This window comes from Sorex araneus, chromosome 2 (assembly GCF_027595985.1).
Source record: "Sorex araneus isolate mSorAra2 chromosome 2, mSorAra2.pri, whole genome shotgun sequence".
NCBI classification, from domain to species: Eukaryota; Metazoa; Chordata; class Mammalia; order Eulipotyphla; family Soricidae; genus Sorex; species Sorex araneus.
Genome location: NC_073303.1, coordinates 205,664,329 through 205,775,255, shown reverse-complemented (window position 1 = coordinate 205,775,255; position 110,927 = coordinate 205,664,329). Strand labels below are relative to the sequence as shown.

At 62.5% G+C, this 110,927-nt stretch overlaps 6 protein-coding genes across 10 annotated transcripts; 3 read left to right on the top strand and 3 right to left on the bottom strand.

Moving 5' to 3' along the window:
- The first annotated feature begins 2,560 nt into the window (after window positions 1-2,560).
- On the top strand, window positions 2,561-15,776 carry MAML1 (mastermind like transcriptional coactivator 1). Its single transcript, XM_055124547.1, has 5 exons — window positions 2,561-2,939; window positions 9,545-10,807; window positions 12,122-12,328; window positions 12,446-12,542; window positions 13,229-15,776. Exons 1-5 carry the CDS (start codon window positions 2,649-2,651, stop codon window positions 14,062-14,064), a joined length of 2,694 nt encoding a protein of 897 aa, XP_054980522.1. The 5' UTR covers window positions 2,561-2,648; the 3' UTR covers window positions 14,065-15,776.
- Window positions 15,777-31,657: 15,881 nt separating this feature from the next.
- LTC4S (leukotriene C4 synthase) lies at window positions 31,658-35,452 on the top strand. The gene is made up of 5 exons (XM_004615354.2): window positions 31,658-32,144; window positions 34,185-34,284; window positions 34,357-34,427; window positions 34,506-34,587; window positions 35,259-35,452. The coding sequence occupies exons 1-5, from the start codon at window positions 32,084-32,086 to the stop codon at window positions 35,398-35,400; spliced, it is 456 nt and encodes a 151-aa protein (XP_004615411.2). The 5' UTR covers window positions 31,658-32,083; the 3' UTR covers window positions 35,401-35,452.
- A 675-nt stretch (window positions 35,453-36,127) lies between these two features.
- Window positions 36,128-47,645, bottom strand: MGAT4B (alpha-1,3-mannosyl-glycoprotein 4-beta-N-acetylglucosaminyltransferase B). Its single transcript, XM_055128702.1, has 15 exons — window positions 47,453-47,645; window positions 42,234-42,416; window positions 42,015-42,155; window positions 41,670-41,803; window positions 41,015-41,061; window positions 40,803-40,916; window positions 40,579-40,654; window positions 40,348-40,462; window positions 39,107-39,237; window positions 38,906-39,013; window positions 38,620-38,813; window positions 37,232-37,310; window positions 36,896-36,980; window positions 36,704-36,816; window positions 36,128-36,605 (listed from the first exon to the last, which is right to left on the bottom strand). The coding sequence occupies exons 1-15, from the start codon at window positions 47,547-47,549 to the stop codon at window positions 36,582-36,584; spliced, it is 1,641 nt and encodes a 546-aa protein (XP_054984677.1). The 5' UTR covers window positions 47,550-47,645; the 3' UTR covers window positions 36,128-36,581.
- A 14,435-nt stretch (window positions 47,646-62,080) lies between these two features.
- Window positions 62,081-67,714, top strand: SQSTM1 (sequestosome 1). 3 transcript variants are annotated; one of them, XM_055128654.1, is made up of 8 exons: window positions 62,081-62,293; window positions 63,142-63,237; window positions 63,535-63,764; window positions 64,125-64,275; window positions 64,445-64,528; window positions 65,889-66,100; window positions 66,303-66,384; window positions 67,411-67,714. In XM_055128654.1, the coding sequence occupies exons 1-8, from the start codon at window positions 62,098-62,100 to the stop codon at window positions 67,563-67,565; spliced, it is 1,206 nt and encodes a 401-aa protein (XP_054984629.1). In that variant the 5' UTR covers window positions 62,081-62,097; the 3' UTR covers window positions 67,566-67,714. The 3 variants fall into 3 exon arrangements, with proteins under 3 accessions (XP_054984629.1, XP_054984628.1, XP_054984630.1); XM_055128653.1 differs by having other exon boundaries at window positions 66,303-66,498; XM_055128655.1 differs by lacking the exon at window positions 62,081-62,293 and adding an exon at window positions 62,364-62,388 and having other exon boundaries at window positions 66,303-66,498.
- A 146-nt stretch (window positions 67,715-67,860) lies between these two features.
- MRNIP (MRN complex interacting protein) lies at window positions 67,861-76,101 on the bottom strand. 2 transcript variants are annotated; one of them, XM_055128656.1, is made up of 6 exons: window positions 75,990-76,101; window positions 74,363-74,422; window positions 73,500-73,588; window positions 71,770-71,827; window positions 70,414-70,532; window positions 67,861-68,524 (listed from the first exon to the last, which is right to left on the bottom strand). In XM_055128656.1, the coding sequence occupies exons 1-6, from the start codon at window positions 76,047-76,049 to the stop codon at window positions 68,314-68,316; spliced, it is 597 nt and encodes a 198-aa protein (XP_054984631.1). In that variant the 5' UTR covers window positions 76,050-76,101; the 3' UTR covers window positions 67,861-68,313. The 2 variants fall into 2 exon arrangements, with proteins under 2 accessions (XP_054984631.1, XP_054984632.1); XM_055128657.1 differs by having other exon boundaries at window positions 67,861-68,407.
- A 5,215-nt stretch (window positions 76,102-81,316) lies between these two features.
- TBC1D9B (TBC1 domain family member 9B) lies at window positions 81,317-110,179 on the bottom strand. Of its 2 annotated transcripts, XM_055126868.1 has the most exons (21): window positions 110,000-110,179; window positions 107,481-107,591; window positions 104,056-104,174; window positions 98,488-98,716; window positions 97,277-97,535; window positions 96,052-96,259; window positions 94,602-94,808; window positions 92,831-92,983; window positions 91,994-92,144; window positions 91,298-91,512; window positions 89,974-90,091; window positions 89,029-89,314; window positions 88,500-88,629; window positions 88,325-88,423; window positions 87,924-87,992; window positions 87,473-87,716; window positions 87,115-87,180; window positions 86,325-86,396; window positions 85,734-85,826; window positions 84,547-84,653; window positions 81,317-84,077 (listed from the first exon to the last, which is right to left on the bottom strand). In XM_055126868.1, exons 1-21 carry the CDS (start codon window positions 110,115-110,117, stop codon window positions 83,238-83,240), a joined length of 3,894 nt encoding a protein of 1,297 aa, XP_054982843.1. In that variant the 5' UTR covers window positions 110,118-110,179; the 3' UTR covers window positions 81,317-83,237. The 2 variants fall into 2 exon arrangements, with proteins under 2 accessions (XP_054982843.1, XP_054982845.1); XM_055126870.1 differs by lacking the exon at window positions 86,325-86,396.
- Window positions 110,180-110,927: the final 748 nt, after the last annotated feature.

The window sequence follows — 110,927 nt, the reverse complement described above, 5'->3', positions numbered from 1 at the left end:
GAAGTCAGCTTGTCTTTCGCCCACTCACGTGCTCTCTGCTTGTCCCACACTCGTCTCTGCCCCGGCCCAGACCCTCTGGTGTGTCCTTGAGCCTCTCTGCCGGCGGGGTCGCCAGCCCGGGAGGCGGGGCAGCTGCTAAGCCCGGCCGGGTCCGCCACGGGGGCCAGTGGGAAGTGGCCACCCGGAGCAGCCCGGTTCCGGGATAATACGGGGTGGTTTGCGTGTGGGCTCATTTTAGTGTTTATTATTATTTTTGTAATCTTGAAGTGATTTGAGAGGTTTTTGTTGGTGTGTGCCCCCGCCCACACACACCGTGTGATCCAGATGGGTGCTACAGCTGAGGTGTACCGCTGGCCGCACCCTGGCACCGCGCAGGCCAGCCCGTCTCCAAGGACCGAGAGCTGCCTTTGCACTGAGTACAGAAACACTCCCCGGCGGGGGGCAGGGAGACACGGGCACACGCGAGGCTGCACCTGTTCTGTTCTGTTTTCCCTTGGTTTTCACTGGCTCTTACAAATCCCAGTTGTGTTTTTTGGGTTTTTTCCTCCCCCCTTGCTCTTCCATGCTTTTTCTTCATTTCAGTCGCATGGTCGCCCCAACCCGTAATTTCCCCAAGTGGATCGCGTGCAAGTCCACTCCCAGCCCTTCCTCTCTCCCCGTCTGCCCTCACCCAGTCTGCTTCCCCAGGCTGCACCCTGCAAACTGGGACCTTCAGCTGCAGCTTGGTCAGCTGGCCAGGGTGGGCCCACAGAGAAAGCCCCAAGCAGAATGACTTGGGGCCATTTGTTCTTTCCCCGCGGTCCCCCCCACCCCCATCACTTTCTTTGAAGGTGCCAGCTTTCTGAAGAGACACCAGGCCTGGGCAGTGTTACCCTCACCCCGCCCCCTCCCCACCACGGCACTTAACTCGAAACTCTTGACGGGTTGACTACCCGGGCAGTCTGTTCCGTTGTCGTGAAATGCTACCGTCCCACTGTGTTCCTCAGTTCTCAGCCACAGAGTGCTCCCGACCTTTCTCAAGATTGTCTCGTTCCTAAATGGTATTACATTAAAGTCCTGTGTTTAAACGTCTGCTCACGACTGACCTTGGGGCTGGGGGGGGCGGAGGGCGGGTTCACCTTTCCCAGGGGATGTGGGCCTGAAATCAAATTTGGTGAAAACGGAACTTATCCTACCTCGTGGATCAGATCCATGAGTTTGGGGTATAATACTCAGTTCAGAAAAGGGGGTTAGGGGCCGGAGCGATAGCACAGCGGGTAGGGCGTTTGCCTTGCACGCGGCCGACCCGGGTTCAATCCCCGGCATCCCATATGGTCCCCCAAGCACTGCCAGGAGTAATTCCTGAGTGCAAAGCCAGGAATAACCCCTGAGCATCGCTGGGTGTGACCCAAAAAGCAAAAAAAGAAAAGGAGGTTAGATACTTGAACGGTAATGGGGAGGGGTCTCTGGATTTGGGAGTGTGGTAGGAAAAGGTTTCAGTATGGACCCCACATTCACTCCAGGGGCTTCGTTCCTGGGTCTGTGCCTCAGGATCACGGCCCAGAGGGGTTTCAGGAGTCCATGCAAAGGCAAGCAAAGTTCTTTCCCCCGTCCTGTTCCAGCCTGGAGAAGGGGGTGGCAACACTTCCTGGGGAGTTTAGGGTGCTATGAACCTAGTTTCCTAGTGCACGCTGAGGTGCTCTGGGCTTGGTTAAAGAGACATTCTGTGATGCATCTCTGCTGGCACCTTCTACTGTACTTCTTAGTGATCAGCCCCAGGGAGGGCTTTGGGGGCTCTTTGATCGCTATCTGGGGGGCCCACAGTATGGCCAGCAGGGCGCTTGCCTTGCCGAGCTGGATAGATCTGCTCCCCAGCCTTCCGTCGGTCCCCGGAGCATGTGAAGAGTTGCTCCTGGGTCCAGGGCCAGGAGCCACCCTGAGCACTGCCCAGTGAGGCCGCCCCACACCAATATATTTTCAGTGCAATTATGGCTCCTTTTTTTTAAAACCTCCCAGCTGCCGTCAGCCTATTAGAATGACTATTAGAGTGAGTTGCTGGTTTCAATTTTTACAAGGCTGGCTCCGTTCCTTGGACGCCTCGCAGAGACCCGCGCGTGCCCAGGGGTGCCTGTCCCTGCCGGCCCCGGACCCTGCTCGGGTCCCGCGGGGCGGGGATGGGGTGGCGTGACAGCTGCGGTCGTCCGGACGGCGGCCAGGGGGGCCTGGGGACCGCTCCCCCGACTAGGCAATGCCGCGGCGCGGGAGTGAAGGAAGGAAGGACCTAGGACGGCGGCTGCTCCTGGCCGTGCGGGACGCGCGGGGCGGGGCGCGCGCGGGACCCGGAAGGGCGCAGGGGCGGGGCCTCCCGCCCGGGCCGCTGGGCCGTCGCCCCGCCCCGCGCGTTCCCTTTAAATCCTCTCGGCGCGCCGGGCCCGCCCCCCGGGCGGCCGCTCCGCCGCGCGCCATTGGCCGCCGCCGCGCCCGTCACGGGGACGCCCCGCGCGGGCCCGCCCACTTCCGAGGGCCCCGACAACAATTTTAAGATGGCGGCCGCGGCGGCGCGCAAAACAATGGGGCCCGGCGGGCGGGCCGAGGCGCGGGCCTGAGCGCCGCGGGGCCGCCATGGCGCGGCCGTGAGCCCCGCGCCGCGCCGCGCCGGGCCGCGGCCCATGGTGCTGCCCGCCGGCCCCATGGCGGAGTTCGCGCTGCCGCGGCACAGCGCCGTCATGGAGCGGCTCCGCCGGCGCATCGAGCTGTGCCGACGCCACCACAGCGCGTGCGAGGCGCGCTACGAGGCCGTGTCGCCCGAGCGCCTGGAGCTGGAGCGCCAGCACACCTTCGCGCTGCACCAGCGCTGCGTGCAGGCCAAGGCCAAGCGCGCCGGCAAGCACCGCCCGCCCGCCGCGCCCGCCGCGCGCCCCGACGCCGCCGACGGCCCCGAGCCCGCACGCGCCGGCGCGGTGAGTGCGCGGGGGGCGGGGGCGGGGGCGCCGCGATCCCCCCGCCGCGACCTCCCGCCGCGACCTCCCCGCCGCGCCCACGGCCGGGCCCCGCGGAACCCATGGCGCTGGCCCCTGGGCCGCGGGACAGCGGGCCCCCCTTGTGCCGCGCTCCCGGGACCCCAGACCCCGCCAGCCCCCCCCCCCCCCGCCACCCGGGCCGGCTCCTCCAGGGCCCCCCGAGACCCCCGGGCTGGGCTCCGGGTGCCGGCGCCTCCCCGCGCCCGCCCGTGCCCGGGTCGGAGACTCGGAAACTATTGTCTGCGCGTTATTTTTAGCGCGCGGCCCGGCCCGGGGTCCGGGGCACCCGGGGGCCACCCCGACGGCGCCCGGCAGCGGCTCCCTCCGGCGGACCTCAGCGCCGCCGCCGCCGCCCGGGGCTCCTCGGACCCGGGTCGGGCCGCTCTGGCCCCTGCCTTGCGCCCTCGCGCGCGGCGGGGTGGTCGCGGGGCGCGGTCCCTGGGCCTAGGCAGTGGCCGGTGTCACTTGCGCCGGTCAGTCGCGGTCAGTCCCGGAACAGCCCCTGCGGGAGAGGGTCCCTGCCTGGGCCGGTGGCCCTCCGCAAGGGACCGGCCACCCAGCGGGCAGCAGGGTCCCGAGATGATTCTCGGGGCCCCCTCGGGCTCGGGGCGCGGGGACCCCGGCTGGGCACGGGCCGGCCGTGGCCGTGATGGGGACCTGGACCGGACCCGGCTCTGTGTTTGGTTTGGGGGGGTGAGCGCTGGCCCTCCTGTATGCGTGATGTGTGGCCAGTGAGGGCGACCACCGGCCCTTTGCACCGCCGCAGAAAGGCCCCAGAGGCTGAGGAAGCGTCTTGTGCGGGTCCGCACATCCCCTCTGCCCACTTTGCCAAGCACTGTCCCCTCTGGCTCCAGGGCAGCTCCGTGGCCTTTGGGGACTGCGCCTGCCTGTCAGACGAGCAGCGGGGAGAGTGCGGCTGACCGGGGTTTGGTCACTGAGCACAGGGCCAGGAGCAGCCCCGGAGCAGCCCCAGAGCGCCGGAGAGCCAGGCCCCCTAGTCTCCCTGCCCTGTTCCAGACACGGGGTCGCTTCTGACGGTGGCTGTGACAGCTGGCTGTTAAGCCTGTCGGGTCGTAGAGAATCTGCCCTCCGCTTCTGCTTCTTTTTTCCGCAGGGTGGGAGGTGGTGCTCGGGGCCTGCCCCTGACAGTGCTCAGGAGCCCGCCCTGTGGTGCCCCAGGCTGTGCTTGGCTGGGCTCGGGAGTCGCTTCTGGGGCTGCTCTGGGGACCCTGTGAGGTGCCAGTGGGTCCGGAGTCGGTTGTGTACAAGGTCAGCGCCACCCCCCCCCGGACCTCCTCCTGGACCCCCTCCCTCCCTCCCTCCCATCCTCGCTCTCATGCACAGCAGGGTCCCTAAACTGGAGTGAGAAACAGGCGATTAGCACAGCAGGGAGGGCGTGTGCCTCGCACGAGGCCACCCCAGGTCGGGTCCCTGGTGTCCCACAGGGTCGCCTGGACCACCTCACGTCCCCTGAGCACTGCCAGAGTGAGCCCTGAGCATCCCCTGCCCAGAAATAAGCCAAGCGAGAGGCCGGTGACTGGCCAGAGCGGCGGCACAGCTGCGAGGACGCCTGCTGGCCTTGCACGGGTCCGACCCAGACCCAGTCCCGGCTGCAGGGTCCCGTGGGAGTAGCCCAAGGCATGACTCAAACCCAAAAGAAAGAGGTGATAGTGACAATTAGGTGGGTGAGTTCCTCTCAGAAGGTGAGACTGTCCTGGTGGACACTGCGCTGGAGAAAACGGCCCACTTGGCACTCCTAGCTCCGCTCTGGAAAGCAGCTGAACGGTGAGGGAGTGCTAGGCCGGGAGTGCTCGGCCGGGAGTGCTCGGGGACCTGCCCAGGGCGCCCTCGACAGAGCATGCGCTTCCAGTCGAGCTCACTCACTTCTCTGTTACGGCTTCTGGACGCCGCCAGTGCTCAGGGTCTGCGCTCAGAGCCCTCCTGAAGGTGGAGACGCCAGGGGCCGGCCGTGTCCCGGGGGTTACTGCGGCCCTGGTTTTCCGGTCTGAACACAAGGACAGTCTCGGTGACCTCCTTTCCCTGGGCTCCGCTTCCGCCTGGGTCCTGGGCGGATTGTCTCCTCTCCTCCTCACTCTCGAGTACTTTCGCACCCTTTCCCCTTCCTGCCCTCTGCCCTGTGCTGGGCCTGCCCCCGGCTCCTTAGCCATTGTCACCCTGCCGCGCCGGCTCCTCCCCGCCCCTGCAGGAGCGACCAGCAGGGCTGGAATTGCAAAATCCTGCCGGCTTAGTCATCCTGAGCCCCACTTCCTCCCGCTCGGCCCGCGCCTCTGCCCCGCGGATTTTCCCCCAAAAAACCACGTTGTTTTTCCACTGCCCTCTCCCCCTCTCCCCCCCAGCTGCCCTCCTCGGGCGAGGCCAGGCCGAGACTCAAGCAGCCGGGAAAGGTGCTGACCGTAGCACAGTCGGCCCGCCCCCCCCGCCCCCCAACTCGCGGCCCACCAGGCCCACCCTGGACGCAGCGCCAGGAGCAGCCCTCAGAGACCCAGGAAAGAAAAGCAGCGAAGGGAGAAGCAGTGACTCCCAGCCTTGTCCAGGCATTTGTCTCGCTTGTTCGGGGGCTGACAGCTGGCCCGGGTCTGTGTTCAGGGGTCACTCCGGGTGGCCCGGGAGGCCGTCTGGGGTGCCAGGGATTGAACCCGGGCCGGTCCCCCCTGCAGGCGGTGTAAGGGCTGGGGCAGGCACTGTGTAGGACCACTGCTGGCTCCGCGGGGTCCGGCGAGTGACCCCAATCCAATCCTCCCTGTGAACAGCAGGACGCCAGGCAGGGCTCGGGGCTGGGGGCTCTGCCGGGCGTCCCATGGGCTGGGGGCTACACCGAGCGGGGAGTGGGAAAGGAGGAGCCGGATTCTCGGAGGACCAAGCTGAAGGGCAGGAGGAAGTGGGGGGCCGGTGTCTCAGGTGTGGTTGCTCGGCAGGGTTTGGGGGTTCCCCTGAGCACTGTGGGAAGTGCCCCCCGCCCCCCCTAAACACACACACAGCTGGCCGGGTCCCAAGTGAGCAGACGTACCCTGTTCCCAGAGTCTGGGGATCACCGCCTCCCTCTCCCCCACCCGGCGCCCTGCGGGGTCTCTGCCACCCACGCTGCTCAGGGCCAAGACCTGCGTTTTGTTTGGGCGGGGTGGGTGCACGCGGGGCTTCACCCTCTGTGCCCTGCAGCTCTGTGCTCAGGAGCGCCCCCCGGTGGTGCTCAGGGGATTAGCACCGGCGAGGCCAGGGTCAGCCCTGGTGAGCTCTCCCGGGCTGGGGAGACCCACTGGGATAGGCCAGCGGGGAGGGCTTTCGGCGTGACCCCGGCACCTGCATAGCCTCCAGAGCACCCCTGCGTGTGGTGCTCCCAACAGTAAAGATGTGAGCTCTCAGCTGTCTCCGGCGATGTGGACCAGCAGCTTTTCCCAAAGGGTGTTTCCTTAGAACACGAAATTCAGTGACCGTTCAGAGGCGCCAAAGGTGCACAGGGTTGGCGGGCACCGGGGGAAACCCGTTGGCACTGGCTCTCCTTTCTGTGCCACCGGGAACTCGAGCTCTGGCCACAGGGCAGAGTCTTAAGAGGGTTTTTTTTTTTTTCTTTTTGGGTCACACCTGGCAATGCACTCAGGAATCACCCCTGGCGGTGCTCAGGGGACCATATGGGATGCTGGGAATCGAACCCGGGTCAGCCGCGTGCAAGGCAAACGCCCTACCCGCTGTGCTATCGCTCCAGCCCCCTTAAGAGGGTTTTGACCCCTTTGCGAAACAAAGCAAAAGTCTGAGATCACGACAGCCGAGCAGCCATGTTTTGAGGTGGGCTGCAGGGTGGGCACCTGGCCTTGGCAGCCGGGCGCTGCGGGGCTCAGAGGCGGCCCGACCTGTCATCGGGCAAACACGTCTGCGCCCCTGTTGCCCGGAGTAACCTGGAGATGCTCTGAGCTCCCCGCAGCAACGGGTTTCTGTTCTGTTTTATCCTCGTGTCTGAAACTTGGCAGCCTGGGGTCTAGGAGGGCCGTACGGCAGGGAGGGCGTCTCACTCTGTGCCGCCAGCCGGGGTCTGATCCCTGGAGCCCACGCGCCCCCCTGAGCACCTCTGAGTGTAGCCGCAAGCAGCAGAGCAGCCCCAGCCTCCGTAAGCTCGGTTAGGAATCGCTGCAGGGCTCTGCTCGTTAGTCCCCGCCTGACCGACTTCAATTAGGCGAAAGGAAAATCAGGGGCTGAACAGCGGTCAGGAGCTCATCCTCCACGCGGCCGGCCCAGGGTTGTTTCCTCAGCATCACATGGTCCCCGAGCGGAGCCAGTGAGGGAGAGAGAGAATTCCTTTTTCCCTTGGGGGGCACACCCAGCAGTGCTCAGGGGTCTTTCCTGGCCACGATCAGGGGTCCTGTGTGGTGCTGAGGATGGAGCCTGGGCTGCGTGAAGAGCAGATGCCTTCACCTCCGCCCTTATCTGTAAGCCTCAGTGACCAACTCTTACTCTCCCTGGACTTTCCCTTTCCCCGGGGGCCACCCCTGACTCGACTCTCTGGTCACATCACGCTTTATGTCTAATCAAAGAAACTGACCCGGGCCCGGGAGCGAATCCAGGACCGAGCCACTGCCACGGGACACGGGACACTGTGCCGTCATCTCTCTCTCTCTCTCTCTCTCTCTCTCTCCTGGCCCACGAATCTCCTCTTTTCAGAAAAGAAAAGGCAGAAAAGGCTATTTATAGTTGCAGAGGGGAACAGTTCCAGGGAATTCTAAATATTGACATTTAAAAATAAAGCAGTTGCATCCCTCCAGCAGTGGAACCTCTTCTGGGGTGTTACTCTATTGTTTTGTTTTTGGCCTTGGGGCCCACAAGGCCAGCTCCCGGCTGCACCCTGCACCCACTCGGGGCCGCTGCACGCCAGCAGGTCCGTTCACCCCTGCTGTCTCCCGGCCCCGGCCCCTGCCCTCGGCAAGCAGTCGGTAACCAGCCATTTTCAGGGGGTTTTTACTTGTTTTGGCTTTTTGCTCTGGGGCAGCCCCCTGCCGTGCTCAGGGCTTCCTCCCACCCCTGCGGGCTCAGGAGCTGTACCGGGTGCTGGGGACCGAACCCGGGTGGCCTGGCCTCGCAGGCAGTGCCCCGGGTTAGGGGACAGGCCGCGTGGCAGCACTCGCCAAGCCGGTCAGATGGTCCAGGGGCTGTGCCCGCTGGGCAGGCCCCCCCCGCCCCCGTCTTTCAGACCTGCCCTCCTGCCCTGGGACCTCTCAGACGTGCCCTTTGCTCATTCCAGCTGGCATCAGGGCCAAGTTTCCGCCTTGTCACGGGAGTATTGGCCACCACAGAACAAGCTCGTGAATCTGGAAATGAGGGCAGGGAGTCCTGCCCTGGCAGAGCCTTCCCTTGTGTGCGTGACACCCAGAGTCAAGTTCCTGGCACCATCCCACTCCCCGAAACGCTGTAGATTTGACCCTGATGCTTTCCGCATGTTTCCCTCCTTTGATTGTTTCAGGAGGGCCGTACCTGGTGGTGCTCAGGGCTCATTCTTGGCTCTGCACTTAGGGATCTGCTCCACGTGAGGCTTGGGGACCCTGTGGGTGCCAGAGATCGAACCCTGGTTTGGCTGCGTACAAGTCAAGTACCTGTCCGCTGTACTGTCCCTCGGCCCTGTGTTTATTTTTATCCTGGTGCCCTACCCTGTAGTGCTCGGGCTTACTCTGACTCTGCATTCAGGAATCACTCCTGGCGTGCTCGGGGGCCAGATGGGCGCCAGAGATCGAGCCCCATGGCCGTGCGAGGCAAGCCCTCGGCCCGCTAGGCTATTGCTCAGCCCTGTTTTTTGAGGCTACCCCCAGCAGTACTGGGGGTACTCCTGGCTCTGTGCTCGGGAGCGCCCCCTGGTGGCGCACAGGCAGGCTGCAGTCTCACGCCACCTGGGAGCGACCCCCTCGTGTCAGGGGCCCCGCGTGTCAGGGTCCCACGGGCGCCCGACCGGCCCGGGTGGGCTGGAAGGAACGTGGGCTGCGTCTGAGCGCCGTGCAGGGGGGCCGGTGGTGAGGCCCGCGAGGGGCACTGGGCCAGCTTTGGTCTTTCGCTTGCGGCTTGGGCCACGCCCGGCCGTGCGCAGGGTGGACTCGGGAGCGACCCCGGGCTGCGGGGGCCCGCGGGGTGCCAGGCTTGCACCCAGGTCAGCGCGTGCAGTGCGAGTCCCTCCCCGCCGTGCCGCGGCTCCGGCGCACCCGAGACGGGCACCCGAGTGCTCCTCCACGCCCGCAGGTGCTCCCGGGCCGCCCTGCGGGGTGGGCCTGCAGCCGCCGGCGGGGGGCGGGGGGTCGTGGGTGCTGCGGTTCGCATCAGCTCGGGGTCCAGTGGGGCGGGCCGGGCCGGGGGCCGTCCTGGGGTCGCCCGTGCACGGGGCACCATGGGGGAAGGGTCCCAGGCGGTGGGGCGGGGAGGGCAGCAGTCCGCCGGGGGCCTTTGGGTGCCCCCTGCAGGGCCTGCACCCTTCGCCGTTGGTGGGGGGGGGGCCGGGTCCTCTCGCCCACCCCCTGGCGGGGGCCCTAAGTGACCCATGTGGCTCGCGCCCGCAGCACCTCCACGACGCGGTGAAGCGCAACCTGGATAGCTCGGGCGCGGCGCAGAACGGGGACCCCCAGAACGGCTACAGCGACCTCTTCGCCGCCGCTGCCGCCGCCGCCGCCGCCGCTGCCGCCGCCGCCGCCGCCGCCGCCGCCTCCTCCTCCTCCTCCGCGCCGCCCGCCGGGGCCGGCCCCAAGAAGACCCGGCGCGAGGCGCCCGCCGCCGCCTCCCCGCGCGGGGCCGCCGCCGAGCCCGCGGCCGAGGCGGCGCCGGGCCGGGCGGGGGGCGCGGAGCCTGCGCTGGCCCCCCGCGACCTGAAGCAGGAGCCGGCCGACGAGCTGCCGTGCGTGCTGGCGGGCGCAGGCTGCTCGCTGCAGGGCAACCTCATGCCCGACCTTAACCTCAACGAGCAGGAGTGGCGCGAGCTCATTGAGGAGCTCAACCGCTCGGTGCCCGACGAGGACATGAAGGACCTGTTCGCCGACGACTTCGACGACAAGAAGGAGCCCGAGCCGCCGCCCGCACCCCCCGCGCCGCCCGCGCCCCCCGCGCCCGACGTGCGCGTCAAGAGCGAGTTCGAGGCCGAGCGCCGGGCCCGCGGCTCCCCCGGCTTCCTGGCGCCCGACGGCGCCAACCCGCAGCCCCTCTTCCACGTGGCCGAGCTGCCCGCGCCTGGGCTGCTGCCGCCCGCCCTGCCCGAGCCGGGCCAGGCCGCCGCCTCCGAGCTGTCCTCCGCGCACCAGCTGCAGCAGATGGCGGCCAAGCAGAAGCTGCTGCAGAACCCGCCCCCCGCCACGCCGGCGCCCGGCGCCCTGGTGGGCTCCTGGCCGGCCGCGGCGGCCCACGGGGCCTTTGGGGGGGCCTACCCCCTGGACAAGGCCGCCAGCCCGCCCGGCTACAGCAAGGCTGACTTCGGGAGCTCCGCGCTGCTGCTGGGGCCCGGCGGGAACCAGGGCTCCCCGCGGCCCCCCAACGCCGGCGGCCCCTACCTCCAGCCCGGCCACCACCACGGCGCCCTCCTGGGCCACGCGCCCGGTGCCGGGACCCCCAGCGCAGCGCCCGCGCCGGCCTCGGTGCTGGACTACGGCAACACCAAGCCCCTGTCGCACTACAAGGCCGACTGCGGGCAGGCGGGCGCGGGCGCGGGCAAGGCCGCCCTGATGGCCTCGTACCTGCAGCAGGCGCTGCCGCCGCTGGGCACCGAGCAGAGCTCGCTCTTCCTGCTGAAGCCCAAGGCGGGCGCCGGGCCCTTCCGCAACCTTCCTGCCAGCCAGGTGAGCCCGCGCGGCCGCTGCCCTTCCTGCTGACTCATTTTCCCGCCCCTGAGCCTCCCTCCGGGTCCAGCCTCCGCCCACTGACCTGGTGTCTCACCCTCGTCCTCTCACCTCCCTCCCCATAGCGCATCCTGCCTCCTCACTCCCTCTCCGCGGGGGGCGCGGGGCTCCCGGGATGGGGGGGAGGGGCCTGGGCGCCCCACGCCTGCCCGGGGGGTGGGAAGTGGCTGTTTGAGGGGCAGGACCAAAGCCTAGGGATTTTTGGGATTTGACTTAAGTTCGGTCTGGTTTTGGTACTCGAGCCTCACTCGGCAGTGCTCAGGGATGAAGCACCCACGGGCAGCCTGACCCTGGCAGTGTTCTGGGGACCCGAGAGGGTGCCGGGGGCGGAGCCCAGGTCGGCCGCGTGCCACGTCACTTGGTTTTGAAGGCTGAACCCTGGGCCATGAGTAGCCTGACTGTCACTTAAGTTGTCACTGAATTGTGGGTGGGCTTTTGTTGTTTTCCCCGTGACTTGGGCCGGGCTCCGAAGCCCCTCCCCACTCTGTTCAGGAGTGATTTGGGGCCGTGAGGTGCCAGGGGATCGCGCCCGGGGCTCCAGGGTGCGTTCAGGCCCTTTGAGCGGTTCCCGACCTCTAAACATCAAAATTGGGGGCGGGGGTTTGGGGGTCAGACCGAGCAGTACTCACCCCCAACTCTCTCTGACCCCTTCTTGATTTTGGTCTCATCTGTCAGACCAGGGCGCTCACATCTCCGTCCGGAGTTTTGGTTGTTGACTTAGAAAACTTTTCTTCATTTGATTATCTTGGGTTAGGGGCTGGGGGCTCTGCCGAACAGTGCTCAGGATGAACCCGGCAGCCCCAAACTGCCCTCAGCACTGACTCCGCCCCAGCCCCTCTGAAGGGACTGCCCGAGGGGACGCTCCAGTGCACGGTGACAGCCCAGCAGCGGAGGCACTGGCCTTGCACATGGCCACCCGGGGTTTGATCCCCGGCGCCCCGTAGGGTCCCCAGAGCCTCGCTAGGAGTGGGCCGTGTGCAGAGGGTCGCCGCAGGCGCCCGTCCTGAGCACCGAGCTGGGAATCAGCCTCGAGTACTGGCCGGGCGTGGCCACCAGCAAAGCCGCTCGGGTCCCGAGCACGGTCCCGAGCAGAGCTTCCCGGCGGTCGGGGAGGGGGCGTCCCCGTGCCAGAGACTGGGGGTGTCCAGGGTCGCAGAGGGAGGGCGCACGCTTGCCAGCTGGGCCCGAGAGGTTCGCGCCGCCCGTCCTGACCGGGCCTCGCCGCGCGCCCGCCCCCGCTTGTGTCGCCGCCAGGAGCAGACGCCCCCCAGCGTGCCCGTGGCCGGGGCGGCCGGCGGCGTGGGCGGGGGCCCGGCGGCGGGGGCGCACGGCGCGCCCTACCTGGGCGGCGCGCAGCAGGCGGCCGTGCTCAAGCAGCAGCAGATGCTCCTGGACCAGCAGAAGCAGCGCGAGCAGCAGCACCACTTCCTGCAGAGGCAGCAGCAGCTGCTGGCCGAGCAGGTGAGGGGCGGCCACCCCGCCCTGTGCAGGAGACCCTCCCCTTTGGCTCCGGTGGCTGCGCCGTGGCGGGAGGGAGGCGTAGGGGAGGGCGGCTCAGGCCCTTCTGGCATTTTCTAGGAGAAGCAGCAGTTCCAGCGCCATCTGACACGCCCACCTCCCCAGTACCAAGACCCGAATCAGAGCAGCTTCCCCCAGCAGGTCGGCGCGTTCCCAGGTGCGAGACTGCGGAGGGGTGGGGGGCCCCGGGGACAGAAGGGCAGAGCTAGGGGAGGGCGGGCGGGACAGGAGTGGCACAGCATGAGGGGGGTGGGGCGTGCCCCCTGCCCACCCTCATTTCCAAAGCCACCATTCCCCAGGCAGGACCCCCCAGGCAGGACCCAGGGCGGATGGAGCTCCCGTCCCGCCCCCCGGGGTGCCGCCTCAAAGGCTCCCGTTGGCCCCGCGGAAACCCGCGCCCTGGGACCAGCTCCCCCCCCAGCACCCAGCACCCAGAACCCTTAGAGGTACAGGGGGCCTCCACTCGGCTGGAGAGTGCCCGGCGCTGCCAGCCGCCGTGTGCAGTACAGCGGGTAGAGAGTGCCTGGCACGCGGCCAGCTCGCCCTCGAACCCTGGCAGCCCTAGGTTGGGGCCCCTGAGCCTGCGCGTCCGGGTCCGAGTGCAGGGCCCCGAGAAAGCCCCGAGCACCGCAAAAAAAAAAAAAAAAAAAAACAAACCCACAACCATTTGGGTTCAGGGCTTGCATGGGGGAGCCCGAGGTTTGACACCCGCGTGCGCCCCGCCCACCAAGTATCCCAGGCACCCGCAGCTGGGTAGACCCCAGCCCCTCTGGTCCCCAGAGCCCGGACCAGTTCGGGGCAGACCCCGCGCCCGTCCTCACCCTCCCTCTCTCCGGCCCCCAGGCTCCTCCGCGGCCGTCCCCGGCATGAGCAGCTGCCCGCGCGCCTTCGCCCAGCCCGGGACCCTCCTGTCGCTCGGCGCCGGACTCGCCCCCGCAGGCTCGGGCCCGCAGGAGCGCGCGGTGCCGCCCTTCTCCGCGGGGCCGCCCACCCTGCCGCAGCAGCCGCAGCCCGGGGGGCTGTACAGCCTGAGCCCCGCCCTGGCTCCGCCCCCGGCCGCCAACGGCCATGCCCACCTGCCCCGCCCCGGGGGCGGCGCGGGGGGCGGCGCCTACGGGCAGAACTCGCTGGGCGGCGCGGGCCTGGCGCCGCCGCACGCCAAGGGGAACCTGGCGAAGCCCCCCGCGCCGCGGGTGTCGGCCGCGCTGGGGGCGCAGGCGCCCGCCTGGCAGCACCAGGGGCTGGCGCCCGGCCTGAGCGCCCAGAGCCCAGGCGGGGCGGGCGCGGGACCCCAGTTCCCCGCCGCGGCGCCCGCCTTCCACCTGCCGTCGCCACAGGCCCACCTGAAGGTGAGCGGCCCCCCGTTCCCGCAGCCCCTGCCCAGCCGGCCGCTGGCGCCCCCCGGGAGCGCGCCGCCGCCGCGGACCGGCGCGCCCGCCGCGGGCGCCCCCCAGCAGGGCCTGCCGGAGCTGGGGGGCTTCAGCCAGAGCCCCGGGCCCGCGCTGGGCGGCCGCGGGGGGCTGCCGTGCCCCCAGGCCTACCCGGTGCGGACGACGGGCGCAGCGGCCGAGCTGCCCTGCCCCTTCGCGGGCGACGGCGACCTCATAGACTCGCTGCTGAAGAGCCGGACCTCGGAGGAGTGGATGCGGGACCTGGACGACCTCCTGGGGCCCCAGTGACCGCCGCGGGGCGGGGACAGCAGCGACCGGACCAAAAAGCCCTGCCGGGGGCCGGGCGCCCCCTGCGCCGTCCGGGTGGGCCCCCAGCCGCGGGGCCCGAGGGCTCCCGCCCTCCGGACCAAAAGCCGGGCAGCGCGCCCAGGGCCCGGGCCGGGGTCCCGCCGCGCAGGCCCGGGGAGGCTGGGCGGAGCAGGACCTTGGCAAGTGGTAGCTGAGAAAAGATGAGTTTTCCTGTTTTTTTCCAACTTGTGAGGTTAAAAGGTGGGGGTGCAGGTGGCCACGCGGGGCACCCCGTTCGTTGCTGCCTTGTAAGGCCCAGCCTTGTGACTGCCGCCTCCCCGGCACGGGGGTCGTGCCCGGAGTGGAGGGAGGCCGCCCTCAGCTGGCAGCGCTGGTCCGCGCCGTGGCCACCCCCGGGGGCCCCCCCGACGGGGAGGCCGAGCTCCAGAGTCGGGGTCCCTCAGTCTGCCGAGGGGCGCGGGAGGGCGGGGTGCAGAGTCCCCGACACGGGCCCCCCGCCCCGCCCCGCTGCTCGCTCCTGGCGCCAGCAAACCCCCACCAGGTCGGGTCAGCCCATCCGGGGCCGGTCCGGAGGCTGTGCGCCCCGCGTGTCGGGGAGGCCGCCCCACCTTGCACTTTTCCGAGAATCGCTTTATAACACTAATCCAGCGCCCCGGGGATAGGTGAGTCGACTCACTCCTGGGTCCGAGGCCGCCCCCGGGTGCGCTGCGGCTTGGCTTGGAGGGGGCAGTTGCATCCAGAGTGTCCGGCCGGGGGGTGGGGCAGGAGGCGTACTGCGGGGTCCCAGAGAGCCACACACAGCCATCGCCCTTTCGGCGCGGGAGAGAAGGGTCCCAGGAGCCCCTTACCCACATCCCGCGCCTGCGCGCCCGCACCCGGGTCGTTATAACGCACCAGCAGTGCCTTGCCAGGGGGTCCTGGAACTCCCAATCCTCTTTAATAGCCATTAGCTGCCGCCGGTAGGGGGCGCCCTCCCCGTTCCCCCCACCCCAGGCTGAATTTCATTTCCCCGGACGGGAAGAAGCAATCAGGCCAATGGACACCCACCCTGGGGGTGGGGGTGCGGGGGGACGGTGGTCCCCCAGTCCGCCGGAGGAAGAGGGTGATTTCAGCGGGTTTTCTACCAAAAATAACGGGCTGAAGGCTGGTGACCTCCCCTAGCTCTTGCCCCTCCCCCCACCCCGGGGAGGTGAGCGGGACCACCCTGCCTTAGTCCGGGGCCGCCAGGTCAAAGCAATACAATGTGATGTTGGGGGTCCCTCCCCCGGAGCTGCCCGTGGCTTTATTTATGAACCTGGTGTGTCGGGTGGCCAGGGGGACGCACGATGCCCCACCTTCCAGGAGCCAAGACTCAAAGGGTGCTCGGACTTTTGTTATACACACTTGCTTTGTGTAAATAAATGTTTACAATTTTATATTAAAGATGGAATAAGCGTTAGAGCTTCGGACTATATTTTTTACTTTTATAGATTTTTAAGAACTATGACCCTTTCTATGTCTGGGGAGCGGGGGATCGCGGCTCTGATACGTTTTCTGCCAGCGGTTGGTATTGTTGATTTCATATTGTCGGTAAAGTGCAGATCTGCTTGTCCCCCACGGGCTGCCCTGAACTCTGCTCTCCATCCCCAAACACGGTCTCTACTTTTTTCCTTGTTTTCTTATTCTGAAATAATAAAAGTATTTTGCTAGTACGTAACCTCCCGTGTACTGGACATGCAGTGGCTGTGCTGGATCGGGAGAGGGGGTCAAGGCAAGGCATCCCGATTTGGTGCTAACTTTCTAGGGTCCCCAGTACCCCCACTCACAGCCCTTGGCGTGGCTCTTCGGGTGTACCAATCAGAGCGCTGTCCAGTGAGATGCCCCGCCCCGCCGCTCTTCGAACCAACCAGAGTGCTGTCTGGTGACTTGCTCCGCCCCAGCTCTCTTCGAACCAACCAATCAGTGCTGTCTGGTGACTTGCTCCGCCCCGCCTCTCCGAACCAACCAGAGCACTGTCTGGTGAATTGCTCCACCCCCACCTCTTCAAACCAACCAATCAGAGCATTGCTCCTCCTCGCCACCTTTTAGCCTAGCCATTCAGAGCGATGTCTGGTGAATTACGCCTTCCCGAGCCTCCCTTTAGGTTTTGGTCTTCAGGTGTGGCCCCTAAAGCAAGGGTCTGAGCCAGGTTCAATCTCCAGCATCTTAGATGATCTCCTGAGCACCACCAGTAGTGAACGATGAGCATCAACAGGTGTGGCCCAAAAACCAAAAATTAAAGGCGTTGGTCGGCTGCCAAAAATCTTTAAGGAAAGACATTACAAAGCATAGACTGAGTGATCTTCCGTAAATCTATCGAGACAGGGCCTGATAGTTCATTCCTCGGCATTTTATATGGTCCCCTGAGCCCTGCTAGTAGTAAACCCTGAGCACTAGAGAGCATACCATCCCCCCCACACACACAAAATAAAAGCCAACAACAGGGGCTGGAGTGATAGCCCAGCGGGTAGGGCATTTGCCTTGTATGTGGCCGACCCGTGTTCTATTCCCAGCATCCCATGTCGTCTCCTGAGCACCACCAGGAGTAATTCCTGAGTGCAGAGCCAGGAGTGACCCCCATGCATCGCCAGGTGTGACCCATAAAGAAAAAAAAAGAGCCAACAACATTGAAAATACGCTCGGCCACCCACCAAAAACCGACTGAGCAGAGAATAGGATTGAGCCCCAAATTCTGTGTTCCACGCAAGTACTGAACTTTTTTGAAAACTATTTTCGTTTTGGGGGCACACCCAGATTACTTGTGACTCTGCACAATCTCAGGGACCATACTGAGATGCTGGAGATTGAACCCAGGTTTGTCCCATGCAAGGCAAGTACCCACCCACTGTACAATCATTGCAGCCCCCAGTACTGAATAAATTTTCCCTTTTTGGAGGAGGTGACTCTTGGATCACACCTGGTGGTGCTCATTACTGACTCCTGTAGTGTTCTGGGAACCCTCAGCGGTTCCAGAAGTAGAACTGTGCTCCCGCATACAAGGCAAAACCTTACACCCTGTGTTATCTCCGGCCCACGAAGTCCATTTTCAACCCATCATATATCAAGATCATTCCTTCAGAGGCTCAGGAATGACTCCAGGTTCTGCTCACGAGCTCCCTCTGGTGGTGCTTCAGGACCATTCCGGACTCTGCTCCGGAGCGCCCCCTACCGGTGCTTAGGGACCATATGCGGTGCCGGGACTGGCATAGGGTCCCACCTTCTCGCAAGACCAGTTCCTTCACTCCAGTGCTGCTGCCTGTTTGCACCCACTGTGCCCCCTTACCTCCTGCTGGAAACTGTCCGAACTTCTGCTCTGACCCTTGAGGTCCAGCCTAGAGGCCACGCCCATCAATCAATACTTTTGTTTGTTTGGGGGCTACGCCTAGCAGTGCTCAGGGCTCCCTGCTGGCTCTGCCCTCAGGGCTCACTCCTGGTGTTTCTTGGGGTACTGTATGGCATGTCCGGGGCCAAATCCGAGCTGGCCGCATGCCAGGCCAGCACCCTACCCACTTAATATCTCTCCGGCGAACCGCCCGGCAATCTTGAAGGAAGTGGGCTCACTCCCAGGTCCCTCCCGGGGAAGGACAGGCCGGGCGTGTGCCAAGCCAGCGGGCAACAGCCTGGGCACGGGCCCAGATCAGGGAACAGGGCTGGAAGGGACAAGCAGGAAGTTGGCTCCGGGAGGATGCTCAAATGGCAGAGACCAGGCAGGGCTCTCCCAAAGCCCTTGCTCGCGTCACCGGCTTGGCTCGTGGAAGCTCCCAGGAACCGGGCTCGGGCCAAGAAAGCCCTGAGCAGCTGCTCCCTCAAGCCATGAAGAGGGCAGGGGGGAGCCAGGCGGGCAGAGGCTGCTCCCCGCAGGAGGGCCTGGTAGGAATCGGGGGAGCAGCCAGGCTGGAGGACCCGGTCCCCAGAGCAGGAGACGGGAGGGTTGCCGGCTGCAAGGCCCACAAGGCAGAACGCGTCCAGGCGGGGGGCTGAGGGCAGCCCACCCCTGGCCCACGTCATCCCAGCGAACCCCCTAAGTGGTGGGTGCGGTAGGTGCTCAGTTCTGGCCTCGCACTAGGAATTCTCAGACCTGAAACTCCAAGTTGCTCACAGAAACGCCATAAACCCAACAGACACCTGGTGCTTACACATTTTTTTTGGGGGGGGGGTTGTTTGCTTTCGTGTCATTCTCAGTGGTGCTCAAGGGCACTCCTGTCTCTCAGGAATCACTCCTGACCGTACTCACAGGGGGCCCATATAGATGCCAGGGGTCAACCCTGGGTTGGTCCTGACACTGGAATGTCAGGGAAAGCCTCACGAAGACCCCAAAGTGAACCGAAATACCAGTTCAGGCCCAAGAAGGATCCCAGTGGCCCCGCCTCCCCACGGCAAGCTCCAGACCCAACAAAGTGTAGGAGAGACGGTGACGCGGGAGCGGCAGGCAGACCCCGGGAAATGAGCCTCTGGAAAGAACCGCAGAGTGGGGGCACGGGAGGGGCTTCTGCAGCCGGGAAATGATGGGCCTCGCTGGCTTGAACCCTTAGCCACAGCAGGCAGGACCCTGGTCTTGCACGAGACTAACCCAGGTCTGATCCCCAGCACCCCAGGGTTTCCTGAGCACAACCAGGAGTGTTCCCTGATCTCAGATCTACAAGTCCCAACCTCCTGACCGAAGAAACGTCCTTGACAGGGCATGCCTGGGGGTGGGGGTCCCGAGGAGATGGTACAAAGGGCTGGAGCATCTGCGCTGCAGGGGGAAACCTGGGTTCCCTGCCGGGCAAAGTATAGTGCCCTGAGCCCGGCTGGGTACTCCAAAACCAAAGCCAGGGGCCAGAGTACAGCAAGGAAGGTGCTTGCCTTGTTTCCGGCCGACCGAGTCTCATCCCTGGCATTGTAAATGGCCCTGTGAGCACTGCCAGGAGTGATCCCTGAGCATCGAGCCGAGTCAGTCCTGAGCACAGGGCCAGGAGTAAACCCTGAACACCAATGTATGTGGTTCCCCAATATAAAATCCTGAAGAGTTGAGGAGTCTGACCTCATCTCGAATGAGACCATTGACTCGAGAAACAACATGTGACTTAGACAAACTAACTTGCCAGCCTGCAAGCGCCTGGTACTAAGTTCAAATCCCCAGCACCCTACATGTCCAAGGTGGAGTTCTGGCCACTTTGTTGGCTACGACTCCAGCCAGGGCAGTGATTCCCAGACGCACAACCACAATAGAGGGCGTGACACCTGCCCTAGCAACTCAAGAGGTGTTCATGAAAAAGAATTAGAGGCAAAAACGTTACTTAATAAAATTAGGGATGTAATAAAATTAGGTAATAAGAGTAAATGACAAAATACACAATTGAGGCCGGAGAGTTAGCCCAGAGGCTAGCGGGGTCACTGCCTTGCCCATGGCCAAGGCGTTTTCCAGCCCTGGCCCTGTGTGAGGCTCCCCGAGTATTGCCAGAAGTGAGCCCTGAGCACCACAGCCCCTGCCCCGCCCCACCATATTGGGGTCCCAGCAGCTGGCCTGAGGCCCTGGCCAACCCCTGCCCTCGGAAGCAGGAGCCTCTTCGCAGGGGCCTGGGGCCCGTGCCAGTGCTCCCCCCAGAAAGGCGCCCTGGTGGAGGAGAGAGTGGGCTGACACCTGACAGTCAGCCCTTGTCTGCGGGAACACACCGGCCTTGAGAGCGGGAAACATGCGCCATGAGCTGCGTCTGCAAAGGCCCAGCAGAGTGGACATGAGGAGCCTGACAGCCAGGCTCACAAGCACCTCAGCCACCTGGAATTGTGTCTGAGTATCCCGTGTGGGAGCTAATAAAATGAGAGCTGCTTGACCTCCACCTCCCCCCCACCCCCGTGTGGTTCTTTCTCGGGGCAGCAGTGGGGTGGCCACGTGCGCAGAGGGGCAGGGCAGAGCTTCTCCCCCTCCCCCCCTCCCCCTAGGGAGTAAGTCCGGCGGCTGGGGGGGTCATACCCCAGTTTGCCAGGTCGACTGGCCAGGACCCTGACATCTGGCGCCCGGAGCAGGGACAGCGTGGATGTGGACAGCACGGATGTCGTTGGAGTAAGGTATGACCCCTGACCCCCGAATCCATGCAGTGAAATAGGCGACTGCATTGGAGACACCAGCCTGTAATTCAGGAAGGGGAATGAACTGGAGCTCGAGCCCTGTCCCTGATAGTAAGGCAGGCTGTGAGAGCCCTCGACAGTAAGGCTGCCCTGACAGTAGGGCAGGCTGTGAGAGCCCTCGACAGTAAGGCTGCCCTGACAGTAGGGCAGGCTGTGAGAGCCCTCGACAGTAAGGCTGCCCTGACAGTAGGGCAGGCTGTGAGAGCCCTCGACAGTAAGGCTGCCCTGACAGTAGGGCAGGCTGTGAGAGCCCTCGACAGTAAGGCAGGCTGTCGGAGGCATCTCCTCGGGACAGGACTGTTTCGGTCAATTCTCACCCGCAGGACTCCGGCATCTTTATCATCCTTTTTTTTTTTTTTTTTTTTGGCGTATTGCTCATTCTTGCTGTGTGTATTGTGTATTTTCGAACGTTGCTTCCGTTAGGCCAGCAGCAACCGCCTTTCTCCCCTCGGGCATGGGTCAAGCACTTAAATGCCTCTAGGGTGCTCACCGCTTGAAGACTGCCATGACAGGATTAGGGGGTCACAGCCACGAGTCCCAGATAAACTCGCGTCCCCCACAGAAGAAAAATTGTGCAACTGGCAAGAACTCGTTAACAAGCATCCACCCGTCACCATTTGTTACGGGCACTGCTGAGCCTTTCCTTCATGTTCTTTCCTCTGCCTCGGTGGGTGGTCTCCTAGTGCTAGTGGGACCATCCTCTATCCTGACCTTTTTTTTTTTTTTTGCTTTTTAGGTCACACCGGGCGATGCTCAGGGGTTACTCCTGGCTCTGCACTCAGGAATCACCCCTGGTGGTGCTCAGGGGACCATATGGGATGCTGGGAATCGAACCTGGGTCAGCCACGTACGTGCAAGGCAAACACCCTCCCCACTGTGCTATCACTCCAGCCCCTATCCTGACCTTGACCCTACTAGATTCCCTAACATCATGGCAACCCCACTCAGAAGGTGCATCGCCCGGCTCTGGAAGCCCTACGCTATCTGGAGACAGGGCAGCTAAGATCTGGGGTGCTATCCTTGAGATGGCTCCGTGGGTTCCCACTGGGGGCCTCTTCTCCTGGGACACCTGGATCAGGTAGAAAAGCTTGTCAGGGGACAGACAGAAAAAAACAGGCAAAAGTCCCCCACCAGGCTTTCGTGCAACAGTAGCAGCTCTAAAGCAAAGAGAGAGGCCTCCCCGGATACAGTGTCGCAGGGCCGCCCCAAGATCAGGACATAGAAGATGAGATAGCCGAAGAGATTCTGGGGGGAGATAGGCCCGAGCCTGTTCGCCCCACTGCCCCTCCGGAAGGAGCCTCTGCTCCCTTTTCTGATCCGAAACTGGAGAAGGACCATTGGAAACCCCTCGGGGCCTCCGGTTAATCCCACCTGGGGGAGGGGGGCGGGGACCCCGGCCTGCAGTTTGGTATCCATGGGAACCTGGGGACTTGAAAGAGCTAAAAAAGGCAGTGGTTGAGGATGGGCCAACTCCCCGTGGGCTGACACCCTCCTCCAGGGCTACCCCACCAGCCCTGCCCTCCTGCCGCTGGAGAGCTCGGTGCCGGCAGTGCTCCCCTGCACCCAGTTCATAAGGTGGGGGCTTTCCTTAAGGAAGAATGCCCCTCTCGGGCAGACCGCAAGGCTGCTGCCCGACCCCCCCCACTCCCCCTACCCCCGTCCCCGTAACACATGGGCAGCTGTCAGGGACAGCACAGCACAGGACCCTTATCAAGATCAGGTTCTCCCTTGGCATTATCAGCCTGGAGGCGGCTTGACGAAGGCCCCACGGAGGCTCCCCGGGTAGAATTCAACAAACTACAGAGCCTAGGGCCTGAAAGCCAGCCCCATAGATAACTGGGTATGTGCTACCCAAGGTTCAGGGTCCTCTACGCAGACCCGGGTTCTAGCCGCAGCCTTACAGAATCAGAATAAACTGCAGAAGGGGCAACCCCCAGGCCCGTCAATAAAAGGGAGAAAATGGGGGCTGGAGTGATAGCATAGCGGGGAGGGTGTTTGCCTTGCACGTGGCCGACCCAGGTTCGATTCCCAGCATCCCATATGGTCCCCTGAGCACCGCCAGGGGTGATTCCTGAGTGCAGGAGCCAGGAGGGACCCCTGTGCATCGCCGGGGGTGACCCAAAAAGCAAAAAATAAAATAAAATAAAATAAAAATAAATAAATAAAAGGGGGGAAAGAGACCAATGAGCACTGGAGCATCCCCATTGTCAGCGGGGCACCACAAAAGATACGGCAAGGAGTTCAGGGACAGCTAGACTCAGCCGCAGACAGGACTATGATTAGGACTGAGGAGGCCCTCCCAGAATGGGATCTAAGGACAGGACCAGGGGCCAGGGGGATAGGAGGAGGACAGCGGACCCTCAAGACCACTGACCTGGCCCAGTGGGTAGGCCCCGCTGGGAACACGGGGTTCATCCGCCCACAAATTGCCAGAGGATTAGAGGCTAATCTCATAGGCCTTGCCATCTTGACCGGTGCCCGGGTTATCCGATCTCCATCAACACCCCCAATTCTAAAGGCCGCTGCTCCCTGGGTCCCGAAAATTACATGGCTCCCAGGACCCCCAGTATGGGCAGAACAGTGGCCGCTAAGTTTAGAAAAGCTAAAGGCTCTAAGGGAGCTTATTAATGAACAACTAACCCAGGGGCGTCTCAGGCAGTCGGCTAGCCCCTGGAAAACCGCTGTGCTCGTGATCCAAAAAGCTGCAGGGAAGTGGAAAATGCAAGATCACATGATTAACTGATATCAGAAAGAAAGAGGTGTGTCACCAAGGCAGCCTGTGCCCATGTCTGATGAGAAGATACCAGCCCCGGCCTCAGAACTAGCCTTGACCAAGAAAGGAAAGTGCTAGCATCTGACCACTTTAGGTTTCAACAACTTTGAAAAAGTTTTACGGCTTATATCAACAAAAGCGCTCTCTTGATCCATTTCTAACAAGCAGGGGGCTGGAGCAATAGCACAGCGGGTAGGGCGTTTGCCTTGCACGCGGCCGACCCGGGTTCAATTCCCAGCATCCCATATGGTCCCCTGAGCACCGCCAGGGGTGACTCCTGAGTGCAGAGCCAGGAGTAACCCCTGTGCATCGCCCGGTGTGACCCAAAAACAAAAAACAAAAAACAAAACCAAAAACATTTCTAACAAGCAGGAAACTGGCTGATCAGGCTGAGAAACAGGGGAGCAATGTTCCCAACCGGCCGACAGGGCTCACTTTGCCCTGGGGACTGCCCCCTCCTTTCTCAGTCTATCAGTTTTCTCCCTGACATTTTTGAAGGGTCAGATCGATCGATCAACTGCAGATGTGTGCACATGTACATGTGGTGTTTTTAGTCAGTTTATTGTCTGTCTGTCTGTCTGTGTGGAACACTGGAATGTTAGAGCCGGTTTAAAGTCTTTAAATTCTTTATTTATTTATTTATTTATTTATTTATTTATTTTTGCTTTTTGGGTCACACCTGGCAATGCTCAGGGGTTACTTCTGGCTTTGCACTCAGGAATTACTCCTGGCGGTGCTCAGGGGACCATATGGTATGCTGGGAATCGAACCCGGGTCGGCCACGTGCAAGGCAAACGCCCTACCCGCTGTGCTATTGCTCCAGCCCCTAAAGTCTTTAAATTCTTAAACCTGGGCAAACAAAATCAAGAGGGGTCAGAGTGATATAAAGATTTATATCTTTTAGTAATTTAGAAGGTCTAGGTATTTTTATAACTTGTTAGATCAGATTTAAACAAAGATTTCTAATCAGAATGTGGCGCCTACAGAGAAATTGAAATTTCAATCTAAATTTCTTATTGGAGGAATATTAATAGTTATTAACAGTTAAAATTCTTTTGAATTCCAGTATCTGTACTATCTAGGAAAAGCTACAGAACTAGAGCCAGAAACTAATGTGAAATAAAAGTTCAGAGAATGCAAGGCTTTATCCTAAAAGCCTCAGCCAATTTTTTTTTAAGCCTCAGCCAATTTTAATGAAAAAAAATAGGCCATTTTACAGACAATAGAAGTACAGAGCCATTAAAATAAAGTTTGCTCATGTTTCCATAAACAGTGGCAGTTCAAGTAATTTCTTTTTTTTAATTTTTTTGCTTTTTGGGTCACACCCAGCGATGCTCAGGGGTTACTCCTGGCTCTGCACTCAGGAATTACTCCTGGCGGTGCTTGGGGGACCATATGGGATGCCGGGGATCGAACCCTGGTCGGCCGCGTGCAAGGCAAACGCCCTACCCACTGTGCTATCGCTCCGGCCCCTAGTTCAAGTAATTTCTTACGCCAATACCAAGTATTTTCTTACGCCAATACCAAAGTTTGGTAAGAACCAAAGGCCTTTTTCTATGTCTGAAAGCATGTTTGTATTCTCGTGGAATTGTTAAAGTACCTGGTGTAGAAAGCTCATGATTTGAAATAACTAAGGTAGAAGAACGATTGTCTAAATGTGTATATTTGTTTACATCTGTATTGGATTGTTAGAATGTCTGACCTAGAGAATCTTGTGAGTTGAAATAATTATGGTACATGAAAACAGGTTTAGCTTAAAACATGAGTTTCTGAGCTATAGAATTGGTTGCAAACCTTATCCTACCAGTGTTTTATTTGGTCTCTCAGACTTCTGGAACTAATTTTTTTTTTTTTTTGCTTTTTTGGGTCACACCTGGTGATGCACAGGGGTCACTCTTGGCTCTGCACTCAGGAATCACCCCTGGTGGTGCTCAGGGGACCATATGGAATGCTGGGAATTGAACCTGGGTCGTCCGCATGCAAGGCAAACGCCCTACCCACTGTGCTATCTCTCCAGCCCCTGGAACTAAAATTTTTAGAGCTACTTAGCAAAGGGCTATAAGGGGTTAATCTCAGATGTCAGCCCTATAGTCTGAAGCCGCAGCACTGTGCCTTCCCAGCTCAGCCTGCCCTGCCTCAGCTAGAGACTGTATTTCAGACCCTCCCTAACCTCAACAGTGAATTCTAACCACACTTCTGCCCAGCAGATAAGACTTGCTAATTTAGTTTGTTAACTCTTCCAGGTATCTGGTACTTGCAACTTTGTAAATGAGAAAGGACTTGGGAAACAATTGATTCTTATATTTGCATTAAAAATTGGGAAAAAAAAGAAATGGGAAACCTCCTTGTAGGAGGAAAAGTCTATGCTTATATTTTAACAGATGACACCTACTAATGTACTCTGGGTCCTGCTACGGCCTCATCTGGAGTAAACTTCATCCTCCTGGTTCAGACCCCAGACCGCCTGAGACTCCACAACCCTCCAAACTTCAGCCCCAAACAGATCTCAGCTGCAAGTCACAAGGAAATCTGAGGAAGAATCAGCGACACACAGACCCCATGGGGAAGGACAGGCTGAATTGGCCTGAGGACTTAGTCTGGGATTTACGGTACCAACCTAATCCTGACCCTCAGATAACTTTGTACACAAGTGTGAAATCCTTACTGTTTCACGGTAATCTATGAGTGTTTTAATTCTTAAAAAGTGTTTTCCTAGAAACCAGAATTCTAAAGATGTCTCCTGGTTACTTCCTAATGTAAAGTGAACTTTTGCCCAGTGAATATGTGTTATAAGAACTTTAGTTGTGAGCATCTTTAGAACTTTTTGAAAATCTATAGACCTGATGTAATGCTTGTGAAATGGTACTGCAGAATAGTCTTGCCATGTTAAATAAGATGATTGTTAACTTGTGTCCAAACTTGTGAGATCATGTTGTACCAATTTCAGTGAGTTTATAAACTTGTGGGATGACTACAGATGTATGTCTTAAGTCTTAAGTCAGAAAGATAACGTATAGAGATATCATCAGTGAGAAGTAGAAAAGCAAAGTGTAGTTGGTTCTGAAGTGGAAAAGTTACAGGACATAATGGATGTAAAGGAAGTTTGAGGTTGTGTTTTGAGGAAAAGAAACTGTAATCAATCTATCACTATCATTGTCATCCTGTTATTCATCGATTTGCTTGAGCGGGCGCCAGTAACATCTCCATTAGTCCCTGTTGCATGCTAGTGTAGCCAATGGTGTCTGCTCACTCCAGGAACATGAAGAGCCTCAAACCGTTCATTCAGGGCCCCAGTGAAGAAGTCTGACCAGCTTGTAGGTAGGCGGCCATGCGGTTTTTTGACATCCCGTGGAATCCAGTCGGTAACAGCTCTAGCCCAGCGGTTGTCTCTGAGTCTCATTGTGTGTCCCGCCCATCTGATTTTACGCCTTGGCAAACGAGACAGTGTCCCTGATTTTTTATTGTCGACGGAGGTCGGAACTCCAGATTCTTTCTCTTACTTGGGTGGAACGTGATACTCCTAGCATAGCTCTTTCAATTCCTCTTTGGGATACCCGAATAGTGTTCTCATCCTGTTTTCATAGGGCCCAGGTCTCTGAGGCGTATGTTAGTGTAGGGAGAACAGTGGAGTCAAAAAGATGTGCCTGGAGCCAGAGGTTCTTTGTCCTTTTTTCTTCGATGCTCTTGAAGGCGTTCCACGCTGCTCTCTTCCTCCTACGCATTTTGGCGCCAAGTCATTCCTCAGGTTGATTTCTTGACCCAGGTACACATAGCTGCTGCATTTGGAGATGTTCGTTCCATTGAGAGCAAACAGAACGTCACGGACTAGTTTGTGTTTCATAAACATTGTTTTGTTGAGATTCAGCTGCAGTCCGACCTTTCCACACTCGCGATTGAAGTCGGCCAGCATTTGTGCCGCTTGGCTAATGTTTGGTGTTATTAGAACAATGTCATCAGTGAAGCGGAGGTGGTGTAGTTGCCGACCGCCTATCTTCACTCCCATTCCTTCCCATTCTAGTTGTTACGTGCCGTTCTCGTGGGTGGCACTGAAAAGTTTCGGTGAAATGGTATCGCCCTGTCGAACCCCTCTCTTTATGTTGATGAACACTTTTTTGTAGAATGGTGAGATCCTGGTGGTGAATCCATAATACAGCTCGAGGAGGATCTTGATGTACTGAGTTTGAACGCCCTGTTTGGCTAGAGCTCCGATGACTGCCTCAGTCTCAATAGAATCAAAGGCTTTCTTCAAATCAATGAACATTAGACAGAGTGGCATCTTGAACTCTCTCGAAACTTGGTCACTGTGTGGATGTGGTTGATCGTGCTGAATCCTTTTCGGAACCCGGCTTGCTCACATGGTTGTCCTTCATCTAGTGTTCTGTCAGTTCTATTCAGGATGACTCGAGTGAACAACTTGTAGACAACAGAGAACAGGCAGATTGGGCGATAGTTGCCGATGTCGTGAATGTCTCCCTTCTTGTACAACAGAACGGTCCTGCTAGTTTTCCACTGAGATGGACCCTTGCATTCAGACAGGTAGCATGTGAAGAGCCGAGCCAGTGTATTGACGAGTGCTGGCGGCAGATTCTTCAGGTGTTCGGGTCTGACCTTGTCTGGACCAGGTGCTGTACTCGTCTTTACCAACGAAATGGCGTGTTGGATTTCGGAAGGGAGAATGCTGGGAATGACATAACCTTCCTGTGGAATTTGGTATGTGGGCAGGTGGATGTGGCTGTCAAAGAGATTTGAGTAGAAGTCATGAATAACCTTTTCCATTGCTCCTCTGGAAGATGTGATAGATCCGTCAGGACGTCGGAGGGCAGTCACCTTGGTCTTGTAGTTGGTGAAGGACAGGCGGGTGGGTGCTGCAAATACTTTTTCCAGCTTCTGCTGCATCAGCCAACACTGCTGCTCTTCTCTCCTTGAGGTCCCCCCTTATCGCTTCTCTGCACAGTTTTGCGAGCTCGGACGTTAGCTTGTGATTGCCTGAGGCTCGCACCAGACCATGTTGGCGACCCAGGGGTCACACACATAAGACCCACCCTGCTGGTGCCAGATAAATTCCTCATCAATAATAATTTAAATCAATAATAAATTCCAATCAATCTATATTGTCGTAAAAACTCTTTAAAGTATATCTGCAGAATTGTTCTAGTACCCAGACTCCTGTCACAGTGCTCTTGGATCATTGAAAATCAATATTTTCAGCATGGAACTAAATGAATTTTGTGTGATGGTCACTGTGCTTTCCTGAATCCTCTACTATGGAGGAGACTCTTTACCCCCACAGGTAACCCATCAGCCCTTTCGGAAGAGGGAGGTGATATCCACTCTAACCATAGCCACGCTGTTTGGAATTGGACTGGCAGGAGCTGGGACCGGTATCGCTTCACTCGCGGCCCAGCAGAGCGGATTCTCATCCCTCCGAGCGGCCGTGGATGAGGATGGGACAGGATCGAGACCTCCATCAGTCATCTTGAGAAATCCCTGCCATCCCTGTCAGAAGTGGTGTTGCGGAACAGGAGAGGACTGGATTATTAACGTTGCAGCAGGGGGGGTTGTGTGCCACGTTAGGGGAAGAGTGTTGTCTTTATGCTGACCACACTGGGGTTGTCCGTGATTCTGTGGCTAAGCTGAGAGATGGGTTAGCTAAGCGAAGGAGGGAGCGTGAGGTGCAAGAAGGATGGTCGAGAGATGGTTTAGCACGTCACCCTGGCTTACCACACTGGGGTCTGCCCTGCTTGGGCCGGTCATTTCACTATTGCTACTCGTGACACTTGGGCCACGTATTGTAAACCGCCTTGTTCAGATGATAAGAACCCGATTCAGGGCTGTGGTGATGCTCAGCCATGCAACAGATAGACTTGCAGACCCTCGACCAGGATGCATGTGGCCATGGAAGGAGTGCGAGAGTGTGCCACATAGCCACCATGCGGGGAACAACGCTGGGTCAGAGAGCCACAGGCGGGGAAGACCTCAGAGGAGGCAGCCTAAGGCAGGCCCGACCCCTAAGGCCCCAGCGTGAGGCTGTGGGGTGGCCCCCAGCAGCTGGCTTTTTTTTTTTTTTTCTTTTTGGGTCACACCCAGCAATGCACAGGGGTTACTCCTGGCTCTGCACTCAGGAATCACTCCTGGCGGTGCTCAGGGGACCGTATGGGATGCTGGGAATCAAACCCAGGTCGGCCGCGTACAAGGCAAACGCCCTACCCGCTGTGCTATCGCTCCAGCCCCCTATTTATTTATTTTTGAAGTAAAACAGCTTTTATCTGTAGGGTTTTGAAGGTGTGGAAGGAGGGAGGGAGAGAGAGAGAGAGAGACAGAGACAGAGACAGAGAGAGAGTAGCGTGTTCAGGAGAGACCCCGGGCTTCCCCAAGGGCAGCGAGAGCCCCACACAGACCCCAGCACTAGACAGGAAAGCATGAAAGGCCACATCTCAAGAGGGGAGATGCGGGTGACCCATGTCCTCGGGCGACACATGCACTCGGCCACGCGGGCACATGCAGCCCCGGGCTCCGGCCGCCCTTGCGCCCACACCGCAGCCTCCGAGTCTGTCATGGCCCCGACAGGCCGCACACTCATAAGCGCCCAGGCGGCCAGTCAGGGCTCTCTGCCTGTGCCCTTGACTGTGCCCAGGCGAGTGACAGGAGAACCACCAACGCTGGGCCGTGTGTCTGAAGCAGCTGCCGCAGCACCACACCCCATCACTCCTGGCGGGGGGGAGCACTGGGGAAACCTCCCCGAGCCCGGCTGCCCGGGGGGGCAGGGCCCACGCCAACTTCTTAGCCTGGAGACTTGGTTGATGCTTTCATCTCATTAGTTTAAAAATCTAAGGGGGCCCGGGAGAGTCCAGGGCTTAGAGACATCGCGGTGGACACATCCCACCCCGGCTGGAACCCTGTGCACCCAGAGGGCTCTCACAGTCCCACCGGGAGGGGTCCTGAGCCCCAGTCAGAGCAAGCCCTGCATAGCACCAGCTGTGGCTCATAAAACAAAAGTAAATAAAAGCAATAGGGCGTGGGGCTAGAGTGATAGCACAGCGGGGAGGGCGTCTGCCTTGCACGTGGCCGGCCTATCCGGGTTCGATCCCCAGCATCCTGTATGGTCCCCTGAGCACCGCCAGGAGTAACTCCTGTGTGCAGAGCCGGGAGTAACCCTTGTGCATCGCCGGGTGTGACCCAAAAGGATAAATAAATAAATGAATAAATAGATAGATAAAATAACAGGGCGAGCCTTCCAGCATCGCGCAGGCCCAGTCCTGACTGCCCGGCCACGGAGGCGAGACAGCCTGATGCTCCTTCACACTCGGGTCCTTGCCTGAGACGGGAGCCACGTAGATGATGCACTTGCAGCTACTGCAGGCAGAGGTTCCGGGGCGACACGGGGCTTACTCCGGGCTCTGTGCTCCCTGGCGGGGCTGCTTCCCAGGCCCATCATTACTTCATGTCATTGTGACGTTCCACCCTAAGCTTCCTACGGGAGTTGTCTCTGGCTCGCCCCGGTTTGGGGCCCCGACCTCGCAATTCCATCTGTCCTGTCCCTCCCTGAGATCGGGCTGTGCTGAGCTTCTAGAAGATTCCTTAGGCCCCCGGCCATAGGGCGTGTGTTGGCTCTGGGAGGAGTGTTTTTAGCTCCCTACCCGCTGCGGGCCCCCGTTTATGGGCTGGGGGGGGCAGCCCGCATGCCCAGGCAGCCGGACCCCGCCCCCGGGACTCCCAGCGACTTCCTCAAAAACTGCCGAGGATTTCTCTCCGCTTCCTGCCGCCGGGCCAGGGGCGTCCAAGGCTCCGGAGTGCGGAGGGCATGCCCGGCCCCCCGCCCCTCTGCGTGTCCCCCGGCCGGGACACGTGGTCTTCCTGGGGACATCTGCTGTGTGTCTCCAGCTCTCACTGGGGTCCCCAGGAAGCTCAGAGGAGTGTTCCAGTCAGGTGGAAGGGTGGGGGTGGCCGAGACAGGGCTTCTGGAAGCTTCCAGGACCACCGTGGGCTGCCACGGCTTCTACACCGTGAATCACGGTGGCCATGGCCAGTTTCTATGGGAGTCACAGAAGCCACGAGGCTGGAAGGGTCCTGCCTTGAGGGACCCGCAGCTGGCATGCACCCCCGCACACACACACACCGCCATGCGGAGTGGCGGGAGCAAGGGCTCGGGGGCCCTGGACGAGGTACAGCCCGGTGACCACCAGCCCGGCCAGCAGGAGCCAGAAGGAGAAGTGGCTCCCTCGGCCCCCAGAAAACTTGTTTTGTTTCTTCGTATTGGCTTTGAGGCCACCTCAGGGCTAATTCTGGCTCTGTGCTCAGGGACGCTCGTGCCGTGGCTTGGGGGGCCCTGTGGGTTGCCAGGGACAGAAGCCGGGGTGGACACAGAGCAAGCACGCTTTCCTGCTGCTCGTCCCTCCTGCCACAATCAAGTGGAAAATCAGACCTAGAGGGGAGGGGGGCTTCCTGTCCAAGGGGGCGGTGAGAGGGAGGAAACTGGGGACCCCTCCTCTAGTCTGCCAGCACAAGGAAGTTCCTAAGAGCCCGACACCCCCTTACGTGCCCTTCTCAGGGCCTGGGGGTGGGGGTCAGCTGAGGGCGGATGCACCGGGGTTGAAGGGAGGGGTTTCCTCGGAATGGGTGGAGGGGCCAGATTTGGAAACGGTCACCGGGGCCAAAGGGTGACCAGGGCTGACTCAGGGGGCAGAGGGGCCGTGACGTGCGCCCGCCCTGAGGTGCAGCCCAGTACAGCCCCTGGACACGACTGACCCCAGCAGCATGTGTCTCGGGGCTGCCCGCGGTCTGGGAGTCACTGGGGCACCCTCCCCCGAATTACAATAGTGACCGGAGAGAGAAGCGACGGGCAGCCTGGCCTTGCGTGCGCTAGCCGGTGCTCTGTCCCTGGCGTGCGCAGGGTCCCCGGCCCGGCCAGGGTTGGTCCCTGACCACTGAGACGGAGCAGAGAGGAAGTGGCCAGCTCTAGGCTCCGGGCCAGCTGCCCCTCAGTCCCGCCCCCAGCCTCGCCCTGCTGCATATCCAAGAAGGGGCCGGGCCGTCAGTGACCGTCCACTCCCCGCGTCCTGCTGATAAACGCGCCTGCACCGTCCTGCCCGCCCCGCAGCCATGGACCGCGACGACATCGCCCTTCTGGCCACTGTCACCGTCCTGGGCGTCCTGCTACAGGGTGAGCCGGGCTCCTGCTCAGAGAGGTGGGGACGGGGATGCACAGAGGCCAGGCGGCGTGGCCAGGGCCAACTCGCTCTGCTCCAGGGGACAGACGGGCCTGTGGAGGAAGGTCTGTGGGGTGACCAGCAGGACCCGGGTGTGGGCTGGGGCCTGTGACGCCACCGAGAGCCACCAAGGTGCCATTCCTGCAGCTCACGGCGGGTTTGCCCTGAGCCTCCAACAGACCTTGAGGAAGGGCCGGGCAGGCCCCGGGAGCGGAGATGTCCAGGTCCCCGGGGCTTCAGGCCCCTCCCCCACCAACACCTGTATCACTGCCTGCCCCCCGGGCGGGCTCCTGCCCTGTGCGTGGCGACCAGGGCTCGATCCCCAGCACCCCAGTGTCCCCCAAACACTGCCAGGAGTAATCCCTGAACGCACAGCCAGGTGTAACCTGAGTATCGCAGAGTGTGGTACCTCCCCAAAAAAACAGAAAAGGGAAAAAGGGGAGCAGAGACTGGACTGGGGTGAGGGGGATCTTGCTCCAGATGCAGCACCCCCAGTTTACTTATTTTTATTTAGTTAGTTTTTTGCTTTTTGGGTCACACCCGGTGATGCACAGGGGTTCCTCCTGGCTCTGCACTCAGGAATCACTCCTGGTGGTGCTCAGGGGACCCTATGGGATGCTGGGAATCGAACCCGGGTCGGCCGCGTGCAAGGCAAACGCCCTCCCCGCCGTGCTATCACTCCAGCCCCGGCACCCCCAGTTTAATACCTGGCACTGCCGAGGGTGCCCCAAGTCCTGCCAAGACGAATCCTGAGCAGAGCCAGGAGGAAAACCTGCGGGCTGGGGCAGGGGTGCAGAGGGACTGGTCAGTGCGTGCAGAAGATCTGACCACAAGATTCCCTGAGCACTGAATTGGGAGTAGTACCTGAGTGCCACCGACTGTGGCCCAATCCGAAGTGATGGGGGAACAGAGGACCTGCGGGTAAAGGGGCTTGCCCTGCATTCCACTGACCCTGCTTCCAGCCCCCGCCCCACTGGGTCCTCCAAGCACTGCCAGGAGTGATCCCTGAGCACAGAGCCAGGAGTCAGCCCTGAGCACTGCCAGAGGGGGCTGGCCCAAGGGGATTCACCAGGAGCATAACCAAAAAGGGTGATGTCCAACTTTTTTGCCACCCCCCAGATCCCACACTGCTGATCCCCTGAAGGATCCCCTGGGTGGAGTGAGACCCAACTGCAAAAGTGCTCTATACCTAGGACCCCAGGGTTTGTGAGAACAAAGCTGAAGACCCCCCACACTGGGGCTGCAGCCCAGGAGGGTAGCGGGGCGCAGGGCCCCTGTGCGCCCAGACCCTCTAAATCCAGCCCTCTCTAAGCTCACCCCAGGGAAGGGGGCGTGTCAGTCTTTAGGGGTGCACACGGTTGGATTTGGAACCCTAGCTGGAAGGAATCATCAGTGCGGGCATGGGATGGATTCTGACCAAGGTCTAGAACCCTGAGCTGGGAAACTGAGGCAGGAGCAGCACCCCTGGTGTTCTCCGTAGGGCATGCGGGGAGTTACTGGCTGCAGGTGCGCCCCCAACGGGCGGAGTCGGCCTCAGCATCGCAGGCCGGTTCTGCAGGGAGTACCAGGGCAAGGATCCATCAAGAGGGGTGCTGGAGACATTTGCGTGCGCTTTGCAAGTCAAAATTTCCGGGGGGAGGGGCTGGAGCGAGAGCACAGCGGGGAGGGCGTTTGCCTTGCACGCGGCCGCCCCGGGTTCGATTCCCAGCATCCCATAGGGTCCCCTGAGCACCGCCAGGGGTAGTTCCTGAGTGCAGAGCCAGGAGTAACCTCGGTGCATCGCCGGTGTGACCCCAAAAAGCAAAAAAAAAAAAGTTCCCGGGGTCCCTTCCTTGTCCGTTTCCTGCTCTGCGGGGCGCAGGGAGGAATGTGGGTTTCCTCCTGCAAGCGCCGCCGGATGCGGCCCCCGATAAAGGGGGCCGAGCTGAAGCAAGAGAAGGGAGGGGCCGGGCGAGGGCCGCTGCTGCGAGGCTGACCCCTCCCGTGGGCCCCAGCCTACTTCTCCCTGCAGGTGATCTCGGCCCGCAGGAGGTTCGGCGTGCAGCCCCCGCTGACCAGCGGCCCGCCCGAGTTCCAGCGCATCTTCAGGGCGCAGTGAGGCCGGCGGGCGCGCGGGGTGGGGTGCGGCGGGGCCGGGCGCGCGCTCAGCCCCGCCGCTCCCCGCAGGGTCAACTGCAGCGAGTACTTCCCGCTGTTCCTCGCCGTCCTCTGGGTCGCCGGCGTCTTCTTCCACCAAGGTGGGGGCGGGGCGGGCGCGGGAGCCCCGGGGAGCAGGGGACCCCCCCCCGCCGTCTCACCGCCTCGCGTCGCTCCAGGCGCGGCGGCGCTGTGCGGCCTCTGCTACCTGTTCCTGCGCCTCCGCTACTTCAATGGCTACGCGCGCTCAGAGCTGCAGAGGTGAGGGGCCAGAGACCACCCCAAGGCGGGCTGTCTGGGCGGGGCCGAAGGCGGGCTGGGCGGGATCTGAGGGGCTGTGGGCGGAGCCGGCTGGGTGGTGGGCGGGGCCGGAGGGGTCTGAGCGGGGCCGGTTGGGCTGTGGGTGGGGCCTGAGGTGCCTAGGCGGGGCCGGAGGGGCTGTGGGTGGGGCCTGAGGGGTCTGGGCGGGGCCGGAGGGGGCTGTGGGTGGGACCTGAGGGGTCTGGGCGGGGCCGGAGGGGCTGTGGGTGGGGCCTGAAAGGCCTGGGCGGACCGGAGGCAGGATGGGCGGGCCCGGAGGGGCTGAGGGCGGGGCCAGAGGGTTTGGGCGGGCCCGGAGGCGGGCTGTGGGCGGGCCCGGAGGGGGCTTGGGCGGGACGGAGGAGGAGGGCTGTGGGTGGGCGGGGCCGGAGGGGCTGTGGGGGTGGCCAGAGGGCATGGGCTGGCCCGGAGGCGGGCCGTGAGCATAGCCGAGGGGGTCTTGGGCGGGCCCGGAGGACTGTGGGCGGGGCTGTGGGCGGGCGGGGCCGGAGGCTCCGTGGGTGGGGCTGTGTGGGCGGGGCCGGAGGGTTCGTGGGCGGGGCTGTGGGTGGGCGGGGCCGGCCGGGGCTTCGGGCTGGGCCGGCCCCGAGCTCCGCTGAGCCCGCCCACAGGCTGCCCCCGCTGTACGCGAGCGCGCGCGCGCTCTGGCTGCTCGTGGCGCTGGCCGCACTGGGCCTGCTCGTCCACTTCCTGCCCACGGCCTGGCGCTCCGCGCTTCTCGGACGGCTCCACGTGCTGCTGCCTCGCGCCTGAGTTGAGGACGCCGGGTCGGCAGAGCTGGGAGAAGAGGGGACCCTCCCGAGGACTGCGGGAGGCGGGGGGGCGGCTTGCCTCCATTGATTAAATGTCTGAGTAAAGTGTCTTTAATGATTCAAGTGTCTGGACCCCAATACATTGTCTGATGGACTGCAGTAGCCTGGCCGTGCCGCTGGCGGGGGGGGCGGGGGGGTGCGCGGCGAGGCCCCGGGATGAGAAGCACCTTCTCTCCGATAGGGGTGTACCCACCACACCTCTCCCCTTCCCCTGCTCCTACAGAGGGGCACTGTGCTGACCCCTCAGACCTGCAGCTTCACTAAATCCTGCTCGCAACCTGCTCGCACAGCCATGTGGGGTCAGCGGTCAGTGGTGGGAGAGAGCACCTAGATGACCAGGCGCCCTGCAGACCACACCGGGGCTTCCGCCTTGCATGCAAGAGGCCTGGTTTGATTTCCGGCACTGCGAGATTCTAGGGCATGGAGCTGGGCGTAGACCCCAAGAGGAGAGCTCGAGTGTAACCCCCCCAAATAATCGGGGCCCTGTGGGTCCGAGTATGGCGAGGTGCTGGGAGGGTGACTTGGCAGGGGTTGGAGGCTGATGGGGCAGGGAGAGGAGAGGTTTCTCCCTGCGTGCGGAGCTGTGCCCAGGAAGTGGCGGTCAGCCCTTGGGGCACAGCCCAGCCCCCTCCCCCATGAGAGCGCTGAGCCAGGCCATGAGCCGTACACTTCATTAACCCTTTATTACAAGTCACGCTCTTATAGAAGTATATGTGGACTTACGTGAAAAAATCAAATGTATCCAAGAATAAAAAACACAGCACATAAAGTAGTATATGCATTCCAGTGTTCGCGCCAGGGACAGCCCGGGGAAGAAAGCTCTTCGGGAGAAACACCCGCCCTGCTCCAGCTGGCCCGCAGGGGCGAACGTTCCGGTTCAGTTCCGGTTCAGTTCCGGCAGCGCACGCCGGCCTCAGGCACAGTGTGGGGCCCGCGGCCCAGGGGGTCGGGCCAGCACCAGCTCCTTGGGGCCTCCGGGCCAGCGGTGACCCCAGGCCGGCCTTGGGGTGGGGCACCAGGCTGAACCCCAGTTGGCTGCGCCCCGCCCTCCAGGAGCGACTGGGACCAGTGCCCCAGGGGTGGTGGGTGGGAAACAGCCCACGCCCTCGGGTTCCCGGCTTCTTAGTTGGCCTTTTTCAGGAAGATCTGGAAGAGAGAGTGCTCCAAGTCAGCCGCGGTGCAGGCAGGCCCAGGGGTTCCGGTGACCCAGAACAGGGCCTGACCCCCCCCCCCCGCCCCCTCACCTCGCTCAGGATCACCCACACTGGGGAGTCGGTCTGGATGGACAGGCGCAGAGCTTCCAGGGGCCCAAAGGCGGGGTCCACCTCGCCCTCGGCCACCCCCTTGTAGAAGGAGCCTGGGGGAAGGCGGACAGCCCAGTTTGAGCCTCCCCGCTTCCCCCCTGTCCCTCCCCGCCCTCGCCCACCCCAACTCACCGATCTGGAGGTAGCCGTCGGGGCTCCGGGGGTACCGCAGGGCGGCCCGGCCCTCCTGCAGGGCCTCCTTCTCCGACTGGGGGCTCTGGGGACAACGGGGCGCTGAGAGGGGGCCATGGCAGCAAGCAGGGGGAGGGTGGGCTCGAGGGGCCACGGGAGGGGCCAGGGAAAGCCCGAGGTGGGGCCTTGGGGGTGGGATGAGGGGCTGCGGGTGGGGCCGGGAGGGCCCCTCTAAGGAGACACGGAGAAGCTAGGGGCAGACAGCAGGGCAGGCTCCGCGGCTGGGGAGGGTGGGCTCAGGGCAGGGGAGGGGCCAGGAGGGCCGGGGCCACTCACGTCGAAGGGCAGCACCTCCACCGAGGTGTTGAAGAGCTTGTCCTCTGGGTGCTCTATGTTCCCGCTGCGGAAGAAAAACCTGCGGCCAGACGGGCGGTTGCTGTTGTGGGCGGGGGTGCAAGGCAGAGCCGGCCCCCTCCTCCCTCCTCCAGCACCTGACGGGACCAACTGCATCTCACTTTTTTTTTTAACTGAATCACCATAGAACTGGAGCGACAGCACAGCGGGCTGGGCGTTTGCCTTGCATGTGGCCAAACCTGGGTTCTATTTCTCCACCTCTCTGAGAGCCCAGCAAGCTACCGAGAGTATCCTGCCCACACGGCAGAGCCTGGCAAGCTCCCCGCGGCATACTGGATATGCCAAAAACAGTAACGAGTCTCACGATGGAAACGTTACTGGTGCCCGCTCGAGCAAGTCCATGAACAATGGGACGACAGTGCCACAGGGCTAGAGACTCGCTGTGAGATACGGCTGCAAAGTTGTCCTGTGATTGGGCCTCAGCCATGGAATGATCCAGGACCCTCCCTTCACCAGTGTACACTTCCCACCACCTATGTCCCCAGTTTCCCTCCTTCTACTCTCCCCCACCCCCGCCTGCCTCTCCCTTCCTCCCTCTCTCCTCTGGGCGGATGAGCACTGCGCCTCAGCCCAGCAGCAGGGGGAGGGGCAGGGACTCAGGTTTGGGTTGGAGCCACATCCCGCAGTGCTGAGGCTTTCTCGGAACTCTGCTCGGGGGCATCGTGTGTCAGGCAAACGCCTCATCTGTCTCTGTCCCACTTCCTGTGGGTTTTTGTTTTTATTAAAAAAAAGAAAAAATTGGGGCTGGAGTGATAGCACAGCGGGAAGGGCGTTTGCCTTGCACGCGGCCGACCCGGGTTTGAATCCCAGCATCCCATATGGTCCCCTGAGCCCCGCCAGGGGTGGTTCCTGAGTGCAGAGCCAGGAGTAATCCCTGTGCATTGCCGGGTGTGACCCAAAAAGAAAAAATAAATAAATAAATAAATATATAAAAAATTAAGCCATACCCAGTGGTGCTCAGCATTGCGACCGTATGTGGTACCCGAAATCGAACCCGGGTTGGCCACATGCAAAGCAAGCGTCCCACCCGCTGTGTTTTACTGTTTTTCAGACTGAGGTTCCACCGGACTGAGCCTGAGCCGGAGACCTGGTGACGCTCGGGGGGGGGGGGGGGGGGGGGGGGGGGGGGGGGGGCGTCGGGCACATAGGTGGGGTCCACTGCCCGTTAGCAACCCGCCTGCCTGGACGTTCTCTCCAGGGGTCTGAGCGGGGGCAGGGAAGCGATGCAGTGGGCCATCTGTCGGCCTAGAAGCCTACTGTGGCCGGTACCCCGGCAAGGCCCTCCCTGCCCCTGGGGGGGGGGTACTGACCGCTCCAGGCGCAGAGGCTGGAAGAAGCGGAAGCGGATGAAATCCCCCGCGGCCGGGGTGAAGGCCCAGAAGAAGTCCTCGCGCAGGTACGCCTTCTCCAGGGTGAAGTGCTGGTACGTCTTGAGGCTGGTGCTGACCTCGGCGGGCGGGTTGACATGCTCCTTGCGCAGGGCCTGCTTCCCGAAGTCCTTGTCCTGGCAGCGGGCGAGGCAGGGACACCCAAGGCTCCAGGGCCCGCCCCCGCCCCCCACCTCAACACCTCTGCCCAGACCCCGGCCCCGCCCACCTTCAGTTTCTGGATCTTTCCGGCCAGGGAGGAGTGGGTGCCCACGTGCTGGAAGAGCGAGGGCTTGAAGCGGATCCGCAGGTTGGCTTTCTGCCGGTCACAGTGCTTCTGCGGGGGGCAGCGTTCCCGCAGGGTCTCAGCGCTCGCCCCAGGCTGGGGGCTCTCCACCCCGCCCCCCGCCCCAGGCCAGCCGCAGCTCACCGCGTCCTTCTCGGGGTTACAGACTTTCACCCACAAGATGTGGTCCAGGAGCCAGTCGATGGGCTTGTCCCGGTAGAACATGAGGATGAACTCGACGATCAGACTCAGGTCCAGGGACTTGAACATCTTCCCTGGGGGCGGGAGCGTGGGCATGGGGTGCCAGCCCGACCCTTCCGTGGGGGGTGAGGTGTTTGTCTGGGCTACCCCCTGCAGTGCTGAGAACTTAGTACTCGGGGTTCACCCCTGGGAGTGCTCGGGGGACCCTGTGCAGATCTGGGCATTCCACAGAGCTCAGGCTTGTACAGAGCAAGCACCCCAGTGTCCTGGTTTCACTCTGTCCCTCCACATCTGTGGGTGGACACAGCTGGCTAGTGCTCGGGACGGACTTCTCACCCTGAAACCAAGGACCACTCCTGGAGGGGCTCGGAAACCCTGTGTGCCACAGAAGCAACCCGGGTCCGTGGTGTGCCAGGCAAGGGTCTGCCTTACCGTACTATCTCTCCCACCCATCCCCAACATTTTTAGGGGGGCGGGAACTGGAGATGCTCAGTAGTTAAACTTGGCTCTCGCCCAGGCTTGGGGACCGAGCCCGGGTCTGCCCTGAGCAGGGCAAGTGCCGTGCCCGCTGCAACTATCGCTCTGCCCCACCATACCAACGTTCCCATCGTGTGGGTTTGGAGCTGCACCCAGCAGTGCTCAGAGATTACTTCTACACCTGCTGGTGCTCGAGGAACTGTATGGGAAGCAACGCTGGCCACACACAAGGCAAACACCCGCTGTACTGCGGCCCTGCCCCTCCCGCAAAGGCAAAACCCTTTCAAAGGAACCACCATTGCAGCAGCACGGTAAGGGCCCAAGAATCTGGTTCAGGGCTGAGGCTGGGCCTTTGGGTCCCCCTCATACTAGGCCTGTGCTCTGCAACTCGGGGTTACCCGACACCCCCTAACTTCTCTCCATCTTTCATCCGGGTGAGGGCTGGGTGCAGGGGCGGGTTCCACGGCAAACGCTGTGATCACTACAGGAGGTGCTAGTCTCAGCGGAAGAGTGAGCCTGACCCTGAAGGCCAGGCAACCAGACAGGACACTGGGGCGTGGCTTGCAGGGAATAGTGGGCGGGGCTTTCACAGGGTGATGGGCGTGGCTTGCAGTGGATAGTGGGAGTTGCTTCGCTGGGTGGTGGGCGGGGCTTGCAGGGAAGAGTGGGTGGGGCGCTGGGCCTGGTCCAGTAAGGCAGGTACACACCAATGAAGCCCAGCTGAGAGAACTCCAGGATCATCCACTCCTCCGAGGGCTGCTGCAGCGCGAAGTTCTTCATGGTGCTCAGGTAGTTGGGCTTGGCCACGATGTCATCCTCCAGCTGTGCAGTGGGGGCAGAAGGGCGGTGGGTGGCGCCAGTCGGTGGAGGGCTCAGCTCCCCCCAGGACTTGGGGTGGAGGTGGGGGATGGGAACCCCGCCCACGGCTCGGGGCTGACCTGCACGTAGTAAATGCCTTTGGACTGTGCGTACATCATGAGGAAGCAGTAATCCAGGTTCTGTTTGGTCCGCCACCTGCAGGGGGGAGGGGGCGTGTGCAGCTCTGCCCGTCCACTTCCAGGCCGCGTCCCGGCCCAGGAACTGCCTCCACCATCCAGGCAGGCTCCACTTCTAAGTGCCAGTCCCTGCAGCCCACACCTCCCAGAGGGGCTGGCGCCAGTACCTGACTCTCTCCTTGGGGTCCCCAAAAGACTCTCGGAGACGGGAGAAGTCAGGGTAGAAGTGGGGGGAAGGGGAGATGACCTCCAGGAGCCCGGAATGGATCTCTGAGGGGAACCTGGGCCGTGGGAAACCCAAAGATTATCCAACAGGAAGTGGGGGGTTGGGGAGGGGAAGTCCGCCCCTCCCCCCACCCTGGGGGGCCGCAGTACTCACAAGGCCTTGATGTTCTCGGTCACCATGGAGGTGTACTGAGGGTCTGTCTGTGGGGAGACCAAGGTCCCTTCCTAAGCCTGCTGCCACAACCCGGTGGCCTGGCAGGGGTTAGGCGTGGGGGAGGCTTCGGAAGGCACACACGAGGAAGCAGCCCCCGCTCTCCGGAGTTCTGAAGAGGGAGTCCCTCAATAAAAGTCCTCCGTTCGTTTGTTGGAGGGCTTGAGCTACCTGGCAGGGGTCTACAATACTTTTTCTTTTTTGTGGATGGGTAATTTAGGGGGTGGCTCCTAGTTCAGCACTGGCGGGTGCACGCAGCACAGGGATGAAAGCAGGTCGCTTGCTTTCCAGCTCTTGAGCTCTCTCACTGTCCCTTATTTCAGTTGGGAGGGGTGAGGGGAAGCCGCGCCGCCCCCCAATTAGAGGGCACTGCAGACCATCGGAGTATTCACGCCACACCTTCTGTTTCAGAGCTTTCCCCCCCCTTGCAAAACACGAAGGCACGAAAGGAGGCGTGAACGAATGGTTTTTGACCCTGGAAGGATGCTCTCGGCTTGGCTGTCATCGCTCCGAGGACTGGGTCCGGGGAAGGGAGCGGGGGCCTGTCCCGTGGGCGACCCATCCCCCACCGGCTCGCTCCCCACACTGGACCACTCGCCTCGGCGATCAGCACCACGATGACCGAGTCCTCCTTCTCCTGCGGGCTGAGCTCGGAGATGAGCGAGTGCAGCGTGTCGGTCAGGTAGGAGTGCACTTCGCGCCTCACGCTGGGGATCCCCATTACCACGGACACTGCGGGGAGCCCGATGGTCAGGTCCTTCCGGGACCCGGAGCCCCGCCCACCGGGGAACTGCGCTCTCATTGGGCCGCCTGCCGTAAACCCCGCCCCAATCATGCCCCGCCCACCTCAGACCACACCCCCGAACCGCTCGGGTCGGCAAATCCCAACCTTGTGGGGGCGGGCCCAAGGCCCGCCCCCAGGAGCCGCCCGGGCCCCGCCCACCTCCGGTGCGGCCCTGGCCCACGAGCACGGCGGGCTGCAGGCTGCTCTCCTTGGCCAGCAGGTGCGGCAGGTGGTGGAAGACGGTGGGCAGGTGCAACACGTGCTTGTGCGAGACGTTCCACGGCTTCAGTCGCGGGTCCTCTGGGGGGTGCAGAGGGGACGGTGAGGCTGCGCGCGGGCCCACAGGCCGGGAAGGGCGCGCAGGCTCGGGCAGCTCACCGGTGAGGCGGCCCCAGGTGCTGTTGTCGCTGTCCCGCAGCGCCTGCCGCTCAGACACGGCCCGCTTGATCTCGTCCAGCACCAGGTTGAGCTCCTTGGAGCGCTTGAGGCTCTCCTGCTCGGCCGCATGCAGCCGGTCCCGCAGCGCCAGGAACTCGCGCTGGTACACGTCCACCACGTCGCCTGCGGGCGCGGCACGCGGTCACCAGGGCCCGGGCTGCCTCTCCCTGCCCTGCTGTGCCGGCCACTGCCGCCACCGGCCCGTCCATAAGGGCTCAGAAGCGGCACCCACAGGTCTGCGGGCTGTGCACGCGCAAGGAGGCGGCTGGGGCCCCGGCTCCGCTGTCTACCCATCCCCCGAGGCAGGGCTGAAGGGGAGGGAGGCGCGGGGAGGGGCACTCCCAGCCGGCACCCTTGTCTCCCACCCCCTGTTGCAGTGCAGCCTCAGCTTCTCAACTCTTCCCACCCAGTGGGTCCCCACCGCCTCCTCTTGCAGCTTATCACAGGTCAGCACCCCAGAAGCCACGAGGACCCAACCCTTCCCCAAGTGGGTTTGTCTTTGTCTTGGTTTTGTGTGGGGGCCACACCCAGCCGTGCTCAGGGGTTACTCCTGGCGGTGCTGGGAGACTATCTGGGATGCCGGGGATCGAACCCAGGTGGGTCACGTGCAAGGCACGTGCCCGCTAACTATCACACCGGCCCCGAGTGACCACCTCACCTGGGGGGGCACACATCTGACTGTGCTCAGGGACTCCTGTTCAGGAATACTCCATGCGGTGCTCAGGGGTTATTTCTGGCTCCATATTCATGGCACCTCCCCCCCCCCCCCCCCCCCCCCGGTGCTTAGGGGCAATTCCTGGCTCTACGCTCAGGAGCACACATGGCAGAGTCCAGGGGACCCTGTGGGTCCGCCTTAACCCTGGACTACCTCAGTGGCCCTTCTCAGGTGGTCTGGAAGCCCCCGGCCTACCCCACTCGGCCCCTCTCTGTACTCTGGGTGTCTCCTCTGTGGAGCTGGCGGCCCTTCCCGACCCCTCCCCCAGAGGCGCAGAGCCCCGGACATCACTGACTGGCACCAGTGGCCCCTTCAGCACAGGATCAGCCCAGGAAAGGCCCCTCCGCACGGCCCCCTGCCCACACGATGCCCCCTTGAGCAAGTCAGGTGAGAACAGAACCCAGGGCCGGGGCCAGAGGACAGCAGGCAGGGTGCTTGCCGTGCCCGCGGCTGTGGAGGGTTGGATCCCAGCATCCCACAGGCTTCCCCGAGCACTGTTACTTCTGAGTGCAATGCCAGAGTAACCACCGAGCATCGCCAGATGTGGCCCCAAAGCCAAACCAACCGGAAAAAGAATTCAGGTCACCCCGGGTCAGAGCTGGGGGGAATCAGGTCTCCGGGGCATGTCCCAGCTGTGCTAATTCTGGCTGTGCCCCGCAAAGGCACCAGGAGGGGCGGCCTGGACTGGAACCCCCAGCTGCCTCCAGCTGCCGGCCAGTGGGGTGGGGAGACCAGCCACGGCAAGGGCCCGCAGGGAGAACTGACAGGGAGAAAGAAGATCAGCACAGCCAGACCCTGCCTGGTGGGCTGACACACTGCACTTTCTTCTGCGATTCCTTTTGGGAGTGGGGGCGGTCACACCCTGCCACTCAGGGCGGGCTCCATGCGAGGCGCAAGGGACCTTATGTGGTACCGAGCCCTGGTCAGCAGCATTTCAGGCCAGCATGCTACCCATGTCCTGTTACGCCAGCGCCCGTATCTCCATGGTGTTTTGTTTTGGGGTCACACCCGGCGATGCACAGGGGTCACCTGGCTCTGCACTCAGGAATTACTCCTGGAGGTGCTCAGGGGACCATATGGGATGCTGGGATTCGAACCCGGGTTGGCCGCGTGCCAGGCAAACGCCCTCCCCGCTGTGCTATCACTTCAGCCCCCACTCCACGTTTTAATTAATTAATTTAGTATGATTTGGGGGTCATGGCCAGTGCTGCTCAGGAATCACTCCTGGCGGTGCTCGCCGGGGATCAAACCCGGGTCAGCCGTGTGCGAGGCAACTGCCCTCCCCGCTCCACTATTTCTCCGGCCCCTCCCAGGATTTAAAGCCCAGGGTGATGGCCTGAGAGGCCGTGACACTGCGAGACGCCCGGCTCCAGCTCCGGCACCATCCACTGGCCCCACCAGGAGCCAGCCCTGAGCACTGTCCGTCCTGAGAGGGAGTGGGAGCCCCGGCCCCAGGGAAAATCTCAAACCCCAGATCTCCCAAGTCTTCCTCAGCTCCCAGCTCCGGGTCCGTCCCCAACTTCCCCGGCCCGGGCATGGGGTCAGACAGGCACCGAATACAGCAGGGAAGACAACACGAGCACTTCAGGACCCCGGGCCAGGGCTGACACCCAGAGAAGGGGGATCCTGAGACAGGGATGTGTGCGTGAACGAACACACACACACACACACACACAGGCCAGCACACAGAGGCCAACACACACACACACACACACACAAGCCAGCACACAGAGGCCCACACACACACACACACACACACACACACACACCACACACACACACACACAGAGGCCAGCCAAGGCTTTTCCAGCTTCCAGATTAGAACACACACACAGACACAGAGAGGCTGGCGCACACACACATACACACAGAGGCCAGCACACAAACACACACACACACGTCAGCACACAGAGGCCAGCACCCACAGACACACACAGGCACACGCCAGCCAAGGCTTTCCCAGCTTGCAGATGAGAAGAGCCCCCCACCCAGGGGAGGGGAGGGGAGGGATCACTGGGCCTGGTGCTCAGGTTACGGATCTGATCAGAGTATCTGCCTGGGAAAGCCAGGTTCCCTTGGAAACCGATCTCTCCCTCTCCCTCTCTCACACACACACACACACCCACACACACCCGTGTCCCCTTCCGGCCGGGGCAGTGTTGCGAGCAGGCTGGGGTATCCGGGAGCGCAGCGCCATGCAGACAACCCAGGGTGCCTGGCTAGACCCTGGGCCCACAAGCAGGGCCACCCCCTGCCCGCCAGGGGGCTGGGAGGCCCCCCCAGGGCCGGCTGCCTGTGGACCCCCGTCAGCCCCCGGGTGCAGGATGCCCCACGCCCGGCCCAGCTGGTTCCTCCTGGAGGGGAAGTCCATCAGGGTGGGCAGGGCTGGGCCCGCGGCCCTGGGCGGCAGTTCTGCTCTCCGGGAGGGGCCGTCTAGGCCTCTCCAGACCCCGGCCCTGGGGATAGGGGCTGCGGAGGACAGGGGTCTGGGGAGGGCCAGCAGACCCCCAGGTTCCAGCCCCTTGGGCAAGTCTCTTCCAAGTTGCAGCCCCCGCAACCAAAACACCAAAGAAGGCAGAGCCACGGGAGCGGGCCAACCGGGCGGGCCTCAGCTGAATTCCCAGCACCCCAGGAGGTATCCCTGAGCACAGAGCCAGGAGTAACCCCTGGGCTGCGCCAGCTGTGGCCCGAAATTCAGAAGAGAGAATAAAAAAGCCCAGCCCAGAGAGGCCTGGAGAAGCAGAGACCAGGGAACTGGCCCCGCGGGAGGGCACCTGCCTTGCACATGGCTCCCCAGTGTCCACCCCTACCCCCCGGGGCCCGCCTTGCCCGGAGTGACCCCGAGCACAGTGACAGGGGCAAGCTCCGGTGGGCGTGGTGAAGGGGGCCTGGGAGGGAGCCCAGCTAAGGCCCTGGCTTGGCACGCGGCCGCCCAGGGGTTGCGGCCGCCCAGGGGTTCCGTCCCCAGCACCCACATGGGCCCCTGCGCACCGCCAAGAAACGGACGGACGTGAGCCCACCAGTGTGTGGAGGCTTGGGTCCCTGCGGCCGGCTCAGCAACGCTGCTCCTGGCCCAGAGAGGGAGATGCACCCAGCGCCCCCCCCCCCCCCCCCCCCCCGCCTCTGGGGGCCCAGGTTCCAGCCCCAGCTGACAAGAGCAGGACCTTCCGGGAAGAAGGTCTGGGCTCTCTCTCGGCCACCCCCACCCCAGCGCCCGCGGAGGCCCGGCCAAAAGGAGGTGGGTGCGGGGTTCGTAGCCCACCCAGGCGTGGCGGGGTCACTCGCCTGCTCTGGCGGCCCCCCTCACTGTGGGGACCCCAGGACCCCGTGCTCCAGAGGGGGGCAGGCACTCTTGTTTGCTGCAAACTCAGGGCTGACTTGTGGCTCTGTGCTCAGGAGTCACTCCTGGCAGGGCTTGGGGTACCCCGGGGATGCTGGGGCTCAAACCCGGGTCTCCCTGCTGCACGGTCACTCTGGCCCCAGACACCGTGGCTGGTGGTGGGTGAGGGCACGGACAGAAGACATCACAGTGACACACGGACAACCATACCCCGGCATCCCGCTAGCATGCCCCACTGGTCCTGCGGCAGCGAGCTCTGCTGGACGCTGTCCCCAGACGTGTCCCGAATGCCCGGGGGACCCCAAGGGAAGCCACTTCCCCGGTGGATGGACAAAGGCCCGTACCCCAGCTTCACCGTCCTGGACCCACAGGACTTGGAGTGGTCCTTCGGCGTCCCCCGGGCCACCAGGAGACGGGAGGGGGCTGGGGGCGAACAGCTGGGGTGCAGGAGGGAGGGGGAGCAGGAGGCGGGCTGGGGGCGGGGCGCCCCCTCCCCCAGGTGCGGCGCGGAAGGCCCGGGCAGGAAAGGGCAGGAGGAAGGAAGGAGGCGGCCTCCGGCTTCCGCCCCAGATGGATGGAGGGCCTTGGGGGGTGATGGGTGGGGCGCGGGGGCCCCATCAGGCCCCCCAAAGTGAATTCCCCACGGTGGGGGGGCAAGACGGGCTGCCCAGGACGACCCTCCCCACCTGGTGGCCAGCGGCGGCCCCCAGCCCTGAGGATGACCACGAGAGGCGGGGCTCCAGCCCCTCCCTGGGGTTCCCGCGCCCGCCCCCGTCCCCCGCCCCCGTCCCCCGCCCCCTGCCTGGGGGCCCGGGTCTGCCCCCCACCTCCCCCGCCCCGGGGCGGCTGACCTTGTCTCTGCCCGACCCTCGCGCGCGTCTCCGGGGGGCCCGGGGGGCGGGGGCGGGCGCGGCGGCCCAGGCGCGCGCAGGTGCGGGCGGGCTCGGCCCGGCGCGGCCCGGTTCGGCCCGGTTCGGCCGGCCGGCTCAGCTCGCGGGCCGCCCGGCGCGGTGGCCCAGGTGCGCGCGGGCGGGGCGGGGCGCGGCGGGCCCGGCCCGGCTCTGCGCGGCCCGGCGCGGCCCGGTCCGGCCCGGTTCGGCTCACCTCGCGGGCCGCCCAGCGCGGCGTACCAGGACAGCGACAGCAGCGCGCCCAGCGACAGCAGCAGCAGCGTCAGGGCGGTGCCGTGGCGGCGCCTCATGGCTCCGGGAGCGCGGCGGGCGCCGGCGGGGCCGAGGCCGCATGGCCCGGGGTCGCGCGGGCCCGGGGGCGCTGGGGGCCCGGCCCCGGGGGGCGCGGGCGGCGGCCGGGCCCGGGGCGCGGGGCGCGGGCGCGGGCGGCGGCGGCGCGGCGGGATCCGGCGGCCGCGGAGTCGGCGGCGCGGGGCGGGGCGGCCCGGCTTAAAGGGGCCGCGCGCCGCCGGGGAGGCGGGCCGGGGGCCGCGCGGGACCCTCGGGGCCGGCAGGAGATCGGGACACCCTGGTGGGTGCCGGCGTGCCCCTGGCGTGCCGTCCAGTCCGGGGTCCGGGTGAGCGCGGGGGCTGGGGGGAGAGGTGCGGGGGGCACACGGGGGTGGAGGTCCACAGCCCCTTTTCGGGGGCCCTCCGTAACCAGTTTCCCACGGACAGTCACACCCAGCGGTTCCGGTCCGCCCCGGACCCCCGTTTCCTTGGGACCCCCAAGCCCCGCCCCCAGGGTCTGAGGCTGGAGGGGCGAGACGTGGGCGACAAGATAGACCCCGCCAGCTTGGCTGCAGTCGGTGCAGGGGGATCGCCCCTCACCCCCCCCCCGAGCCCCCCCAGCCAGCGTGCCCCCCACACCCGCGGTCACCTCCTCTCCCAGGCCCTCCCTCCTGCAGGGACAGAAGCCGGCGCAAGTGGGGGGCGCTGGGCCGTGCCAACATGCTCTCGGGTTGGGAGGGTCTCCGCAGCGTGGACCCGCAGGGGCTGTCGGGCCGGGGCTGTCGGGCCGGGGCTGCCGCGAGGGGCCGGGACCTGGAGGTCACACACGCAGACCCCCCAGCCTAACGCAAGGGCGCCCAGCCCGCTCTGCAGAGGGTCGGGGGGTGGCGGCGGCGACACCCCCGGTCTCTAATGCCACCGGCCCTGTCCCGCTGGGCGCTGCTGCTCATCCCTTGTCGAGGTCAGCTGTTCTAGAGCCACCCCTGGGGGTGCTCGGGGCCTCTCCCAGCGCTGTGCCCCAGGACCACTCCAGCGGGCTGGGGGTCCGCGATGGGGTGCCCAGGGTAACGGTGCTCCCGGCGTGCCTGCCCCCGCCCTGCCTCTGCGTTGCAGTTTCCCCATCCTTTCGTGCCCCAGGCCTCTTCTGGACCAGGGGGCAAGACCCGGCCTGTCTCCGGGAATCTGGGCGTTCACGCCCGCAGCCTGAACTCTGCCAGACCTGGGCGGGGATGGAGGGCACCGGGTGAGCCGGGCGCATCCCCACCCCGGGTCCCGGGTGGACTCCGACGCTGTCCCAAGTCGGCCTCCTCTGCTGCATGGTCAGTGTCTGGCGTCTCCCACTTCTTACAGCGAACTTAATGGACCGTTCAGAGCCATTTCTCCCAGCCTCTGGCTGGGCCCTTTGCCCTGGGCTCCTCATTCACGGGGCGGGAGGGGCCAGGGCTCTCATTAACTTAATTGGCCCCTTGAACTCTCCCGGCAGGGAAGGTCTCCAGGCAAAGTAGGTAACGGTGCAAGTGCAGGACATCAAAGGACATCCTTAGGTGGGTGGTCCCCCGCCTGCCCCCTCACCCGGCCAGCCCAGAGCTGGGGGGACTCGCCCACACTCTGGCCATGGCCGGAGCTAAGGAGAACCCAGGGGACAGGGAGTCTCTGAAGGTCACAGTTTAGAGTGGTAAACCCCAGCGAGGTGATACAGGTGACGGGGATCCAGCTTCTGTGCCTGATCGGGAGCATTCATACTGGATGAGCACACTGGATGCGGGCCAGCCTGCACTGGGGTGGACAGTGTAGCACGCACCAGGGCAGTGTAGCCCGCACCAGGACGGTGTAGACCGCACCAGGGCAGCGTAGACTGCACCAGGACAGTGTAGACCGCACCAGGACAGTGTAGACCACACCAGAGCGGTGTAGCGCACCAGGGCGGTGTAACCCGCACCAGGGCGATGTAGCGCACCAGGGCGGTGTAGCCCGCACCAGGCCCTGAGGGGAGCCACATCTCGGGGTAGCAGGAGAGCCTGAGCAGTGGGCAGGGACCAGATAACTCAGTTTACTTACATTATCAGTGAACTGCAACTTTTTTTTGCGGGGGGGAGTGTGGGGCCACATCCAGAAGTACTCAGGGTTACTCCTGGGTCTGTGCTCAGGAACACAGGGGAGGGGGGATGTGGGGTGCAGGATTGCACCCAGGCAGGCCTTGGGCAAGGCAAGTACCTTCCTCCTTGGTCTGTCTCATTCTCACTCTTTTTTGGTTGTCATTTTTTTTTGTTCTTGGGCCACACTCAGCGGTGCTCAGTGGTTACTCTTGGTTACTCTGCACTCAGGACTCACTCCTGGAAGTGCTCGGGGTACCATCTCGGGTGCCGGGGATCAAACCCAGGTGACTGCATCAAAGCAGGTGCCCTACCTGCGATACCCTCGCTCCGGCCCAGGAGTGTTCTGTTTATTTTGGGGCCACACCAGCGATGCTTAGGGGTCACTCCTGACTCTGAGCTCAGGAACCGTTCCTGAGGGTGCCCCGGGCACCGTTCAGAATGCCAGGCACTGAACCCGGTGAGCGCAGGGCGGTGCGCCCAGCCCACCCGCTGTATCTCCCTCTGAGCCCTGCACTTCCGTTTCCACTTCCCCTGGGAAGCCCAGTGTGTCATCCCCCCAGTGTGTCGTCCCCCCGGTGTGTCGTCCCCCCGGTGTGTTGTCTTCCCTGTTTCTGTCCTTCTGTCCTTCTTTTTTTTTTTTTTTTGCTTTTGGGTCACACCCAGCGATGCTCAGGGCTTACTCCTGGCTTTGCACTCAGGAATTACTCCTGGCGGTGCTTGGGGGACCATATGGGATGCCGGGGATCGAACCCTGGTCGGCCGCGTGCAAGGCAAACGCCCTACCCGCTGTGCTATCGCTCTGGCCCCTGTCTCTGTCCTTCTTTACAGAGATGGGATCTGGGCTATCGGGGAGCAGAGTTGGGGTTATTCCCAATTCTGTGCTCAGGAGTGCCCCCTGGTGGTGCTCAGGGGCTATTCCTAGTTCTGTGTTTTGGGGGGGGTGTGTTTGGAGGAACATTGTGTCTCCAGGAATAGGAGGGACCTGGGGGTGGCATGAGCGACGCGCTTTCCCTCTGTCCTGTCTCAAGGTCTTGTTTTGTCTTGGATTGGGGCCGTACCCAGCTGTGCTCAGGGCTTGCTTCTGGTTCTTCTCTCAAGAATCACTTGGGGGCCCATGAGGTGCTGGGGGCTGAAGCCGGGTCAGCTGCACCCCAGGAAGAGTCCCCCACTGTGCTCTCTCCCGCACTGTCTTGTCTCTGCCCACGCTTTCTTGTCTAGAAGTAAATGCAGGGAGTTCAGGGGGCCTTGCCAGCTCCCAGTCTGCGTGGACCCCTTAGAATTTTATGATTTGAGGTCACACCTGTCCCTCCAGATCAGGGGACCGTGTTGGGCCGAGGATTAACTCAGAGCTCACCTGCACAGCCGTGTTCAGCCCTTTGAACAACTGGAGTCTTTTCCTTCTTTTATTTTGGGCCACACTTGGTGGTATTGAAGGCTGACTCCTGGCTCTGTGCTCAGGGATCACTGCTGGCAGGGGTTAAGGGTCCCTGTAGTGCCAGGAACTGAACCTCATGCAGGCAAGTGTCTTAACACCCCTCATCCCCGATGTACACACCTCGACTCTCCAGTCCCAAAGTAGGTCTGAGGTCTTCTCTTTCTCTTTTTTTCTTCCTTCCTTCCTTCCTTCCTTCCTTCCTTCCTTCCTTCCTTTCTTTCTTTCTTTCTTTCTTTCTTTCTTTCTTTCTTTCTTTCTTTCTTTCTTTCTTTCTTTCTTCCTTTCTTTCTTTCTCTCCTACACCCAGCAAAACTCAGAGGTTACTCCTGTTGGTGCTTGGGGGACCATATGGAGTCCTGGGGTCCTGGAACTGAACCAGCAGGCAAGCATTCTACCAGCTGTATTATATCTCCAGCCTCAAGGTCTAATCATTTTGGACCATCTCTATTTTACTTTATTGGTTTTTGGGGATTTTTTTGTTTTTGTTTTTTGGGTCAGTCACACCCTGCGATGCTCAGAAATTACTCCTGGCTCTGCACTCAGGAATTACCCCTGGCAGTGCTCAGGGGGCCATATGGGATGCTGGGAATTGAACCCTGGTCGGCCGCATGCAAGGCAAACGCCCTCCCTGCTGTGCTATTGTTCCAGCCCCTGGGTTTTTTTGGGGGGCTTATTTTTTTGGGGGGGAGGGTCACACCTGGCAATGCCAGTGGTTACTCCTGTCTCTGCACTCAGGAATTATTCCTGGCAAAGCTCAGTGGACCATATGGGGTTTCAGGGATCAGACCCCAGTTGCCTGAATACAAGGCAAGTGCCTACCTGCTGTCCTATTGCTCCAGCCCTGGGACCAGCTGTTGAATGTGCATCTGGTTGTTACAACTAATTAGATTATTCCTGTGCTGTCCCTGGCACTGCAGCCTCATCCATTCTTAAACTATTTTGTAATCCCAGCTCACCACCACCCCTGTCTGGAAACCCCCGAGTCTATCTTTGTCTCTGCTTTGTTTATCTGGTAGTTGAATTTCTTTGGGTTTTGTGGGTTGAACACTGCCCTGAAATCCAGATGGATTTTGTTTCTCTCGAGCTGTTGAGTTGTGGAAGCGAGCAAGTTCCCTGAAACTAAGACGGTAACCTGAGTCCCAAACAAGGGGCAGGCGAGCTCCGGGAGATCCGGGCAGAACTGAACAGAGACGAGGCCTGAGGCGTAGTGAAGTGGCAATGCCCATTGCCGGGAACGACCCGGACTGAACCCTCAGCACCACACAGGGCCCCCTGAGCCCTACAGGCAGAGACCCCTGGTGAAGAGCCATGAGTGAGCCCTGAGCACCGCTGGACGTGGGCCAAACTAACTCCCCTTGCAAGGTAATAAAACAGGAGAGAAATGAAGGGAAGGCCAGAGACTGTACACTGGGTTAGGTGCTTGCGTGGCACTTGTGTGGCCTGAGTCCAATCTGCAGCATCCCATAAGGTCCCCGAACATCGAGGACAAGAGCCAGGAGAAGGCCCTGAGCACCACTGGCAGTGGCCCAATTGGGGGAGTGGAAATGTCAAGGGCCCTGACTGGTATTACAGTGAGTAGGGTGCCTGCCTGGAGTGTGGCTGACTCATGTTCAATCCCATGAGCCAGCCAGGGGCAAACAGGGAGCCCAGGGCTGTGTGCCAGCAAAGACAAGAAGAGCAACGAATGGAGGGACGCTCACGCAGAGGGGCTTGGCACTGATGACGAGCCATATATTTTTTCATATATGAACCATATGAAAATCCAACTTACCTTAGGGAGGCCGCACCCCTCCCTCCCCTGGCATTGAGGGGGGCACCTGTCCTAGACACAGCTGACTCGGGTCCAATCCCTGGCCCTGAGCCCCGAGCAAAGTCCCAGAAACAAGTCCTGAGTTCCAACTCTAGAGTCAGCCAGTGTGACCCTCAAAAAAACAAAAACAGAAAGGTCGACATGAGAGTCACGCAGTCCACTGTTCTGTTAAGATGAGTGATGTGATTCCTGCACTTTACTGCCTTCTAGCTCTGACCTCCTGAGGAGGTTGCAGGCCCACAGGAAATGGACTCTTGTATGCCGGCTACCCCAGCCCATCAATGTCTGCTATGACCACAAACAGGGGGAAGTGCTCTCTACTTTTACAGGGCTGCGTGGTATTCCACATGTCTGCATATGGTCCCATTCCACAGACCCAGGCCAGGGAACTCGAGATCTTTCTTCTCTGGTGCTTCTGCTCCTCAGAGAGAATAGTCACAGAAACCTACGGGGTGAGGAGTGGGACACATTTCAACTGTTCTGCTCCTCGCCTGGAGGCCTTTGGGAAGCGAGTCAGCGCTGAACCAAATAGTGGAAAGTACCTTCACAGTGATGGAGGCTCAGTGTGGGTTTCAGGACCAGGGAGACTCTCAAAGGGCGGGGCATGCGCTTGGCATACAGGGGCCCGGGCTGCCCCCCCTGCACTGCCTGGTCCTCCAAGCGGCTCTGGTCAAGTCCCTGAACACAGGGCCAGGAATATCTCCTGGTCATCACAAGGGGGCACTAGTGGGCATAAACCAGGAGTAATCCCTGAGCGTCCTCCGTGGGCACGGAGCACAGAGCCCGGCATAGCCCCCGGGTACCAGCAGGGGGCGCCCTGAGCACGTAGCCAGGAATAGCCCCAGCACATTTCTGGGTGTGTGGCCCAACCCTCGCTCCCCACCGGGGGTTACTTACTGCAGCGAGGGCAGCTGGGTGGGAGATCTGACTGCAGCCTGGGTGAGCTAAAGGCTCCAGGAAATCAGGGGCCCCGTCTGGACCTGAGGTCCCAAGAGTGAGCTGGGTGGCTCGGAATAGCTCCATGGGGGGAGGGGCTGGGACATTTACCTTGCACACGGCTGACCCAGATTCAGTTCCCAGCATCCCATACGGTCCCCCGAGCACTGCCAGGAGTAATTTCTGAGTGCAAAGTCAGGAGTGACTCCTGTGCATCGCCGGGTGTGACCCAAAAAGAGAAAAAAAAAAATCAGTGGGGCTGGAGAGAGTACAGCAACGGGAAGGGTATTTGCCTTGTACACGACGGCTGCCCCAGGTTTGATCCCCAACACCTCACATGGTCCTTTGAGCACTGCCAAGAATGAGTCCTGAGAGCCCTGGCAACACTGAGCAGCAACTAACACGGCTCTGGCTTGCGGGACTGGAAAACATCTGAAAACATACAATATTTTAATGGAACACCAATTATCAAATGCTTCCTTAGTAGGGCTGTCTTTCTTGGGGGGAAACTCCAACAACAATAGTGAGTTTTGGGGCCGGAGCGATAGCACAGCGGGTAGGGCGTTTGCCTTGCACGCGGCTGACCCGGGTTCGATCCTCGGCATCCCATATGGTCCCCCAAGCACCGCCAGGAGTAATTCCTGAGTGCAAAGCCAGGAGTAACCCCTGAGCATCGCTGGGTGTGACCCAAAAAGCAAAAAAAAAAAAAAAAAAAAAAAAAAATAGTGAGTTTTGCTTTGCAATATGGAACGTAATCAAGGTAAAGAGAAAATGAAGTGAAATTCATCAGTTATACAGTTGGGGGTGGGGGGGCGGGGGCGGGGGTATACTGGGGATTTTGGTGGTGGAATATGGGCACCGGTGAAGGGGTGGTGTTTGAATATTGCTATAACTGAGACATAAGCCTGAAAACTTTGTAACTTTCCACATGGTGATATAATAAAAATTAAAAAAAAAAAAAAAGAATGAGTCCTGAGTACAGAGCCGGGAGTAACCCCTGAGCATTGCTGGATGCCAAGTCTCAGACACAGGAGAGAGAGTCCACGGTTCAAAACACTTGCTCTCGTATGGCACATCTGGGTTGACCCCGGGGGCCCTCTAGGGCCCCCAGAGCCCTGCCAGGAGAGATCCCTGAGCAGAGCCAGAGTAACCCCTGCGGTCCTCTGGGTGTGGTTTGAAAAAAAAATGAAAGGAGAAAGTCAAGCCCGTCCGGTGTGAAACTCCAGGGTCCAGCGCTGGTCCCCGGGGGTGTGGGTAGGTCTGAGAATCACCGGGTATGGCTCCCCCGTGACCCTGCCACAAAGAGAGAAAGAAACAAGGAAGGGAGGGAGGGAGGGAGGCGGGGATGGAGGGAGGGAGGAGCAGATATGCTGTTCGCCTTGCACGTGCCGACTCTGGTCCTATCCCTGGCACCTCATACGGCCCCCTGAGCCTGCCAGGAGTGATCCCCGAGCACAGACCCAGAGTAGCACTGAGGACTGCCAGCTGTGAGCCAAAGCCAAAAGCAAAGAAAGAGAGAACGTGAGAAAAATAAAGAAGAAAAGACAAAAAAGTGAGAGAAGGGGAGAGAGGAGGAAAGAGAGAGGGAGAGAGAGGGAGGGAGAGCTTGTACTAAAATTTAAATTCTTTAATACTTTACTGGCTTTAAAATTTTAAATCCTGGGGCTGGAGTGATAATACAGCGGGGAGGGCGTTTGCCTGGCACGCGGCCAGCCCGGGTTTGATTCCCAGCATCCCATATGGTCCCCTGAGCACCGCCAGGAGTAATTCCTGAGTGCAGAGCCAGGAGTGACCCCTGTGCATCGCCAGGTGTACCCAAAAATAAAAAAAAAAATTTAAATCCTGGCTTTGGGCCAGAGAGAAGACAGGGAAGGACTGGCCTTGCCGCTGCAGCCCAGGCTCTCTCTGCCCAGGGACCCTGGAGCTCCCCCACCCCCCACGAATGGCCCAAGAATGCAGACCCAGGAGTCAGTCCTGAGTACTGCTGAACATGACCCCCAAAACAAACGCACAAAAAAAATGTTGCCAAGGTACCAGGAAGACAGAAAGAGAGCAGAGCAGGCCAGGTGCTTGCCTTAAACCTGGTCCGCCGGGGTTCAACCCCCAACGCCCCTGAGAGCCGCCAGGAGGGAGGGCCCCAAACAAACCAACCCAAGAGACCTTCTGTCAGACTCAGCAGTTGTGCCCTTTGAGGCTACAGACCAGCTCTAGGTCTGATCTCCAGTTGCTGAGTGTGGGGGTGGGGCGCAATAATCGGGGGGGGGGGGCTGGGGGGAGCAGGATGATACCACAGTTCCCCGTTTCTTCTTTGTTCGGGCCCACACCGTGTTTCGGAGGGGGAAACCAGAGAATTCGAATTTGGGTGGGGCTAGTGTCCCTGCCCCCCCCCCCCCCCTCCCGTCCCTGTGAGGGCTAAGATCACTTCTCAAGGCCCCAGCGCTTCCCTGGCCAGTCTGTGCCTGCGGGGACCAAGGCCCCTACGCAGACCGTCCCTTCGGGCGTCACCAGCCTTTCTGGCCAGAGCTGGGGCGGAGAGATGGACAGTGGGCAGGGAGCTGCTCACGCACGGAGGACTGGGCTTTTGTGGTGGATTTTCTTTCCCTTTTTGGGCCACGCCCAGCTGTGCCCAGGGCCTGCTCAACACTCCGTGCTCGGGGGTCACTCCTGGCAGGCTCTGGGGCCCCTATAGAGTGTCAGGGGCCAAATCTGGGTCAGCCGCCTGCAAGGGAAACACCTTCCCGCTGCACTCTTGTTCTGGCCCCTGCTAACCTGGGTGTGATCCCTGGACCCCCCAGGGCCCCCCAAAGGACCACCAAGAGAGATTCCCAAGCTCAAAGCTAGGAGTCAGGGGCTGGAGCGGTAGGACAGCAAGTAGGGGGTCTGCCTTGCGCAGGGCCGACCTGGGTTTGAACCCCCCCATCCCACGTGACCCCCAGCACCGCCAGGAGTAATTCCTGAGTGCAGAACCGAAAAGCAAAATAATAATAATAATAATAATAATAATAATGAAATCAGAAGTCAGTCCTGAATGCTGCCAGGTGTGGCCCCGAGGCAGAAACGAGAACAAAGGAAAGTGAGTTCTCAGAGCTCCGTTCCTGGCAGAGGAACCCGCCGGCCTGTAAATGATCCACAGCGCTGTAGACTCCAATTTCCTCCTCCCGGCCAGCGCGGGCCAGGGGCTGTGGCCACAGGGTACTCAGGATGCGGGGCGCAGGGCAGGACCGCCTCCTGCATAGCCCAGCGCCCTCCGCTTCCCCCCTGCTTCTGCACTGGCACCAACCACACAGCCAGCTGGACCTCATCCCTAGCCCCGTAGGGCCCCCTGGACCTGGCCACGGGGGGGGGGGGGGGGGGGGGGGTGTTCCTGGGCCAGGACTCAGCCCTGAGCACTGCTGGATTTGGCCCCCAGACCAGAGCAACAGTGTAACGCAAAGGCCCAGAGGGGCCTTGGCCACAGTCCAGTGACGAGGGGGGTTGTCATGCATGCGCAGACCTGAGTTCAGCTCCAGGCTCCCCTGAGCTCAGCCAAGCGTGAACCCCGAGAGCAGGATGCACCCCCCAAGAAAAGAAAGGGAAGGAGAGATAACAGACACAGGGAGAGTGGCCAAGCGGGGCGCGACCGGGCACCCTCAGGCTCCTCTGAGCCCTGTCGGGAGGGGTCCCCGAATGCAGAGCCCCTTTAGGGTGTGACCCCCAAGCCTACACCAAAGAGAAAATGGGCTGAGCGCAGGCTTCGTTGCTGGCAGGGTTCACTCCCGCGTCAGGAGAGAGGGGCTGTCCCTGGGTCCTCTTAGCAGGCCCCCTAGGTAGGAGGTGAGAAAGGGGGCAGCCAATCAGACCCAGGGCCCCCAGGACTTCCTCTCGGGGGCCTGAGGGACGGTAACATTTTGGTTTTTTGTTTTTTGGGTCACACCCATGATGCACAGGGGTCACTCCTGACTTTACACTCAGGAATCACCCCTGGCAGTGCTCAGGGGACCATATGGGATGCTGGGAATTGAACCCGGGTCAGCCGCATACAAGGCAAACGCCCTCCCCCTACCTGCTGTGCTATCGCTCCCGCCCCCAAATCTTCCATGTTTATAAAGAAATTCAGGGACCAGCCCCCAGGGCTGACCCGGGTGGGATCAATTCAGATTCTGCGCCTGGCTTGCTATGCTGTTTCTCCAGCTCTATAGACAGCTTTTAATTTAATTTTTTTTTATTTATTTTCTGGGTTTTTAAAATTTATTTATTTATCTATCTATTTATTTATTTATTTTTGGTTACACCGGCGCTGCTCTGGAGTTACTCCTGGCTCTGAGCTCGGGAATTACTCCTGGTGGTCCTTGAGGGGTCCTACGGGGCATGCAAGGCAAGCCCCCTACCCGCTGGGCCAGCCCTCCGGTCCTTATTACTTTGTATCCATATAATTTCACTTGACACTGTGGGCGAGCACCTAAACAGCGCTCCTGGGGCGCGGGGGTCACTCTGGTTCACTCTTGGAGCCCTGGCCCGTGAGATCCCGCCCGGGGCACCGGCCCCCCACGGAGGCGGTGGCGTCCGAGGGCCAAGCATTTTAGTAACATTGAAACAATTTTAATCTCCTGGCCTTGGCGCGGGGCCTCCCGGGGCTGGGAGAGTCGCTGGGCACCGGCTCCCGATGCGGGATGCGGGGGTGGGTGGTGAGGGGCCTGCAAAGCGCTGCCCTCACCCCCCCCAACAGGATGTGGCCCGGAGCGGCAGGGTGAAGGCCCTGCAGGCTGGACAGGACCCCCGACTCCCGCCCTCCCTCCCCAGCTGGCAACAGAAACCGCGCCCTTCTCGCGTGGCGATTCCTCCCTACCCCTGGAGCCCCACCCTGTGCTCTGGCAAGACGGGCTCTTTATTTTTTATTTTCTTAAATTTTTTATTTATTTATTTTTTCTTTTTTGGTCACACCCAGCGATGCACAAGGGTTACTCCTGGTTCATGCACGCAGGAATCACTCCTGGCAGTGCTTGGGGGACCCTATGGGATGCTGGGAATCGAACCCGGGTCAGGCCGCGTGCAAGGCAAACACCCTCCCCGCTGTGCTATGGCCCCAGCCCCAGGACGGGCTCTTTAGAAGGAGGCAACGTCCAGGTCCTGGGGAGCCGAGGGAGGGGGCTACAACTAGGTGGGGTGGGGGCTTCGGCTGCAAGGGGACGGAAGTGCCAGGGGTAAGGGGCGGAGCTTGAGAGCCCAGCAGGTGGCCCAGGCTGGCTGTCGGGAACCAGATGAGGTATGTCCCTGATCTGGTCTCAGGGCACCCCCACAACACACACACTTTTTTCCCTCTGGACATTCAAGCTCATGGGGGTGTCAGGAGTAGCTAAGGCCCTGGGGCTAGCACTAAAACCAGGGAGGGGGCCCTCCAGTCCACTTCACAGACAGGTAAACTGAGGCCTGGGTCTTTGCACTGGTAACGGGTGGGGGAGGGGAGGGTGGTGTCCAGACCTGTGAGGGGAGGGCAGCAGGATGTCTTGCAGACAGGGGTGAGCCCTGTCTGGGCAGGTGTTTTGTGGGGGTGCCGGGGTTTGGGGGGGTCCCTCAGAGCCGCCCACGTCCCAAGGGGATTCTGGGTTTAGGGCAGCAGCTGGAGGCTGGGGGGGGCTGCCAGCTCCCTGCCCCCCTGATCTTTGCATGGGGGGGGTCTTTCAGCTCCCCGGCCCAGCTGAGACACTGCCCCCCCACTGAGCCCGGAGAAACCCCGTTTGGTGCCGGGTCATGGGACGCTGACTCACGCCTCGCATCACCTGACCGGGCTCTGCTGTCCAAGAGGGCCCTGCCAAGGGGGTTCCCCGCCACGCCTTGTTTACCTTCACCCTGCCCGGGACAGCCCTGCCCCGTGCCCAGCCTGCAGTCCGGGCGCAGGGGGCCCCCCAGGGAGCCTCCTCCCTCAGGCCTGGGCCCCCCCCCCCCGATCTGTCCCCCGGCTTTCCCCCGAGTCCTCACTCCTCCCTAGAAGGCGGAAACCCCCAGTACTCCCGGCAGCCCGAGTCTGCCTGGACAAAGGCTGGGGGAGCCTGGGCCAGGCCCACTGAGAACGGGGGCTGTGTCCCCCGCTGCGGCTGCTGAGTCACCGTGGCGGCTCCTCCCCAGGCTGCTCACGGAATGGGGGGGGCCCGCTGGACAGCCAGACTCCCCACTGTGCTCACTCCTGACTCAGTGCTCAGGACTCACTCCTGACTCAGTGCTGAAGGATTACTCCTATCTCTGTGCTCCCGGATCGTCTCTGGCCCTGTGCTATGGGTCACTCCTGGCAGGGCTTAAGGGACACTAGCGTACTGGGGGTCGAACCCGCATCGGCCGTGTGCAAGGCACGTGCCCTCCCTGCTGCCTGCCCTCCCCACCCCGTGCGACCTCGTGTTTGTACCTGCACCATGGTAAAGCATTTCAGAGGCCCGGTTCCAGGCCCTGCACCTCCAGTTCCCCTCGCACCCCTGCCCCTGGTCAGAGAGTAATCCTGCCAGGGCCTGGGGAGAGCACGTGGCGGAGCGTGGGAGCCCCCCGCTGGGCTCCCTCTCCTGGCTGCAGCCCGTCCCTGAACCCCTCTGACCGTCCCCCCGACTTACCAACCAACAAACGAGATACCAAGCCAATATTCAAGCAAGACAGCTGTCCTGGGCCTCAGGCCGCAACGTAAGCTAACTCTGTCCTCAGTTTACCCTGGCCTCAAAGCCTCCCCTTGACCTTGGTTTTAGGGGCCAGGGAACGTGCTTTAGAGGATTTGACTGTTCATTCCGGCAGCCCCTGGTGTGCAACTCACCCTTTCCAAAACGCTGTTTCTGAGAGCAGACAGATGGGGCGGGGCTCGCCTTGCGTTGGGTCCAACTGATGCCAGAGTTCCCCCCAGCCCTGCCAGGAGTGATCCCTGAGCACAGGGATAGGAGTCCGCCCTGATCACCATTAAGTGTGGTGTAAAAAAGCAACAGAAGCGGGCCTGGAGTGGTCTTATAGTGGGTAGGGCATTTGCACTGCACCAGGGTTGGGTCCCTGGCATCCCGCCTAGCCCCCGAGCCGAGAGTAACGATCAGGAGTAGCCCTGAGCATCACCGGTATGGTCCAAAGAGTCGGAGAGAAAAGGCAACAGAGACGACAAACTGCTTTACCTTCTGACAAATCCTGCGGGTGCATGAAGAGCTGGTGGTGGAACCCAGGCCTCCGACACGCAAAGCCTGAGCCCACCGCTCCCGAGCCTGGTATCTCCCACCCTGAGCGGGGGCTCTGGGCTCCGTGACAGGACCCGGCGTCTTGCAGACTGCCGGCGTGTTCCCATCAAGCTCAGTCTTTGATTTCGTTCTGGGGCCAACCCCCGTGATGCTCCGGGCTTCCTCTGGCTCTGCTCTCAGGGGTCGTGCCTGGTGGGCTCCGGAGGCCAGGGGGAGTCTCCCATCCGGAGGCCTGATGTCCTGGCGCTTAGAGCAGACACACCTTTGTTATTTACCTAGGTGTCTGGCCCTGGTCCAGGAGTGCCCAGGGCGAGTCCTGGCTCTGCACGCAGGAATTCCTCCTGGCAGTGCTTGGGGACCATCGGGCCGGCCCGGGCACTGCACGCACACGGGTACCGCGCCTTTGGCTACCAGCTCCCCAGAGGGGGAGTTAGTTGTTCCTGTGCATTTGTGGGAGCACACCCCAGCCCACACCAAACACATGTAAGGCAGAGTCCTTTCCTCCCCCGCGGAGGACGTGGGTTTCCCGCTCCAGCAGGCCTGGGTCCGCACCCCGGCCTTTGCCCCAGATGCCTCCGAGGGTCTGGGTCCCCCGGGAAGTTCTTTTTGGGTGGGTGGGACGTTTGCGGACCAGAAAAATGCATCTGGGTGTCCATCAGGTGGGTGCGGGTGGGGGACCCTGGCGCCGGGTGGGGGTCCGTTCCCCGGCCAGAGTGGCAGGTGTGGCAGCACGAGGGGGCGCGGGGTGGGCACCCGGGCGGCGCTGGCCTCTGGGCAGGAGCGCGCCGGGCAGCCCGGCTCGTGCTGAGTCACTGCCAGGGCCCGCGGGACGGCTGGGGGGGGGCTGCTGGGCCTCCCTCTAGGAGCACTGGGGTGGGGGTCGTCCCCGCTCTCCCTGAGGGTCTCGAGGCGGGAGAGGGGGCGGCGGAGGCTGGAGCTAAGCCAGCGGGAGGCGCGGGGGCGGGGGCGGCGGGCAGGGGCCCGGGCAGGGCGGCTCGCGCGCCCCGGCTCGGCTCGGCGGGGCGGGGCCAGGCCGTGGCCACGCCCCGCGGGCGCTGGGGGCGGGGCCGGCGGCGCTATAAAGGCGCGCGCCGCGGCGGCCGGCCACTAGCGAGCAGCATGGCGGCGCTGACGGTCAAGGCCTACCTGCTGGGCAAGGAGGACGCGGCCCGCGAGATCCGCCGCTTCAGCTTCTGCGTCGCGCCCGAGGCCGAGGCCGAGGCGGGGGGCGGCCGGGCCTGCGAGCGGCTGCTGGGCCGGGTGGCCGCGCTCTTCCCCGCGCTGCGGCCGGGGGGCTTCCAGGCGCACTACCGCGGTGAGGGCGGGGGTCGGGGGTTGGGGGGCTTTCAGGCGCACCGCCGCGGTGAGCGCCGGGTCCGGGTCCGGGGGGCTTCCAGGCGCACTACCGCGGTGAGGGCGGGGGTCGGGGGGTTTTCAGGCGCACCGCTGCGGTGAGGGCGGGGGTCGGGGCTGGGGTCGTGGTCGTGGGTCGGGGGGCTTCCAGGCACACTACCGCGGTGAGGGCGGGGGTCGGGGGTCGGGGTCGTGGGTCGGGGGGCTTTCAGGCGCACTTCCGCGGTGAGGGCGGGGGTCGGGATCGGGGGTCGGGGGGCTTCCAGGCGCACCGCCGCGGTGAGCGCCGGGTCCGGGGATCGGGGGTCGGGGGGCTTCCAGGCGCACCGCCGCACCGGTGAGCGCCGGGTCCGGGGGTCAGGGTCTTCCAGGAGCACCGCCGCGGCGAGCTGCGGGGGCGGGAGCGGGGGCGCGGGGAGGGCCGGACGTCCGGCCACGCACGGCGAGTCGGGGTCGGACTGGAGGCAGCGGGACGCGGGTCTGGGGTGCAGGTGGGTCCGCGGGGAGAGCTGGGGGTGGGGGACGCTCCGGGAACGCCCCTGGGGGCGGGGACCGGGCGCACCACCGCTGCGTCCTGCTGCGCCGGGAAGGGGCGGGCCGGGGCGGGCACCGAGGACGCCGGACAGGCGCGCTGGACAGGCCCGCTGGACAGCCGCCCGCCCTGCCGGCCTCCTCGCCCGCTGCCCTTTGCGCCTGTCACCGCGCCACCGCGCCTGGGTCTCCCTGAGGGTGGAGGGTCCGAGCGTGGGCACCTTTGTTCCTCCGACTGGACCCCCGGTCCCCGCCGCTCACACGCGTGTCCACTCCCAGATGAGGACGGGGACTTGGTGGCCTTCTCCAGCGACGAGGAGCTGAACATGGCCCTGGCCTACGTGAAGGACGACCTCTTCCGCGTGTACATCAAAGGTGTGCAGGGGGCGGGGCGGGGCGGCCGCGCACACGCACAGGAGAGGGACACACACACACAGGAGGACACACGCATGTACATGTGCACACGCCCCACCCAGGAGGGGGACACACACTCGCACACACTGCGCCCGACCTGCGGGGCGCACGCGGTGGGAGGTGCGCGTGCGGGTGCACTGGGGTGCCGAGAGGGGCCTCCCGTGCCCTCCGACGCCCTCTCTCTGCGCCCCGGGGTGGCGGGGGCCCTCCTGGGCCGGGCCGGGCAGGCCGGTCACGCCGAGCCCGCCGTCCCTGCAGAGAGGAAGGAGTGCCGGCGGGAGCACCGCGCCTCCTGCCAGGACGGGGCGCCCCGCCCCCTGGTGCACCCCAACGTCATCTGCGACGGCTGCAACGGGCCGGTGGTGGGCACGCGGTACAAGTGCAGCGTCTGCCCCGACTACGACCTGTGCGCCGCCTGCGAGGGCAAGGGCCTGCACCGCGAGCACGCCAAGCTGGCCTTCCCGGGGCTGCTGGGCCACCTCCCGGAGGTGAGCGCCCCGCGCCCGCCCCCGCCCCCGGTGGGCCCCTGGGCCCCAGCCCTACCCCTTACAAAGCCCCGCCCCGGGTGGGCCCCCTGAGCCCCCCTAGCTCTGCCCATTATAAAGCCCCTCTCCGGTGGGCCCCCCTGAGCCCCCCCAGCTCTGCCCCTTATAAAGCCCTTCCCCGGTGGGCCCCCTGAGCCCCCTAGCTCTGCCCCTTACAAAGCCCCGCCCCGGTGGGCCCCCTGAGCCCCCTAGCTCTGCCCCTTACAAAGCCCCGCCCTGGTGGGCCCCCAGCCCGCCCTCGGCCCGGATTGCAAGGCCCCACCCCTCTGCGCCCCCTGAGCCCGCCCTCCGCCCCTCCCCCAGGGTTTCTCGCACAGCCGCTGGCTCCGCAAACTGAAGCACGGCCACTTCGGGTGGCCCAGCTGCGAGATGGGGCCCCCTGGCAACTGGAGCCCGCGCCCACCCAGGGCCGGGGATGCCCGGGCCAGCCCCACGGCGGCAGCTGCAGATGCAGGTGAGGGGACAGCCCAGCAGGAGGGCGGGGCCGGGTGCCAGACCCTGCAGTGCGCTGGCTCATCAGCCCTGACTGTGCCGGGGAGCGCTCCTGGCACAGTGCTCGTTCCCGCGGGCCTGCCTGGGGAACCCGGGCTGTCCTACCCTCACATCTTTCTCTCCTGTCCCAGCCGGCACGGGGCCCGCGGAGGACCCCAGTGTGAACTTCCTGAAGAACGTGGGGGAGAGCGTGGCTGCCGCCCTCAGTCCTCTGGGTAAGTGGCCGTCTGGCCCTGGGGGGTCCGCATGCACGCGGTGATCGGGCGGGCTGGGTCCCCCCTGAGGCCCCCACAGGGCCCGCTCTGCCTGCCAGGCCGCCATGGTGCTGGGATCAGCTGGTAGACTGGCGGGACAGCAGGGGGCTCCTCCACGGGGGGTTAGGGAGGGGATGGGGCAGGCCCCAGGCCTGTGGCCAGCAGGGCCACAGTGGAAGGGTCTCGCATCCAGGAGGTTCCAGTCCTCTGAGCTGCTTCTGACTCCTGGACAGTCTCTGGTCTTCTCTTGGACTGGTTTTTGTTTTTTGTTTTCTATTGCTTTTTCGATCCCACCCTGTGATGCTCAGGGGGTTACTCCTGGCTCTGCACTCAGGAATTACTCCTGGCGGTGCTCAGGCGACCCTATGGGATGCTGGGAATCGAACCCGGGTCAGCTGTGTGCAAGGCAAATGCCCTCCCTGCTGTGCTGTCGCTCCAGCCCCTCTTGGGCCGTTTTTGTTGGTTTGGGGGCTCCAGTTGGTAACATTCGGGGCTGACGTGTAGGTCTGTGCTCAGGGCTCTGTCCCGCAGAACGTGGGGGGCCCTGGAGTGCCAGGGTGGAGCTGGGCTGGACTTTGCCCACCTTCTCTGCATTCTGTTCTCGCCTTCGGCCTTGTCTCTGCTTCCTGTTGCTCTGGGTGGGAGAGGAGGTCAAACCCAGGGGTGCGCAGGGCTCACCCGGCTCTGTGCCAAGGCTCCACTCCTGGTGGAATTGGGGGCGCCTGGGGCACCCGCCTAGAACTGAGCGTGGCCGTGGGCCAGGCAGGCACTTTCCTTGCAGTTCTGTCTCTGGGGCCCCAAATCCATCTTCCTTAAGTGGAAAAAGGGGGCCCCCCAGTGGCATCCGAGGCTGAGACTGTGCCTGCCCCCAGCCCCCCATCCCGGCCACTGACCCACCAGGGGTAGTTCCTGAGTGCAGAGTCAGGAGTAACCCCCCGAGCATTGCCGGGTGTGACCCAAAAAGAAAAAAAAAAAAGCTGAAGGAAACAGTTTTGAAGGCGCCTCAGGGCGTGAGCTGGTCTTGGGGTGGGGGCCGTGGGGCGGGGTGTCGCGGGAAGGTGGTCCAGGGCCCTCGGGCGCGGGCAGGGCCGGCTTTGATGGCTGGGAGTCATCAGCGGGCGGGTGGCCCCCAGTCAGCTGAGGTTAGAGGTCAGAGGTCTGTAGGCCGAGGGCATCTCCTTTTGCTGTGCCCCTGGTCACGGTGACCTTGCTCTGGCCGGCGGCCAGCGCTGTCCAGCCCAGCACCCCCTGGCTGTGCAGGGGCGCCCCCGGTGGCCCCCATAGCAGCTGAGCGACACCGGGGTTCCGCGTGTGTCCGCAGGCATCGAGGTGGACATTGACGTGGAGCACGGCGGGAAGCGGAGCCGCCTGACGCCCGCGTCCCCGGGCGGCCCCGAAGACAAGGCGGGCCCGTCGTCCGGCGGCGGCTCCCCCAGCTGCAGCCAGCCCGGCGGGGACACCGTGGGCGGTGCCGCTCTGTCCCTGGCCGAGCAGATGAAGAAGATTGTCCTGGAGTCGGGACTGCAGCCCGAGGCAAGCCTCCCCCGCAGCCCTGCCCTCCCCCGCGCCCCACCAGCGGGGCCAGAGGGCCCCCCCCAGAGGCACAGTGCGGGGGGGGGGGGGGGGGGGGCAGCACTGGCCTGGGACAAGCCTGGGGGAGGGGGACGCCGCGGGGTGGGGCGGCACGGGGGGCGGGGCCGGGGCTCCCTGGGCCAGTGCTGCCACGTCCTTCCAGGGACAGCTGGAGTCGGACACCTGCTCGGGAGGCGACGATGACTGGACACACCTGTCCTCCAAGGAGGTGGACCCGTCCACAGGTGAGCTCCAGTCTCTGCAGCTGCCCGACTCGGCGGGCCCCAGCTCGCTGGACCCTTCCCCGGACGGCCCCACGGGGCTGAAGGAGGCGGCGGCTTACCCACATCTGCCACCAGGCAAGTGCCCGCCGCCTGCCCGCCTGCCCGCCTGCCGCTTGCACCCGAGCCCGCCCGCCCCGCCCCGCTTGCCGCCAGCCAGGCCCTTCGGGACAGAGGCAGGCGCTGTGGGGGCGGCCCTCCTGCCCGCCCATGGTCAGGCCGGGAGGCCGGAGGCGAGGTGGGCAGAGGAGGGTCACGGGGTCTCCCCTCCTTCGGCCCCCGGGCCCAGCCCCCATGCCCAGCACCGGGCGTCCCGAGACAGGAAGTCGGTGCCTTGCTTGTGGCCCAGGGGCCCCGGCTCTGCAGAGGGTCCCACAGCACCCCGAGCACACGGGGTCCAGCAGCCGCACTGGGGGTGGGCTGGAGGGGCTCACCCTGCCGAGAGTGCTCTGTGGGCAGCCGTGTTCCCGCAGGGCGTGCGCGGGGTGTCTTTGTGCCACGCGGTGGTGCCCTCCAGCCGCTGGCCTGTTCGAGTGTTTCTTTCTGGGGGGCATGGCCACAGCTGGCGGTGTTGGGGGGCCATTTGTGCAGTGGGGGTCAGCCCCGGGTTGGCACGTGCAAGGCAGGCGCCCCCCCGCACCCCCCCCCCGTGTGAGGTGCCCAGGCAGACCCAGGTCTGGGGCCTACGAGGCCGAGCCCTCCCCGCCGGCCGCTTTCCGTCCCCTTTGACTTGGGGGTGGGGCCGGGGGGCACATGGGCGTCCCCAGGCCTTTGAGCCGTTCTGAGCCGGTTCCCCACCGCCTGGGCTGCCCCCCCCCCCGCCCCCCCGGCCTCCGCCCTGCTCCGGCGCGGCTCCCCGCACTGTTGAGCCCAGAGAGTGACGGGTGGGGTGGGGCTGGGGGCGCCTGCTTGCCCCTCGGGCCTGTGCGGGGCGGCGGGGGGCTCCTCCTGCGCCCGGCCCGGCGCGCTCACGCCCATTCCCCCTCGCAGAGGCCGACCCGCGGCTGATCGAGTCGCTGTCGCAGATGCTGTCCATGGGCTTCTCGGACGAGGGCGGCTGGCTGACCCGCCTGCTGCAGACCAAGAACGACATCGGGGCGGCGCTGGACGCCATCCAGTACTCCAAGCATCCGCCGCCCCTGTGACGCGGCCGGGAGCCCCTCCCTGCGCCGCCCCCGCAGCACGCACTGGCACTGCTCGGCTCGCCCCCGCCCTGCTTCCCCGCTTCCCCGCGGGAGCCCGCGCTGGGAGCCCTTCTGACACTGCATTAAACAGGCACTTTATTCCCAATCCAGCGCGACAGTGCTCCTCGTTGCTATTTTGGGGTGGGGGGCAGGAATCATGATACTCCGGGGTTGCTCTGGGCTCTGCTCTCGGCTGACTCCTGGTTCTGTGCTCAAAGCTTCCTCCAACAGTGCGGGGATGGGAACTGCAAAGCTGGCACTTCAGCCAGCAGGGCTAGGCGCCAGGGTCTTGAAAGCTGGGCCCTGCCCCAGAGGGGGCACATGAGAGCCCTCCCTGCCCTGGCAGCGTGAGACACTCCCTCCCCGTCCTCCGGGAGCACCGCCTCTGACAGGGGTCCGACAGTAGGCACCAATCGTAGGGGGAAGTATATGTGCACACATACACACACTCAGACATGTACACGAAAACTCGCATTCAGCCTTCAGCACCGTGTCAGGGATACCCTAAAGGCCTCAGTGGCCCCTGCAAGCAGAACCACCTTCCGCTTCCTCAAGGCAGACCTCCTCTCTTGTAGCATGTTCAGTGGGTTAGTACCAGACAAGACAAGCTCGACTGTTCTGGTTGTGCTTTGGGCCTGGAAGGAGTCCTGGTGGCGTTTGGGTGTCAGGAAGCTGGGTCCGGGGGTGGGGGGCGGCTGCAGTCCTGGGGTCAGAGCAGGTCCTCGTCGAAGTCCTCCCCTGTCTGAAAGAGGCCGGCCAGCCTCTCCGGCCAGAGGCCCGCGGGGGTCTCCGTGCAGGGAGGGCTGGGCGTGGGCCGGGGGGGAAGCCGGGGCTCAGCCGCAGGGCCGTGTGTGGGCGGGGTCCTTGGAGCGGGCAGCTCCCCAGGAGGGCGGGGCCACTCGGTGCTGGGGCTCCTTTCCCTGGTGGCAAGAACCGCAGGTGGTGGGCCCGCCCAGCCCCCGCCACTGCCCAGCTACCCGGCAGGTTCTTCCCTCCAGACCCCGGGGTGTTTCTGGAGGGAGCGTGTGTGGGTGGTCTCCCCAGAGTGCTCGGGAGGCCTGGGGAGCCCCTCCTTGTGACCCCCAGTAGCTGGGCCAGGGCCCCAGGCTGCCCCCGCTGTGCTGGGGGTCCGGAAGGCCGTGCGGAGGGGCCCTGCGAGGTGCAGGGTGCAGGCAGACACCTTGACCCATTCTCTGTCCCCCGGTGTGTGTGTGTGGGGGGGGGTAGTGGGGTTGCGTGTCTGTGGCGTGGGGTATTCTGAGTGCACTCCTTCCCCTCAGAGCCACTTCACCCACCAGTAGAAAGCTCTGGCTGTTTGGTGTTTGGGCCACAGTTGGTGGTGCTCAGGGGCCATGACCTGGGGGGCTCAGGGAGCCCTCTGTGGGCTCTGGGATCGAACCCAGGCCAGCCAAGTGCAAAGCCTAGTACCTTCCCTGCTATCTCTCTGCACCCTCTAGAAAGTTCTTTTGTCTGCTGAACACACCCAGCGGTGCTCAGGGTTGACCCCAGGCTCTGCACTCAAGAATCACTCCTGGTAGCACATAGGGGACGCCACAGGGTGCTGGGTCTCGAACCTGGGTAGCTGCATGCAAGGCAAATGCCCTCCCTGCTGTACAAGGCCCTCTAGGAAGTTCTCACTGGGAGCTGGGCTGGTGCCTCAGAACACTCAGCAGGCCCTGGGGTGCAAGCATGACGGGTCTGAACACCCAGCAGGCCCTGGGGTGCAGGCGTGAGGGGCCTGAGCACCCAGCAGGCCCTGGGGTGCAGGCGTGACGGGTCTGAACACCCAGCAGGCCCTGGGGTGCAGGCATGAGGGGTCTGAGCACCCAGCAGGCCCTAGGGTGCAGGCGTGAGGGGTCTGAGCAATCGGAGGAGAAACCTCAACACTCCCAGCCCCAAGGAACGCTCAAGAACCCACAGCTGAGCACTGACGGCTGAGCACAGGCTCTGCAGGCCAGGAGTTCCACCCGGGCAAGCCCCAACCCTGTCCCCGACCACATACAGCAAAAAAAGAATTGAAACTCCCCTAGCAAACCCTCAGGCCAGGGAGCAGCTCAGGCAGGGGCCACATGCCAAGCAGCACGTGGCTCCCTTTTCCCCCAGGAGCTGCAAGCTTTTGGTCCAAGGGAGAGCGGTTCGACAGCCCGGGGAAGGCGCTGCCTTGCACTCCGCCATCTGGGATCTGGTGGCAGCGTCCCTCAGCATCCCTCGCGCACCGCCACAAGTGACCCCGAGCACTGCTGGATGGGACCCAAAAGCCAATCAAAAGAAAAAAAAAAGTGGGCTGGAGAGATAGCACAGCGGGTAGGGCGTTTGCCTTGCACGTGGCCGACCCGGGTTCGAATCCCAGCATCCCATATGGTCCCCTGAGCCCGCCAGGTGTGATTCCTGAGTGCAGGAGCCAGGAGTGACCTCTGTGCATCGCCGGGTGTGACCCAAAAAGCAAAAAAAAAAAAAAAAAAAGTTCGGGGCTGGAGCAATAGCACAGCGGGGAGGGTGTTTGCCTTGCACGCGGCCGACCCGGGTTCAATTCCCAGCATCCCGTATGGTCCCCCGAGCACCGCCAGGAGTAATTCCTGAGTGCAGAGCCAGGAGTGACCCCTGTGCATCGCTGGGTGTGACCCAAAAAGGAAAAAAAAAAAGTTCAAACAAGGAGCCAGAGAGAGAGGCAGAGGGGAGGGCTCCTGCAAGCACCTGCACTGTCACCAGAATCCCTGCCCCCAAGGGCCTGGGGCACTGCCTCAGCTCCCCCTCTGTGGAAGCTTCTGGAAGCCACCCAGCCACACCTGGGCATGGGGCTTGCAGGTACCTCTTGCGTGAAAACTCGGGGCAGGCGGCCCCCGGTTCCTGGCACATGCCCCCTGCCCACGTTTGTCCTTCAGAGTCTCCTTCCAGGTACTTCTGCCAGCGGCTCTGCGAGGCCTGGGGCTGCGGGGCAGACGAGAGTGGGGTGGGCACGGGGAGTCGCACCCGACACGCCCCCCAGGGGTACTCGGGGTGATGGCGGCCTGGCTGGTCCCAGGAGCCCAGACCAGAGATGGGGCACGTCTGGGAGGCCTCCAGTCCACTCCACCCCCAGACCCGTCTCCTGAGAGTCCCGCCAGGAGCGAGCCCCGAGGACAGAGCCCAGAGCGAGCCCTGAGCACAGAGCCAGGAGTCAGCCCTGAGCACAGAGCTAGGAGCCAGCCCCGAGCACAGAGCCAGGAGTCAGCCCTGAGCACAGGGCCAAGAGTGATCTCGAGCCCAGCCCAGAGTGAGCCCCGAGCACAAAGCCCGGAGTCAGCCCTGAGCACAGGGCCAAGAGTGACCTCAGAGCCCAGCCCAGAGTGAGCCCCGAGCACAGAGCCAGGCGTGATCTCGAGCCCAGCCCGGAGCGAGCCCCAAGCACAGAGCCAGGAGCGAGCCCCGAGCCCAGCTAGAATGAAACAGGCCCCGCGGGTTTGGGGGTACAGTGTACGGAGCCCAGGGCTACCCCCGATGTCTGTGTGTCCTCTGAGGTTGTGTGGAAAGCTGCTGAGGCAGGAGCCGCATCCCGTGAGGAGGGCGTTTGCCTGGCAGGCCGCCAACCTGGGTTCAAGACCCGGCGTCCCACAGGGTCCCCCGAGCCCTCCAGGAGGGATCCCTGAGCGCAGAGTCGGGAGGGCAGGCTCCGAGCACTGCCAGGTGAGGCGCAAAAAACAAAATAAGCAAAAACAATCTCACGCGAGCAGGAGAGGGTGAGATCGAGAGCAGGGAGCGGCGGGGAGCAGAAGGGAGCAGAAGGGAGCAGGGGGGATCCCCCGGCCCGGCCGGGCCTCTGAGGGGAGAGCACCACCACGAGGACGGAGCGGGAGGCAGAGGGTTGCAGCCCCGGTCGGGGGAGCCCCAGGAAGCAACTGCACCTCACGTGAGTGGGCACGTGAGCGCGCCACCCTGCGCCCAGGGCCACACGCTGGGGAACGGGGAACAGACGTGTGCTGGGGCTGGGAGGTGCCCCGAGTGGGGCGGAGGCTGAGGAAGGCCCAGGAGGGGGAGGGGCGAGCTGCCCCGAGCCCAGACACCCCCTTGCCGCCCTCCAGAGCCTCTTGTCCTGATGGCCAGGCTGTGCCGTGGGGGCTGGTCTGCCTGTGGCCCCTGGGGGTGCAGGGGCGCAGGACTGGGGGGGTGTGAAAGGCCAAGGACGCACCTGCAACCGCGAAGGCTGACCGCTGGCCGCCCCATCCGGGGCCCCGCCTTCCAGAGTCCTGCGGGGGGACAAAGAGGGCGGCAGGAAGTGAGGGGCATGGACAGACCCCGGGCCAGTGCCCCAGCCCGGACCCCGCCTCCGGACCCCGAGCCCGGAACAGAGGCAGCGGCAGCGGGCGGCAGGCCGCGTGTCTCCAACAATGCGAGGGGTGTCCTCAGCATGGCTGCAGGGGCCCCTCCCGGCAGTGCTGGGGAGGGAAGTGGAGCCTGGCACCCCACCCCCACCCCGGGGGGGAGATGACCAGCACGCAGGGCCAGAGCTCCCGTGACAGACGGTCATGTGTGATCTGGGGAGAGAGCCACACCACAGTTTCCTCCCCACTGCACAGCCCCCACTCCGAGTGAGGCTTGGGGGCAGGAGGCCAGAGTGAGGGCCTGAGAGAGCACCGTCCACCCCGCGGGGGACAGCCAGGCTCAGTCTCCCGTCTCCCCTCCTCCTCCCCCCCTCTCTCTCATGCGATGCTCAGGGCTACTCCTGGCTCTGTACTCAGGAATTGCTTGGGGGACCCTATGGGATGCCGGGGATTGAACCCAGGTCAGCCGAGTGCAAGGCAAACGCCCTTCCCGCTGTGCTATCGCTCCGGCCCGGAACATGGGAACAGTCTTTGGAGTGAGAGCGAGGGAGAGGGAACTGGGGCTCCAGCTATTCTGCATGCGGCCAACTGAGTTTTCAGCCTGGCAGCCCTGGAGACCCCCAGAGCATCACCAGGGGTTAGTCGTGAGCAGAGACTGGAGAGGCCCCGGAGAGCCACTAGGGAGCACGGTTAAGCAGAGCCAGGAATAGCCCCACCGCACCACCAGGGGGCAGTCCTGAGCACAGAGCTAGAAAAGCACAGGTGTGCTCCCGTCCTCCTCCACACCCCCAAAAGTGTGAGGCCCTGGGTTCAAGCTCCACTCCCCAAACTAAAGGACGTAAAGTTACAGGAGACTCCTCCGTCCCTGCCCAGGCCCCCCGGAAGTGCAGGTAAGCCCCCTCATGCACGGTGGGGTGCAGGGCTGCGGGGGGTTCCCGTGGGCCTCTGTCCAGGGAACTGACTCTTGGCTTCACCTCTGGTGGCCTGTGTCCCTGCTGTCTCTCCACAGGGCAGAGGCGGAGCCAAGAGCAGCTCTGCGCGCAGCTCACACCGGCAAAGGCGCTTTCTGGGTTTCTGCTCGATTAACTTAGGGTTTGGGATTTGGGCCATTCCTGGTGGTGCTCAGTGCTCACTCCTGGCTCAGTGCTCGGGGAGCCCTGTGGAGTACCAGGGCTCAGACCTGGGCTGGCTGCACGCCAGGCAAACACCCCCACTGTCCTTTCTCTTGGGGAGGGCCTGCTTCTCTCTGCCTCATTTCCGCCGTCAGATGTCTCTGTTCTCTGCCTCGGGCCCAGGGGCACCCGCTGTGTCAGAGCCAGAACATGCTGTTCCTCTGCACAGCTGGTGCCCAGGCTGCCCTCGGCTGCCTCTCGTGAGACCCGGACCCCTACGGGATCTCTGGAGGCCACGTCCCCACACTATGCACGCAGGGGATACCAGGCCAGGGGTGGGGCAGGCAGTGCACACGGGCCTTGCCTGCGGGGGCCTGGGGTCGTCCTGCACCAGTCCCAGGGGTCTGCCAGAATATGGTCCCCTCCACCCCCACCTCCCAGAATGGAGGACAGAGGGGGTGACCGCCACGGCTGGGGACTGGCACCTGAGGGACTCCTCGGAAAGCTGCCCCTGCAGCAGGTTCAGCTTCTGCACGTGGCGCCTGCAGTCAGCTCCGGAGCCCTCACCGTAGGCCTGAGACCCAAGAGAGACGGAGTCACGTCTGCGGGGGCAGAAACCGTGGGGAAGGTGCCCATCCTGCACGTGGCCCACCCAGGGACTGGCACAGCAGCTCCTAGGACCTCTACTCCCGCTCCCGGAGGCCCACCGGGAGTGATCCCTGAGCACAGAGCCAGGAGTCAGCTCTGAGCAGTCAGGAGTGATCCCGGAGCACAGAGCCAGGAGTGAGCCTTGGGCAGGGACCCAGAGTGATCCCCGAGCATAGAGCCAGGAGTCAGCTCTGAGCAGAGTCAGGAGTGACCCCTGAGCACAGAGCCAGGAGTTAGCTCTGAGCAGAGTCAGGAGTGATCCCGGAGCACAGAGCCAGGAGTCAGCTCTGAGCAGAGTCAGGAGTCAGCTCTGAACAGAGTCAGGAGTGACCCCGAGCACAGAGCCAGAAGTCAGCTCTGAGCACAGAGCCAGGAGTCAGCTCTGAGCAGTCAGGAGTGACCCTGAGCACAGAGCCAGGAGTCAGTTCTGAGCAGTCAGGAGTGATCCCCGAGCACTGCCAATGTGGGTCCCACCTCCCCCGCTGACAGGCAAGAACAGGAACCCAGCAGAGATGATGTCCACCACGGTGCTCCTCCATGGGGCCCGGGGTGCTTCACTCAGGGCTGGCACAGGACAGGAGGTACTGTGCGCAGGACTGAGGGGCACAGTCGGAGCCGGGCAGGAGGGGAGCCGTGGCCCGAGGAAGGCGGAAAGACAGAGGCACAGCAGGGCCCCCATGCCGGGCGCCCCAGGATTCACCCTCAGGAACGACTGCTTCTCCCCGCAGGCTCTGCACGTCCACTTCCGGCTCTTCGTCACCTGGAAGGACAGAGACACGCGGGCTCAGGCTGCTGCCCACCGCGGACAGGTCCGCAGGAAACACCGTAGGGGGCAGGGGCAACGTACAGGAGAGCCTTGTCCTACACATGGCCGACCCGGGCCCGAGTACCAACGCCCCAGGGTCTACCGAGCACTCCCTGTGATCCTGGACCAGAGAAAACCCTGAGCATGTGAGGTGAGGCCCCAAAACAGAAATAATAATAGTGACAATAATGATTATAATGATAATAAAAAGGTCGGGGCTGGAGCGATCGCGCAGCTGGGAGGGTATTTGCCTTGCACGCGGCCGACCCGGGTTCGATTCCCAGCGTCCCATATGGTCCCCTGAGCACCGCCAGGAGTGATTCCTCCATGGAGCCCAGGGCGCCTGGTGCATCGCCGGGTGTGACCCAAAGAGAAAAAAAAAATGCAAAGGTCTAAGAGAATGGTCTTAAGCCAACCCATTTATTCACTGATTTACTTCATCAGGCTCTGGGGCCGGGCTGGAGTGATAGCACAGTGGGGAGGGCGTTTGCCCTGCACGTGGCCAACCGGGTTCGATTCCCAGCATCCCATATGGTCCCCCGAGCATCACCAGGAGTAACCCCTGTGCCTCGCCAGGTGTCCAAATGGGTCGATGGTATCACACTTAAGGGCCGGAGAGAAAGCACACTTGCTGGGCTCACTGTCGACCCAGTTCGATCACTGGCAACACACAGGGTCCCCAGCCCACAGGGGTGGTCCTGAGCGCAGAGCCAGCAGTCAGCCTGTGACGGCCGGACGTGCCCCAAATCACCAAGAGTGGGCGGAGGGGCGAGAGCGCCCACCAGCGTGGGCTCGGGGCGGAACGCTGAGGCCTAACCACAGAGGAGCTGGGGGGGGGGGGGGGAGTCGTCGGACGTGGCTCCGGCAGGGCAGCGAGGGGGTCCTGCCTTGCAGGCGCCGACCCGGGTTTGGCCGAGCACCCCTAAGTGCCCAGGAGGAAGCCCCGGGCACCACTGGATGCGGCCCGGCGGCCCAGGGCGCTGCTGCCGGGCCCCTCCCCTCCCCAGCGCCGACCCCCACTGGCTGCCCTGGGCGGGGGGGCGGGAGGGGGAAACCCGGCCCCCGCGGGGCTCTCCAGGCCGGGGCCAGCCTGCGGCTCGGGGTCACCCCTGCCGGTCACCTCTGACCCGGCTCAGAGGGTCCCCAGTGTGACGGGGCGGGGTCGGGGCCTGTCTCCTCCCCAAGGCCCGAGTCTTTCCTCAGAACTGTCACTCCTGGGGCCGGGGAGCCCCACACGCCGGTTGGGTCCGGGCTCGCACCCCCGGGTTCCCTGCGCGCCGCGGGGCGAGCCCTGAGCAGGGCAGGGGCGAGCCCTGAGCACGGCGGGGAGAGTCCTGAGCAGGGCAGGGGCGAGCCGTGAGCACCGCAGGGCGAGCCCTGGGCGCCGCCGGGTGTGGCCCACTGACGCGCGGTTTCTCCTCTCCCGGCAGACCCCCGCCCGGCGGGCACCGGGCCCTAGACCGCGGCTCCCCACCCGCAGAGGAGCGGCGGGTCCCGGCTGCCCCCGCGCGGGGCCGCCCACCTGCTGCGCCTGGAAGAGGCGACACGAGCAGCAGCGCAGCACGCGCGCGCGCTGAGACATGGCGACCGCACCCCCAACGCCTGCGCAGTGCGCCCGGTCCCGCCCCGGAAGCACTCCGCCCGCCCCCGGAAGTGATCCTGCCCCGCCCGGAAGCGCGCGGGCTTTTTCGGGACGGAAAGCGCCTGGCGCGCGCAGGCGCTGTGAGCGATAATGGGCTCCGGACCATCCCATTTCCGCCTGGGAGCTGCAGAGTAGCGTTCAAAGCGTCTGGAGTGCGCATGCGCCCAGGCTCCGCCCCCGCGCTCGCATTGGTTCTCGCGGTCCGCGGAAGTATCTGGCTGCTTCCGGTCGTGTGGTCCGCTCCGCTTCTTGGGAGCTCTTTCCCGTAACTCTCGGCCCGCCGCCCTAAAAGCCTTGTGCGCCTGCGCCGTGGGGCCTTAGGGCCGCCCCAGCCCGGCCGGCGCCGGGCCCTGCCCGGTCCCAGCTGCGCAGCCGCAGTGCTTTGTTTTTAAATTTTTTTTTTTTTTTTTTTTTTTTTTTTTTGCTTTTTGGGTCACACCTGGCCATGCTCAGGGTTGCTCCTGGCTCTGCACTCAGGAATCTTTTCTGGCGGGCGTGGGGGACCCTATGGGGTCCCGGGGACGGAATGGTGCAAACTGGTTTGAAAATGCAAATTGTAACACCAGATCTTAACAATGTTACAGGATGCCTGCGGGGGTGGATATATACAGGTGACAGAGATATATATATATATATATATATATATATATATCTGTCATCCCGTTGCTCATCGATTTGTTCGACGGGCACCAGTAACGTCTCTCATTGAGAGACTTATTGTTACTGTTTTTGGCATATCCAATACACACGGGTAGCTTGCCAGGCTCTGCCGCACAGGCTCGATACTCTCGGGTAGCTTGCCAGGCTCTCCAAGAGGGGCGGAGGAATTGAATGCGGGTCGGCTGCATGAAAGGTGAACGCCCAACCGCTGTGCTATCGCTCCAGCGATATATATATATATATATATATATATATATATATACTTTTTTTTCCGTTTTTACTAAGGGAATAGCTGGTGTGACCAGGCTTATGATCTGTACAATGTTCATCACTGACTTTTCTCCTCGAACCCCCGAATCAATATCAGATTGGTGCTGGGTTGCCATTGGCCCTGCTGATGGCCTCTAGCTAATGACATTAAGCAAGGCGAGTATGTGGAGGGCCCCCGGGGGTCCACAATGGAGCCCACAAGAGGGGATTAAATCAAGCACGGAGGAAAAGGAAGCCCCAAGAAGTACCGGTCCCCGCCCCCCGCCGATACTTAAGCACAGTGGACTCACGTGCGCTCCCTTTTCGCCGCTGCTGCAGCTCCAGCATGACCAAGGAGCCCCAAAGAGCTACTCTGGACACCAGCAGCCCGATGAAATACTGCCAGAATGTGAACTGAGCGTCTACGCCAGGCTGCTACAGTGGGGGCCGGGTATTTCTCTCTAGGTTTTTCCATCTTATGAGCACCATAAAAGGGTAAAACTTTGTAGTGATATAATTTCTGGCAGAATTTTCCCTGGACTTTATACAGAAACCCAAAACCACACAGCCGCTGCTGCGGCCACGCAACCTAATGTCATCTAATCATCAGCAATATGAAATGGTTCCTTTGTAACGGGTCGGACTTTGGGGGGATAATCCTAACAAGAATAGTAAGTCTTTTGTTGAAATATTGAAGGCAATCAAAGTGGTAGCCATCTCTCTAGACTGAACTAAGCTATAACCCCACACCAGCTGAGGAGAAGGAATATTTCTTTCTCGGGAAGAAAGGCGGTGTGGCGTTAGCCATATTATGATGTCCATTAAGCAGACAGGTGGTGGTGTGGGAACGGGATATAAGGGAAAAAAAATTACTATGTACATGGAACAGCGGGACGCTGGTGGAGTCTCAAGCCGGGGCCGATACCAGTGCACTACTTTTGGTTCCAGAAACTGCTTGCAGGCTGCTTAGATTATCAACTAAGCTATAGCCCCATGCCGGCTGATGACAGGAAATAACCATCTTTCTCGGTTCTTTTCCCTTTGTCATGCAGCGTGGCGTCAATCATACTATGAGGATTACTAAGTAGGCATGAACTCAGTGGCGCGGGAAGGAGGAGGAAAAAAAAGTTATGTAACAAACAGCGGGACTTAATATCTCTACATTCTCAGCAATGGAAAACTATCAAATGCTCCCTTGGCAGTAGGACTGTCTTTTTTTTGGGGGGAACTCCAGCAACAATAGGGAGTTATGAGTTGAGACATGGAATGCAATCAAGATAAAGAGTAAACAAAGTGAAACTTATCACTTACAAGGGCAGGGACTGAGGGGGACTGGGGGGGGCAGGAGGTATACTGGTGTGGTTGGTGATGGAATATGGGCACTGGTGAAGGGAAGGGTGTTTGAGTATTGTATAACTGACATAACCCTGAGAACTATGTAACTTTCCACATGGTGATTCAATAAAAAATTTAAAAAAAGAAAAAAAAGAAAAGGAAGCCCCAAGAAAGCCCAGGTAGTTGATGCTGCTGTCAACTCTATCTCCTCCAGTCCCCCCCACCCCAATAACATTGGGGAAACAATGTATATAATTTTGAAAAGCGTCTTTAGCCCAGGCCTCCACCTGATAATCATATCCCATTCTACACCCTGGAATTTTTCCAGTTTTTTGGGGGGCCACACCGGTGGTATTCAGGACTCACTGGATCTGTGCTCAGGGATCACTCCTGGCAGGGTTCGAAGGACCAGAGAGGGTGTTCTGGGTCAGCCCAGAACAGTGTTCAGGTTTTTGTTTTGGGTCACACCCAGAAATGCTCCGGGGTTACTCCTGGCTCTGCCCTCAGAAATTAATCCTGGTGGTGCTCAGGAGACCATATGGGGTGCTGGGGATTGAACTCAGGCTAGCCTTGGGCAAGGCAAACGTCCTATCCGCTGTGCTATGGCTCAGGCCCCTAAGACGAACATGCTGTGTTAGGTTGCTGTGTCACCTGACAGGCCTGCTTATATAAGACCTAGTCAGGTGATCCATTGGACCGTCAGCCCAGATTTTGACCCTTTATCTCTTACTCTTCTCTGAGTACAAGCCCGGGGCAGAATTCATGATCTCGGAAAATAATGTTCTTCCTCCACCTCAGAGAGCCCATGAATTTCCAGGAACTAATTTAATATTAGTATTTATTTTTAACATGTGTTGGGTTTGGGGCCTCTGGTGGTGGTAAGGCCTCTGGCTTTGCACTCAGGGATCATTCCTGCAGTATACCACCACGGGGCTCCATGTGGTACCAGGGACTGTGTTGGCTACGGTGCAAGGCATGTCACCCCCACACTATCCAGTGCCACCTGCAGGCACGTCTATTTTATTGGATGATTTTATTTTGTTTTGTTTTCTGGCCACACTCAGGGTTCAGAGGCTGCTCTTGGCTAGGGGAGGGCTCAGGATGCCGGAAATCAAGCCCAGGCTGGTTGCATACGAGGCAAGCACCCTCCTTGCTGTGTTACGGCTCCGAGCCCTGCAGGTATGGTGAGTCTGTGTCAGTTCCAGGGGACAGTTCACTGCAGCTGTCATGGGGAAACTGAGTCTTCCTTTTTCGGGTTTTAGTTTGAGTTGGGAGGGGGGGTGGGAAATCACACCAGGGTGCTAAGGAGTTGGTCTTTTGGTCTTTGAGGTGCTTTGGGACCCTTTGAAGTTCCTGGGATTGAACCAATTTCCACCTTATGCAAGACAAGTGCCTTACCCTGTCACACCATCCATGCAGCCCAGCTATATTTCACCTGGGACGGAGTTTAAATGCCCTGAGATGTGTGTGTGTGCGCGTGTGTGTAAGAGGTGGGGTCAGCTAGGAGCACATAAGGCCATGCAGAAATCCCCAGGCCCACAGAGCTGCCTAACGGCCTTTCCCCAGTACAGCCTAAGGTGCCAGCCCCTCCCCCCCCAGACTCTCCATGTTCTCTACAGCAGGCTGGATCCTCATTCTTCAGACTTCCTGTGTCGTCCCCACAACCCCCAGTGGGGGGTTGGGCCACATTCAGTGGTGCTATTCCTAGCTCCATGCTCAGGTGCGCCCCCTGCAGGTGTTCGGGGATTATTCTTAGTTCCTGGCGGCATGGAAGGCCCTTGTGGAAGTTCCCAGAACCACAAAAGCGGCTAACGGCCTCTCCCGAAGCAGCATTTTAGACCCTCAACAGCTCGGGCCTGCACGTACCCCCATAGTCTCTATAGCAGACGTAGCCCTCATCATTTATGCTTTCTTCTTTTTTCTCAAGAGTGGAGTATTGGGGCCATGACCGGAGGTAATCGGGAGCTACTCCTGGCTGAGTGCTCAGCAGTGCCCCTGGCGGTGCTTGAGGGCTGTTGCTCAGGGGTGACCCTGTGGATCCCTGGGGGCATCTAGGTGGGGTGTCAGGGATTCACACCAGCAGGCAAGAGCCTTAATTCCCGTAGCGTCTCTCTGACGCCCGTGTTCCCTTTGTTTCACACTTGCCTCCACCTCAGGCTCAGCAGAGTGGGCCACAGATCTGAGGTTCTGTAGGTGTCTTTGTGACGGCAAAGCGGCAGCTGAATGTAATGGGAACTAGAAACGGCAACGTGATGAGAACTAAGACGCTAAAATCAACCCCAAGTCAGCCAGAGAAGGAAGAATTTTTGCTCTGTGTGACCCTAAGCAGGTAGGAAGAGGCCCTGCCAGAGGAATGGGAGGGCACGGGCCCCCCCAGACTTAGGGGATGCCTGGGAGATGCACCTGAAGCTCCTGGCAGAGACACTGGCACAGACGTTTCCTGTTCTCTTTGGGCACCTGACGGCTGGGGAAGATGTTTCATTTTTTTTCTTTTTTGTAGGTTATCGTTCACTCTTAGACAATTATAAAGGAGATCCTCTCAGCAGGAGGGACGCCAAGTCTCTTCCTCTTCTGACTTGGGGTCCTCAGCACTGAGCCCCTAATAAACTACTATCTAATCCTGAGTTGTCTCTCTGCTCACTCACGGCTCAAGTTAGTACAACAGTCGCTATTTCCAAGGTCTGATTTATCAGCGTTGAGAAGAGGAGACATCAGCCACGGAAGTTTGACGGCTGATGGAAGGAGCAATGTTTATTCAAGGGACTCCTGGCTGAGTTGCAAAGTTTAAATAGGGGCTAGAGAGATAGCACAGCCGGTAATGCGCTTGGCTTGCAGGCACTGGACCTGCGTTCAATCCCCTGCATCTCACCAGGAGGAGGAGGAGGAGGAGGAGGAGGAGGAGGAGGAGGAGGAGGAGAGGAGGAGGAGGAGGAGGAGTCAGTAAACACAGGAATCAGTAGCTTTCTACTTTTCTGTTTTTATTTGCAACAAACAGGTGATCTTTTAAAAATCCAGATACGTGTTTATTTTTTTCCCCTTTGGAATGATAAGGACCTGAACAGTTTGGTACAACTTCCACTTGGCAAGTGAGCAGTTTCAAAATTTTCATTTTTGTTCACAGAGTAAAAATATATTTAAAATATCATTAGAGTCATTTATTCTTCTGGGTCAACATTTTGCATATTAGCTCAGGTTGCATGATGAACTGGCGAACATATGACTATGTACATTTGCACAATATTTCACTAAACGAAAAGGCAAGATACTCATTTGCATTCTTTTGTATTTCTTTGGTATAGTTTCAAATTTCTGTATGGGAGGCATGTAAAATATTGATCCAAATTCAAGTTATTGAATTCCTTCTATTTGATGAAACATGAGGCTTGGGGGGCATCCACCCTGGTGCTGCTCGGGGTCCTCCCAGCCCTGAGGTCAGAGGTCAGAGCTGCCAGGGCTGGGGAGCACCACGAGAGGTGGGGGGCTCCAAGGCAGGAGCCCCACCCTTGTGCCTCCATCCCAGGACCGACCTAAAGCGTTGGGTTTTTTTCTTTTTTTTTATCAGGAGAAATTACCTTAATCCATCTTTTTTTTTTGGCTTATTGGGTCTCCTCCCGTGATACGCGGGAGCTACTCCTGGCTTTGCACTCAAGAGTACTCCTCATGGCGGTGCTCAGGGGACCATATAGGATGTTGGGGCCCAAGCCTGGGCTGGGTGTGTCAAGGCAAAGTCCCTGCTTGCTGAACTATCTCTACAGCCCCAGGGGTGGTCAGTCTCAGGTGTCCATTTGCTTCTAGCCAGCAACCAGGGAAATGGGCAGAAGATGGGTATAAACTGTGGGGCGGGAAGGACGCTGACCCATGTTAACGACTCGCCCCCCTGCCCCTCCCCGCCTGTTATGAAACTTCCAACTCATCTGTGTTTCTCTAAGTGTCGCCAAGTCAGCACTGTGGATCCCACTTTTAAATCACCCATAAAAGTATCTGAAAAACAGGAAGCCCTGAGGGCCTGCCTGGGGCTAGGGCCTGAGGCTGAGGCCCCCTCTGGGGGCAGCTGGAAAGGAAATACAAACAGAAAAATGGAGAGGCCTGAGCAGGCACGACTGGTTTTGATCCTTGGCACCCCAGAGGGACCCCCAAGTCCACCAGGAGTGATCCCTGAGCACTGCTGGGTGAGGCCCCTGCCCACCCCCACAAAGAAAGCCTGGACACGGAGGGGGCTAGGCCCCCGCCCGCGGCCCGCAGGGGAATTCCACGTCTGTTCCCGCCACTTCTCAGGTGCTGAAAACCCGGCAGTCTGGGTGCCGGGACAGCACCTCTGGGCGAAGGCCCTGGGCTGACACAGGCCCACCCCGGCCCCCCAGGCTTCTCCGGGTCCCTCGAGCGACTCCTGGGCACGGCGCCAGGAAGAAGCCCTGGACCCTCCCGGGTGTGACCCCAAATGAAAACAGACCCGGGACCTGGGGTCCCACCGGTGCCTTCCGTGCCTCGCTGGCTCCATAGAGCAGACGGGACGTGGCTGTCCCCGCGGGGGAACAGGGTCTGCCACAAGGCCCGGCCCCCAGCCCCAGTCTGGCTCCCCGAACCCGGCGTCCACGTGGTGGGGTGAGGCCACCGAGCCGGTGGACTACGAGGGCAGGGCGTGCGGGAGGAGTGGGGCCTGGGCAGGGACACTGCCCGGGCGGCTCACTCCTGGGGGCTGACTGAGCCATGGAGAGCAGAGGCCGGGGGCTGATGAAGGCGGGGCAGGCTGGGGCCTCCAAAGTGAGTGGCCGCCCCGCCCTGTACTGGACGCCCGGGTGAAGGGCCAGGCAAGGGGCAGGCTAGGCGACAGAGCAGGGTCACTGTCCCTCTGGGGCAGGCTGGCGAGGTGCAGTGGGCCGGAGTTCAGCCAGAGCCCCCGTACTGCTCTGCGGGGTCACTGCTGGTGCTGACCTGCCGGTCCACCTTCTTCTGCTCCTGCAGCCTGGCGCCCAGGTCCACCCGCTTCTCAAAGAAGGTCACCAGCGCCGGCTCGGTGAGGACGGACGCCAGGATCTGCTCGAATGAGATGCACCAGTCCCCGTCCACGGCGCCCGGGGCCCTGCCCGCCCTGTCCACGGCCCTCCCCGCCCCGTCCACGGCGCCCCGGGCCCTCCCCGCCCCGTCCACGGCGCCCGCGGCCCTCCCCGCCCCGTCCACGGCACCCGCGGCCCTCCCCGCCCCGTCCACGGCGCCCTCGGCGGTCGCTGTCTCATCCACAGCGCCCTCGGCCCCGCCCACAGCGCCCTCGGCCCCGCCCACGGCCCCGGGGCCCGGCTCCCCGGCCAGGAGCACGGGGTCCTCGGCCAGGTCGTCACAGGGCAGCGAGCCCGAGCTCACCACCGAGAAGGACGACACCGACAGGTCGTCCTTGGTGTCCTCGTCCCACAGGGGCGACAGCGGCAGGGGTGGGGACAAGCCCCCTCGGCCCTCGCCCTCGCCGCCCTCCCCCACCGCCTGGCTCTCGGGCGGGGCCCTGTGGGCGGGGCTGTCCCCGCCGGCCTCCTCCGCGGCTGGCTCCTGCTTGTCCTCTGCCGCCGCCGCTGGGCGGCCCTCCAGGCTCTGCCGGCCCGAGAAGCGCTTCCCCACCTCGCCGATGCGCAGTAGCAGGCTGGCCACGGTGGCGATGGCGTGGTAGAGCTCCTGCTCGCGGGGGTCCTCGCTGAACATGTTGTACAGGGTCTTGCACAGCTCGATGAACTGCTCCTGGGGGGGCCGGGGCTCAGGACCGAGTCTCGCACCCCACTGACCCGGCCCCCTGCTCCCGGGAGGGCCCCACCACGCAGGCCGGACTCTGGGACCGGACTCGGCAAAGGCCTCACAGCAGCTCTGGGACCTCTGGGGGCTGGGGGGCTCCTCAGCTCCTCAGCACCAGGTCCCGAGAGGCCCTGCAGCCCCACCCTGGGGAGTTTCCTCCCTCTCTGGCTTAGAGCCAGGGCTGGGGGGGGGGGGCTGCTGGCTGGGCCGCTGGTCTGTGCCCTGAAGCCACAAGGCCCTGAACCCTGTCCTGGGGGACCCGGTCCAGTGGGAGCTGGGCGGGTCAGTGGGGCTCGCCCACGCCCTTCCAGCAGGGCCCTGGCTGCAATCTCAGAACCTTCCAGCAGGCTTGGCACCTTCTAGAAGGGCCTGACTGCGGGCTGAGAGCTTTCTGGGAGGGGCCAGGCTCTGCACGCACCTGGTTCATCTTGGGAAGGTCCTTGATGGTCTCCTTCTGGGCCTCCTTCTCCTTGGCCCACATGCGCAGGTAATGCCGGTAGTCAGGAGGGCTGCTCGCCTTGTCCTCTGCGGGGGGGAGAGACGGTGGGCGGGGCGGGGGCGGGGCGGCGGGGGTCCCCCACGTCGCTGCCAGTGCAGGGGGTCCCCTCAGCGCACGACGCCCCAAACCACAGCATAGGAGCACAGGGCCCTGGGGGGCTGCGAGGTCTCGTGGGAGTGGACAGACACGGGGGTGCCCAGCAGTGAGTACGGGGGGGGGGGCAAAGAAGTTCCTTGGGGGGACAGGGTCGCTGGGTCACACCCCGCAGTGCTCAGGGCTCTCCTGGGCCTGTGGCCAGGAATCGCTCCTAGCAGGACCCAGGGGACCCTGTGGGGTGCTGGGGACTGAACCTGGGTGTGCTCTGAGCATGGCTAGCACCTTAGCCCCCATCCTCGCTCTCGGGCCCTGAAGTAAGTATGACTGACTGACTTATTTGCCTTTTTGGGTCACACCCGGCGATGCACAGGGGCCACTCCTGGCTCTGCACTCAGGAATTACCCCTGGCGGTGCTCAGGGGACCCTATGGGATGCTGGGAATCGAACCCGGGTTGGCTGCGTGCAAGGCAAACGCCCTCCCCGCTGTGCTATTGCTCCAGCCTATGATTTATTTATGTATTTATTCACTTGGGGGTAACTCCCAGCAGAACTCAGGGTTGATTCCTAGCTCTGCTCAGAGTGAACTCCTGACTCTGCTCAGGGCTCACGCCCAGGCGAGGCTTGGGTGACACTGGTGGTCCCTGGGATCGAGCCCAGGTCAGCCACATGCCAGACAAAGGCCTAACCTTTAACCTTCAGCTCACCGCCCCCTGCCCCCTTTAAGACTTACTAGGCCTATTTCCTGTTTCTCTGGATTTGGTGGGGCGGGTGTCCCTGTGCACATGAAAGGCCTAAAAGTGGGTGCCAGCTGGAAAAGGCAAAGGTGCCTGGGGCTACAGCCCTGCACCCCCGTTTCTCAGCCACGTTCCGCCCCAGTTTCCTCTCCTGTGACCTGTCCTAAGCTTCAGCTGGCGGTGCCCCGGAGGTGATGTTCCCCTGCACCCCCTGGAGTTTCCGGGGGGTACCCCGGCAGTAGGCATGCATGTCAGGCTGAGGGAGGGGTGCCCTACCCGTCCCCGGGGAGCTCTGGTGGGGTCTGCCCCCCGGTCTCTCCCCCGCGTCCTCTCTCGGGGTCCCCTTGAGCTCGCTGTCCCGTAGGGCTCCTGCGGGAAAGACGTGAGAACGTGTCAGTGTCAGACCGCGGCTGTCCCCACAGGGGTTCTGTTCATTTCTGGGGGTGGTGCTCAGGGCTGACTCCTGGGGGGCTCGGGGGGCCGTATGGGATTCCGGGGATCAAGCCTGGGCTGGCTGAGTGCAAGGCAAGTGCCCTACCTGCCGTGCTGCTTCTCCAGCCCTACACGGATCATTCTGGGGGAAACACCCAGCAGTGCTCAGGGATCACTTCTGGTGGGACTTGGTGGCCCTGTGGGGTGGCCGCGTGCGAGTGCCTGACCCGCTTGCGATCTCTGGGGCACCTGCAGGCTCTGTATGTGACCCCTCCTCCCCATGTCCAGACCGGACTCCTGGCCCCAGGGCTGGCCTGGGAATGGGCAGTGCAGTGTCCAACAGGGGCGCACCCGGGGCTCTCGCAGGTAGACCTTGGGGCAGTCGGAGGTGGAGGAGGGGTGCAGGGAGAGGGCACCCCGGGCACCGGGGCTCACCTTCGGGGGCGCAGTCCTGGGTGAAGTAGTGGGCGGCCTCAAGGGCCGACTCGGCGTCGTCAGCACTCAGAGCTGGGCTCAGAGAGAAGCAGGGTCCGGCTGGGGGCACTGCCCACCTCCAGCCCCCACCCGTGAGCCCTGAGACTCGGGACCGTGCGGAGAGGGCGGCGGCCCGGAGCAGGCTGGTACTGCACCTCTGAGCTTGCCCGGGTGCCCAGGGTCCACCCAGACTGCCCGGTGTCCATGGCAGGGCTCTCCGGCACCAGCGCCCCACCCTGCTGCCCGAGGGGCCCAGCTCTGGCCTCAGAACCCTGGGCAGGACCTGCTGGTGCAGGGAGGCAGGGTGGGGGTGTGAACAGGCCCTGTACCTGCCCTCCAGGCTGGCCCCTCGGGGGGAAGGGCCCCCAATGACTAAGGACAGAGACAGACAGACAGACAGAGACAGGGAAGGAGGGAGGGGCTAGAACCATAGCACAGCGGAAGGCCGCCGGCCTGGCCTGGCCGGGTGCTGGGCACCCCAGGGTCCCCTGAGCACCACCAGGAGGAATCCCTGAGTGCAGGAGTCATTCCAGGCGTGGCCAAAAAGGGAACGACAAGAAAGACCCGCCAAGCCAAACCGATTCCGTAGAGCAAAGGAAGGGGGCAAAGGGTACACACACAGAATGCTGCATTCACCCGCGGGTCTACACCCTGGGAGGGTACACACACGGGGTGCTGGATTCACCCACCGGTCTACACCCTGGGGCCCCTCCTGCTGCGGGAGCTGCGGAAGCCCGGGGCTGGGCCTCACCTGGGGGCAGGTGCAGCTTGTACAGCGCCTTGAGCTTGTCAGTCAGGTCCCCGTGGTACATTCCACCTGCGGAGAGGGTGCGGGAATGGAGACCCAGGCCTGCGGAGTCTGGGCCCCTCTCCAGCCCTCCCCGGCCCCGCCCTGCCAGGGAGTAGGCGGGACCATGCAGGGTGTGGGCGGGGGGGGCAGGGTGAGTGGGCGGGGCCAGGCGGGCTGTGGACGGGACCCTGAGGTGACTGGGCGGGGCCATGTGGGCAGTGGGCGGGGCCGCCAATGGTGGGCGGGACCCTGAGGTGAGTGGGCGGGGCCCCGTGGTGGTGACTGGGCGGGGCCACCGGCGGTGGGCGGGGCCACGCACTCATGCCCGTCACGAACTCCTTGAAGTTGATGAGGGCATCCCTGTTGGTGTCCAGCAGGCGGAACATGCGCGCGGCCAGCGCGGCTGTGTGGGGGCCGCAGGCCCAGGGCGCCAGAGCGGCGAAGAGCTCGTGGAACTGGGCGCTGTCGATGCGGTACTGCTCCAGGTAGGGCAGGCTGGGGTCCCGGCGCCCCGCAGCGGGGTGCTGGCTGCCCCCCCAGTACTGGCTCTCCAGGTGCTTGGCCTGCGGGTGGGGGGCGGGCGCCGTCAGGGCCGGGCGGCCACGGGACGGGGGCACCGGGCAGGGCGCCGGGCTGAGCGCGTCCCGACGGGCTGTTCCCGACTCTCCCAGGCTGCCCGTGCCCGGGTCCGAGCGCTGCGGGCCCGGGAGGGGGGCGCCCAGCTGTCCCCCCCACTGCAGAGGGCCCGGGGAGGGCCGCCCTGTGCCCACCTTGAACACCACGTAGAGTTCCTCCAGCTCCTCGATGGAGAAGCCGATGTCCCCGGGGATAGCTCGGACCTGGGAAGAGACGTGCCTGTCTGTCCGTCCATCCGTCGGGCCACTGCGCCGGCCACACCGCCCGGGCCCGGCCCGAGAGCCCCTCACCCGCTCCCTCCTGCTCCCGACCCCACCCTTCAGGCGAGGGTGCAGCCCGCGCCAGGCGCGCAGGGGGCGCCCGGGGAAAAGCAGGGGTGGGCGCCCGCTGGAAGGGGCTCTGGAGACAGGGGGCTTGCTGCAGACGGCAGGCGAAACAAAACGACGCTGCGGACTCCTTCTAGAAGATTCTAGAACTTCCCAGGACTTCCTCGTCCCAGGGAGGAGGAGGACGGGCCGGACAGCGGGACCCCTACCACACTCCTCTTGGCCGTGTCTTCCAGGGACTGGACCACCTTCAGCCGCTGCTTGACCCGCATCTGCTCGATGCCCTCGGCGCGCAGACCGCTGAACTTCTGCGGAGGGGAGCAGCCCGTGAGCCCCGGCCGGACTCCCTGCCCCCCCCCCCCCCGCCCCTTCCCCGGCGCTGACCTCGTAGGACGCCTTCAGCAAGGCGAAGATGTCCACCTGCTCGGGCGGGCTGTCCCCGCTGGTCAGCAGCGCATGCAGGTGCGGGACGGGTGGGGAGACGCTCTGGCGGTTCACCACGTTGTCCAGGTACCTGCGGAGGAGAAGATGCGGGACCCCGCACGTGCGAGGGCGTCCAGGAGGGGACCAGCATGGGCCGCGCCGAGGCCAGGCTCTGGGTGAGGGGTGCGGCTGAGAGATGGGTGCTGGGGGAGGGGCAAGGGTCGCAGCCTGCGGGGACCCCCCCGGAACCGGGCGTCTGCCCGCTGCAGCCCCGCGTCCTGCCGGGAGACCCCCAGCATCCTCCGCCCCGCTCGGGCCGGGCCTGGCCACTGCTGTCCATCATAGCTCTGCTCCGGAAGGGGGACGGCTCTGCTCCGGAAGGGGGACGGGCACCCGGGTCACCTGCTCTGCCTGGCCACCGCCCACAGCGTGGGCCGGAGCTGGGGGGGAGGGCTGCGGGGGCGGGGCCGGGGGCGGGCGGGCCGGTCACCTGCCCAGGATGGTCATGGCCTCGCCCTCATCGCTGCAGGCCAGCAGTGCCTCGGCGTTAGCGTCCAGCACGGCCAGGGCCAGCTGCAGGACGACCTTGATGCCCTCGTAGAAGAAGCAGTCGACCACCACGACGGCGCTCTCGAAGGGCATGACGCTGAGGAAGAGCGTGAGGAACCAGGACAGCGAGATGCTGGAGAGGACGCCCAGCTCGCGCAGGCGGGCCCACAGCGCCGGCAGCAGCGCGCGCGTCAGCTCCTCGAAGATGCCCTGGTCCACCAGCGCCCCTGGGCGGGGCGGGAGGGGCGTGAGGGCGCAGCCAGCCGAGGGCAGGGCAGGCACCGGCCCCTTCCTGTCTTCTACCTGTTCCCTTCCCTCCCCTTCTCCTCCCGGCCCCGCCCCGCCTGCTGGAGCTGACCCCTGGCTCTGTGCTCAGCGTCCCTGCCGGTGGGCCAGTCCCCTCGCGGTCTCTCCCTGGCTTCTCTCTCCTTTGTGGATTTCTTTGGGGCCACTTTGGTTTGGGGGCCACACGCAGGCAGTGGCACTCAGGATTTGCGCCTGGCTGCAAGCTGAGTGCTCGCTCCTGGCGGTGCTCGGGGACCAGAGAGTGCCGGGGACCAACCAGGCATGGCCGCGAGAAGGCGATGCCTGAGACACTGGGCTTGGCTCCAGCCCCTCTTCTGTATGTTCTTAAAAACTCTTTAATTTGTTTTTTTGGGAGGGGCATACCCGGTGAGGCTCAGGGGCCACTCCTGGCTCTGAACCCGGGAGTCACTCCCGATGGTGCTCGGGGGCCTCACGGGATGCCGGGGTCAAACCCCGGCCGGCCACAGGCAAGGCAAGAGCCTTCCTGCCATGCTGCCGCTCTGGCCACAGCGAGTCGGAACTTCTCTCTGCTGCCAGCGCGGGCGGCAGCCCCCGCCCCGTGCCCCGGCCCAGCACTCACCCACCACCCTGGTGTTGTAATAGTCGGGCAGCATGCGCTCGCAGAGGGCCACCAGCAGCCAGAAGGCCTCCTCCTCGGTGCCGTAGAGCAGGAGCACGGACGTCACGATGTTCATGGCCTGCGGGGCGGCACCGGTCAGCCAGGGCCTGCGGGTGCTGGGCGCTCAGGGCTGGCCAGAATTGCCCCTCTAGGCCCTGTCTGGACAAGACCACGCACCCGCTGGGCCCCGCCCCACAGACCATCCCCTCCAGACGGCGCCCCCAAGGGACGGCACCTCCCTGGTTCTGAGGGTGAATCCTGCCAGGACCCACCATCCCACCTGACTCTGGACAGTTATTCTTTTGGGTGGAGGTGAGTGGTCTCGAGGTGGCAGCGACTTGGGGTCCCTCCCTGTCATTCTTGAAATGTCCCATCTCTGGCTTTTTTTGTTTTGGCTCCTTCTGGTTTTGGGGTCACACCTGGCAGTGCTCAGGATTTACTCCTGGCTCTGTCCTCGGGGGTCTCTCCCAGCAGGCTCGGGGGAAGCCTGGCAATCACCCTACCCACTGTACTATCCTTCCAGCACCCCCCTTTTTTTTGCGTTTTGGGTCACACCCAGCGACGCACAGGGGTCACTCCTGGCGGTGCTCGGGGTACCCTATGGTATGCTGGGAATCGAACCCGGGTCAGCTGCGTGTAAGGCAAACGCCCTCCCCGCTGTGCTATCACTCCAGCCCACCCACCCTTTTTCTGTTGTGTGGTGCTGGGGCTGAATCCAGGACTTCACAGTGTAAGTGCTTTACTAAGTGCTGTACCCCGGGGTCTCTACTGTTATTTTTATTTCAAGGCCACACCGTTGAGGGCCAAGGGACCATCCTGGAGGGACTGAACCCCGGTCAGCTGCACTCGAGGGAGAAGCCTGACCCCCTCTCTGTCTCTGCCCCTTGCCATCGCCAGTGGACACGGTCCCTGCGGGTACAGGGGTTTTGCCACGCCTGGCTGTGCGCAGGGTTCCCTCCTGGCTCCGTGCCAGGGATCACCCCGGCAGGTTGGGCAGCGCCCTCTGTGCTGCCAGGGGAGCGCCCAGGTGAGCAGGTGGGAGGCGAGAGCCCATCTGAGGGCCCATGGCTGGGCCCACTCACGTGTTTATGTACTGGACACACACCCCTTTTCACGCGCCCCCCCCATTCCCCCGGCACCGGCCCAAGAGAGCTTCATACACAGGCTGGGTCCCTGGGCAGGTCTCCGAGCACTGTGCCTGGGACTCCCTTACTTCCCCCCCCCAGCAGACAAAAAGCCCCCCAGTGCCTCGAGACGTTGCTCTGATCCCACGGTGGGGACCCACCTGGCAGTAGCCGATGTTGGGGTTGCGGAAGGCGTAGGCCGTGAGGACGCGGCGGAGGGCGGCGATGCCCAGCTCGTTCTGGAAGGCAGGGTGCTCCGGCATGGACCGGTGCAGGTCCCGCTCGATCTCCTCCGTGGCCAGGCTGTACTTGCCCATGGACTGCGCCACCAGCTGGGCGTAGTAGCCGGGGTGTGTCACCATCTCGTTCCAGGCCCCTGGTTGGGATGACAGAGAAGGGGAGGGGGCATGTGGGCTCACGCCTCCTCCCGCTCCTCCCGCGGGCCCAGGGGAGGTGCGTGGCCGAGCCACAGGACGGCGGGGAGGACGCACTGCACACAGCCAGAGGGCTGAGTCCCAGCACCCACAGGGCCCCGGGGCCACCAGGAGCGATCCCTGAGCACCCCTGGGTGTAGCTACCCCACCCCGCCCCCCATCAAAGGAGAAAGGGGACAGTTTGGGCCATATCCAGCAGCTCTCAGGCCACTGCCCACGAGCTCAGGGCCCCTGAGGGAGTCGGGGTCGAGTCTGGGCTGACCACGCACAAGGGCGGCAGCCTCCCCGCTGCCCCATCCAGCAGCCCCAGAGGGACACGGGGGGCAGCCTCCCCGCTGCCCTGTCCAGCAGACCCAGGGGGACACGGGCGGGCTGCTGCCTCGGCTGCCCGTGGGGTGGGGCGGGTCCCGGCCCGTGACGCACCTGAGAAGAGGAGCCAGAGCTCCCCGCGCAGACTCTCGGGGATGCCCTTGAGCACCAGCTCCCGCGTCTTGGCCGTGCGGTACATGCACATGCCACGGCCGTACTCGAAGAAGTGGATGTTCCACGATTCCTCCTTCATCTTCTCCTTGGCCTGGGAGGGGCGGGGGGCGTGGGGACCTCTCGGGACTGCGCTGACGGCCATGGGCACCTCTCTGCCCTCTCCCAAATGCAAGTTCGCTCCCAGCTCCAGCCCTGCCCCGCAGTGCTCGAGGGTGGATGAAGAATGTAGACGCAGGGGCTGGGCCTGTCTAGTGGCTGGGGCACCTGCCTCGGACACAGACCCGCACCCGAAGCCCGCCAGGAGTAATTCCTGAGCACAGAGCCAGGAGTAAGCCCTGAATACAGCTGGGTGTGACCCAGAAGCAAAAGAATAAAATTTATAGTTCGGGGCCAGAAAGAAGAGGGGGAAGCGGCTTTGCTCGCAGGAGCCCCGCCAGGTTTGACCGGCAGCACCACAGCTGGTGGCCCGGGCCTCGCCAGGAGTCACCCCTGAGCACTGCAGGGTGTGGCTCAAAAAAACAAAACTGGGGCCCAGCGGTGCAACTCCCCCCCACCCAGGTGGGGCACGTTTGTGGGAGCACTCAACTTTTTTTTTTCCCCCGAAAATCGGGCAGCAGGCCAAGCAAGCGCGGGACTGTGATCTCAGGTCTCAGATATCCAAGGAAACTCGCCCTGGGGTGCTCAACACGCCCACGCCTGGGGCCGGGGTTCCTCCCCATCTGCCACCCCCCCCCTCCCCCCCAGCATGGGCATGTGCACAGGGCCCGCGGCACTCACCCCCTTAGCGCCCAGGTCCTCCATCCGTGTGCCCCTCTGGAAGAGCTTGAGCAGACCCTGTGAAGCCGTGGGCGCCTCCAGCGCGCTGGCCCCCTGGGTTTCCCCCAGGGGTGAGGATGGGTGGGCTGGCAGCTCGGTGAACTCTTCGGGGGTCTGGAAGATAAAGTCCCCATGGAGAGAGCAAGCCCCCTCCCTGTCCCGCACCCCTGCAACATGGGCCCCACCGAGACAACCACCTACAGGATACAAAATTCAAGCACTTTGCCTTTTGTGCCTGAGAGAGAATCCACGGCAGGTGGACTGTGGGTCTGCTTGCGCCTGACCTAGGTCTGACCCTGGCATCCCACAGGGCCCCCTGGGCACTGCCCGAGCCACATCTGAGCGCAGAATCAGGAGTGAGTCCTGAGCACCACTGAATGTGGCCCCAAAACAGAAAGAAAAAAAGGAAAGGAAGGAAGGAAGGAGAGAGAGAGAGAAGAAAACTAGAGCTAAGTACACGATTATGAGCTAAAGAACCTATGAGCCTGTCTGTGTGTTCATACAGCCTCAGTCCAAATTCAAATACTCCATCTGCAAAGGGGCCGGAGACAGTGCAGGGGGAGGGCACCTGCCTTGAATGTGGCTGACCTGGGTTCGACCTTTGGCATCCCATGAGGTCCCCTGAGCACCAGCAGAAGTTCCTGAGCGCAGCAGAGCCAGGAGTGACCCCTGAGCACGGGGTAGGCAGAAAGGCCTAAGTGGAACCCCCCCGGGCTGGAGGGAGACTCCAAGGACTGGGCCCAGGCTCTGCAGGGGCAGGAAGGAACCCCAACATTGCAGGCATGCCCCCTCAGGATGCATGGAAGTGGGGAAGCGTTTCCCCAAGTAGGAGACACGCAGGGATCACTGAGGGCCGGGAGGCAGGGCTGGAGCACGGGGCGTGCGTGAATGAAGTGAGGCTCTTGGCCCCGTTCCTGGACCGACCCCCACCCCAAATGCTGATATTGCAAATGATGAAATGATGATACTGCAGATACTAGCCTTTGCTTTTGTATTGGTATGTGGGGGCTCGCGGTTACACCTGGCAGTGCCAGGGGCCCTCCCTGGCTCTGTGCTCAGGAGCAGCCCCTGGTGGGGGTAGGGGCACCCCAGGCACCCCAGGCCCCTACCCCCACCAGGGACCTTGGGCTGGTGGCTGCAAGGCAAATGCCTTAAGTTCTGTTCTGCCTCTCTGGCCCTGGCGGGAAGTCTCTAGGGGGATCCTGAGGCTGAAGAGAGTTCTGGGGCCGGAGCAATAGCACAGCAGGGAGGGCGTTTGCCTTGCACGTGGCCAACCCGGGTTCGATTCCCAGCATCCCATATGGCCCCCTGAGCACCGGCAGGAGCAATTCCTGAGTACAGAGCCAGGAGTAACCCCTGTGCACTGTTGGGTATGACCCAAAAAGCAGAGAGAGAGAGACAGAGACAGAGAGAGATTGGGGAGCCCCAGCCCACAGGCCCCCGCTGGAAAGACCTGAGCAGTCAGGGGGTTGCCCCCTCTCGGGTGCTAAGGGGTGGGGAGGGGGGCTCAGCTCCAGCCAGTGGTGGTGGGGGCACCCGAGACAGGACTGGGTGGCCAAGCAGGGTGGGTGATGCCTGGGGTCACCTCGACGGGTGTCTGGGTTGTGGCACCTCTGGCCGGGCACCTACTGGACTGGGTGGGCAGCGTCTGCCAAGCGTCCGTGCCAAGACCCCCCCAGACTGGGAGCCTGCCGACTCCCCTGCAGCCCTGTCTGGCCCCATGGCCCCTCACCTCGGGGTCCCCTAGGCCGGCCCCCTGGGCCTTGCTGCTGGCATCGGGCCCCTTGACTGGGGTTTTCTGCAGGAAGTCTGAAATCTTCTGCACCAGGAAGTCGCGGTCCCGCAGGTTGGCGAAGAGGAAGGTCATCTTGCCGCGGGTGCTGATGGACAGCGGGCTGGGCAGGACGCTGGAGCAGTCGGCCTTCTCCACGATGGTGACCTGCGGGGAGGCCTCTGTGAGCTGGGAGTCAGTGCTCCTGTGGTCCCCCGGGGACCGCCTGGCCCCAGGCCCGTGACCGAAGCAGCACTTTGCTTTCTGCTTTTTTTTTTTTTTTTTTGCTTTTTGGGTCACACCCGGCGATGCACAGGGGTTACTCCTGGCTCTGCACTCAGGAATCACCCCTGGCCATGCTCAGGGGACCATATGGGATGCTGGGATTTGAACCCGGGTCAGCAAGGCAAACGCCCTACCCGCTGTGCTATCTCTCCAGCCCCTGCTTTCTGCTTCTTATGGTTTCGTTTTGGGGCCACACGCAGTGGCTGACTCCTGGCTCCGTGCTGAGTGCTCGCTCCTGGCAGGGCTCAGGAGACCCTGCAGAGTAAGTGCCGGGGGTCAAGCAGCTCAGCCCCGTGCAGGGCCAGCCCCTTCCCTGCCGTTCCCTTTCTCGCCTCAGAGACCTCGCTTTCCTCACTGCGTGCTTCCCGCCCGGCCCACGGCTCCCACGGAGAAACAGTGGGGTGGGGGCCTGCAGCCCCTCCGGCCTCTCGGTGACCAGGACCCAGCAGAACAACCGGGAGAGCAAGTGAGCACTGCGGGACTGGAGAGCTCAGTGGGTACTGAACCGCGCGCATCCAGCCAGGGTCCGTCCGGGCCCACCGGGGTGACTCTACGCACAGAGCCGGGGGTGAGCCTGAGCACCACTGGGTGTGGTTCAGAAAGCAACAACAATGATCTGCATGACAGGCAGGTCCTGCCTCCCGGGGCACAGGACTGTGAGAGGGACAGGGCAAGTGAGCGACAGGCCCGCGGCCACCCAGCAGAGTGTTGCTAAAGCCCTAATGCCCAGGTCTCACCTGCCTGCCTCCCAGGGCACAGGACTGAGAGGGACAGGGCAAGTGAGCGACAGGCCCGCGGCCACCCAGCAGAGTGCTGCTAAAGCCACTAATGCCCAGGTCTCACCTGCCTGCCTCCCGGGGCACAGGACTGTGAGAGGGACAGGGCAAGTGAGCGACAGGCCCGCGGCCACCCAGCAGAGTGTTGCTAAAGCCACTAATGCCCAGGTCTCACCTGCCGGCCCCTGGGCGGTGTGCAGGGATAAACAGGTCCTTCTGGATGTTTCCAAGGCCTGGTGCCGTCCCTGCCTGCCTACCTACGCAGCTGCTGCTGGTGGGGGTTGCTCTGGCGCCTCCTGCTGGCCGCGTGGTGCGGGTGCAGCAGGCTGTGGGGCCGGGTGCGGGTGTACCTCGCGCAGCGGGATGATGAGGTGGCAGGCATCCTCCTCCTTGCTGGCGAAGCAGATGTAGTTCCCGGAGATGAACAGCACCCCCGGCACGTGCAGCTTGCTGAAGGGCGCCCACAGGGTGCAGCTCGTGTGGCCGTCCAGCCGCTCGTCCAGGGGCAGCCGGAAGGTCGCGCGGTAACACTCGTTCTTGGCGCGGGCGTCCAGGTCTCTGCGGGGGCGGGGCGGGGCTCAGGCGGGGCTCAGGGCAGGGCTGGGGCGCAGCCGCTGTGGGGGACCCCGGGCCCCCACCTGCCCAGGGTCCTGCTTGCTTCCTTCAGGAAGGTTCTAGAAACCTGATCCCCAGTGCCTGAGCAGAGGACAGAGGGGGGAGAGCCCCCAGTCCCCTGTCCCGACTTTGGGGCCACACATCCACCCCCGTTTTATGCAAGGTGAGGTGCGGCAGGGGCATGGGTCACCGCGCCCCCAGTTTCCACACAGGACGCTGCTTGCCAAGGCCCCCACCCCAGGGACCGTAGCCCATGAAGTGTGCTCTGAGCATGGGGGCACCCCTGGGCGTGGCCAGTGGGCCCGTGGGCAGGAATTCAGAAGCCTACCCCCACTTCCTCCAGAGGCAGATTCTCCTTTTCTCCTAAAAGCCCCCAGCCCTGAGCCCAGATCAGCACCCCGCGCCCGCCCCGCTGTCTCAGCAGAGGGACCAGACTTATCTTCGCCCCCACCCCGGTGCGGGGATAAGGCGCCTCAAGCGCTTTCATCCCTTGCCAAGAGTCTCTAAGCAAGCAGGCGTGGACGCACAGGCAGACACACTGCACAGCGGAACACACGCATGTACACACACATGCAAGCATGCAGAGCTGCACGCAGGCAAACATGTACGAAGGCATATACAGTAACTCACATGCGGGCAAACACGCAGGCACAAAGGAATGTTCGTGTGCACGTCTATAAGCACATACATCTGGATGGAGGCACACATGGTCACATGTGTGGGCCCGAGGGCAGGCGGGCACAAAACACACAGGCAAGCATATAGATAGCAACACACACGCACGCAGTTATGTACACAGTATGTAAGAACATGCACGCACATTGCACACAGGACTATGCACCCATGCACACGTCACGCAGCTCACAGGCACACAGTAGGCAAGCAGACCTACACGCAGGTACACACATGGACTATGCAGACACACACACACGCAGCATGGGGGCGCCCCGGCCCACGCACCTCTTCAGGGCAGAAACATGCCGGTGTGGCCGCGTGGGCCGGGGCAGGGCCTTCTGCTCCGGGAGGCCGGAGCTGTCTAGCAGCTGGCGCACGGCCAGGTTGGCCAGCTGCTCCATGAGCTTGAAGGTCTCGGCCACGTTGAGGAACATGGAGAAGAAGAGGTCCTGGTCCCGGGTGGCCACGCGGATGCTCTCGGGGAACAGCAGGGTGGCGCTCTTGTCCAGCCGAGTCACGTCCACCCACTGCACCACCAGGCTCACTGGCACCAAGCACAGGCCCCGGTGAGGCGGGGGCGGGCTCCCGGGGGCACCCCTGCTCCCAGTGCTCGGCCCTCCCTGCTGGGGCTGGCCCTGGGGGGGACAGGCTGTCGGGTCATCGCTGCACTCCAGGTCCACCGACCGCCTTCCTCCCAAGTGAGGCCCACTGACCGCCTTCCTTCCAGGTGAGGCCCACTGCTGGGCACCAAGGGGCTTGCAGAGTGCAGGGAGGACGACAGTGAAAGGCAGGGCAAGGGGTGCTGGGTGTGTGCACGTGTGTGTGTGGCTGGTGTGTACATGGTTAGTGTACATGGTGAGTGGGTATGTTTGGTGTCTGCACGGTGTGTACACTGTACATGGTTAATGTGTGCATGGTGGGTGGGTGTGCAGTGGGCATGTGGATAGTGTGTACAGAGTGTGTATATGGTTAGTGTGGACACGGTTAGTACATGCAAGGTAGATGTGTGCACAGTGTGTAGTGTATATGGTTAGTGTGGACATGGTTAGTATGCATGTGGTGGATGTGTGCGTTATGTGTATATGGTTAGCGTGTACAAGATGGATGTTTGCATGGTGTGCACACAGCACGGTGTGTGCACAGCTAGCGTGCATGGTGTATGTGGTGCACATGCACATGGTGAGTACACGGTTGGTGTACGTGACGAGTTTATCTGAGCAGTGTACATGGTTACTGTCCACAGTTACTGTCCATAGTCCCTGTGCGTGGCTGCTATCCATGGTCACTGCCGTGGTCACTGCCTGGTCACTGGCCATGGCAGACGTGCTCACGGCACCAATCAGCCTTACTAGACCTGGCGAAGGAGATTCCAGGGACAGCTGAGCTGGGGGCCTTGGCGGCGCCGGGGCAGCAGAGGCCTCCCTCCCACCCTGCCCAGCCTCCAGGAGGAGACCCGGGGGGCTCCAGGGCTGGGGGGTCTCAGGCGGGGCGCTCACCCTCCTTGCCCAGCAGGAAGGAGTAGAAGCAGAGGTGGTTGACGGACAGGTAGAGCCAGCCCTGGCGGGGCACGCGGCCCTTCCAGAAGCTGCAGGAGTAGTAGTTGACCAGCCGCTCCCCCTCGGGCATGCCGAACTGCCTGCGCATCTTCAGCTCCGCCTCCTTGAACTTCCCGGGGTCCTCGTCCCCCTGGGCCGGGAGCCCCTTGCTCTCCTCAGCGATGATGCCCTAGGACGACAGGAGGACGGGGTGGGGGCTGGAAGCTGTGCGGGGGGGTGCACGTGGGCAGGTTTGGACTTGGGGACCTGCTTCCCCACGTGAAGGGGCTGGCTGGTGGCAGGGTCTGGAACCCCCCAAACCTGCTGCCTTTGCCCAGGGGAACCCCTCTGTCAGACCACTGGGGAGGGCGCGGGCCTCGTTCAATCCCCTGCACACCACAGGACCCCCGAGCCCACCCGGAGCAGGCCTGCTGGATGAGCACCAAAAACAGGAAAGAAAGGAGGAAATGAGGGGAGGGGGGCAGAGAAAGTAAAAGTTGGATTCCAGAGTGGACTGGAGAAGAGAGGTGGAGAGAAGGGGGGAAGAGAGAGGAAGGGAGGGGGGGAGAGAAGAAAGGAGGGAGGAAGAGAGGAGGGTGGATTTCATATGGGAATGGATTTTATATTTTTGCCTTTTGGGTCACTCCCGCTGATTCGCAGAGGTTCCTCCTGGCTCTGACTCAGGAACTACTCCAGGTGTTTCTGGGGGGGCCCCAGGGGATGCTGGGATTGAGCCCGGCAGGGAATCAAACCCAGGGCAGCCACATGCAAGGCAGACGCCCTAGCCGCTTGCCCGGAACGGATTTTAGAGACCTTCAGGTTCTCTCTCTCACCTCGACCTGGTGACCTTTCTATTGTTGCTGTGGTTATTACTTACTGTCATCATTACTCTGCTTTGTTCAGGGGGGGCCGCCCAGGGGTGCTCAAGGGGGCATATTCTTGGCTCGGTGCCAGGGGCTGCTTCAGGCGGTGCTGGGGGGCTCGAGGGGACCATGCAGTGCCAGGGATGGAACCCCAGCTTTGCAGCACCCCGAGTCCTTCGAGCCACCTCCCCGGCCACCCAGACATTCCCCAACACAGCACACCTCGTGCCGGCCGGGAGGCTGCGACAAGTCGCCAGGCAGCGTTCTCAGGAGGGACTTTTTGTGTGTTGCTTTGGTTTTATTGTTTTTTTAATTTGGTTTTGGCATCACACCTGGCAGAGCTCAGGGCTGACTCCTGGCTCGGTGCTCAGGAACTTCTGGAAGTACTCAGGGACCATACGGGGTGCTGGGATCGAATCCAGGCCAGCCCCATGAAGAGCAAGTACGCTTTCCACTGTATTATCACTCCAGCCCCTTCATGAATTGCTTTTGATCTGAACTGTATACCAATGAAGTGTCTCTCCCTCAGCCATCTAAATGCTTGTGTTTCAAGGTGCACATGCACACACACACAAACACACACACACACACACACTGCGTTGTGGTGCTGGGATCCCAGACTGCAGCTGCGGCTGGGAATGCCCGTGGCATATGGCGGTGCCAGGGGCCTTGGGACCGCCAGGTCGGTGCTTCTCCCACTGAGCCTCCCCTCCCCACTGCTTTTGAAAAACCTGCTTTATTGTGGGTCCGGCTCCTAATTCTCAGCCCAGGTTAGTCTGACGTATCTCCTCTGGTCCACGTGGCCTGCTGAGTACTGAGACCCTCATCACTCTCTGCCAGTGTCTCTGACACGAGAAGACAATCCAGGTTGCCCTCCCTAGAACCCCAAAGTGCCAAGAGAACGGCTGAGGAATGCCCAGTGCCCTCAGCCAGGTCTAGAAAGTTCTAAGGTTAGCAATTCACCAGGACTGCCTCAAGCAACTTGGCCCCGGGAAACTTTGCCCTCCTGGAAACCACATTCAGGAAGGCATCTCAGGAAATTGCGGGGAGGGGGGGTGCATACAGAGTCTGGAGCGAAGACACAGAGAGGCAGGTGTGTGCCTGCCCAGGGCCAGCCCAGGTTCAATCCCCAGCACCCTATGGGGTCCCCCGGGCATCACCGGGTGTGCTCCCTGAGCCTAGAGCTAGGAGTGAATCCTGAGCACAAAAACCGTGTGGGCACTGTCTGCGTCACTGTGGTGGCCAGGGGCTGGTGTTCCCAAGATGGCCGGCTGACAAGGGGTGGGCTCAGTGGCTGTGGTCAGCGCACTTTACTCAGCCCACCAGGGTTACTACGGAGAAAGCAAAGGGTCGGGGGCAGCAGTACACTGAGGGGTGGCTGGACACTAACATGAACAATAAGAAGACGCGTGGCCCCTCCTTCCCGGGAAGTTCTAGGAGATCTACCCGAGGGCGGAATCCCAGTGAAGGGCAATCGCTCTCCCTTCTCTCTTCCTTTACCGGTAACCCATGAAGACAATCATACTAAATTTACTTCTTAATAATGTTTCTAGCCATTTTGCATGAACACAGTAAGAGAGATAGGCTTTGACCTATACCCCAGACTAAGCTTAAATGGTATCCCTGGACTCACCCAGGCTGTCCCTGGGCACGGGGACATCTCTCTGTGTTTCCCAGACGAGAGTCCTCAGGCCAGGTTAGTCTTTCCTAACCCCAGTAGGTCCTTATTCAGTTACCTCTTTTTGGGTCACGACAGAGCTTGTTTCATGACTGTGCTCTTAACTTATTATTATTATTATTTTTTGCTTTTTGGGTCACACCTGGCCATGCACAGGGGTTATTCCTGGATCTGCACTCAGGAACCACCCCTGGCCGTGCTCAGGGGAACCATATGGGATGCTGGGATTTGAACCGGGTCAGCCGCGTGCAAGGCAAACGCCCTACCCGCTGTGCTATCTCTCCAGCCCCTGTGCTCTTATTATACTTCTCATGGCACGTAGGCTGTCCCATGTCAAAGTCAGGGTAGCTTATGGCTTGGCCTGGGTCCTTCCAAGTCCCCTGGTAGGACCCACCTTTTAGGGTGAAAGGAACTAAAGTCAATCTAACAACAACTGAGGCTTAAGTCAAGTAAATATCGCGTTTGCCCAGGAGTAAATATTATCTGGAGTCAATTCCATATTATAAAAAGCACAGCATTAACTGTCTTCCTGTCTATACAAAAAGGACATTACTCTAAAATAAAGATATGCAAAGGACATGAAGGAAAGAGGAAAGCCATATTTCACTTACACATACAAAACCCAGAGCCATCAGGAGTTATTATGTTTGTAAGTTATGTATCTGGTTTGGAGATACATGTGACTAATGGGGAGAAGAACACGAAGGAGAGGCTAAAGATAAACACAGAGGATCAGAGTATACCAATGAAATTGGGTGTGCCCCGAGGAGCACTATAGTGGGAGTCACTCAACTAAGCTCCCTGCTGGAGGAGAAATGAAAACCCAATGTTAAACCTAAAATGCCTGAAGTATAATTCAACATGGCACCAAAAAATATATATATACAAGACACACACACACACACACACACACACACACACACACACACACACACACACACACACACACATGCACACGCGCACCAGGTAACCCTCTCTGGTTAATTATGTCCCAGAGAGGGCTGGAGCGGTAGCACAGCGGGGAGGGTGTTTGCCTTGCAAGCAGCCGACCCGGGTTCGATTCCCAGCATCCCATATGGTCCCCTGAGCACTGCCAGGGGTGATTCCTGAATGCAGAGCCAGGAGTAACCCCTGTGCATCGCTGGGTGGGACCCAAAAAGAAAAAAAAAAATTATGTTTTTTTCTGGGACATAAAAAATTATGTCCCAGAGAGACAGAACAACCCAGTCAGTACCTGCCACGGATTTACAAAATCGCAGCAACATGACTTTATAAAATCACAGCTTGGATGATGGGCTGGAGAGACAGCGGGACGGGGTGGGGGCATTTGTCTTGCACATAGCTGGCCCTGGTTTCATTTCCTAGTCACTGCACAAGGTCCCCTGAACCCAGCTGGGAATTCCCTGAGCAACCCTGGCTTGGCCCCCAAACACACACACACACGAAACTCTACAGGGGCTGGAGCGATAGCACAGCGGGGAGGGTGTTTGCCTTGCACATGGACGACATGGGTTCGATTCCCAGCATCCCATGTGGGTCCCCTGAGCACTGCCAGGAGTGATTCCTGAGTGCAGAGCCAGGAGTAACCCCTGCGCATTGCCAGGTGTGACCCCAAAAAGAAAAAGGAAAAAAAAAACAACCAAACACACACACGAAGAGAGAAACAGAAAGACCCGGGGCTGGGGGTGTCGGCCAGCGGTTCAGGCGCTGCTGGTCTGTGAGCCCGAGTTCTCACGTGTGTAACACCCCCCTGCAAGGCACAGAGCTGAGTATACTCTGGGCCCGGGTGTGGCCCACTCCCCACCCACCGCTGAAAGCAGAAGCATCCACACGCACCGGGTGATTGCTGATTGCTTCCAGTTGGGCTTCCAAGCCTGCACACTTGCTTGGGGCCACACCAAGGGGGGCTCAGGGGGCTGGACGTGTGCCGGGGACTGATGGCCAGACACACACAAAGCAAGTGCCTCAACCCTGGGTTAGCCATATCCAGGCCTAAATTCCTGCCGCGTTTCCACTGCCAAGCCTTTCTTCTTTCCTCCCTCCTTCCCTCCCTCCCTCCCTCCCTCTCTCCCTCTCTCCCTCCTTTTTCCTTCCTTCCTTCCTTCCTTCCTTCCTTCCTTCCTTCCTTCCTTCCTTCCTTCCTTCCTTCCTTCTTTCCTTCCTTCCTTCCTTCCTTCCTTCCTTCCCTCCTTCCCTCCTTCCCTTCCTCCCTCCTTCCTGGACCACACCCAGCGGTGATCAAAACTAACTCCTGCCTCTGCCTGGAGCTGACTCCTGGCTTAGTGCTCAGGGATCACTCCTGGCAGGGCCCTGGGAACTCTGCTGTGCTGTCTTCTCCCCCCAGGCAAGCATACAAACTACCTCTCAGTCCTGAAACAGTTGCTTGTTTGTTTGTTTTGGGGGCCACCCCTGGCTGTGCTCTAGGACCCTGCGGCGCGGGCAGGTGCCTTACCCTCCACGCTGTCTTTCTGGCTGCTGTGTAGACTCTGCTCACCAGCCCAGGGCCTAGCAGGGCTGGAGGGGTGGTGCAGTGGGTAGGGCGCTTGCCTTACATGCGGCCAACCTGAGTGTGACTCCTGGCACCCCACGGGTCCCCTGAGCGCAGAGCCAGGCTGCGAGTCACTGGGCGTGGGCCCAGAACAAAACCAGCAGAGTTTTGAAAAGAAGGAAACCCCAGGAGGCCGGCGGTTTCTGCCTCCCCCGTGGCACTGAGGAGGACGGGAGGCTCCGGCCGGCCGGGCGAGGGGCGCTGGCCGCAGACAAGCCACCCCTGCCATCTGGCTGGAGCCCCACGTCCACCTCCCAGGAGTGGGTCCGAGGCCCGTCGGCCCGGGCGCTTGGTGCAGGGGCTGCTCAGGGCAGGACCAGCAGCACGGACCCCCCCACCAGGTCCCCCCACACAGGGGCAGGCGGCTCGGGGCTGGGGAGGACCCAGGCGAGGGCGAGGGCCGCGTCCGCGCCTTCCCCGGGGACCCCCCAGCCCCTTACATGGATCTTGCCCTTGACGAAGGTGGTGATGTCCTCCTCGCTCTCGAAGACGGCCAGGGTCTGCAGCAAGTTACTCTCCAGCCACTCCCAGCACTTGGTGATCTCTTTGCGGGAGGAGCCTGCGGGTGGGAAAGCGGGCGGGGGAGGTCAGGAGAGGGGGCTCATAAAGACCACCAGGTTGGGGCCAAAACGACAGCGCGCGGGAGGGCCCTTGCCTTGCACGTGACCCGCCTGGGCTCCGCCCCCCGCAGCCCACGTGGTGCCCCAGCACCGCCGGGATGAGCCCTGAGCATCGCTGACTTAGCTCCAACCAGGGGGAGAGGGGTCCTGGCTCTGCGCGTGGCACGGCGTAGGTGTCCCTAAACACCCCCAGGGGCGCTCCTGAGCACTGCGCCAGGCATAGCCCGAGCCGCAGGCGTGTGGCCGGAAGCCCCAGGCTCCATCCCGGGCTCAGGAGTGCAAGCGCTGAGACAACCAGCAGTGAAGAATCCGGCCCTTCCGGCAGCACCGCAGGCCCGAGAACGCTCCCCCCAGACCGGGCCAGCAACACCGGGGTGCGAGACGGGGAAGGGACAGCCAGCACGCCCTCTCCAGACGGAGCCCCGGACGCTGAGCCCCTGCTAACACGGCTCCGGCACGTGGGACTGGACATCCCAGGCCTTTCCTGATATGCAAAATATATGCTCGGGAACGGCTCCGCCACCCCTGAGCGCCCATCATCCCGGAGGCACAGAAACCATCTCAGAACACAGCAGCTGCCGGCAGGTACACTCCTGGACTCTGAACTAGGCTACGGCCCCGTGCAGCCCCAGGAGGGGAAGGGTCTCTGTCCCTCGGCCTTCCCCCCCCCCCCCCCCCCGGACAGCATGGCGACCGCCACCGTTCAGGACCAACTGGACAGAGAGGTAGGAGGGTAGGAGTTTGCAGCGACGGGACGGGATGCGTGGGGAATCTCGCAGTGGGGGAGGCAGAACCGGCCCTGCCTCCTGCCCAGATGAGACCCCGAGCGGCCGCCCATGGACAGCTCCTCCGCTCCTGAACAGCCATGATCCCAGCGCCACAGAAACCAATCTCGGAATGCAGCGGCTGCTGGCAGAAATACCTCTGGACTTAATACCAGAATCCCAAATCTGGGCGGCCGCTTTCGCGACCGTGCAACATCATATGCTCTTTGTTACCAACAATAGAAAACATATAATCTAGGGGGGGTGGGAGGGAGGTTTACTGTGGTTCTTGGTGGTGGAATATGTGCACTGGTGAAGGGATGGGTGTTCGAGCTTTGTATAACTGAGACTTAAGCCTGAAAGCTTTGTAACTTTCCACATGGTGATTCAATAAAATAAATAAATTAAAAAAAAAAACATACAATCTAATGATGCCATTCCGACAGGTCTGACTGTTGGGGGGGGAAACTCCAAATAATGATAGTGAGTTTCCCGTCGAAAATTGAATGTAATCAAAGTAAGGAAAGAGTAAAGTGAAAATCATCTGCCACACAGGCAGAGGGGGAGTGGGAGGGGGGTATGCTGGGGTTATTGGTGGTGGAACATGTGCACTGGTGAAGGGATGGGTGTTTGAGCATAGTATGACTGAGACTCGATCCTAAAAGCCCTGTAACTGTTCTCATGGTGACTCAATTAAAAAATAATTAAAAAAAAAAAGAAGTAAAAGCACTGAAGTGGAGCGATAGCACAGCGGGGAGGGCGTTTGTCTTGCAGGTGGCAGACCCGGGTTTGATTCCCAGCATCCCATATGTTCCCCCAGCACCGCCAGGGGTAATTCCTGAGTGTAGAGTGAGGAGTAACCCCTGTGCATTGGTGGGTGTGGCCCGAAAAGAAAAAAAAAAACGAAGCGAAAGCAGACAGCAGAGGGATGGGGCAGGCGCTGGCCCGTGCACGGCTGACCAGTGTGGCCTCTGGCACCCCACAGGGTCCCAACTCCAGGCCAGCAGCATCCTTGAGAAGAGCCCCGAGCACAGAGTTGGGGAGCCATCCCCTGAGCACTGCCCAGGGAGTCCCTGAACCCCAAACCAACCAACCCAGGAGAGAGCAAACAGGAACTCGGCGCCCTGCGGGTTAGCCCGAGGGCAGGCTCAGGCACGGCAAAGCTGGCGGCTCTCGTCCTGTCTCGGCGTGCCCAGCACGGTTTCGAGCCACACACAGAGCAAGGTCACAGCCGCCTGGGTCCCGGGCTCAGGGCTGGGGTTCAGTGGCTGCTGGCTCGTGGCGCTCTTGCTTTGAGTCTCCCAGCCACCACGGGAGAGACTCAGGGGAGAGCCAGGAAGGCGGGGGAGTGGGCGGGAGGGCCGGGGAGCCCCTGGACCTCAGCCAGGCTGGGCACAGGGGAACTTCACTCGCCGGGGGCGAGCACTTCCTCCTGGGAGGGGACTGGGGCAGGGGTGAGGCCGCTTGTGGTCCTGGACGGGTCTGAGCTGGACCCACAGGGCAGCAGCTGACCCCCGGGGCCTCCGTTCACGGCACCCGCCTGCCTGTCATTAGTCACTAGAGGGGAGCACGGGACGGGTGTGGGCGGGAGGGACGCTGGCCCACAGTCCCACTCCCCGCAGACAGGGGACGGCAGGACCCCCACACCCAGAGCTCTCTACGCCTGTGGGCACGGGGCCCCCAGGCCTCACACCTTCCCACACACATCTTGGCAGGGACGCCTGACACCCCCCACTTTCCGTCCACGCTCGGGCCAGGGCCCCCAACAACAGGCCCTCACTGCCCCAAACACAGCTGGCACGGCTGCTGGCACCCCTACACTGTCGCCCACAAGACCCGGACCCCACCCCCCCACTCTCCTGTGACCACGTGGCAATTTCTCCAGGTGCTGGGCCCAGGGGTCACTCTGCCTCAGGGCATCTTCATTTCAGGTTCTGTGTTGGGGCCACGCCCGGCAGGGCGCAGGGGTGACTCCTGGAGGACTGCGGGGGACAGAATCTGGAGGTCCCCTCTCTGTTTCGGTGAGCCGTGCCTCTGCCAGCAGGAGCGAGTGAGCAAAGAGAACCGAACACCTGGGTGGAGAGAGCCCAGCGCGCGGGGACAAGCACCGCCAGGGATCGCTCCTGAGCACAGAGGCAGGAGAGCCTGGAAAACGGCCAGGTAGGGTCCAGTCCCCTGACCACTGCCCGCTCCGCCACCCTCCAAAAAAATCAACTACCTGCCTGAAAGTGGGTGTGAGGCCGCAGACACTGCTCACGGGTGGAGGGACCCTCGGGGAGGTTTGGGGCTCGCGTGCCTGCGCAAAAACCGTGGCTCGGGGCATCGGAGCCGGGTGGGGAGCGGGTGGGCAGCTCCTGGCCCGGAGGCGGGGCACTGGGGGCGTGGCTAGGCGAGGGGCGTTGCTTGGGCGTGGCTTTGGGCGGGGCCAGCTTGCCCCCACCTAGTCCCGCATACCTGCCTCCCAGGCCGCAATACACCTACCGCAGGCCACGGTCCAGTAGATCTGCGAGTCCTGGGTCTGGTGCAGGATGCGATATGGTGCCACGCGGGCACTGGAGTCCAGCACCACGTCCAGTGTTCCTACGAGAAGACCTGCGGGCCGGGGAGAGAGGGGCCGTGAGGAAGGAGGGGAGGGCCGAGGAGCAGGGGGTGAGAGTCCTCCCAGGTGTCACCTGGGAGGTGTCACCCCCGCCCCCCGCCCCCAGGGCGCTCCCGGGAAGGACAGAGAGCGGTGGGCTATCTCTGAGGCGGGCTATCTCTGAGGCGCAAGGGGTGAAACCGGGGTCGGCAAAGACGCGGCCTGGACCCCCGTTCTTGGACTCATCTCCGCACCCCAGCTAAAGGCTTTTTCCTGATGGGGTGGTGGGGGAGAGGGTTCAGGGCCGAACATGTGTTTCGCAGGAGGGAGTCCCAGAGGTGGTCCCAGTACACCACAGTGGGAGTCGCCTTTGAGCACCAGAAGGCCTGGCCCCCAAATAAAGACAGAGACTCGTTCCCCCCACCCCTCCTCCCCCGCCGGCCCGCCCTGGGGCCTTCAGTGGTTGTACTCACGCCCCATCAAAACTCCTATGAGGTGGGGCAGACCAACAGCACAGCGGGGAGGGCGTTTGTCTCGCATTCAGCCAATCCAGGTTCAATCCCGGCATCCCATATGGTCCCCCGAGCACTGAGTGCAGAGCCAGGAGGAACTCCTGAACATCTCTGGGTGTGACCCAAAAAGCTAGCTAGCAAGCAAACAAACAAAAATGCCCTACCGATTCTTGGTGGTGGAATATGAGCACTGGTGAAGGGATGGGTATTCGAGCATTGTATAACTGAGATTTAAACCTGAAAACTTTGTAACTTTCCACATGGTGACTCAATAAAAAATTTAAAAAAAAATGCCCTACCCTTAAGAGATAACTCAAAAAAAAAAAAAAGGAAAAAAAAGAGAGAACTCAGACAGACAGGGGCCTGTAGGGCTGTTGCATGGCCTGGTTTGGTCACCAGCACCACTAGGGTCCCCTGAGCACAAACAGGGGCACACACTTGGAGTACTGAGGATGTGGATCCTGTACCTGCACTCCCCAATACAGAGAATAAAAACAAGCAAAAACAATTTTTTTCACTTCTGGGGTGGAGCAATAGCACAGCGGGGAGGGCGTTTGCCTTGCATGTAGCCGACCTGGGTTCAATCCTCGGCATCCCACAGGGTCCCCCAAACACCACAAGGGGTAATTCCTGAGTGCAGAGCCAGGAGTAACCCCTGAACATCGCTGGGTGTGACCCGAAAAGCAAAAAAAAAAAAAATTTTTTTTTTCACTTCTCCTGGGCGGCTTCTGCACTTCCTGTTCCTTGGGAATAGTGTAATAGCGTAGTCTCCCCACACCCAAGCATCCCGGAGGGCCCAAGCACTGCCCCGGGTGCCCCTGAGCACAGAGCCAGGAACCAGTCCTGAGCACCACCAGATGCAGCCCCCAAAACAAGGTACCTATATATAGATATGGGGCCAGAAAGGGCAGCCGCGAAGGTGCTTGCATGCAGCTGACGTGGGCTCTACCCCTGGCACCCAACAGGGTACCCCAAGCCCCTCTAGCTGTGATCTGAGCACAGAGGCAAGAGTCAGCCCTTAGCACAGAGTGCTTTTCTTCTGTTGTTTGGGGGCCACACCCAATGATGCTCAGAGTTATTCTGGGCTCTGCACTCATGAATCACTCCTGACAGTGCTCAGGGGACCACGTGGGGTTCTGGGATCGAACTCCAGTCTGCCACTGCAAGGCAGGAGCCTCGCCCACTGTTCTATCTCTCCAGGCCCAGAGAACCAGAAGTCAGCCTGGCACAGACCAGGAGTTGATTTCTGAGCACAGAGCCCGGAGGAAGCCCTGAGTCCTGACAGGTCTGAAACCGGAGCCCAGGGTCGGGAGTGACCCTGAGCCCAGAGCCAGGAGTGACCCTGAGCCCAGAGTTGGGAGTGAGCCCTGAGCACAGAGTTGGGAGTCAGCCCTGAGCACAGAGTCGGGAGTGAGCCCTGAGCCCAGAGTCGGGAGTGACCCTGAGCCCAGAGTCGGGAGTGAGCCCTGAGCACAGAGTCGGGAGTGCGCCCTGAGCACAGAGTTAGGAGTCAGCCCTGAGCACAGAGTCGGGAGTGACCCCGAGCACCTCCGGGTGATCTCTGCGCCCAGGAACGGCGGTGTGCAGGGGAGCACGGGACACAAGCCCTGCAGAGGGCACTCCCCCACCGTGTCCAGCGGGGGACACCCGTCCGCAGGGAGCGGGGCAGGGAGGCGTGTGCGCTGCAGGGGAGGAGGCCGCGCCGGTCCCGTGACAGCCTAGGGACACTGGGGGGGCCAGTCCCGCGACAGCCAGGCCCCCGCCCGGCGCCGATGCGCCCCCCGAGCGCCCGCCCGGTCCATCCCCGCCCGCCCGCCGCGCGCTGACGCGCGTGTCCGCGTCGCCGTCCGCGTCGCGCAGCGGCCAGGCCCGCCCGGGTCGCCCTCAGGCCGCCGCCGCGCGCCGCTCACCCGTGAGCCCGCCGCCCTTGCCGTGGCCCCGGCGCCGCTGCAGCACGAAGAAGGGGTTGGCCCGCTCCGTCACCCACAGCGCGTGGGCCACCAGCACCTCCTCCGGGGCCAGCCACATCGCGGGCGCTCGCTCGGCCGGGCCCGCCAGGCGGAAGCGCAGCCGCCGTCGCCGCGCCGAAGGCCGGGCGGGGGCGGGGCCGCGCCGGCGGGGCGGGGTGGGGCGGGGCCAGGCAAAGGGCGGGGCCACGCAGGGCTGACTCCGGCGCACGGGCGCGGCGGGGAGGCGGGGCCGAGCCCCGCGAGGGGGCGGGGCCATGCGGGCTGACTCAGGCACATGGGGCGGGGCCACGCAGGCAAATAGGAGCCTGGCAAATAGGCGGGGGACGGGGAGGCGGGGCCAAGTCAGGCAAATGGGGCGGGGCGAGACCACGCAGGGCCCAACCAAGCAAGGGACGGGGCGGGGCCACGCAGGGCCGAGCCAACATATGGGGCGGGGACACACAGGGCCGAGCCAAGCAAGGGGCGGGGCCACACAGGGCTGACTCAAGCACATGGGCGGGGAGGAGAGGCGGGGCCGAGCCAGGCAAGGGGCGGGGCCTCGCAGGGTTGACTCGGGTGCGTGGGCGGGGCCACAGAGAGCCGCGCCGCTCTGGGGGCGGGGCCAGCAAAGGTCGCGCCAGGCGCAGGGGGCGGGGTGGAGGACGGGGCGGGGCGGAGGGCCCCTAACGCTATTTAAGGGGGCGGGGCGAAGCGGAGGGGCGGAGTCAGGGAGCAGCGCACCGCTCCGGGCTCGGGCCGGCTGGGGTGTGCCCCTCCAGCCGAGGCGGGCAGGGGCGAGCTGGTGGGGGCGAGCTGGTGGGGCCGCAAGGAAGGGGCAAGGGTGGGAGGAGCAGGAAGGCGGTGCCCCCGCGCCCGGCCCTGTGCTCGG

Coding starts and splice junctions, on each gene's coding strand:
- MAML1 (XM_055124547.1), top strand. CDS start 2,649: ATGGTGCTGCCCGCCGGCCCCATGGCGGAGTTCGCGCTGCCGCGGCAC. Junction 2,940..9,544: donor AGCCCGCACGCGCCGGCGCG/GTGAGTGCGCGG, acceptor TCGCGCCCGCAG/CACCTCCACGACGCGGTGAA. Junction 12,329..12,445: donor AGCAGCTGCTGGCCGAGCAG/GTGAGGGGCGGC, acceptor GGCATTTTCTAG/GAGAAGCAGCAGTTCCAGCG.
- LTC4S (XM_004615354.2), top strand. CDS start 32,084: ATGGACCGCGACGACATCGCCCTTCTGGCCACTGTCACCGTCCTGGGC. Junction 32,145..34,184: donor CCTGGGCGTCCTGCTACAGG/GTGAGCCGGGCT, acceptor CGTGGGCCCCAG/CCTACTTCTCCCTGCAGGTG. Junction 34,428..34,505: donor CGGCGTCTTCTTCCACCAAG/GTGGGGGCGGGG, acceptor GCGTCGCTCCAG/GCGCGGCGGCGCTGTGCGGC.
- MGAT4B (XM_055128702.1), bottom strand. CDS start 47,549: ATGAGGCGCCGCCACGGCACCGCCCTGACGCTGCTGCTGCTGTCGCTG. Junction 42,417..47,452: donor CGCGCTGGGCGGCCCGCGAG/GTGAGCCGAACC, acceptor CCGCGCCCGCAG/GCGACGTGGTGGACGTGTAC. Junction 41,062..41,669: donor TCGTGGTGCTGATCGCCGAG/GCGAGTGGTCCA, acceptor GTCTCCCCACAG/ACAGACCCTCAGTACACCTC.
- SQSTM1 (XM_055128653.1), top strand. CDS start 62,098: ATGGCGGCGCTGACGGTCAAGGCCTACCTGCTGGGCAAGGAGGACGCG. Junction 63,238..63,534: donor CTTCCGCGTGTACATCAAAG/GTGTGCAGGGGG, acceptor CCGTCCCTGCAG/AGAGGAAGGAGTGCCGGCGG. Junction 64,276..64,444: donor GGCGGCAGCTGCAGATGCAG/GTGAGGGGACAG, acceptor CTCCTGTCCCAG/CCGGCACGGGGCCCGCGGAG.
- MRNIP (XM_055128656.1), bottom strand. CDS start 76,049: ATGTCTCAGCGCGCGCGCGTGCTGCGCTGCTGCTCGTGTCGCCTCTTC. Junction 71,828..73,499: donor CTTTCCGAGGAGTCCCTCAG/GTGCCAGTCCCC, acceptor GTCCCCCCGCAG/GACTCTGGAAGGCGGGGCCC. Junction 68,525..70,413: donor CCCGAGTTTTCACGCAAGAG/GTACCTGCAAGC, acceptor TCTTGCCACCAG/GGAAAGGAGCCCCAGCACCG.
- TBC1D9B (XM_055126868.1), bottom strand. CDS start 110,117: ATGTGGCTGGCCCCGGAGGAGGTGCTGGTGGCCCACGCGCTGTGGGTG. Junction 89,315..89,973: donor TTACAACACCAGGGTGGTGG/GTGAGTGCTGGG, acceptor CGCCCCGCCCAG/GGGCGCTGGTGGACCAGGGC. Junction 85,827..86,324: donor CCAGGACTGCGCCCCCGAAG/GTGAGCCCCGGT, acceptor TCTTTCCCGCAG/GAGCCCTACGGGACAGCGAG.